Source organism: Salvelinus alpinus, chromosome 37 (assembly GCF_045679555.1).
Source record: "Salvelinus alpinus chromosome 37, SLU_Salpinus.1, whole genome shotgun sequence".
Taxonomy (NCBI): domain Eukaryota; kingdom Metazoa; phylum Chordata; class Actinopteri; order Salmoniformes; family Salmonidae; genus Salvelinus; species Salvelinus alpinus.
This window is the reverse complement of record NC_092122.1, coordinates 7,558,456-7,702,634: the sequence shown is the minus strand read 5'-3', so window position 1 is coordinate 7,702,634 and position 144,179 is coordinate 7,558,456. Positions and strand designations below refer to the sequence as shown.

At 44.2% G+C, this 144,179-nt stretch overlaps 1 protein-coding gene across 2 annotated transcripts; it reads left to right on the top strand.

The window, feature by feature from the left end:
* Positions 1-35,926: 35,926 nt before the first annotated feature.
* Positions 35,927-120,380, top strand: LOC139565831 (cGMP-inhibited 3',5'-cyclic phosphodiesterase 3A-like). 2 transcript variants are annotated; one of them, XM_071386436.1, is made up of 16 exons: positions 35,927-37,461; positions 79,424-79,474; positions 93,900-94,157; positions 98,025-98,182; positions 99,898-100,025; positions 100,347-100,581; positions 106,172-106,245; positions 106,381-106,565; positions 106,795-106,935; positions 109,393-109,504; positions 109,794-109,901; positions 112,259-112,470; positions 112,716-112,919; positions 113,209-113,370; positions 118,981-119,257; positions 119,810-120,380. In XM_071386436.1, the coding sequence occupies exons 1-16, from the start codon at positions 36,541-36,543 to the stop codon at positions 120,124-120,126; spliced, it is 3,543 nt and encodes a 1,180-aa protein (XP_071242537.1). In that variant the 5' UTR covers positions 35,927-36,540; the 3' UTR covers positions 120,127-120,380. The 2 variants fall into 2 exon arrangements, with proteins under 2 accessions (XP_071242537.1, XP_071242538.1); XM_071386437.1 differs by lacking the exon at positions 79,424-79,474.
* The last annotated feature ends 23,799 nt before the right edge of the window (positions 120,381-144,179 follow it).

Below are 144,179 nucleotides of genomic sequence, written 5' to 3'. Positions count from 1 at the left end.
AAAGGGAACCTGAGTGAACAAATAGCACAACAATGACATACTTATTTAATTTATTTCAGAAACAGTTATGCAAAACACCCAATGCCCCTGTGTAAAAAAGTAATTGCCCTTTTACATTCAATAACTGGTTGTACCACCTTTAGCTGCAATGACTGCACACAAATGCTTCCTGTGGTTGTTGATCAGTCTCTCACGTCTCTGTGGAGAAATTTTGTCCCACTCTTCCATGCAGAACAGCTTTAACTCAGCGACATTTGTGGGTTTTCAAGCATGAACTGCTCGTTTAAAGACCTGCCACACCATCTCTATTGGGATTAGGTCTGGACTTTGACTAGGCCATTCCAAAACTTCAAATTTGTTGCTTTTTAGACATTTTCATGTAGCCTTGACAGTGTGTTTTGTATCATTGTCTTGTTGCATGACCCAGCTGTGCTTCAGGTTCAGCTCACAGACGGATGGCCTGACATTCTCCTGTAGAATTCTCTGATACAGAGCAGAATACATGGTTCCTTCTATTAAGGCAAGTGGTCCAGGTCCTGAGGCAGTAAAACATTCCCAAACCATCACACTACCACCACCATGCTTGACCGTTGGTATGAGCTTCTTACTAACAATATTAGCAGGCTAGTTAATGGTTTCGTAACAACATGGCCTGCTATCCTGGTTTTCCACACAGTTTGACCCTTTCAGTGTAGGTCAATGGGATTGGGAGATACCAGGGCCTGTGGTCTGTGACTTCTTCTCTCAGCCCCCCCCCCCCCCCCCCCCATCTCTCTCTTCTTCCTCTCTCACATTCTGTCTTCCCCTCTCTAACTCTTTCTTCCCCTCCCTCTCTCTTTTCTTCCTCTCTCTCTCCACTTCCTGTCGGACTCTGTAAGGTCACTGTAAGCCCCCAGCCCCCATGGGGAGGTGTTGGGTCGATATGAAGCAGGCGAGCAAGGGAGGAAAGAAGTAGGGATGGAGAGGAGAAAGGAGAGCGAGGGAGGAAGAGAGAGAGAGAGGAACATGGTGAAACAGCTGAGTCCAGTGTTCTACTCTCTTTATTCCTGATGACTCCCAGATGTTTCATAAAACTCCACTGACACTCTCTTGCTCCCTGGCCCTGGATAGGCTTGCAGTACCATTCTCAGGACATGTCCTCTTATTTCATCAGATATTCCCTATCCATCCCTCTTTCCCCTGCCTTTCTTTCCCTCTTTCATCCTCTCGATAATATATCCCTTGGATGACAGGCATGCTTTTGTATTTTGAAATTCGTGTGGACTTTTATACATTCTGAAAGCAGTTTTAGCTTGAACAGAAGAGATGGATGCCATGGACAGTGTGTTATTTATTTTCTCACAGTGTTGAGGCTGACACCAGTACCGGATCATGCTCTATTGGGAGTGTGTAGTGACTAGGCTGTGATGAGTCTGCGTTGTGTGTCATACAGTTCTCTACTCTGTGTGTATGATGGGGTTTAGTTAAGCATACTGTATTTTTCCCCTGGAGGAATAACAGGAGGAGAAGAGGAGATTATGGAACTTATTTTGACCCCGTCACAGCTCTCTTCAGGGACCGATTCCATGTAAATGAAATCAACTTGTCTGCAGACTCCCGGGGTTTGAGTACAATTACCAAAATGTGCGTACCCACACAGACACACACACACACACACAGACACACACAAAGACTTCACATTCTGAGGTAGCTTGTTAATATTGAAGAACACAGTAAAAGTGCTCTGGCTTTGTTTTTTGTCAACCACCTTAAAAAAACATTTTTTAAAAGAATTCTCTCCACTATTTCTAGTTGTAGTTGTTTTTTGGGAGCCGTATCACTAGGTACCGCCTGGTTAACATTTTCTCATAAACCCGCTCTGGTGAGGAATGTTTATTGCTCTGTTTCCACTGTATTGTCCAGGAGCCATTTCACAGAGCAGAAAGAGTGTTTGTCAGTACTGAGGGAGGGAGTGGGACTATAATTGTTTTCATTTTGGTAGAGGTACGGATCTAATACTTCAGACAGTAAAAAGCTCTTCTTTCCTCTCTTTTTAACAGTGGCTGCAGTTTCTGGCTCACAGCAAAATCACAAATCTGCTTTTATGAGCCTGGGGGCCTCCCGGTTTCACAGCCCTGCTCTGGAAAGCAGAGTGCACTGCCAAATGATGTTGGAGTGATTGAGATGTTGGAGGGATCGAGGTGGTGTGTGTATGCATGTGCGTGTGTGTTCCTTAACCGGCCTCATTATTCAAACCCCATGATGAGACCTTAAGTGGATACATAAAACCAGTCAATGTGGGTCAGAACTCATCTGCTGCTCTTTTCAATTAGACAGTTAAGTATACTGTCAGAGCCAGTTGGCCCAGACCTGAGGTCATTGTCTGAATGCTGTGTGTTTCTTTACGTTCCCCACAGTCAGTAATATGCTCTGTCCCCTCATGTTACTGTTGTTGTTCTTCTGCACCATAACATGGCACTAATAGGGGGAAACAAGATGGCGGCTACCATCCCACATGAAAATACTACAGTTTACTATATAATACTACAGTACTTACTATAGAATTCTATAGTAAACTGTAGTATACTTTAGAATGCTATGCTACACACGGTAGTATCCCTCGATCATGTATAGTACTTTCTATAGAATGGAATGTTGTAGTATACTATAAAATACTATAGTAAGTACTACAGTATTATTCATAAGACAAAAACACTGTAGTAAGTACTACAGTAAAGTCCACAAAACCAAACACTTTAACTTTAGGAAATACTACAGCATTTCATTAGCATATACCCTTCCCATTCCCCTCCCCCATATCGTAATTTGTGCCACCAATAAGTGAGAAACCAATTATAGACCTTATATTGTGTTCCCTACAGATTATAGAAAAGAGCAAGTCCCGAGATATCCATTCTGACCTCAGTCATACCTACCTACAGGTTATGGGAAATGTGCTCTTTTATAATTTTATAAGGAGAAAGCCTCCACTTCTATGGCAAAGATAATAAAACAGAAACACTACAGTAATGTCTGCAAAAATACTACAGTAAATTCTACAGTAAAGTCTGCAAAAACACTACAGTAAAGTCTGCAAAAACACTACAGTAAATACTACAGTAATGTCTGCAAAATACTACAGTAAAGTATACAAAAACACTACAGTAATGTCTGCTAAATACTACAGTAAATACTACAGTAAAGTCTGCAAAAACACTACAGTAAATACTACAGTAATGTCTGCAAAAATACTACAGTAAATACTACAGCAATGTCTGCAAAAATACTACAGTAATGTATGCAAAAACACTACAGTAATATCTGCAAAAATACTACAGTAAATACTACAGTAAAGTCTGCAAAACACTACAGTAATGTCTGCAAAAATACTACAGTAAATACTACAGTAAAGTCTGCAAAAACACTACATTGACTACTATAGGTTTATACTATAGTTTAATATAATGTTTTTTCATGTGGGAGGCAGCTGCACTCATCAACCAAAAGACACACACTGACCATGTTTGACTAAGTGACTGACTGATTGACTTACTGACTGACTTACGGTCTGTTTGACTGACTGACTGATTGTCAATACGCTCCAATCCTATCTCAATGTCCCATCACATAATGCAACTCTGGCGTAACATAACATACAAAAACAACCTACTCAACATCCATCAGGATTATATTAGAAGCTCAATGATAACCCTATTACCCATGGATAGAGCTACTTACGGCCTCACATTTGGATATTCTCAATATAGTGCTCTGGCGCTACCCTGTATGAATCCTGTCCACACACCCTTTCCCATTAGATGAGCTCTTACAGATCCAGAATAATCCCTATAACTCCTGGGGACTTAGTTCGGTGAAAAGCCCCAAGGCTTTTATCCAGGACATGGTGATCACTGCTGGGTCCATCCCATTACGAATCAAGGCAATTTGATCTGTTCCACCTGGTTCTGGCAGGGTCTGTGCCCCCAATGACACCCTATTCCCCACGTACTGCACTACTTTTGACCAGAGCCCTATGAGCCCTGGTCAGAATATGTGTGCTATATAGGTAATGGAGTGCCATTTTGGTGGCATCCAGAGACAGTGTTCTGGGTGGAGTGTGGCAGTAATGGCTGTGCCACAGATTAGCTCGATAAGGATGATGAGTAAATGGACCAGGCTTTCCTGTCCTCCTGCCCGCTGTGCCGCGTGTGTGTGTGCGAGTGTGTGTTTGTGCGTCAGAGTGGGGTGGTATTTTGGGACTGTGTATGGTGTCTCTCTTCCAGCTGTGTCCTTGTAGTATTTATCGTACTCCAAAGCGACCTCATCCACCTCCCCCTCGATTCCCATCTCCTTCTCTCCTTCACCCTCCCTGACTTCTCCTCTTCCTCCTTTTCTCCATCACACCTGCACCTCTCCATAGCCGCGGGTAGTAGGGGGGATGAGGGTGCACCCCCTAAAAAAATGTGTGTATGCAATGTGTATATACAGTGGGGAGAACAAGTATTTGATACACTGCCGATTTTGCAGGTTTTCCTACTTACAAAGCATGTAGAGGTCTGTAATTTTTATCATAGGTACACTTCAACTGTGAGAGACGGAATCTAAAACAAAAATCCAGAAAATCACATTGTATGATTTTTAAGTAATTAATTTGCATTTTATTGCATGACATAAGTATTTGATCACCTACCAACCAGTAAGAATTCCGGCTCTCCCAGACCTGTTAGTTTTTCTTTAAGAAGCCCTCCTGTTCTCCACTCATTACCTGTATTAACTGCACCTGTTTGAACTCGTTACCTGTATAAAAGACACCTGTCCACACACTCAATCAAACAGACTCCAACCTCTCCATAATGGCCAAGACCAGAGAGCTGTGTAAGGACATCAGGGTTAAATTGTAGACCTGCACAAGGCTGGGATGGGCTACAGGACAATAGGCAAGCAGCTTGGTGAGAAGGCAACAACTGTTGGCGCAATTATTAGAAAATGGAAGAAGTTCAAGATGACGGTCAATCACCCTCGGTCTGGGTCTCCATGCAAGATCTCACCTCGTGGGGCATCAATGATCATGAGGAAGGTGAGGGATCAGCCCAGAACTACACGGCAGGACCTGGTCAATGACCTGAAGAGAGCTGGGACCACAGTCTCAAAGAAGTAACACACTACGCCGTCATGGATTAAAATCCTGCAGCGCACGCAAGGTCCCCCTGCTCAAGCCAGCACATCCAGGCCCGTCTGAAGTTTGCCAATGACCATCTGGATGATCCAGAGGAGGAATGGGAGAAGGTCATGTGGTCTGATGAGACAAAAATAGAGCTTTTTGGTCTAAACTCCACTCGCCGTGTTTAGAGGAAGAAGAAGGATGAGTACAACCCCAAGAACACCATCCCAACAGTGAAGCATGGAGGTGGAAACATCATTCTTTGGGGATGCTTTTCTGCAAAGGGGACAGGACGACTGCACCGTATTGAGGGGAGGATGGATGGGGCCATGTATCGCGAGATCTTGGCCAACAACCTCCTTCCCTCAGTAAGATCATTGAAGATGGGTCGTGGCTGGGTCTTACAGCATGACAACGACCCCAAACACACAGCCAGGGCAACTAAGGAGTGGCTCCGTAAGAAGCATCTCAAGGTCCTGGAGTGGCCTAGCCAGTCTCCAGACCTGAACCCAATAGAAAATCTTTGGAGGGAGCTGAATGTCCGTATTGCCCAGCGACAGCCCCGGAACCTGAAGGATCTGGAGAAGGTCTGTATGGAGGAGTGGGCCAAAATCACTGCTGCAGTGTGTGCAAACCTGGTCAAGAACTACAGGAAACGTATGATCTCTGTAATTGCAAACAAAGGTTTCTGTACCAAATATTAAGTTCTGCTTTTCTAATGTATCAAATACTTATGTCATGCAATAAAATGCAAATTAATTACTTAAAAATCATACAATGTGATTTTCTGGATTTTTGTTTTAGATTCCGTCTCTCACAATTGTAGTGTACCTATGATAAAAATTACAGACCTCTACATGCTTTGTAAGTAGGAAAACCTGCAAAATCGGCAGTGTATCAAATACTTGTTCTCCCCACTGTATATATATATATATATATATATATATATATATATATATATACAGTACCAGTCAAAGGTTTGAGGGTTTCTCTTTATTTTTACTATTTTCTACATTGTAGAATAATAGTGAAAACATCAAAACTATGAAATAACACATATGGAATCATATAGTAACCAAAAAAGTGTTAAACAAATCAAAATATATTTTATATTTGAGATTCTTCAAAGTAGCCACCCTATGCCTTGTTGACAGCTTTGCACACTCTTGGTATTCTCCCAACTTGCTTCATGAGGCAGTCACCTGGAATGCAGGATTTTTTTGCAAATGAATTAAAAATAAATAACAGAAATACCTTATTCACATAAGTATTCAGATACTGTGAGACCTGAAATTGAGCTCAGGCGCATCCTGTTTCCATTGATAATCATTGAGATATTTTTACAACTTGATTGGAGTCCACCTGTTGTAGATTCAATTGACTGGACATGATTTTGAAAGGCACGCACCTCTCTATATAAGGTCCCGCAGTTGACCAAAAACCAAGCCATGAGGTCGAATGAATTGTCCGTAGAGCTCTGAGACAGGATTGTGTCGAAGCACAGATCTGGGAAAGGGTACCAAAGAATGCAGCACTGAAGCTCCCCAAGAACACAGTGGCCTACATCATTCTTAAATGGAAGAAGATTGGAACCACCAAGACTCATCGTAGAACTGGCTGTCCGGTCAAACGGAGCAATCGGGGGAGAAGGGCTTTGTTCAGGGAGGTGACCAAGAACCCGATGGTCACTCTGACAGAGCTCCAGAGTTCCTCTGTGGAGATGAGAGAACCTTCCAGAAGGACAAGCATCTCTGCAGCACTCAACCAATCAGGCCTTTATGGTAGAGTGGCCAGACGGACGCCACTCCTCAGTAAAAGGCACATGACAGCCCACTTGGAGTTTGCCAAAAGGCACCTAAACTCTCTCAGACCATGAGAAACAAGATTCTCTGGTCTGATGAAACTAAGATTGAACTCTTTGGCCTGAATGCCAAGCGTCATGTCTGGAGGAAATCTGGCACCATCCCTACGGTGAAGCATGGTGGTGGCAGCATCATTCTGTGGGGATGTTTTTCAGTGGCAGGGACTGGGAGACTAGTCAGGATCGAGGGAAAGATGAACAGAGCAAAGTACAGAGAGATCCTTGATGAAAATCTGCTCCAGAGCGCTCAGGACCTCAGACTTGGGCGAAGGTTCACCTTCCAACAGAACAGCGACCCTGAGCACACAGCCAAAACAACGCAGGAGTGGCTTCGGGACAAGTCTCTGAATGTCCTTGAGTGGCCCAGCCAGAGCCTGGACTTCAACCCGATCGAACCCGATCTCTGGAGAGATCTGAAAATAGCTGTGCAGCAATGCTTCCTATCCAACCTGACAGAGTTTGAGAGGATCTGCAGAGAAGAATGGAAGAAACTCCCCAAATACTGGTGTGCCAAGCTTGTAGTGTCAAACCCAGGAAGACTCGATGCTATAATCGCTGCCAAAGCTGCTTCCAAAGGTGTGTAGGTTGATGAGGGAAAAACGATTTAATCAATTTTAGAATAAGGCCGTAATGAAATGTGGAAAAAGTCAAGGGGTCTGAATACTTTCCGAAAGCACTAGATTTTTATAAATAAGAAAACTTTACTTGTCCTGTGTAAGCAGACCGATAAGCCATCTGTAGCGCGGGCAGCAACAAAATAATTATGCCCCCCCCCCTCTACCCACAGCGAACAAATCGCAGCCCCTCCCTCTCCAGACCTCCTAATATTTTTCCTTCCTCCACCACTTCCTCTTCCTCCTTCTCTTCATCTTCGTCCTCCTTCGCTCTCATGAGTTAGATAAATGCTGCAGGTCCTCCGTCAACCATTTCTCTCTGGATTTCAGAGTGTGGAGGGCTCTGCTCATGAGATGGGTGTTGAAATTGTTTACTTGTGGGACTGTGATCCCTCCGGTGAGAACGATTTCTGTTGACAGAGGAGAAGAGAGGCAGTCACACGCAAGCAGTGCTGCATTACAATGCAGTAGTCTAATTCTCATGCGACCGGTGTGCACGTGACACAGAGACCGTATAGTTATATTTAGAAGACATTATGAATAATATACAGATAGACATTTAACCCTAGGATGCATAGTACACATGGCGCCCAGAGAATGCATATGCTGGGTCAAAATGACCCAATAATGTAATATCTGTGTTTTATTTATATGGGTCTAAAATATTATCCATTTTGTGGAATATCATTATTTTGAGTGATGATTTGGATAATTATTTTATTGTTTGAAATGTTTTTAGTTGCTCCTCAACAGTTTGATACACATTTCAACATATTATGGAAATTCATAATGGCTATTGAAAATATTAGCATATTCTTCTTACAATCAATCTTACAATCAAAGTTTCACATTCAACCTTTTAGTGTGAAGAACAAAATAAAACCACCTTAAGCATGTTTTATAATATTTCAAAACATTTATTTGAAAATCACCCAGAACAGATTTAGCCCAGAGAGCCCACATCAAAGACAGAGCACAACTAAGGACCCTTACAGCAGTGTATAGGACTCTGTATGCTGTGGGACCTACTGATAGGGTTCTCCCTCCTGTGCTGAATGCTTTCAAAGAAGGCACCCAGGGAAATAGGAGAAGGGTGGAGGGGTGGAGGGAAGGGAAGGAGGGTCTTTATCTTGGCCAGGTCACAGTTGTAAATGAGAACTTGTTCTCAACTGGCCTACCTGGTTAAATAAAGGTGAAATACTTTTTTTTGTATAAAATAAAAAGGGAGAGAAGTGTGTGGACCAGAGGAGGCTGGTTTGAGGAGCTATTGGAGGATGGGCTCATTGTAATGGCTGGAATGGAATAAATGGAACAGTATCCAAAAACATCAAACATATTGAAACCACATGTCTGACTCCGTTCCATTTACTCCATTCCAGTCATTACAATGAGCCCATCCTCCTATAGCTCCTTCCACCAACACAAGATGCGTGGCACAGTGCGGCTGTGTGTACGCGTGTGTGTGTCCGTGCCCGTGTGTGTGTCCATGCATGCATTAGTGTGTTTGTGTCTGCGTGCCTTTGTATGTATAAGGCTGGGTAAGGTCAGTCAGGGACAGGAGGAGAGAGGGGAGGTGAGAGAGCAGCTCTGTCAGCAGAGCTGTGATGTCTGGGGAACATGCTCCCTTTCAATAATGATGAGTGTCAAAGACAGCCGTTTACTGTCCTCTGCTCTGCTGGCCTCTCTTCGCCTCTCTTCCCATCCACATACGGGAGCTACTGCCTGGGGGCTACACTGACCTAATAACAAGAGCCAGAAGGAATTTGCATTCCTTTTTTTGTGTGCGCGTGCGCATGTGTGTATGTGTTGTGTTGTGATGTGATGCATGCTCTCTGTGTGTTCTACAAATGCAAGAACAATCTTGTTTTAAACATGAATGGTGAATCGCAGTCAACTAATAGATTTAATCAAATCAAAATAACATTTTATTTGTCACATACGCCAAATACAACAGGTGTAGCCCTTACAAGCCCTAAACTTACTTACAAGCCCTTAACCAACAATGCAGTTTTAAGAAAAAAATACCTAAAAAATTAATAAAAATAACAGGTAGTTAAAGAGCAGCAGTAAAATAACAGTACATAGGATACATACAGGGGGTACTGGTACAGAGTCAATGTGCAGGGGCACCGGTTAGTCGAGGTAATTGAGGTAATATGTACATGTAGGTAGAGTTATTAAAGGGACTATGCATAGATAATAAACAGAGAGTAGCAGCAGCGTAAAAAGGGGAGGAGGGAAATGCAAATAGTCTGGGTAGCCATTTGACTAGATGTTCAGGAGTATTATGGCTTGGGGGTAGAAGCTGGCGCTCTGGTACCGCTTGCCGTGCGGTAGCAGGGAGAACAGTCTATGACTAGGGTGGCAGGATTCTTAGACAATGTTTAGGACCTTCCTCTGACACCACCTGGTATAGAGGTCCTGGATGGCAGGAAGCTTGGCCCCAGTGATGTACTGGGCCGTACGCACTACCCTATGTAGTGCCTTGCGGTCGGAGACCGAGCAGTTGCTATACCAGGCAGTGATGCAACCAGTCAGGATGCTCTCGATGGTGCAGCTGTAGAACCTTTTGAGGGTCTGAGGACCCATGACAAATATTTTCAGTCTCCAGAGGGGGAATAGGTTTTGTCATGCCCCCTTCACGACTGTCTTAGTGTGCTTGGACCATGTTAGTTTGTTGGTGATGTGGACACCAAGGAACTTGAAGCTCTCAACCTGCTCCACTGCAGCCCCGTCGATGAGAATGGGGTCGTGCTCCGTCCTCCTTTTCCTGTAGTCCACGATCATCTCCTTTGTCTTAAATCACGTTGAAGGAGAGGTTGTTGTCCTGGCACAACACAGCCAGGTCTCTGACCTCCTCCCTATAGGTTGTCTCGTCGTTGTCGGTGATCAGGCCTACCACTGTTGTGTCATCGGCAAACTTAATGATGGTGTTGGAGTCGTGCCTGGCCATGCAGTCATGGGTAAATAGAGAGTACAGGAGGGGGCTGAGCACGCACCCCTGAGGGGCCCCTGTGTTGAGGATCAGCGTGGTGGATGTGTTGTTACCTACCCTTACCACCTGGGGGCAGCCCGTCAGGAAGTCCAGGATCCAGTTGCAGAGGGAGGTGTTTAGTCCCAGGGTCCTTAGCTTAGTGATGAGCTTTGAGGGCACTATGGTGTTGAACGCTGAGCTGTAGTCAATGAATAGCGTTCTCACATAGGTGTTCCTTTTGTCCATTTGGGAAAGGGCAGTGTGGAGTGCAATAGAGATTGACTCAGCTGTGGATCTGTTGGGCGGTATGCAAATGTGGGTGGGTCTAGGGTTTCTGGGATAATGGTGTTGATGTGAGCCATGACCAGCCTTTCAAAGTGCTTCATGGCTACAGATGTGAGTGCTACGGGTCGGTAGTCATTTAGGCAGGTTACATAGTGTTCTTGGGCACAGGGAGTATGGTGGTCTGTTTGAAACAGACAGCTTGTCATGAGATTACCTCAGGCGAGCAAAACCTAGAGACTTCCTTAGATTTCGTGCACCAGCTGTTTACAAATATACATAGACCGTAAGGACTTGTCTTACCAGAGGCCGCTGTTCTATCCTGCCGAAAAAGCTTAAAACTCGCCAGCTGTATGTTATTCATGTCGTCGTTCAGCCACGACTCGGTGAAACAGAATTTATTACAGCTTTGACTGTCCCGTTGGTAGGATATACATGATTGTAGTTTGTCTTTTTTATTATAGATTGATTGTACGTTTGCTAATAGGACCAATGGTAATGGTAGATTACCCTCTCGGTGACGTATCCTCACAAGACACCCAGATCTTCGTCCACGATACCTCCGTCTCTTTCTCCTGCGAGTTACGGGGATGAGGGCCTTGTCGGGCTTCTGAAGTTAATCCTTCCGTCCTACTCGTTGAAGATATCAATCAGTTGTTTAGCCATTTATCATAATTGGAACATACTGAGTGAATTACAGGGTTTAAACTAAGTCCAAATCTATAGCAAATGAATTAACTTGTAATATTGTTGCTCACTCTCCCTGTGTCACTGTTTGGCCCAAAGCTTTCCGATTCTACTCTAGTGAAGCTGGGAGTACCTGTGCTGGATGACTTTGTGTCGTTAGCAGCTTTGATTAGTGCCATGGTTCATTGGCCTGTAGTGTTTTATATGGTTCTCAGAGTGATCACTGTGCACAGAGAGGTGATAGATGGCAGGTGCAGAGAGAGAGGTCCTCTGTGGGAACCAAATTAACACTGTTTTGAGACTGAGAGCTTTATGACTGTGTTGCTGTATGACTGGCGGTGATGAGCTGGGTTTGATGTTTATCAAGCCTGGCACAGTTATATTGACTCGTTTGATTTTTCTCACTCTCGCTCTCTCACTCTCTATCTCTTGCTCTCTCTCTCGCCCACTCTCTTCCTCACTCTCTCTTGTTGTCTCCCTCTTTCTCTCTTCCTCGCTCTCGCGCTCGCTCTCGCGCACGCTCTCTCTCTCGCTCGCTCTCTCTCGCTCTCTCTCTCTCGCTCTCTCTCTTGCTTTTTCTCTCTCTCTCTCTCTTTCTCTCTCATTCTTTTGTTGTCTCCCTCTTTCTCTATCTCTCACCCCCCTCTCTCTCTCTCTCTCTCTCTCTCTCCTTCTCTTGTCTCTCTCTCTCCCTCTAGTCTCTTATCTCTCTCCCTCTCGCTCGCTCTCTCGCTCGCTCTCTCGCGCTCTCTCTCGCGCTCTCTCTCGCGCTCTCTCTCGCGCTCTCTCTCGCGCTCTCTCTCGCGCTCTCTCTCGCGCTCTCTCTCGCTCGCTCTCTCTCGCTCACTTTCTCTCTCTCTCTCTCGCTCACTCTCTCGCTCATACTCTTCCTCACTCTCTCTTGTTGTCTCCCTCTTTCTTCCTCTCTCTCTTTCTCCTTTTGTCTCTTTCTTGTCTCCCTCTCCCCCTCTCTCTCACGCTCACTCTCTGCTCAGTAAAGGTGTTGTATAGGCCTCCAGGTACAGTCCCTTCCTGCAGGTACAAACTCCTCTCTGAGCTGATTCATACAAGGACTCTGAGTTTTGCCAGTTCATTAACCTAATCAAACTCTTTGCTTCAGAGCCAATCCCAGCCCTGTAGAGTGTTGTGTATGTCTAGAGGTTAATGAGTACCCTGGGTGGACAGGCTGTCTGCTAGGTATGAAGTCTTTACGGCTTCATAAGAGCCTGTAAATGTCCTGGGGGCTGTTATAAACTTTATCAACTCATTACTACTGCTATCCAGACCAGAGACTTTCTCACAGTGCTGGACTATACAGTGCATTACTTTTGGCCAGAGTAGGAGTTTCAACCCCTACAAACTTGTACATTTAATTATAATTAATCATATCCAAATAATAATTCACATTTCTTTTTGCTGCAGGACTATTTTCCTGCTTTAGAAAACTGTCTCAAATTAAGATCTTACATCTGTAGGTTATAGGATGCCATTTCAAACACCCCATTTGAAGATCTCTAGGTAGTAAATGAGGCTATTGCTTTTGGGAAATGCAGGTAAAAATTGTGATTTAGAGTGTGTTGTATATGTGTCACAAAACAGCCTGGTTTCATATACTTGCCATAACATAGTAAACGTCAATCTGGAACACTAACGAATATGATACATTGCGTTTGGTAGGGTTGCATAAGGCAGATGGTTACTTAAGGCAAAACAAAAGTGTGTAGTTGGTCAGGGTGGATGGGTGTGTGCATAATGGGAATGTCTAGCAACCCAAAGGTTGTGAGTTCTAATCTCATCATGGACATCTATAGCATTTTTGTTAATTAGCAACTTTTCAACTACTTACTACTTTTTGTCTACTTTACAACTAGTTAGCTAACCATTCCCCTAACCCTAACATGAACCCTTTTAGTTAACCCTTCCCCTAATCTTAACATTTTAACCTAACTCCAAAATGTCACCTTAACCCCTAGCCTAGCTAACGTTAGCCAGTTAGCTAACATTAGCCACCTAGCTAGAATTCTTAACATATCATATGTTTTGCAAATCGTGAAATATACTACATTTAGCAAATTCGAAACATAATACGGATTGTAGTTCGTAACATATCATACGAAATGGGTCATGGACATCCACAAATGAATACATACCATAACATATCATACTAAGGGCATCTTGGATTTACGTACAGAATAATTTGAAATGCTGTGAGACCAGGTTGCACCATAAAAAAATCAAGTGCTAAGGAACACAATAGTTCACCGGTATTCAAAAAGTATCTCAGAGTAAATTTGCTGATCTAGGATCAGATCACCCGGGTCCAAATCATCTTACTAATTACGATTTAAAATGAAAAAAACATCCTAAATCAGCACTCCTAAATATGGGCCCTGTTTTTGAGTAGTTTTCACTCTAGTCACATCGACATGAAATAGCTGTTTAAATTGGCCAGCTCTAGGGTCAGCCAATCACAACTGTGATCACTTCTCATTAGCTCAAACATTGATTAATGAGGACATAACCTAATTAATTGGTGATCTGCCAGCTCCATGGGAAACTGAATCTGCCTAAAATTGTGAAATATAGAGTATATCCACACCCCAGAAATCAAACTGCCAATAAGTACTGCCAATTATAGGATGTGTGAGGTGTCCATGTTTGGTTATTGTCATGAGAACCCATTGAGATGCTTGGTCAAAACATTGCATGACAAATGTCCCTCCAGACCCTTATCAAATCAAATTCAAATCAAATTTATTTATATAGCCTTTCCTACATTAGCTGATATCTCAAAGTGCTGTACAGAAACCCAGCCTAAAACCACAAACAGCAAGCAATGCAGGTGTAGAAGCACGGTGGCTAGGAAAAACTCCCTAGAAAGGCCAAAACCTAGGAAGAAACCTAGAGAGGAACCAGGCTATGAGGGGTGGCCAGTCCTCTTCTGGCTGTGCCGGGTGGAGATTATAACAGAACATGGCCAAGATGTTCAAATGTTCATAAATGACCAGCATGGTCAAATAATAATAATCACAGTAGTTGTTGAGGGTGCAACAAGTCAGCACCTCAGGAGTAAATGTCAGTTGGCTTTTCATAGCCGATCATTAAGAGTATCTCTACCGCTCCTGCTGTCTCTAGAGAGTTGAAAACAGCAGGTCTGGGACAGGTAGCACGTCCGGTAAACAGGTCAGGGTTCCACAGCCGCAGGCAGAACAGTTGAAACTGGAGCAGCAGCACGGCCAGGTGGACTGGGGACAGCAAGCAGTCATCATGCCAGGTAGTCCTGAGGCATGGTCCTAGGGCTCAGGTCCTCCGAGAGAAAGAAAGAAAGAAAGAGAGAAAGAGAGAATTAGAGAGAGCATACTTAAATTCACACAGGACACCGGATAAGACAGGAGAAGTACTCCAGATATAACAGACTGACCCTAGCCCCCCGACACAAACTACTGCAGCATAAATACTGGAGGCTGAGACAGGAGGGGTCAGGAGACACTGTGGCCCCATCCGATGATACCCCTGACCAGGGCCAAACAGGCAGGATAAAACCCCACCCACTTTGCCAAAGCACAGCCCCCACACCACTAGAGGGATATCTTCAACCACCAACTTACCATCCTGAGACAAGGCCGAGTATAGCCCACAAAGATCTCCGCCACGGCACAACCCAAGGGGGGGGGGCACCAACCCAGACAGGAAGATCATGTCAGTGACTCAACCCACTCAAGTGACGCACCCCTCCTAGGGACGGCATGGAAGAGCACCTTATGGTATGTGTCCACAAGTGGCACCTCAGCTGAGATGATATGGGATGTTTTTGACTTCATAGAATGTCTGTCTGTTTAGGCTCAGGGACATGTTGAAATTCCAATTCAATAAATGGAATTTAACACTCTTTAGTTATTGAATTTTCAATGAATTTCCTGAATTGACAATAGAACTCCACTTGAATGGTTTTACACTTTAGTCATTTAGCAGACACACTTATCCAGAGCAACTTACAGTAGTCCGTGCCTACATTTTCGTACTGATCCCCCATGGGAATCAAACCCACAATCCTGGCATTGCAAGCACCATGCTCTACCAACTAAGCCACAATGTAAAGTGAGTGTGTTTGTCTGTTTGTATCAAGACCGTTAGCAGCCAGATCTGTGTCTGCAGCTGAAATATCTGTCCCAGTCCCAGACGTCTCCCTGTGGACTAGACCATTAACGGCCTGAGGGAATGTCTGTAGTGTTCTATCTGTCCCAGTCCCATTCCCAGACGTCTCCCTGTGGACTAGACCATTAACGGCCTGAGGGAATGTCTGTAGTATTTCTATCTGTCCCAGTCCCATTCCCAGACATCTCCCTGTGGACTAGACCATTAACGGCCTGAGGGAATGTCTGTAGTGTTTCTATCTGTCCCAGTCCCATTCCCAGACGTCTCCCTGTGGACTAGACCATTAACGGCCTGAGGGAATGTCTGTAGTGTTTCTATCTGTCCCAAACCGTCAATCTTCATGTCAACTGATAATGACATCACCAGAGCTAGACAACGCTGACATTTCTGGACCTTCTCTTACTGATCCTGGCTGGGGCTGGGACTGACTGTGGAAAAAAACACCCTGGCTGGCTGTTGATGGGAAAGGAACGGAAACGTTGAACATGTCCTCTGTTCAGCGGAAATGGGACCAGATCAAAGTTTTCTTCCAAACTTTCTCAAGACACATTGAGACAATCGTCCTGGACTGAAGCTCCTTTATAACTACAATTTGCTACTTATTTATACAACATACAGCACATCTATCTTGGCTGTTTGCTGTGATTCCCACACCAGGACGTTATGATTGCTCAGGTATTCACTCTTATATTCACAAAGTAAAAAACAACACAAGTTTATACTTTCCTAAAGGATGAAACTGTCACGCCAGCTCCCGCTCTTCCCCCCTGGCACTCGAGGGTGTCAGGCTCCCCAGCATTACACACTCCTGCCACCATCATTACGCACACCTGCCTTCCCCACATCACGTGCATCAGCGATTATTGGACTCACCTGGACTCGATCACCTATGTCATTACCTCCCCTATATCTGTCTGTTCCCCCGCTCTGTTCCCCGCTTCAGCATTGATTGTTATTGTTATATGTCCTTGTATGCCCGTGTGCTGACGCTGTTCTTATTTCATGTCTGTTCCTGATTAAATGTTTGACTCCCCGTACCTGCTTCTCTACTCCAGCGTCGATCCTTACAGAAATGGCATACTGAGCATTGAAACGACAATCTCTTCTTCATTCAATCAAATATTGTTATTCCTTATCATATTCTATTTGATATTGCATGGATGAAAGTCCCATATATCTGATGTCAGGATATTTTGCTGTGTTGCCTTTTTGTCATATGCTGTTTTGTTATGTAACTTGGATCTGAACTTGATGTAATCCCTCCACAGAAGTGCTAACTTCAAGAGCAATACAAATCTATCTTGTGCCCTCTGAACTCATGATGTTGATAGTCTAAACCTAAACTGCCATTAGAGAGAGCGATAATCTCCATAAATCCTCTTAGCTAAAGATCAAGAACATAACAATAGATACATATCCTTACATGTCCTTTTGACCTCTGCTTTCTCTGTCCCAAAGTATTCTGGGATAAGGTTTTCAAACACAACAAATCCAACAGCCGACATTCCATCTCATTCTGTGTCAGTAAGCTTAGCATTTAGCCTTTTGGGCATAAAACAGATGTTTATATATATATATATATATATATAACTCCAAGAGTATGTTCCTGTGATTGCTACATCCTATTCTATAATGTAAGTCTCTAGAATGCTTTTTGATAAGAACGTGGAAACAATGTTGATTACATCAGTGCGTGCCCAGTGGGAAATGTCTAAGAAGAAGAATATAGGTGAATACATTTAGTAAATCTATTGAATAAAAGTGCAGGCCACATCTTTTCTTTGTGGCAAGGTAAGAGGGTTTAGCAAAACAATGGTTCTCCTGACTGTAGAGCATGTCATCTAGTCTTGCTGTTGTGGGATAAACAACAAATAATCCTGAATATCAATCAGGTATTTCAATTAGCATAATGTTCAAAGCAACCAGAGAGTTGAATGCTGCTGCGGCTCTATGGCAGGATGACTATAAGGGCTCTTAGTCAAACACACAATGCTGATGAGTCTTGATATCACCCTCCCCCTTCTCAAGTACAGTCTGGTTTAGTGTGTGTGTGTGTGTGCACATGAGCATATACTGTATGTGTAAATGCTGATCAGTCTTTAAGCCGGGCTCTACCCTCATTTCCTACTACCTCCCCTATCTCCTAATCCACAACAATAATACTACCAGTTGGCCCCAATCTAACCATGTTCAAGGGTTTTTGTTTTGACCAGTTATGCAAATGTATTGATTTACATATAGACGTAAGGCATGGATGGATATTGAGGTCGTTTGTGCGTGTGCATGAGTGTGTTATGTATGTGCACGTATGTGTGTGTGTTTTATTCATCAGTCGGCATGCTTGCTGCATGGATTGCTACTGCCCTTATTAGGGACTTTATTTCATGGGTTGATGGGAAAACTGATTGGGTCGTCACTCCCTTGGCAATGGCCTCTGGCTGGAAACACAGAGTGATGAAAATCAGATCATTTGGGGTTATGAACACACACCGGCGATTTGAATAGACCGTTTTCTAGCTCAGGTTTCTAATGTTTAGTTTTAATAGCAAGTTTGTTCTATCCAGATCTGAAATGTTCCAGTTCATCATATGAAATAATTGAAAACATGCAGTTGACTCTCAGTTTCAGGTTGACTCAGTGCAGACTCACTCACAGGTGTCCACCCTCCATCCCATGTGCAACTTCTGACATTATTGTCCAATGTCCACCATAATAAAAATCAGACGTCTTGGCTTGTGCATAGTTATCTCTTCCACTGACAATATGTCTTGGGTCATGGCGCCGACAGAGATAGTCGCCTCGCTTCGCGTTCTTGGGAAACTATGCAGTATTTTGTTTTTTTATGCATTATTTATTACACTGTTATCCCAGGAAATCTTAAGTCTTATTACATAGAAGGAAGAACTATTGGATATAAGAGCAACGTCAACTTAACCTCTCTAGGGTATGTGGGACGGTAGCGTCCCACCTCGTCAACAGCCAGTGAAACTGCAGGGCGCCAAATTCAAAACAACAGAAATCCCATAATTTAAATTCCTCAAACATACAAGTATTTTACACCATTTTAAAGCTACACTTGTTGTAAATCCAGCCAAAGTGTCCGATTTCAAAAATGTTTTACGACGAAAGCACACCAAACAATTATGTTAGGTATGAGCCAAGTCACAGAAAAAGACAGCCATTTTTCCAGCTAAAGAGAGCAGTATCAAAAAGCAGAAATAGAGATAAAATGAATCACTAACCTTTGATAAACTTCATCAGATGACACTCATAGGACTTCATATTACACAATACATGTATTTTTGTTCGGTAAAGTTCATATTTATATCCAAAAATCTGAGTTTAGGCAAGACGCTACTGTATCACTTGGCAAAAAGCCTGAGAAAATGCAGAGCGCCAAATTAAAATGAATTACTATGAATATTACTATAAAATCAAACTTTCATTAAATCACACATGAAAGATACCAAATTAAAGCTACACTGGTTGTGAATCCAGCCAACATGTCAGAATTCAAACAGGATTTTCAGCGAAAGCATACGATGCTATTATCTGAGCATAGCACCATAGTAAACAAAAGAGAGAAAACATTTCAACCCTGCAGGCGCGACACAAAACGCAGAAATAAAAATATAATTCATGCCTTACCTTTGACGAGCTTCTGTTGTTGGCACTCCAATATGTCCCATAAACATAACAAATGGTCCTTTTGTTCGATTAATTCCGTCGATATATATCCAAAATGTCCATTTATTTGGCGCGTTTGATCCAGAAAAACACCGGTTCCAACTTGCTCAAACGTGACGACAAAATATCTCAAAGGTTACCTGTAAACTTTGCCAAAAAATTTCAAACTACTTTTGTAATACAACTTTAGGTATTTTTTTAACGTTAATAATCAATAAAATTGAAGACGGGATGATATGTGTTCAATACAGGATTAAAACGAAATGTAGCATGCCTTCTGTTTGATTGAAGCGCATGTCCAGGACACCTGGAGTGACTCGACTTCAAGATGGCCGTATTTCTTCATTACACAAAGGAATAACCTCAACCTATTTCTCAGGACTGTTGACATCTAGTGGAAGCCGTAGGAACTGCAAGCAATTCGCTTAGAAATCTGGTTTCCCAATGAAAATTAATTGAAAAGACAGTGACCTAAAAAAAAAAAGAAATCTGAATGGTGTTTCCTGCTACATAAGTTCTGTTATACTCACAGACATGATTCAAACAGTTTTAGAAACTTCAGAGTGTTTTCTATCCAAATATACTAATAATATGCATATCTTATCTCCTGGGGATGAGTAACTGGCAGTTGAATTTGGGTATGCTTCTCATCCAAATGTGAAAATGCTGCTCCCTACCCTAGAGAAGTTAACAACATTACGACCAGGAATACGACTTTCCCGAAGCGGATCCTCTGTTTGGACCACCACCCAGGACAATGGATCGGATCCCAGTAGGCGACCCAAAACAACGGCGCTGCAGGAGGGGCAGACGGAGCGGTCTTCTGGTCAGGCTCCATAGACAGGCACATCACTCACCGCTGCCGAGTATACTACTCCCCAATGTCAGTCTCTTGACAACAAGGTAGATAAAATTCGAGCAAGGGTTGCCTTCCAGAGAGACATCAGAGATTGTAACATTCTCTGTTTCAGTACAGAGTCAGTACAGCCACCCAGTTTCTTCACGCATCGCGCCGACAGAAACAAACATCTCTCTGGTAAGAAGAAGGGCGGGAGTGTATGCCTTATGATTAACGAGTCGTGGTGTGATCATAACAACATACAGGAAGTCAAGTCCTTTTGTTCACCTGACCTAGAATTCCTTACAATAAAATGCCGACCGCATTATCTACCAAGATAATTTTCTTTGATTATAATCACAGCCGTGTATATCCTCCCCCCCCCCAAGCAGACACCTCGACGGTCCTGAAAGAACTTCATTGGACTCTATGTAAACTGGAAACCACATATCCTGAGGCTGCATTTATTGTAGCTGGGGATTTTAACAAAGCTAATCTGAAAACAAGGCTCCCTACATTTTATCAGCATATAGAATGCGCGACCCAGGCTGGCAGTATTCTGGATCATTGCTAACTTCCGCGACACATACAATGCCCTCCGTCGTCCTCCTTTTGGGCAAATCTGACCACGACTCCACTTTGTTGCTCCCAGCCTATAGACAGAAACTAAAACAGGAAACGCCCGTGCTCAGGTCTGTTCAACGCTGGTCCAACCAATGATGCCACGCTTCAAGATTGCTTCGATCATGTGGACTGGGATATTATCCGGATAGCCTCAGACAACAACATTGACGTATACGCTGATTAGGTGAGTGAGTTTATTAGCAAGTGCATCGGTGATGTTGTACCCACGGTGACTATTAAAACCTTCCCCAACCAGAAACCGTGGATTGATGGCAGCATTCACCCAAAACTGAAAGCGCGAATCACTGCTTTTAATCATGGCAAGGCGACCGGAAACATCACTGAAAAGTGTAGCTATTCCCTCCGCAAGGCAATCAAACAAGCTAAGCGTCAGTATAGAGACAAAGTGGAGTCGCAATTTAACGGCTCAGACACGAGAAGTATGTGGCAGGGTCTACAGTCAATCACAGATTACAAAAAGAAAACCAGCCCCGTCGCGAACACCGACGTCTTGCTCCCAGACAAACTAAACAACTTCTTTGCTCGCTTTGAGGACAATACAGTGCCACTGACACGGCCCGATACCAAAACCTGCGGGCTCTCCTTCACCGCAGCCAACATGAGTAAAACATTTAAACGTGTTAACCCTCGCAAGGCTGCTGGCCCAGACGGCATCCCTAGCCTCATCCTCAGAGCATGCGCAGACCAGCTGGCTGGTGTCCTTACGGACATATTCAATTAATCCCTATCCCAGTCTGCTGTTCCCACATGCTTCAAGAGGGCCGCCATTGTTCCTGTTCCCAAGAAAGCTTAGGTAACTGAACTAAATGACTATCACCCCGTAGCACTCCGTCATCATGAAGTGCTTTGAGAGACTAGTCAAGGATCATATCACCTCCACCCTACCTGACACCCTAGAGCCACTCCAATTTGCTTACCGCCCCAATAGGTCCACAGACGACGCAATCACACAGCACACTGCCCTAATCCATCTGGACAAGAGGAATACCTATGTAAGAATGCTGTTCATCGATTACAGCTCAGCATTTAAAACCATAGTACCCTCCAAACTCGTCATTAAGCTTGAGACCCTGGGTCTCAACCCCGCCCTGTGCAACTGGGTCCTGGACATTCTGACGGGCTGCCCCCAGGTGGTGAGGGTAGGAAACAACATCTCCACCCCGCTGATCCTCAACACTGGGGCCCTACAAGGCTGTGTTCTCAGACCGAGAGACTGAAAAACAGCTTCTATCTCAAGGCCGTCAGACTGTTAAACAGCCACCACTAACATTGAGTGGATGCTGCCAACATGCTGACTATAATCTCTAGCCACTTTAATAATAAAAAATTGGATGTAAAAAAATGTATCACTAGTCACTTAATACAATGCCACTTTATATAATGTTTACTTACCCTACATTACTCATGTCATATGTATATACTGTATTCTATACCATCTATTGTATCTTGCCTTTGCCTCTCGTTCATTGTTCATCCATAAATGTATATGTACATATTCTTATTCCATCCCTTTACTTAGATTTGTATGTATTAGGTAGTTGTTGTGGAATTGTTAGATATTACTGCAATGTCGGAACTAGAAGCACAAGCATTTCACTACACTCGCATTAACATCCGCTAACAGTGTGTATGTGACCCATCAAATTTTATTTTATTGTGCAGCAATACGCCATCCCATCTGGTTTGCACTTAGTGGGACTATAATGTTGTTTTTCAACAGGACAATGACCCAAAACACACATCCAGACTGTGTAAGGGCTATTTGACCAAGAAGGAGAGTGATGGAGTGCTGCATCAGATGACCTGGCCTCCACAATCACCCAACCTCAACCCAATTGAGATGGTTTGGGATGAGTTGGACCACAGAGTAAAGGACAAGCAGCCAGCAAGTGCTCAGTATATGTGGGAACTCCTTCAATATAGTTGGAAAAGCATTCCTCATGAAGCTGGTTGAGAGAATGCCAAGAGTGTGCAAAGCTGTCATTAAGGCAAAGGGTGGCTACTTTGAAGAATCTCAATATAAAATCTATTTTGATTTGTTTAACACTTTTTTTGGTTACTATGTGATTCCGTACGTGTTATTTCATAGTTTTGATGTCTTCACTATTATTATACAATGAAGAAAATAGTAAAAATAAAGAAAAACCCTGGAATGAGTAGGTGTGTTCAAACTTTTGACTGGTACTGTATATATATACTGGTACTGACTGGTACTGTACATATAACTAGGAATAAAGTGACAGATAGTAAACAGTAGCAGCAGCGTATGTGATGAGTCAAAAAAGTTAGTGCAAAAAGGGTCAATGCAGATAGTCCGGGTAGCCATTTGATTAGCTATTTAGCAGTCTTGTGGCTTGGGGGTAGAAGCTGTTCAGGGCCCTGTTGGTTCCAGACTTGGTGCACTGGTACCGCTTGCTGTGCGGTAGCAGAGAGAACAGTCTATGACTTGGGTGGCTGGAGTCTTTGAACAATTTTAGGGTCTTATTCTGACACCGCCTGGTATAGAGATCCTGGATGGCATTCTGCTTCTTTCCTCTGCGTGTTTGCAGGCGGTAGGAACACCTCAATGGCTATTTCAATGATCCCTATAGTCGTGATGAAGGTCAGGTGAAAATCTGCTCTATAAAGAGAGTGACCAGAAAATTGATGTGGAGGAGATATTGGATGGGGTGCACTAGGATCCAACTTGTTCTCACTTTCTATCACTTCTCTGAGGAGTTAATGTGTGTGTGTCACAAAGAAACATGGACAGGGATGTTTGTATGTGTCTGCAAACATATAGACACACACACACACCGTCACGTTCCCAGACTCCAGACTCTCTCTCACCTGACCTGTACGTAGTGGTCTCTGAGCAGGGACACAGACAGGGAGGGAGGGTGGGGCGAGCAGGCCCAATCAGCTGCTGATAACCAGCCTTTTATCCCTGGATTCCTAAATGGTTAGCAGCCCTGGCTTATCTCCTGTTGACGCAAGAGAGGTCCACACCGCAACGCTGCCTGGAGGAAATGCAGTTTTTTTTTCTATTTAGACCAGCTAGTGAGAATAAAAGGTTTTCCTTGGGTTCCCTGCAGCTGTGCAGATTAGATCACAGAGGGATTGAAATGTCTGGGCTGAGAGAGGAGATGGACGTCACTGACTGAGTGGGTTGGAAGTCTCCTATCTCACTTTCGGTAGTCGGGGTTGCTCATATATATACACAGATCTAGGATCAGATTGGCTTACCCAATAGGGGAGGGGCTACTAAACTGACCTAAAATCAGTGTCTAGGGACTAGGGAGTTTGGACAACTTAATCCATCTCACTAAGGAAAGGAGCAGAAGTCTAGAATGCAACTAAGCCAGCACATAGAGGACGTGGGGCAGGAAATGACCTGTTACCAGCTGTAACACTTTAGAGGTCAGAGGTCAACATCATTATGAGCATGGGTAATGTCTCAATAGTCTAAAGTAGTCTAAAATAACTCCATTCCCTTTCTAACAAGCCCCTAGTGCGCACACAGAGATATACATCACGGATCAAGAGATACAGGTATTTCAGCAATCCATGGAGGACAGTCTTGCACATTACGATGTTAACCATACTGTTGGTGTGAACAGGCCTGTCTGTGTAATTTACACTGCAGTACAGGAGAGAAAACAGGAAATTGAGAATTTTCTGCTCCACCAATGCATAAACAAGCCCTCTATCGTAAGGAAACGATTAGCAGAGGAGAAGAGCAGAGCAGTAAGGAAGATAATAAAAGACAAATCCAGTTTGAATGTAAATCTCTACTCTCTCCTGGGGAAAAGAGTAAGCCTTGAAGCAGGAATTACTGGTGGTAATCTTTAAAGTGTATAGATTTAAAATCTATAGCAATTTTGAAATTGCTCTGTGCTAGGTTTACATCATTTTTAGTGACTAGTTTGTTGTTCTTATTTTTGGGATTTGATGGATTGAAGCACAAGACAAAGCTGTCAGGGGCATAACTATACTGAACAAAAAATATCAACGCAACATGCAACAATTTCAATGATTTTACTGTGTTACAGTTCATAGAAGGAAATCAGTCAGTTGAAAACAATTCATTAGACTCCAATCAATGGATTTCACATGACTGGGCAGGGGCTCAGGCATGGGTGGGCCTGGGAGGGCATAGGCCCACCCACTTGGGAGCCAGGCCCACCCACTGGGGAGCTGGCGCAGCCAATAAGAATGAACTTTCCCCGACAAAAGGGCTATATTTATATATACGTACAGAAATACTCTTCAGTTTCATCAGCTGTCCGGGTCGCTGGTCTCAGACAATACCACAGGTGAAGCCGGATGTGGAGGTCCTGGGCTGGCGTGGTTACACGTCGTCTGTGGTTGTGAGGCCAGTTGGACGCTGTGCCAATTTCTGCAAAACGATGTTGGAGGCAGCTTATGGTAGAGAAATTAACATTCAATTATCTGGCAACAGCTCTGGTGGACAATCCTGCAGTCAGCATGCCAATTGCACGATCCCTCAAAACTTGAGATATCTGTGGCATTGTGTTGTGTGACAAAACTGCACATTTTAAAGTGCCCTTTTATTGTCTCTAGCACAAGGTGCAGCTGTGTAATGATCATGCTGTTTAATCAGCTTCTTGATATGTCAGGTTCTTGATACCTGTCAGGTGTATTGATTATCTTGGCAAAGGAGAAATGTTCACTAACAGAGAGGGAAACAAATATGTGCGCAACATTTGAGAGAAATACTCTTGTTGTGCGTATGGAAGATTTCTGGGATCTTTTATTTCAGCTCATAAAACATGGGACCAACACTTTACATGTTGTGTTCATATTTTTGTTCAGTATAGATATGAGGACACCGGTAATTTATTTGAATTAAACAAATACATTTAGAGAGAGATTTCTGGAACTCAGTTAGGGTCTCGACTTAATGTTGAGTTAGAATAGTAAAATACACAAGGTGCAATCTCTAAACGTGGTTGTGCATCAGCAGTTTGCTCTTGTTATACAGTATGCCACTCATTCACCATCACTCAGTTAGCCCATGTCAGTTAAACATTTTTAGATTGGTAAATTAGTCTAGCTAGCTATCTAAACTTGTACTAATCACAGCCAAATGACCAACCGGGCACGCAGGGCATGTGCCCAGCTGCCCTGACTTCCTGGGGGCCCCCATTTATTTTTGTCACTCTAACTCAGATATCATATTAACAAGGCATAAGACACAAGTCATTGCCAAATGTGTGGAAATAGGGGAAGTTAGCTGTAAAACTGCAACATCAAAAAAATTATGCAAAGCAAAGTTATTTGTTTAACTTTTGTTAACAAAATACTTTTTCTGCTAACAGATCCCTTTGTACGTATTAAATTATAGTTTTTAATCCCGGTTTTCCAGAAATCCTGGTTGGAAGTTTTAGGATTTTCTGATTATTCCCTCCTGATTCTGGGAATCCGGGGAATTTGGGGAAAGTTAACATATTTTTTAAACCCTAAACAGGAGTATGAGAAGTGAATTGCAGAGGTTATTTTCTTGGAATGCAATTTCTAAACCGTTGTAAAAATATGCACCACAAATCATGTTACCAAAATTGTCTCTCTGAAAAAAAGTGAAAAAGCGTCTTAAACGCTTTGATATTAAAATCAGTACCCTCCATTCGTCTTCAGGCTGAGGAACCAAGGACTCTTAGTAGAGGTTTAATAGTCTCTGCCTGTCAGCAAAGTGATGAAAAATGCATAAGTATATAAAAAATACGAAATCATAATGTAGGGAAAGACAGACATCCTAGATCTATGGTTAGGAGCAACTTCCTCTAGCAGTAAAAACACTGAATTCTTAGCAACTCGAAAACAAACAGAGAGGGTCCACTTCCTCCAGAAGTTTGAGTGGCCTATATGCAAATGCACTGTCGTGTCATCTATCCACAGACCTAGGCTGGATAGACAGTGCCTTGTGACAGGTATAGTTTTCTAGGGATATGTTTGCATGTGTGATAAAACCACAAGCGGTCAAGCGAAAGGTTGGTGGTATGTAAATGGTCAAGCATTTGTTGAAGCCCTCTGTTACAGTATTGGTCAGCTAAAGATGTTGAGGCTAAACACACACGCACGCACGCACGCACGCACGCACGCACGCACGCACGCACACACACACACACACACACACACTCACACACACACACACACACACACACACACACACACACACACACACACACTTACACTTACACTTACACTTACACTTACACTATGTTTGTGAATTAAAGCAGATGAGCCTCCAGCTGGTATGGTGCCCTCTATAATTGCTGTGTCCATTAGTATGAGTCATTGATTACAGTAATATAATAACCATGCTGTAACCATGCTGTAACTGGATCATGTTCTCCTAAACAGACTGCAGCATGTGAAACCCTCAGATGGAATCTGTTATCACCCGCTATCGTCATAACCCCTATCATCATAACCCATTCATGTTTATCTTCTCCATTTATAACAATACTTCAGGGATAATTGTAGGGATACTGTAGCATAAAGGTACAGTTGAAGTCGGAAGTTTACATACACTTAGGTTGGAGTCATTAAAACTAGTTTTTCAACCACTCCACAAATTTCTTGTTAACAAACTATAGTTTTGGCAAGTTGTTTAGGAATTTACTTTGTGCATGACACATGTAATTGTTCCAACAATTGTTTACAGACAGATTATTTCACTTATAATGGGGAAACAAATGGAAATCAATATATACACACACATTTCCTAGACATGCAAAATGCTTCTTTTTTATTTGAGTCAGCGACATTTAGGATTTTACTGTGTAATTCACAACACATCGACTTAATTTTCTCCTCGTATTGAAAAAATATGAAGACTAGCTTGTATCACAATTCCAGTGGGTCAGAAGTTTACATATAGTAAATTGGCTGTGCCTTTAAACAGCTTGGAAAATTGCAGAAAATTATGTCATGGCTTTAGAAGCTTCTGATAGGCTAATTGAGATCATTTGAGTCAATTGGAGGTGTACCTGTGGATGTATTTCAAGGGCTATCTTCAAACTCAGTGCCTCTTTGCTTGACATTATGGGAAAATCAAAAGAAATCAGCAAAGACCTCAGAAAAAAATGGTAGACCTCCACAAGTCTGGTTCATCCTTGGGAGCAATTTCCAAACGCCTGAAGGTACCACGTTCATCTGTACAAACAATAGTACGCAAGTATAAACACCATGGGACCACACAGCCGTCATACTGCTCAGGAAGGAGACGCGTTCTGTCTCCTAGAGATGAACGTACTTTGGTGCGAAAAGTGCAAATCAATCCCAGAACAACAGCAAAGGACCTTGTGAAGATGCTGGAGGAAACAGGTACAAAAGTATCTATATCCACAATAAAACAAGTCCTATATCGACATAACCTGAAAGGCCGCTCAGCAAGGAAGAAGCCACTGCTCCAAAACTGACATAAAAAAGCCAGACTACGGTTTGCAACTGCACATGGGGACAAAGATCGTATTTTTTGGATAAATGTTCTCTGGTCTGATGAAACAAAAATAGAATTGTTTGGCCATAATGACTGTCGTTATGTTTGGAGGAAAAAGGGGGAGGCTTGCAAGCCGAAGAACATCATCCCAACCGTGAACCACGGGGGTGGCAGCATCATGTTGTGGGGGTGCTTTGCTGCAGGAGGGACTGGTGCACTTCACAAAATAGATGGCATCATGAGGACGGAAATTATATGGATATATTGAAGCAACAACTCAAGACATCAGTCAGGAAGTTAAAGCTTGGTCGCAAATGGGTCTTCCAAATGGACAATGACCCCATGCATACTTCCAAAGTTGTGGCAAAATGGCTTAAGGACAACAAAGTCAAGGTACTGGAGTAGCCATCACAAAGCCCTGACCTCAATCCTATAGAAAATTTGTGTGCAGAACTGAAAAAGCATGTGCGAGCAAGGAGGCCTACAAACCTGACTCAGTTACACCAGCTCTGTCAGGATGAATTGGCCAAAATTCACCCAACTTATTGTGGGAAGCTTGTGGAAGGCTACCTGAAACGTTTGACCCAAGTTAAACAATTTGAAGGCAATGCTACCAAATACTAATTAAGTGTATGTAAACGTCTGACCCACTGGGAATGTGATGAAAGAAATAAAAGCTGAAATAAATCATTCTCTCTACTATTATTCTGACATTTCACATTCTTAAAACAAAGTGGTGATCCTAACTGACCTAAGACAAGGATTTTTTACTCGGATTAAATGTCAGGAATTGTGAAAAACTGAGTTGAAATGTATTTGTCTAAGGTGTATGTAAACTTCTGACTTCAACTGTAGATCACGATATAAGTACTCCATACATACTCATAATAATGAATGCTCAAGAACAATCTCCCCATCCACCTTAGTAATAGGAGTAACCCTACTGAAAATGTCACAAAATAAACATGTTCCATTTACCAGGCTAACGTTTAACACAACAAAATGCAGCAACATCGCTCAAAACTGCTGATTTGTGGAAATCAGGTTGAAAAATCTACAGTCTAGAATCGGTTTGGAACATCTACATTACAGAACTGTACACAGAGGCTGTTTGCCGGTGACGTGGCTCAGAGAGTAAAGCAGTGAAACAGGAGGTTTCCTAAAGTTGCTCTTGGAGGTTTCTGAAGCACCTTTAAGTGTGACCCCCTGGACCACTGAGTGAGAGCATCAGAGCAGCACCTTCTAACGACATTCCTCAAGTTCAGGAAACATCTAATCGCCCCCGGCAGGAACAGAGCTGAGAGTGAAGTCATCTCTTTCTGGGCCACTGGAGGCCCCTCACACACACACACACACACACACACACACACACACACACACACACACACACACACACACACACACACACACACACACACACACACACACACACACACACACACACACACACACACACACACACACACACACACACACACACACACACACACACACACACACACACACACACACACACACACACACACACACACACACACACACACACACACACACACACACACACACACACACACACACACACACACACACACACACACACACACACACACACACACACACACACACACACACACACACACACACACACACACACACACACACACACACACACACACACACACACACACACACACACACACACACACACACACACACACACACACACACACACACACACACACACACACACACACACACACACACACACACACACACACACACACACACACACACACACACACACACACACACACACACACACACACACACACACACACACACACACACACACACACACACACACACACACACACACACACACACACACACACACACACACACACACACACACACACACACACACACACACACACACACACACACACACACACACACACACACACACACACACACACACACACACACACACACACACACACACACACACACACACACACACACACACACACACACACACACACACACACACACACACACACACACAGTGTGGTGTGCCCTCTCTCCTACAGAGGAGGGGGATGCTGGCTGTTTTTCCTGGCAGCCATTGAGCAAACACCCGTCCTATGACGTCGCACTGACCAGAGAGTCAGAACATGACAAATAGTTTTATGTGGTATTATTATTCAAAAGGTTATGGCAATAGCAGTGCATTCTGAATTGACCTGAGGAGCAGAAGTATTCCATGTACATACGGTGAAAGTGTAAATCTTGTTATAGAATAAGTGACTTGTGACCGCGAAGCAAACAGGCGGCCCTCCACTACAGCTGACTAGCTCCTCCCAGTCATTCTGGTGGGTTTAGCCTGAAACAAAAACAAATCTACATTTGTCCACTAAAAATGTATAGATCACTAGAAATATGTAACAGCATGTTAATACAATGTTTTTGCTGGTGTAATTACAATGTTTCTACACAGATATAAATGGAATTAATTTTGAGTAAGTGTAACCAAAATATTATTGTTGATATTAAAATCTTTTAATGTTAATTACGACAGTTTCTTAGGAATTGACACAGCTGTGTTGATTCATCGGGGGTATGGAGATTCAAAATGTCCTCTCCTTTCTTTGCGGTAGCAAGCGCAGTGTCTCAGTTCTGTAGACACACAGGGGCTGCTGCTGCTCATTCAGCAAGCTTACAACACAAGTAACTCTGGAGCAGGCTGTGTGTGTGTGTGTGTGTGTGTGTGTGTGTGTGTGTGTGTGTGTGTGTGTGTGTGTGTGTGTGTGTGTGTGTGTGTGTGTGTGTGTGTGTGTGTGTGTGTGTGTGTGTGTGTGTGTGTGTGTGTGTGTGTGTGTGAGAACGTGTGTGTGAGAATGTGTGTGTGTGAGAATGTGTGAACGTGTATGTGTCAACTGTAATGAGGAGAGGAGGAGGAGAGGGAAGAGGAGAGGAGACCCATGGACATCAAAGGGACCCTGGTCATGTATACCTGGGAATCATCCACCTGGATATCTGCCATCAACATAATGATCTGCCCATGGGGTTGATTGAGTGCTGAAGTCCATTGTGAAACATTAGTGCTTTCTGAAAGTGGATCTTTTGTCTGGTTGATAAGTCATCAGTTAGGCCTATTGATCAAGGGGAGCCTGTTTGCCTGTTTAAAATGTTCACATTCATAGACCGTAGGCTACACAGAGCGAGGGTTGACTGGAGCCAGAGTAACCAGGCCTTCCTCGTCTCATAATGTGTTAAATGACCCCGTGTGACCTTCAGTGCAACGAGCCACTCTCTACACAACTAGCCTGGTTTCCTGAATGCCTTTCTGCTTAAACCAACAATGACTAAAGCCAACACGTGGATAAAGAAGTGGCATCCAGGCTACTAACTACACAACATAGACCACACAGGAGATATAGGTACGTAGCCTCAGGCCTCCCAGAGTCCAACTGTCACGCCCTGACCGTAGATTGCTTTGTATGTTTCTATTTTTTGTTTGGTCAGGGTGTGATGTGGGTGGGCATTCTATGTTTGTATGTCTAGGTTTTGTATTTCTATGTTTTGGCCGGGTATGATTCTTAATCAGGGACAGCTGTCTTTCGTTGTCTCTGATTGAGAACCATACTTAGGTAGCCTGTTTTCCAACTGTTAGTTGTGGGTGGTTATTTTCTGTTTAGTGTTGGTTGCACCTTGCAGAACTGTTTCGGCTATTCTTTTTGTTATTTTGTATTCAGTGTTCAGTCAGTTAAGCGAATAAAGATGAACACGTACCCCGCTGCATTTTGGTCTGACGATTCCTCTTCTTCTTCCGATGAATGCCGTGACAGCAATTTTTATTTTTTATTTAACCTTTATTTAACTAAGCACGTCCGTTAAGAACAAATTCTTATTTACAAACACAGGTCAACCTCGTTTTCAGGAACCACGGTTTAACTCAACCGTGATATGAACTCATTATTGACCCTTAATTAAACCCTGTTATGGTTACGAATCCCTGTCGTTTGGGAAGGCTAAAAATTCACCGGCTATGTTTGGAAAAATACGGGATGTTTTTAGTAGCTTTTTGCTGCATGGATGGAGGAATCTGTATCCCCTCCAAATGCTACACTGTTCCCAGAAATGGGATGTTTGATTTGTTGATCCAGTTGGGCTGGTCGGAGAGGAGTTTGAACTTTGAGCTCTGGCTGATTAGTAGGGGATAATTAGGTTCAAAAGTGGGCTACTATGTGCATCATAACACATGGCACATACGGTTTATCAGTAGAGTTGTACAGTCCCTCCTCTACTCTCTTGTCCTCTTCTGTCCTCTAATATATCCTCCCCTGACTTTTCCTTTTCGTTGCTCTCCTCCACTCTCTTCTAATTTCTTCTTCTCTTCTCCTTTCTTTTCTCTTGCTCTCTTCCCCTCTGATCGTCTCCTCTCTCCACTCCTTTGTTTTCCTGACACAGCTCCATCAATGCCCCCTCCATCCTCCTCTCCTCTCCCAGTAGTCTTCAGGGTGAGCCAGCTCCTCAGATTCCTTGATTCCCATTTGACCACAGGAGTGTGTCTAGAGAGGACAACACGAAGGATCGGGACTAAAGGTTAAGGATTGTTATTATCCCAGCCTCTCCGCTGCCAAGACAGGATTCATGTCAGTACCACTGATGTGCCAGCAGTCAGAATTTAACCCTGTACCAGGTTGGATTCTCCCTGTGCTCAGCCGCTGTATGTCCCACCTGTAATGGGTTTCAGAGTCACGGATTTGGCTCTGGGATACAGTCACAGAAAGGGCAGGATTATTTTTCAAAGCCCCAGTGGATAGCAGGGCATTGGCGGGAGTATCTTGTCTGAATGTTAAACACTCTGTCGCTGTATCTAGGCTTTTTACAGAGGAGTAGCCACCCTTTGCCTTGATGACAGCTTTGCACACTCGTGACAGTCTTGTCCCATCGCTGCGACTCCCGTACGGACTCGGGAGAGGCGAAGGTCGAGAGCCATGCGTCCTCCGAGACACGACCCCGCCAAGCCGCGCTGCTTTTTGACACACTGCTCGCTTAACCCGGAAGCTAGCCGCAATAATGTGTTGGAGGAAACACCGTACAGCTGATGACCAAAGTCAGCGTGCATGCTCTTGTGATTCCACAAGGAGTCACTAGAGCGCAATGGGACAAGGACATCCCAGCCGGCCAAACCTTCCCCTAACCCGGACGACACAGGACCAATTGTATGCCGCCTCATGGGTCTCTCGGTTGCGGCGATACAGCCCGGGATCGATCCCGGATCTGTAGTGGCGCCTCTAGCACTGTGATGCAGTTTCTTAGACTGCTGTGCCACTCGGGAGGCCCTGGAGAAAGGTTACATGGTCCAACAGAGGCAGATAGCGCCGTCCTGCCAAGGTTACAGAGACTGGTCCTACTTTGCAATACATTGACCTTATATAGTAATAACATTGTAATAATGTTATTCGGTATTACCATCTAGGCAACTCTTTGGGTTGGTTTGAAATGGATTTGTCCTACTGCGAAATGGATTTGTCCTACTGCGAAATGGATTTGTCCTACTGCGAAATGGATTTGTCCTACTGCGAAATGGATTTGTCCTACTGCGAAATGGATTTGGTCCTAATTGTGTTGAATGCTAACTATTGTGTCTCATTAACAGGAATGCTGCACCCTTTAAAAAGGGGTCTGCCCTCACCACCACTGAGCAAAGCATGGCAAGACAGAGAGGAGAGGTGCTGCACTCCAACCAGCCAGCTTTACAATAACATTGTAATACCTATGTACGGACAGTGTGTTTCAAGACTGTCTATGAACCATAAACAGATGATTTCAGCCTTCGTGGTAGGGCTCCGGTGTAACACTCATAAAACTAGGCGACCAAAACACTCAGGATAATCACAAAATGTACAGAGGTCTGTCTGTGTGTGCACACCTCCTTGTATGTTCTGATCTGGAGTCAGTCACGTGTTTATTTTAGCTTGGGTACATTAGCGGTGGTCTCTGTTTGACACATCACACTCTCTTCATCTTGGACTGCTCAGAGCTGTTTGCTTTGAGAAAGGGTCCTTGCCATGTGAGATCCATCAGCCTAGGCCTATTCCGTTCTTTTGTCCAATAAACATGTTAAGGTTAAGTTGGAGAGCAGGGCTTTGCCGTTCATTGTTAAACGTCTTTTAGTGTTTTTTGAATAACACCTGAGTGCCAATGTACAATGTTGCCTTTAAAACTAAGCAGGGTTGGTCCTGGTCGGTCCCTGGATGGGAGACCAGATGCTGCTGGAAGTGGTGTTGGCGGACCAGTAGGAGGCACTCTTTCCTCTGGTCTAGAAAAATATCCCAATGCCCCAGGGCAGGGATTGGGGACATTGCCCTGTGTAGGGTGCCGTCTTTTGGATGGGACGTTAAACTGTTGACCTGACTCTCGTGGTCACTAAAGATTCCATGGCACTTATGATTAGAGTAGGGGTGTTAACCCTGGTGCCCTGGTTAAATTCCCATTTTGGCCCTCATACTGTATCATCATAGCCACCTAATCATCCCCAGCTTCCAGTTGGTTCATTCATCTCCCTTCATCTCCCCTGTAACTATTCCCCAGGTTGTTGCTGTAAATGAGAATGTATTCTCAGTCAAATTACCTGTTAAAATAAGGGTTCAATCAATAAATAAAAAGTGCATGTAAGGTCATGCATTAACAAGGTACAATGTGACAACACAGAGCTGGTAGGAAGGGAGGTTGGATGTGTGACCTCTACCTGTGGCATACTGTAAACACAATCTCAAACACCTTTCCTCTCTGAATACACTGCTCCCAAAAGTTGTTCTATTCTACCAAAATATGTGAGGAATTTATATTCCAAATCTAACTTGGGTCCCAAATGGCACTCATTCCCTATATAAAGCACTACTTTTTACTAAATAGGGTGCCATGTATGCCACTTCACAAACCTCAGATCCAGTCTTACATCAATCACATTTATTTATAAAGCCCTTTTTACATCAGCCGATGTCACAGAGTGCTGTACAGAACCCCAGCCTAAAACCCCAAACAGCAAGCAATGCAGATGTAGAAGCATCATGTGAATTGCCCTTCAGTTGCACCTGCCTGGTCTCCTCTTTACTGACAATCGATTTGGCTTACCGTAAAATAATGTGATAAGTTGATAAGAGTGAAAGATAGCCTAATGGTTACCCTTTGAAGTTCATTCCTTTCATGAAATACGGTATGAGAGAAGAGGTGTAAATTGAGCTCATCTTTTTAGGATATGGATTGGATGACGTAGCCCAGCAAGTGAGTTTAATATGCATTATTCAAGGTACACCTTCCATAGAAAAAACGTGGGATCTTCTGCCAGCGGTTTCCAACTGCACTGGGAATCTCACGAGCCATGTTCTACTACCATGACATGGTATTTATTTCCAGCAGAGCCTACAGAAAATGTTATAATTGATGTTCGTGGAAATGGGCCAAATTATTGCAATCATTATCATAATTATAATCAATACCATCACGATCATTATTGCTTTGTTTTGTGACGCCTTTCGAGCCACCGGACCAAGCCGGGGCTCTATTTCATCTCCGTAAAAAAAAAAAAAATACACCAGGAAATCTCTATGTTAACATGATTTACGTCCGCGCAGCAGTGTGCCACGCTTCGGCAAACTCGGCTGCTGTTCCTTCAATAGGAGAGTAGTAGCCTAGCCTATGAAGAGCAGAAGAAACGTGAGGGAGACATAACACCGAGAGAGAAACAGACGGAGCGGCACAAAGGAGAGAGGAGAGTGTTGTGCGGGAGGGCGATATAGAGGGAGATGAGAGGAGATGCAGGCAGTGGCCTAGATGTGCGAATCGCCAAGAGTTGCTCTTTCTGGTTCACTGGATGGAGGCTGCTCCCGCGCAGAGAGGACTAGAGAAAATATGGGGATGTTTTACGCGGTTTGTTGAAGTCTACACAGTGAACCGTTACTTTTTTTCAGTACGTTTGTTAGTTCAATCAATAGTGTTCTGTATTTTTACGTAGTCTACATTGTGTGTGTTTTGGGGAGAAATGGGTCAATAATTTGGAAGCCCCATGCAGTAGCGCACAGTCCCACACACTGCCGCGCGTTATGGCTCTCTCTATCAAACATGGTATGAAAATGCACTGAGCCGTTTACATTTACACACTGCAAATATATAGTTCACGCCGCTTCCTTCGCTCCCCCTATGTGATGGCGATGGAAGTGGAAGCTGACAGTGGCAGAGGTATATCAAGGAGGGCTCATGAGAAATGCCCGCGGGCGGTGGAGCGCAACGGCTATGTGAAAACATGTGTCACTCCTCTGTATCAGGACGCAGGCTGCCAGTCGTGGCTGAGACTCGCAGAAATATGGAGTTCCCGGAGACTGTCCTCCGCAGTGTGTGTGGGCTCTGTCTCGGTTATTCTCGCTTTGCTGGTCAGATTGGTTGACTGGGACGTGGAGCAGCAGAGTTGCGGCAGTAACAGAGAGAATAACGGCGAGTCTGGATCTCTAGTTCATTTCGTGGCGAGCTGTGTGGTGGAACTGTTGTTGAACGTATGGTACCTGGTGTCCCCTGTCTTCACTCTCGTATGTGCCTTCTTTTGGGTTGGCTTGTACCTGATCCGCTGCGGGGTTCTGATCCGGACCGCGGTGTTTCTGTTGGCAGTGTGTCACTTGGGCGAAGCCGCGGCGCAGTCTCTCCTGCACGGTGCGGAGGACCAGTTGCTGTCGTTTACCGCCACCGTGGTGGTTCTGTCCTGTCTAGCCGGCGGGGCGCTGATGGTGGTCAGGCTCGGACAGGGGGTTTCCGTCATCGTCTTCATCAGCATCATCAGGACTGTGTCTCTCGTCTCCCTCAACAAGGTCCGGGCCAGCTGGAGACCCTACCTGGCGTACCTGGTAGGAGTGCTGGGGGTCCTGCTAGCGAGGTATGCTGACCGGCTCCTGACGGGCTCAGGGCCACTCGGGGCGGGTTGTAGCTACGTGACAGCGGGGAAGGAAGATAATATCATTCCCGTGTTTAAAAGACGACGGAGGTCCAGTTCGGTGGTCTCTTCAGACATGGCGCACAGTCACAGCAACAGCAAGTCCCACCGAAGGACCTCGCTCCCATGCATTCCACGGGAACAGGTAAAAGCTTAGCTATAATTTGAATGTTTGGCTTTTTTTTTAGGGCAAGGGAATGGCACAAAAATGTGCCCACAATTAACACATTGTGCCCGAATGTATTATTATTATTATGATTATGATTATTGTTATTATTATTAGGCCTATTATTATTACATTAGACGGGTCCTTTGAATTACTTTGCGGGATGCCTCAAAGCTCAGCTTCTTCTCCGACACATATTCCTATAGGCTACTCTGAATATAGAACACGTGTGTTAACTTGTGCCGATTCTATCATGGGCACTTTATCTACGCTATTAAAGGGAAATACTCTCTGCATGCACGTTCCAACCCCTTTTCCCTTTCCCGTTCTATTTTAAAGTAGGCCACTGTTCAAATGGCAACTATGTGTTTGTGCTTTTGATAAACAACTGTATACCACTGTCCAGTGGTCAGTATAGTGTATATACTGTGTGTCCAGTCCCTCCATCTAGTGAAGGATTGCTTTGCCCTTCAGGTAGTAAGTCATACCAGGGTGGGGCACCTGAGACAGAGTCAGGGCTGATAACCAGCCCTCAAACCCGGCCTTTTGTTTGACCTGGCCGGGTGGCTGTGGGTCGGAGGAAAGGCTTTCACGTCAGCTCACACCAATTTGAAAAGGTTATCAGTAGTTGGAGACTGATATCAAACACATTTCCCCATGGTTTACAGTAATTCATGTGTTTTTTATACGGTGGTTACCGGGAATTGCATTCTACAGACCGGCTTGAATGTGGCTTAAATGGATAAGAAATTAATCTTAAATGTGAAGGTACACATTCTAGAGTAGCTTTTTATTGTATTCAAGTGCATTTACTGACCTTGCCTATTGTTTTATTCGGCCTCGTGCTTGGTTTATTTTATGTCTAAGGACACTGTGTATCCTGAGAAGGGTTTCCTGTCTTTAAGGACAGATTTTGTGCAATGTTGGACTTTCTTTTGTATCTCCTGATGTCTTTTCTCATCATTGAATTGCAATCCAAAGTTAGTACAGCTGCTACATTTTAGGTGCAGATGTACAAGTGTTATGCATGGGGCTCCCCAAGTATACAGCCTTTATAAGCTGTACAACAGAGAAGACATGCTGTACTGCTGGCAACGTTTTTTATCCTCCTCAGCATGTATGAGGTGAATGAACACATCCATATGAAGCTGAGGTACTCTAGTATGTCAACCAGACCTGTGGGTAGTGTTCATAATGCATCATCTCAACGGTGATTTCTTCAACAAAGTGAATCAACAACGACTGATCTCTGTCATGCAACACCCTTCACTCGTAAACGTTAGATTTGTTGTCCCTGATCCTCAAGGGTAAACTTTCACAACAGCTCTACCTCCTCCATACCTTCTCAGTAGTTACTACTGTGTTGCCTCCCATGGAAGTTACGCCCTCTAGTGATAGATTAGAATAAAACAAAAATAAAAAGGTATCCAAGTTGAGATAATATCCAAGCAGACGTTTTGTGTTGGCAGAAGGCATGTCACACTATTAAAGATGGGATACTGGACTCTCCAAAAGGTTTCAACTTTATTTGTCCCAGAGGGCAATTGGTTTTGCAGCAAAGGAGCATAAAAAACAACATTGAACATATAAAATCCACATGGATATCCACAAGGATAGTGCACATTGTACTCTGGACTAGCACGCTGTCTAAACTCTTGAATATAATGACTTATTTTTAAATAAGAGGCCCTAGCTGGCCCATAGCTTCATACAGATGTTTAATGCAACTTGTTTAGGCCATGTGTTTTGGTGTTGACTGTTGAGTGACTTTGGGCACATCCCTTTTGAACTGTACATTGTGTTAGTGCTGGGTCATCTGATCAAATCGTGTTCAATGATGCTGACCAACCTCACTAACAACACACAACGACACGAGGTCTGACAAATTGTCCCCCCTCTCTCAGAGTACTTGGTTACGGGAGCTTTGATACTCAAGAGGCCTTGCGATTGGTCAGGGTGAGTGCTGTGCGGAGCGGCAGGCCAGGCAGCATGTCCTGTCCTCCACAGGCGTTTCCTTGAAGGGAGTTGCATAAGCCTCTTGAGAGAGAAGGCTAGCTACACCAGGAGAGGCTCGCTGGCTGAATCAAAACAAGTCTGTCTGTAAAACAGGGCCTGATCGCCGGTCAGCAGAGTATGTGCTGTACAGTATGGGAAATTATCAAATGTCACCTATGATGGTAGGACATTATTCTGTATTCTCCATAGTGAATGGCTTTTTAGTGCAATACAAATAGAATAGGGTATAATTTTAGAAGCAGCCTTTCGTTTTTCCTAAGGATAAAAAAATAACTAATCTCGTTTTGTGTGTGCGTGCATGCGTGCTTGTGTGCGTGTGTGCTTGCGTGTGTGTGTGTGTTTGTGTCTAGCTCTCCTCTGGGTGCAGTTCTCGCTCAACTCAGAGAAGCATAGATTTTCATAAACCTGCCCTCCTGCAGTATTTATGAGCCAGCCTCTGCTGACTGCCTGCCAGAATGTGTTCTTGCTTTACATTGCAGCATCAAACAGCCCCAAGAAGTCCTCCACTGCTACTTCAAACTTTCCTGTCGCCATTGTTTTGCTCTCTGTAGCCATAATGTCACGTTTACAATGTGTTTATAAATGTGTAAGGTATGCTTTATGAACATTCAGTTCTTAGTAAATCATTACCATCTGTATAATATAGCATGTATAGTTTGAGGAAGATATTGTAATGTCAGATGAAACCGTTTCAGATAGATTACTGGTTCATAAATAGCTTTTTAATGAATTTCTGGGGGATTTCTTAGAACGTTAGAGCACTTCCAATAACATATCATGATATACATTTCTTTTTAGACAGTATGAGTAGCTCTGCGGTAGCGCTGCAGTGGACTAGCTAGCTGCAAAAACTGTTTGTATTTCAGCAGAGGCTTCTAGAGGGATATGATTCGAGGAAATAGCCTTTTCTAGTGAGTTTGGGGCTGATTCAATCCAAACTTTGGCTCAGGAATAGAGAAGTTGTAAATTGGACATTTAAAAAAGCAATTTCATATGAGATTAGTTTATGCCTTGGTTCTCCTTCTCATTTTCCCTATCCACACACACAAGAGGACTGTATATTATACAATGCCATACATTATAACAATGCTTCTGCTAAAATAGTTGAATGCTTGAAAAAGAGTTGGGGAATGGGTCTCCAATAGTCCAAACAGTTCTGAATTTTGTTCAATTTTCGAACTGTATATTACCTAATTATCAAACGTCTTAATATTTCTATGCCACAGCGAGAGAGAGAGAGGGAATGACAGAGAGAGAGAGAATGACAGATAGAGAGAGAAAGGAAAGAGAGAGAGGGTGTGATTTAGTTAAATTTGAAGGAGAAAAGGGTGCAGCAAGAATCTATTTGAGGGAAACCCTATTCTCTCAATGACGCACATTCATTCCCACAGAGACCCGCCACATTATGCTCTGTGCCATAGATTCCTGAATTTCTGTGCCACTGATACAAGGTTAGTAGGCTGGACTATTCTATCTGCCCTCATAGGTTTAGACTATTGTTCCCAAAAGGGCCTGGATCATGTACAGATGTAGGATCTTAATTTAATCACCCTGTTGCAGGAGAACTGCAATGTAAAGCTTGTAGTGTATTTGAGGTTTTAAAAGGCTTCTGAAGTTTGTAATTCCCACTTTGAAATTTCAGACTTGATTTTCCCTTAAGAAAAATGTATCAACCCCTACAAAAATGTAGATGAATTATAATCCACATAATAATTCACATTTCCTGTTGATGCAGGATTATTTTCATGCTGTTGCAAGCTGGCTCAAATTAAGATCCTACATCTGTACAAAAACAGATTAACTTGGAACCGGTTTGTACTTAACATAGTGGCTTGTTGTGTGTGTGTCGCAGCTAGGCCCCTCACTCACAACCAAAATGAGGTTGGCCGTGCCGAGCTTGTGTGTGTGCTTGTGTGTGTGTTGAGCATATTCCTCTACATGTTGTCATAGTGTATATTCACCTGTTTTCATCTTGTCGGAAGCAGAGAGGGTGTCATTTCCACCTGACGACGAGACAAGCCGAATGTTGACTTTATTAGTCTGCCTAGCCCTCTCTGTTTAATTGAGCTTGTCTGTGTGTGAATGGACAGAGGGATCTTTTACGCACACTCACTCACTCACACGCACTCACAAGCTCAGCACGGCCAACCTTATTTTGGTTGTGAGTGAGAGGGGCCTAGCTGAGACTGTGAGAGGGTGTCCGAGGAATGTGTAGCTTCAGCTGGATGATGGGGCCGCTGGCTGCCAAACCTCATTCATTTAAAAAACCCAGCGCTGCACAGCGACCCGAGTCTCAGAGAACAGCATCACCAGAACATGGTCCTGAAGAGGAAGAATCATCACCAGAACATGGTCCTGAAGAGGAAGAGAGACGGAGAGGCTGAGGTAGGGAGGTAGAGAGAGATGCAGGGGAAGAAGGGAGTGGGAGGGAGAAGCAAAGAGAGAGAGAGGGGGAGATGCAGAGAGGGAGAAAAGAGGGAGCAACAGAGGAAGATGTAGATTGATAGATAGAGAGGCAGGGGTAAAGGGTAGGAGAGGTAGAGAAAGAAAGACGGAGAGCAAGCGAAGAGAGCCGTGCCCCTATGTCACCAGGTGTGCAGCTGTAGCTCTTATGAAGAAAAAATAATGAATGGACTGCCTCATTCTGACCAGAGGTAGGTGGAGAAGGAGGGAGGGAGGAATGGAGGGCAGAGAGCAAGTGAGGAAGAGAAGGATGGGGATGGAGAGTGGTGAAAGACATAAGAGAGATGGAGAGAAATGAAGGAGGGAGAACAGTTTCCTGCCAAGTCTACCAAATATGTCAGTCGTAACAGGACAACAGCCTAGCTGGCCTGTGAAACCTCACCACTGTTCTTATAAACACACCACAGCACCGCTCTGCTCACTAAAACACTAACAGACACATCGTTCAAATACTAACACACACTCACTCCAAACACTAAAACATTTCTACAGTTTCTGCCGCGGCTGCCAAGACAGTGTCTCCTATATAGACAATGGTTCTTTTCCATGTACTTGTTTTTTTCTATCCAGTACCTGAAGGTACATTAGGATTTAAGTTGTTTTCTCTTTCCATTCACTAGTGAAACATAGCAGATGCCTGTATAGTCTCACAGTAGCCTATGAAAAGCCAGTACTGTGTCTGGAGTTAGAGACCAGAGTCATCCCAAAGAGAAATTCTGCCTCCGGTTGTCAAAGTCTGACTTATCCTCCTCATTAGGAGTTCATTATCAGACTCACGTCAACATCACTCACATGTGAAACAGGAGGGATGGGATGTGTCTGTATGCTTGCCTGGGCAGCCAAGCATATGTATGTATTCATGCATGATTGTGAAGGCACGTTTGTGTGTGTGTCCACATATGTGTGCGTCAGTACCATACTGGTTTGTCCACATACCGGTATGTGTGTGCCTATGCAAGGTGTGCCCGCATGTGGATGTGTTTGTGTGTGTGTTTGTGCATCTGTGTGCGTTTCTGAGAATTTGTGTGTGTACGTGTGTACCAGCGAGAGAGAGAGAGAGAAAGCTTGAGCCCCAACTCTAGCTGACTAGCTGTAGCTGTAGGGCTGCTAAGCCCACTGCTGAGAGGCAGCTTGTTATTTTAACCTGGACTGGCCGCTGCCCAGCTCCCTTCTCCCCCGCTCCCTGCTCCCTGCCCTCCTCCTCTCTCCCCTGCAACTCACTCCCTGCTCCCAACTTCCTACTCCCCTCACCCTGCTCCCGGCTAGCCTCTCCTCTCTCCTCTCTCCCCTCAACGCGCTCTCCTCTCCCCTCTCCCCATATACAGAGTGGCTACCCTGCTGGCCAGCCATATGAGCCCCTGGCCCCAGACAAGGAGCGTACTGTTACCCACTCAATGGTGTGTTTTAGTTTGAAAATATGCCCAGGCAGATGGGGAGGGGGGGGGGAAGAAAGCCAGCCTTTAACAGAAACCAGGTCTGTACATCTGTCTGTTTGTCCGTCTGAAAACGAGTGAGCGCCAGGGAGAGCGAGGGAGAGGCTAGAGAGAAAAAGGTTGAAGGATTTTGGTGCAGGGTTTGTTTTCCCTGAGTCTATTTTAATTAGAGAGAGAAGTGGGCTAAATGCCGTGCAACACAGCACAGCACAATGCCATGTTCAGGAGGAGAGGCGTGGAGGAGTCTCAGTCAGCATACAAGGAGGTGTACTGCTGCATGGTCAGATATTTTGTTTTTTGAAAGAAGGGAAGTTTATTAAAATAATTATGTAAAGGGTGTTTTTATCAGTTCATTGGAGAGAACAGCCAGCCAGCCAATGTGATCAATTGTGTGAATTCGATTAATCATAAGTGTAATGAGAAAATATGCTACATTTCTCAAAATGTCTACAATAGCGTCCTGTTATAAGAAATGGATGGCTCAAGCCCCTGTAGCAGCAGCATTGGAGAACTGTCCTTGAGGAGCCTTCCAGATGACCACAGTCCTCATAAACCATGTATGAGTCCTCATAAACCACGGAGGAGTCCTCATAAACCATAGCTCCTGTCCACAGGTCACGTCACTGTGGTTGATTACCATGGCCTAGTTGAGCATGCAGCGTTACTGTGTTCGGTGTGTGTGTGTTTGAGAGATGAGTGTTTATAAATGTTCATACTGTTTAACCAGGTCCTTGTTGTAGAATGTAATTATTTCTCAATGGCTTACCTGTCCATATAAAGGTATGAAAAATTAACATTACAGATTGCTGTTGCTTCGGAATAGAATCTCATACAATTGAGCTTTCTGTGGACCAAGAGGGTTCCAGGCTAGCCCTCTGAGTCGCCCAATGCTTCTGCGCTGTCATCAGTCTGCTGGGCTGCAGTGTCCTCCCTGCCCCCTGCCTCCCTCCCTGCCTCCTCTAAGGCTCCACAGTGCCTGGTGCTGTGGTTGTCTATCAGATAATTGCCAGCGTAATTGCATCACATGCAGCTGGTAGTGTTTTTCACTTCTATTACTCTCCTTGCTTGTGTAATGCTGCTTTTACGCACAACACAATGGAGACGTGCGCAATGCAGTGAATTGCACGAAGCCGTCTGTTCCTGGAGCCAAAGAGAGCCTGCTGCTGGATCACACTAGGTTGGATCAGATCTTTATCCTGAGAAATGGGTCTGGGATTGGATAGGGACAGTAGGCTACTTGCCTGTTTCTGCTTAAGCCAAGAAGTTGTTGTCTTGTTTTGGCAAGGCAACAATGTACTAGTATTGGATGCAGATGTCTTGGAACTATTAATGAGTCATAAGTTAGCTCAGCTTAGCTCAGCTTGTATGGATGAAGGGATATTGCTCAGATGCATCATGTTAAAAACATTCAATAGTATATAGGTCAACTTTGTGATGGAACGGAAGCTGTTTTGGACCTGGATATCTTTAAGGTCATGGGTTCTAACTATTTATGTAGAAGCAAAATGGTATACAGTGCACTCCAAAAATATTCAGACCCCCTTGACTTTTTCCGCATTTTGCTACATTACAGCCTTATTCTAAAATGTATGAGTTCTTTTCCCTCATCAATCTATACACAATAGCCCATAATGACAAAGCAAAAACAGGTTTGAAGAAATTGCTGCTAATTTATAAAAAAACAAGAAGTTGAAATATCACATTTACATAAGCGTTCAGACCCTTTACTCAGAACTTTGTTGAAGCACCTTTGGCAGCGATTACAGCCTCGAGTCTTCTTGGGTATGACGCTACAAGCTTGATACACCTTTTTTGGGGGAGTTTGTCCCATTCTTCTCTGCAGATCCTCTCAAGCTTTGAAAGATTGGATGGGGAGTGTCACTGCACAGCTATTTTCAGGTCTCTCCAGAGATGTTAAATCGGGTTCGAGTCTGGGCTCTGGCTGGGGCACTAAAGGACATTCAGAGACTTGTCCCAAAGCCACTCCTGCGTTGTCTCGGCTGTGTGCTTATGTTCGTTGTTCTGTTGGAAGGTGAACCTTCATCCAAGTCTGAGGTCCTGCTCTGCTCTGGAGCAGGTTTTCATCAAGGTTCTCTCTATACTTTGCTCCGTTCATCTTTCCCTCAACCCTGACTAGTCTCCCAGTTGCTGGCACTGAAAAACATCCCCAAAGCGTGATGTGGCCACCACCATGCTTCACCGTAGGGATGGTGCCAGATTTCCTCCAGATGTGACGCTTGGCATTCAGGCCAAAGAGTTCAATCTTGGTTTCATCAGACCAGAGAATCTTGTTTCGCATGTCTGAGAGTCTTTAGGGGCCTTTTAGCAAACTCCAAGTGGGCTGTCATGTGCCTTTTACTGAGGAGTGGCTTCTGTCTGGCCACTCTACCATAAAGGCCTGATTGGTGGAGTACTGCAGAGATGGTTGTCCTTCTGGAAGATTCTCTTATCTCCACAGAGGGACTCTGGAGCTCTGTCAGAGTGACCATCGGGTTCTTGGTCACCTCCCTGACCAAGGCCCTTCTCCCCTGATTGCTTAGTTTGGCCAGGCGGCCAGCTCTAGGAAGAGTCTTGGTGGTTCCAAACTTCTTCCAATTAAGAATGATGGAGGCCACTGTGTTCTTGGGGACCTTCAATGCTGCAGAACGTTTTTGGTACCCTTCCCCAGATCTGTGCCTAGACACAATCCTGTCTCTGAGCTAAACGGACATTTCTTTCGACCTTATGGCTTGGTTTTTGCTCTGACATGCTCTGTCAACTGTGGAACCTTATATAAACAGGTGTGTGCCTTTCCAAATCATGTCCAATCAATAGAATTTTCCACAGGTAGACTCCAATGAAGATGTAGAAACATCTCAAGGATGATCATTAAATATATATTTTCATAAAAATCGGTAATCGGCATTTTTGGACGCCGATTATGGCCGATTACATTGCAATCCACGAGGAGACTGCGTGGCAGGCTGACCACCTGTTACGCGAGTGCAGCAAGGAGCCAAGGTAAGTTGCTAGCTAGCATTAAACTTATCTTATAAAAAACAATCAATCTTCACATAATCACTAGTTAACTACACATGGTTGATGAAATTACTAGTATAACTAGCTTGTCCTACGTTGCATATAATCAATGCGGTGCCTGTTAATTTATCATCGAATCACAGCCTTCTTCGCCAAACGGGTGATGATTTTATGAAAGCACATTCGTGAAAAAAGCACTATTGTCACACCAATGTACCTAACCATAAACATCAATGCCTTTCTTAAAATCAATACACAAGTATATTTTTTTAAACCTGCATTTTTAGCTAAAAGAATTTCATGTTAGCAGGCAATATTAAGTAGGGAAATTGTGTCACTTCTCTTGCGTTCACTGCAAGCAGAGTCAGGGTATATGCAGCAGTTTGGGCCGTCTGGCTCGTTGCGAACTGTGTGAAGAAAATTTCTTCCTATTGAAGACCGTAATTAATTTGCCAGAATTTTACATAATTATGACATAACATTGAAGGTTGTGCAATGTAACAGCAATATTTAGACTTCGGTTCCATATTTCACTGAAAGAATAAACATTTTGTTTTCGAAATGATAGTTTCCAGATTTGACCATATTAATGACCTAATGCTCGTATTTCTGTGTGTTTATTATATTATAATTAAGTCTATGATTTGATATTTGATAGAGCAGTCTGACTGAGCGGTGGTAGGCAGCAGCAGGCTCATAAGCATTCATTCAAACAGCACTTTCCTGCGTTTGCCAGCAGCTCTTTGCAATGCTTGAAGCACAGCGCTGTTTATGTCTTCAACCCTATCAACTCCCGAGATTAGGCTGGCAATACTATAGCGCCCATAAGAACATCCAATAGTCAAAGGTATATGAAATACAAATGGTGTAGAGAGAAATAGTCCTATAATTCCTATAATAACTACAACCTAAAACTTCTTATCTGGGAATATTGAAGACTTGTGTTAAAAGGAACCACCAGCTTTCATATGTTCTCATATTCTGAGCAAGGAACTTAAATGTTAGCTTTTTTACATGGCACATATTGCACTTTTACTTTCTTCTCCAACACTGTGTTTTTGCATTATTTAAACCAAATTGAACATGTTTCATTATTTATTTGAGACTAAATTGATTCAGTATTGTTGTAATTGTCATTATTATATATAAAATATAGGGTTCTATATAAATATATAAATAAAAATCGGACGATTAATTGGTATCGGCTTTTTTTGGTCTTCCAATAATCGGTATCTGTATCGGCGTTGAAAAATCACAACCGTTCGACCTCTACTTCAGAAAGTATTCATACCCCTTGACTTATTCTTGTATTGAAAATTAAATACAGAAATATTGAATTAGATCACTTTTGGCAGTGATTACAGCTGTGAGTCTTTCTGGGTAAGTCTCTAAGAGCTTTGCACACCTGGATTGTACAATATTTGCACATTATTCTATTAAACGCTCTGTCAAGTTGGTTGTTGATCATTGCTCGACAGCCATTTTCAAGTCTTGCCATAGATTTTCAAGCCAATTTAAGTCAAAACTGTAACTAGGCCACTCAGGAACATTCAATGTCATCTTGGTAAGCGACTCGAGTGTATATTTAGCCTTGTGTTTTAGGTTATTGTCCTGCTAAAAGGGGAATTCATCTCCCAGTGTCTGGTGGAAAGCAGACTGAACCAGGTTTTCCTCTAGGATTTTGCTTCTGCTTAGCTCTATTCCGCTTCTTTTTATCCAAAAAACTCCCTAGTCTTTTCCAATGACAAATATACCCATAACAAGATGCAGCCACCACCATGCTTGAAAATATGAAGAGTGGTACTCAGTGATGTGTTGTGTTGGATTTGCCCCAAACATAACGCTCTGTGTTCAGGACATAAAGTTAATTTCTTTGCCACATTCTTTGCAGTTTTACTTGAGTGCCTTATTGCAAACAGGATGCATGTTTTGGAATATTTTTAATCTATACAGGCTTCTTTCTTTTCACTCTGTCATTTAGGTTAGTATTGTGGAGTAACTGCAATGTTGTTGATCCATCCTCCTATCACAGCCATTCAATTCTGTAACTGTTTTAGTGGTGAAATCCCTGAGCGGATTCCTTCCTCTCCGGCAACTGAGTTAGGAAGGACGCCTGTATTCATGTAGTGACTGGGTGTATTGATACACCATCCAAAGTGTAATTAATAACTTCACCATACTCAAAGGGATATTCAATGTCTGCTTTTATTATTTTAACCCATCTACCAATAGGTGCCCTTCTTTGTGAGGCATTGGAAAACATTCCTGGTCTTTGTAGTTGAATCTGTGTTTGAAATTCACTGCTCGACTGAGGGTCCTTACAGATAATTGTATGTGTGGGGTACAGAGATGAGGTAGTCATGGTCATATTATTGCACACAGAGTGAGTCCATGCGTCTTGTTAAGCACACGTTTACTCCTGAACTTATTTAGGCTTGCCATAACAAATGGGTTGAGTACTTATTGACTCAAAACATTTCAGTTTTACATTTTTTATACATTTTATTAATTTATGAAAATGTCTAAAAGCATACTGTAATTCCATTTTGACATTTTGGGGTAAGTCAGTGACACAAAATCTCAATTTAATAAATTTTAAATGCAGGCTTTTCCACAACAAAATGTGGGTTAAAAGTTAAGGGTGTGAATACTTTCTGAAGGCATTATATGTTTTGTATGCAAGGCCTGAAATGCACAGAGTGAAGTAGAGAAAGCACTAAGACAGTGGGTGTTCTCTCTGCCCTATCCCTCGGCCAGCCTGCCAAACCTGCTCTGTTCTATGTGTTGTTGGAGAAGTAGTTATTCCCTTGTCTTTGAGTGGTAATTTTGTGTACACAAGGCAAGGCATTCTGAGCACAGACGTATGCAGGGACTGAATATAGTGACTGAAGGCGCTTGAAGATGACATCATCATGCTGGTGAACATTCAGCCTTTTTTATTTGTTTGTTTTTCTTTGCCGACACACTGCTTTTTCTCAGATTTTTCATGTGCTGGATACGTTTTATGAGGCCATGGGGATAAACAGGAAAAAAAATATATAATGTTTTGGTCAGGTTCACAACCAGAGTAGTTTTCTTGTCGGTTGTTTTGTGGTGGAGGACGGAGGTTGTATCCTCAGGTGTGTCCCAGCTGCCACACACACACACACCTCCACCCCCCTTGAATTACAACCAGAAGGCCTAATGGGTTCCAGAGCAGGGAGAGTCCCTTGAAAACCCAGGCCAGATGAATGCTCTGTAATAACAATTGTGTGTGTGTGTGTGTGTGTGTGTGTGTGTGTGTGTGTGTGTGTGTGTGTGTGTGTGTGCGTGTGTGTGCGTGTGCGTGTGCGTGTGCGAGAGAGATGGTTGACTGGTGGCTTGTTACCTCTCACAGCTGCTTGGCTGATGACGCTGTGCAGAATTTGCTTATAAATGCAAAATTACACAAACTTGGGACAACACAGCATGTGTATTTGTGTATATCACAGAAAGCGTGTGTGTGTGTAGTGAACAGTAAACACTTTACAGGTGTGTTACATGTGACAGAGGGAGCTTGCGAGTTCGGCTAGGGGTGTGAAAAGGGAAGTGGGAATGTGACATTTTGTGAAGGGAGGTGTCGCTGTTCCAAGTGCCTGAGCTGGAGAGATCCCCAGAACCCCATCCTACTCGTCTTTCTCCTCCTCCTTTCTCTAAGGTGCCGATGACACTTCCATGACACTAAGGTACATTACTTGTTGTCTGAGCAGCCAGCGGTCTCTGGCAGTGACGCATTATGACATAGGGTAACGTGTTAACTGTAGTGGCACAGGGAGATGGGGACTGATATGAAATGAAGCGCAAACATCTCTCCCCCTTGCCTTCATCCAGAGTAGGAAAGGCCCTGTACCAACCCACACAAACTGCACTGGTCATTACATAAGACCCAATGTCCACTGTCCTGTCCCTCTACATCTCACTCTGCATGCTTAGATGTAAATGTGTGTGTGTGTGTCTCTCTCTCTCTCAATTCAAAGTGTTGTCACGACGCCAGGTCAGCGGAGTCAATCACCACCTTCCGGAGACACCTGAAACCCCACCTCTTTAAGGAATACCTAGGATAGGATAAAGTAATCCTTCTAACCCCAATTTGTAAGTCGCTCTGGATAAGAGCGTCTGCTAAATGACTTAAATGTAATGTAAATGTTGTTGGGGAAGTAGTTATTCCCTGGTACTTGGGTGGTAATCTCTCTCTCTCTAACTCATACCATCTTAGTCTCCCTCGCCCTCCAGTCTCTTTCCTCTTCTCCCTCTTTCTCTGTACTTTATCTCTCTCTCAGTCCATCTTTCAGAGGACAGATGCCAGCGGCGGCATGGCGTCCTCAGCTGCCATCACACACTGTTATGTAAGGCAGATCTCCGTGTGTGCGTGCGTGTGTGTGTGTGTGTGTGTGTGTGGTGTGTGTGCGTGTGTGTGCGTGCATGTGTGTGTGTGTGTGTGTGCGTGCACGCGCATTCATGTTGGCCTGATTTGCCCAATGTGTCTCTGATGGAACGGGCCATCATGTGGGGCTGGAGTGGACCATCATGTAGAGCTGTGGTGGAGGATGGTAACTGAAAGATGGTTGGTTGTGTTTACATATACACTATTTATACTCATGCTTCTCAAAGTACTGAAAGCCCGTGTCCTAGGCCCGTAACTTTGTTCACGGTCCCTCCCTGCCACCCCCACAGGAGACCCACATAGTTGGCAGATCCATCCACCTGACCTGTGCTCCATGCTACGTGCTTTAGCTACCTTCTTCATCTGTGCTTTAGCTGTGTGCAAAAGCATTTATCCATGCTTTATGCATAAATCCTATCTCCAAGGTTTATCCTGTAGTCTATTTTATTACCACTACTGCTCTGATCTTATCAGAAAGGATGATCTGATGATGCAAATATATACTGTCAATAAATCTAGTTAGTCAGAACATTGGGCTAATCCAATCAGTCAGCAGGTCCCCGGGCCTGGGAGGGCTCATCGTAGGGCATGTACTGGAGAGTTGGCTTTGATCCCATCGTCCCATCTGCAGGGAGGATGTTCAGCCACAACATTCAATGCCTCTCAAATTGGTTTGGATGAAATCGTTTTCTAAAACTTATTGTGTCTGTCTGATTTAAGCTTTGTCCGTTAGATGAGGAAGTTCACTGGTCGGGTCTGCTGTTAGACTTCATTGCTCAGTAAAAACTGTGTTACCAAACTCTCTAAATAATGAAGGGGCCATAAAGAGCATCGTTCTCTGAAAAACAAAGAGCAAGCTCTTTTCATCCTTTGAACATTTGTGACAAGTAAAAGGGGGGACATTTGCTCTTTGCAGCTGTTGGTTTATGTTTCATGTCCAGCTCCGAGGCAGAACACACACACACACCCCTCTCGTCCCTCCCCTCGTTTTCTGCCCATCTGACATTTCAAACAGACGTGCAGAAGAGCGTACAAGGCAGGCGGAGGGGGGGGGCGACGGGAGGGCTGGCCTGGTCAAATAAACACAGGAGCAGTGATGCTAGTAATCCCTACCAGACCTGCAAAACACACCCTGTGTGTGTGTGTGTGTGTGTGTGTGTGTGTGTGTGTGTGTGTGTGTGTGTGTGTGTGTGTGTGTGTGTGTGTGTGTGTGTGTGTGTGTGTGTGTGTGTGTGTGTGTGTGTGTGTGTGTGTGTGTGTGTGTGTACACGTGTGTGTGTGTGTGTGTGTGTGTGTGTGTGTGTGTGTGTGTGTGTGTGTGTGTGTGTGTGTGTGTGTGTGTGTGTGTGTGTGTGTGTGTGTGTGTGTGTGTGAGACCCCTGCAGGGTTGGCTCTAATGGCACTAATGGAGGTTCTGTGTTGTGGTGCTGAGACCATAGACGCTGACGTGTGCACAGATGTTTGAGAATATTTAGGTGATCACTTGGGCCCACAGGGTTTGCGTTCCACTGTGGTTGACTCGTGGTTGTTATGGTTGTCTGTGTGGTTGGAGTTTACGTTCTGCTAATGTTGAACACTGAACACTGACAAGCGTCAAACCATCACCCAATCCAACAAGCAACACATGTCGCACTTTCATACCCTTAAAAGGAGACACCTCTTACACGTTCTATATCCTTAGTTACCTCTCTCTGAACTCCTCTCTCTTCTCTCCATCTCACCATCTCTCCGTCTCTCTCTCCGTCTTTGTCTTCTCGTTTGTCTCTCCATCTCCTCTTCTCTTTTTTTGCGCTGCTGTTTTTGTGGCTGTGGGAAGACATTGTGAGAGGCAAGGAGCGTCATCGTTAGTGCTCATCTGTGGAACAGACCAGGGGACAGACCACGGCTCTGACGTCTGTACGGGCCATTAGGAGGGGAACACACACAGAACACACACACCATGCGCTTACCTCACACACACACACAGAACACACAAACACACACACACACACATAAACACACACACACACACACTCGTCAGGATCATGTGGTTAGCTGTGCTGTTTGGCACCGTGGGGCCTGTTACTGTCTGTGTTTATGTCAGTGTGGTCCTCCAGGCATGATGTCTCTCCCGTCCATTCACCGTCCATTCACTCTTCCCTGCAGCCATCCATTCCCTCCCAATTCCTCTCTTTCTCTCCCCCTCTCTCTCTTCCTCTCTATTTCTCCCTTCTCTCTCATTCTCTCTCTCCCTCGATCCCACTCTCTTTGTCTATCCACCCCTCTCTCTGCCCCCCCCCCCCCCCCTCCCTCTCTCCAGTCTCATTCAGGGCAGAAGCCCTTCTTATATTGGATTATGTTGTTGTGGTGTGATGGGCGTTGGGGCGTCTGGTGGGGGTATTACTCGGAAGCAAAGGATTAGGGGAGTTCAGTTTTCTTAGAAAAGCTGTTTTTATCAGGGGTTGGAACCGGTTCAGAGAACAGAACTTAAAACCTGAAAAGAAGGTCGTTTTTCAAGGAACAGAATCAGAACCGGAAAAGTGATCTACAGTGCATTTGGAAAGTATTCAGACTACTTGACTTTTTCCACATTTTGTTGCATTACAGCCTTATTCTAAAATGTATGAAATTGTTTTTTTCCCCTCATCAATTGACACATAATACCCCATAATGACAAAGCGAAAAAAGGTTTTTCGAATGTTTTGCTAATTTATTAAACCGAAATAACTTATTTACATAAGTATTCAGACCCTTTGCTATGAGACTCGAAATTGAGCTCAGGTGCATCCTGTTTCCATTGATCATCCTTGAGATGTTTCTACAACTTGATTGGAGTCCACCTGTGGTAAATTCAATTGATTGGACATGATTTGGAAAGGTACACACCTGTCTATATGAGGTCCCACAGTTGACAGTGCATGAAGCATGGTGGAGGCAGCATCATGCATTACGGATGTTTTTCAGCTGCAGGGACTTGAAGACTACTCAAATCAAAATAACATTTTATTTGTCACATGCGCCGAATACAACAGGTGTATACCTTACAGTGAAATGCTTACTTACAAGCCCTTAACCAACAATGCAGTTTTAAGAAAAAACAAGTGTTAAATTAAAAATAAATTAAAAATTATAATAATTAAACAGCAGCAGTAAAGTAACAGTAGCGAGGCTATATACAGGGGGTACCGGTACAGAGTCAATGTGCGGGGGCATAGGTTAGTCGAGGTAATTGAGGTAATATGTACATGTAGGTAGAGTTAAAGTGACTATGCATAGATAATAAACAGAGAGTAGCAGCAGTGTAAAAGAGGGGGCGGGACAATGCAAATAGTCTGGGTAGCCATTTGATTAGCTGTTCAGGAGTCTTATGGCTTGGGGTTAGAAGCTGTTAAGAAGCCTCTTGGACCTAGACTTGGCACTCCGGTACCGCTTGCTGTGCGGTAGCAGAGAGAACAGTCTATGACTAGGGTGGCTGGAGTCTTAGACAATTTTTAGGGCCTTCCTCTGACACCGCCTGGGATAGAGGTCCTGGCTGGCAGGAACCTTGGCCCCAGTGATGTACTGGGCCATACGCACTACCCTCTGTAGTGCCTTGCAGTCGGAGGCTGAGCAGTTGCCATACCAGGCAGTGATGCAACCAGTCAGGATGCTCTCGATGGTGCAGCTGTATAACTTTTTGAGGATCTGAGGACCCATGCCCCATCTTTTCCTGAGGGGTTAATAGGCTTTGTCGTGCCCTCTTTCCAACTTTATTGGTGTGTTTGGACCATGATAGGTTATTGGTGATGGGGATACCAAGGACATTGAAGCTCTCAACCAGCTCCACTACAGCCCCTTCGATGAGAATGTGGGTGTGCTCGGTTCTCCTTTTCATCTAGTCCACAATCATCTCCTTTGCCTTGATCACTTTGAGGTAGAGGTTGTTATCCTGGCACAACACGGCCAGGTCTCTGGCTTCCTCCCTATAGGCTGTCTCATTGTTGTCGGTGATCAGGCCTACCACTGTTGTGTCATCTGCAAACTTAATGATGGTGTTGGAGTCGTGCCTCGCCATACATTCATAGGTAAACAGAGAGTACAGGAGGGGACTGAGCACGCACCCCTGAGGGGCCCCCATGTTGAGGATCAGTGTGGCAGATGGGTTGGCACCTACCCTTATCACCTGGGGGCAGCCCGTCAGGAAGTCCGGGATCCAGTTGCAGAGGCAGGTGTTCAGTTCCAGGGTCCATAGCTTAGTGATGAGTTTTGAGGGCACTATGATGTTGAACTCTGAGCTGTAGTCAATAAATAGCATTATCACATAGGTGTTCCTTTTGTCCAGGTGGTAAAGGGCAGTGTGGAGTGCAATAGAGATTGCATCATCTGTGGATCTGTTTGGGCGGTATGCAAATTGGAGTGAGTCTAGGGTCGATGTGAGCCATGACCAGCCTTTCAAAGCCTCTTTTTGGCTACGGACATGAGTTCTATGGGTCGATAATCATTTAGGCAGGTTACCTTAGTGTTCTTGGGCATAGGGACTATGGTGGTCTGCTTGAAACATGCTGCTATTACAGACTCAGTCAGGGACATGTTGAAAATGTCAGTAAAGACACTTCCTAGTTGGTCAGCGCATGTTCGGAGTGCATGTCCTGGTAATCCGTCTGGCCCAGTGGCCTTGTGAATATTAACCTGTTTAAAGGTGTTATTCACATCAGCTACAGAGAGCGTGATCCCACTGTCATCCTGAACAGGTAATGCTCTAATGCATGCTCCAGTGTTGCTTGCCTCAAAAAGAGCATAGAAGTAATTTATTTTGTCTGGTAAGCTCGTGTCACTGGGTAGTTCGCGGCTGTTCTTCCCTTTGTAGGCCCTGCCATATCCGACGAGCGTCGGAGCCAGTGTAGTACGATTCTACCTTAGTCCTGTAATGACGCTTTGCCTGTTTGATAGTTAATCAGAGGGCATAGTGGGATTTCTTTTAAGCTTTTGGGTTAGAGTCTCGCTCCTTCAAAGCGGCAGCTCTACCCTTTAGCTCAGTGCAGATGTTGCCTGTAATCCATGGCTTCTGGTTGGGGTATGTACGTACAGTCACTGTGGGGACGACGTCATCGATGCACTTTTTGATGAAGCCAGTGACTTATGTGGTGTACTCCTCAATGCCATCGGAGGTATCCCAGAACATATTCCAGTCTGTGCTAGCGAAAGAGACCTGTAGCTTAGCATCTTTGTCATCTGACAACTTCTTTATTGACCGAGTCACTGGTCCTTCCTGCTTTAATTTTTGCTTGTAAGCAGGAATCAGGAGGGTAGAATTATGGTCAGATTTTCAAAATGGAGTGTGAGGGAGAGCTTTGTATGCATCTCTCTGTGTGTGGAGTAAAGGTGGTCTAGAGTTTTTTTCCTCTGGTTGTATATTTAACATGCTGGCCGAAATGAGGTAAAACGGATTTAAGTTTCCCTGCATTAAAGTCCCCGGCCACTAGGAGCGCCGCCTCTGGATGAGCGTTTTCCTGTTTGCTTATGGCCGTATACAGATCATTGAGTGCGGTTTTAGTGCCAATATCGGTTTGTGGTGGTAAATAGACAGCTACGAAGAATATAGATGAAAACTCTCTTGGTAAATAGTGTGGTCTACAGCTTATCATGAGATACTCTACTTCAGGCGAGACTTACTATCAGATTTTGTGCACCAGCTGTTGTTTACAAATATACACAGACCACCACCCCTTGTTTTACCGGATGTGGCTGTTCTATCTTGCCGATGCAGCATAAACCCCTCCAGCTGTATGTTATTCATGTCGTCGTTCAACCACGACTCTGTGAAACATAAGATATAACCGTTTTTTATGTCCCGTTGGTAGGATATTTGTGATCGTAGTTCGTCTATTTTGTTATCCAATGATTGTACGTTGGCTAATAGGACTGATGGTAGAGGCAGATTACCCACTCGCCGTCGGATCCTTACAAGGCACCCCAACCTATATCCCCGATATCGTCGTCTCTTTCTCATGCGAATCACAGGGATTTGGGCCTTGTCGGGTGTCTGAAGTAAATCCTTTGCGCATTATTAATGAAAAAATCTTTGTCCAGTACGAGGTGAGTAATTGGTGTCCGGATATCTAGAAACATTATGTACAAAATAAGTTACAAATAACCCGAAAAAACACACACAATAGCACAATTGGTTAGGAGACCTTAAAATGGCAGCCATCTCCTCCGGTGCCATGGTCAGGATTGAGGGAAAGATGAACGGAGCAAAGTACAGAAAGATCCTTGATGAAAACCTGCTCCAGAGCTCTCAGTAGCTCAGAATGGGTCGAAGGTTCACCCTTCCAACAGGACAACAACCCTAAAAACACAGCCAAGACAACGCAGGAGTGTCTTCGGGACAAGTCTCAAAATGTCCTTGAGTGGCCCAGCCAGAGCCCGGACTTGAACCCGATTGAACATCTCTGTGCAGCGACGCTCCCCATCCAACCTGACAGAGCTTAAGAGGATCTGCAGAGAATAATAGGATAAACTCCCCAAATACATTTGTGCCAAGCTTGTAGTGGCATACCCAAAAAGACTTGAGGCTGTAATCATTGCCAATACTTTTTATTTGTGATACATTTGCTACATATTCTAAAAACCTTATTTTGTAGTATGGTTCAGTTTAGGTTCTCAGAATAATCCTATTTCAAGCTTCAGATTGTCATATAATATTTTTGTTGAGTTTACTAGATATGACTTGTCTTTTTGTGAACCATCATTTGAATGAAAACAATAGACAACTGGATGGTCATTCATTACTGTACTGTATGTAAAACATACAGGAAAAATAATCTTCTTCCCCACTTGAGCTCATGATGTGGATTACACTTTTACCCAGTTGTGTGTGTACTCTATATACAGGTCTGCTCAAATCTTTTCACCAACATGTCGCTTGTGGTTGTGCTGTTCTTGTGCCCCCTGAGGACAACACTCTGACTCTGAAGTCGAAGCTCTGAGTTGTAACACTCAACAAACAGGCCCCTGGAGGACAAAGACAGGCAGCGTCTATGGTCTAAGCACCACAACACAGAACCTCCATTAGTGCCATTAGAGCCAACCCTGCAGGGGTCTCACACACACACACACACACACACACACACACACACACACACACACACACACACACACACACACACACACACACACACACACACACACACACACACACACACACACACACACACACACACACACATGGAGAGAGATAAGTACGGTGTGTTTTGTCCAGTAGAGTGATGGTGATGATGGAGTTTCCTGCTGTGTTGACATGTGGAGAAAGTCTCCTTGGGTTGGCTGAACACTGGTTGATCCGTGGTCACAGCAGGGAGAGAGAGCAGGGGTAGACCCGTAATGGCATCTAGAGAGAGAGAAAGTACTATTATATGGAGAGGTCCAGGAGAGCCGTTAATGGTGGTCAGGGAAGTCAGTGTACACCTGAACCAGATTACCCGGGTCCCGACCGGGCCGTGTCCGAAATTCTGTTGTTGACCCTCGGTGCCGGGTCGGATCTGATTTATTTGTCATGGGTCTGATTTGCTGGTAAGGACCCATAAAGACCTGAACGTGACTCATGCTGCTGCTCAAGCTTTTCACGAGAGTACTGCGTGTAGCTTGTTGTTGTCGGACAATCACGAGTCATCAAAGCGCCAATCTCCTCTGGCTCTGTGTGTGTCGTGGCAAGCAAGTTAGATCAATGGAAGATGGAATTAAAATGAGGGAATTAAAAGTTAAATGAGAAGGATGTTTCAACCACCAAGAGCCAACAAGTAGGCTAATAATTCTCTATGGAGTTGTTGTAATTGTGTTGGACGGGGGATAGTGAAGCATATGTAGCCTCAATTAGCCAACCCAGCTACAGTAACTTAACTAGCTTCTCTTTTCAGTTTGTTACAGGCAAGTCAAGTAAGAAATAATCTTATTTACAATGACAGCCTACCGGGAACAGTAGGTTAACTGCCTTGTTCAGGGGCAGAACAACAGATTTTTACCTTGTCAGTTCGGGGATTCAAAACAGCAACCTTTTAGTTACTTGCCCAACGCTCTAACCACTAGGCTACCTGACGCCTCTATTGGTACTATGTTATCAGATTGGATGATAAATAACCTAGCAGGAGGTCAGGAGATGCCATCAAAACCAGCCACTAGGGGCAACAGTGAGCACTATTACCATCAAGCAGGCTTGAGCTTTGCTAAGGTGTTGTGGACGGGAATGGTGCATGTGAGCTGTGAGCTCCGATGGTTCCATGTTCAATTCCAGTGCTAGGCACTCATTTTATATATATATGTTTTAACCCTATCCCAAACTTTAACCCTTAACTTGACCATTCAGAATTCGTGCCTAAATTTAACCTTGGAAATGTGACTTTTATGCATAAGGGTTTGGACGTCTGATTCTGCGGTGAGACTGTGAAAGCTTGTTGCTCTCCCTCCTCCCCAATGCCTGCATCTTGCGCCACTCACACACACCACACGGCCCCTCCCCTGCATTCTGCTAGAGCTCCTGTTTCCCTCTCCTTCTGCTTTTGCATTAACAGCTTCAGTTAATAAGGTAGTTCAAAAAAAACTTTTCTGCTGCTTCCCTCACTTGGATAGGACCCGACCCGGTCTTTACAGGGCCGGGTCTGGTTGTCCTCTGGTTCGTTCGGATCGGGTTTCTATATATTTTTTAAAGTATTTATTCAGGTAGGGTCTGGAGAGGAAAGTGCTGGGTTCATTTCGTAATGGGTCCAACTTTTTGGATCTGAGAAGATCTCTAATGTACACACAGTTTCTAGGAAGCCTGAACACTTTCCATGAATGGCTTGGGCTGCGTGACCTGGATGCTCACCCATTGTCTGAGTGAAAGCATATTAGCAGAGACTATTATATGCCTGTTGGTTCATCCATGTAACAATGATCTAATCATTTAATCTAGTGTATCATTCTATTCTCCATCTCTCAGACCAGTATGCTGCTATAGTAAGAATCATTTTGGTGGGTGATTATATTTGTCCTGTTTCACGTGGGAATTGGAAATGTGTTGTTTTCATACTCTCCCTGAGACACCCTTGGAGAGCGGGGTCATGGCCAGGGTCAGCCATTAACAACAGCGACGCTGGAGCAATTAGGGTAAAGTGCCTTGCTCAAGGGCACATAGACAGATTATTCACCTTGTCAGCTCGGGGATTCAAACTAGCGACCTTTCGGTTATTGGCCCAACACTCTAACCACAAGGTTATAGACACGGATTGATTGTGTGCACATATGAAACATGGATTGGTCATTGTCTTATGAATACAGTTTTCCAATGCAGCCATAGCATGAGATGTGTGTACAGTACGATTTAGATACGACCATGAACACTGCACAGTGATTGTGCAGAAATTCTGTTTTGATTAGTTGTGTGTGTGTGTCTGTGTAGCTTCCAGCTGTGTTTTATTAAGCTTCTCTCAGTACTGTTAGAAAGCTGAATGAGTTCACTCAGGGTTGGGTGAATTATCTCTCTTTCTCTCCATCTCCCTACTCCTCTCTCTCCCTCTCTCTCTACCTCTTGCACTCTCTCCCCCAGCTCTCTTCCTCTCCCTCTCCCCCTCTCTCTCTTTTCCCTCTCTCTCTAGCTCCCTCTCTCTCTCTCTCTCTCTCTCTCTCTCTCTCTCTCTCTCTCTCTCTCTCTCTCTCTCTCTCTCTCTCTCTCTCTCTCTCTCTCTCTCTCTCAATCCCCCTTCTGTTTCTCCCTCCCTCCATCCCTCTCTCCCTCTCCTCCAGCGATCTAAGAAAACAGAGGCAGAGTGTTTGTATAATGCCTGGCTAAACTCTGGCTTGTTCCACCGAGACCCACACGCCCCCAGTTAAAATGTTGACACTTCCAATCCTGCACAAATTGTCCAAGAGCTATTCTTCCTCTGAACACAGGGTGTTCTGTGTTTATTTAGATAATCAAGAATATTTCTTCCCCTCCACGTCGGCAAAAACAGATGTCAGACTTCACTGGTGCTGTGTTCTTTATAAAACACGAGCACACAGCAAAAAGTACAGTCAGAATCACCCGTACAACCCTTATGGGTGCTTCTACTGTTATCATTTCAATAGTAAGTATGCTGGATGATATTGGACTATGGAGTTTGGAGATATTTTATTCATCTACTGATGAATATTATGATTTTGATAATTCATAGTATTATATGATTCTATAATATTTTGCAGCAAAGGGAAATAGGGTCTACATTATGGAATAGATTTTCATCCAGTCTTCTCAGAGATGGAAGCATGCACCACATAGGCCTAGAGTCGGGATATTAAAGTAAATGGAGTTCCTGTGTCTCGATCTTCACTTCACATGAGAAGTTAATGACTCAACTAACGTTCACGCCACACACCACATCAATCATCGGGCGGTGAAAGGGGATCGAACGTCACGGAGGATGCCGCTTCCGCGAGCCGTGACGCACGTGATGTGATGCTCTCTGACAGTAATGGCAGTAAAGAGGTACATGACGCCAGTCACCTAAAACTGGCTTGCCATTAGCACGGGAAACGCTCCACTTAGAGGGAACCAGTGGAAGGAACGGTGTGTGTGTGTGCATGAAGCCATTGGATGCATGAAGCCATTGGATTGCCTCTTAATGCGGCTTGGCAAATGAAGTGAAGGGGTGCACGTTGCGGAAACCATGATTCTATCATCTCCAGTCTGGCGTTTTCTATGAAAATAACCCTGATTCAGGGCCAATGTATATCAGACCTTGAATTTCTCTTAGATGGAAGAACAGGGTGTTATTTCATAGTTTTTATGTCTTCACTATTATTCTACAATGTAGAAAATAGTAAAAACAAAGAAAAACTCTTGAATGAGTAGGTGTTCTAAAATGTTTAACCGGTAGTTATTGTGGAATCCATTGCTCCCCCTTCCTCTCCCCTTAGATTACGTTTAGACTGATGTATCCGTGTTTTTCATTTGGTCTGTGTAAAGATGTCTTAACAGTGATTCAGACTGTTCTGTGACAAGTGAGAAATTATCCACTGACGTATTTATGTGGCGCACCGCAGCAGATTGGGCCGACTACGCAGTCCAACCTCATTCTTTGCGTTTCTGAGGTCAGGAGGGTAATTATTTGTATCTGATGCACAGTGGGACTGGTGTTGATGACGCAGGCAGCTAGGGAGAGTGCGGAACCATGGGATATGTAGTTGATTTATATAGGACCAGAGGGAGTATGTCTACTTTAGGTGTTTTTCAGCATTGAAATAAATCCAAATCAAATCTGATGAAAACAGAAACCCCTTTTTGAACCAGAGGGCAGAAAGTCTATTTTAGGACTAAGTTTAGACTGATGTATCCGTATCTGGAGCTGAGATAATGACTGTTTGTCAGTGTGTTCGTCCCTGTAGACCACTGATGGAAGTGATTTAGGACACCAGACACGTCCCTATTACCGCTCCCAATGTAATCAGTGGTGTGTCCAGGCAAGGGGTGAGATGGTTAATGTAGCTCCTCAATAGCCGGACCATTAGACCTCCTCTAACCCAATCACAGTCATCCAGAGCCTCTCTCTGCCCCTCTCAGTAGCCCTGCCACAGGGACTGTACCTGCCCCAGGGGACTGGACAGGGACAGAGGGCTTCCAGACACACACACACACTGACACACACACACACACACACAAGACTGATGTCACTCACACTCACTCACAGGACGCAACAACATGAGTCATGGTCTAGAGGGGGATAGAGAGTCAGGTCAGTGTCAGAGAGTGATACACCTGCAGTGTATTTCCATCAACATTTGTCATACTATCTCATCTTCTGTTGGCTCACCCAGCTTTCATACTTTAACATGTCCGTTTTAGTGTGCACTATACTTCAAATGTTCCTGTGTGTCTTGTCTAGACGAGTGTACCTTGCTTAAAAGGGGTTTGTCCTATTCTCTGTGTAGTACTTTGTTTTCTGTCTGTAGTGTCAATCCAGGCCTTTTTCTTACACGGTAGCTACAATTCAGACGTCCATGGGAGTAGTGCCAAACAGCAGACTTTTAACCTGCCTATGTGTCTGTCCGTCTGTCCGTCTGTGTGCATTGATCTGACCTCTGTCTGTGGTTCATCGCGGTTCTCACGGAGCGCTAAGAGCCAGTGATTTGTCTGGTTCTGTTAAATTAATCTGTGGAGTAATAAGCTCTGTCATAAAACCATTTCCAGATGGAAAAAGGTGCCCGCTTGCCCAAATATGCCTGGTTCAGGGTGGCCTCCGACTTTACAACGTTAATGTGGGCACGAGCCCATATTTCACATTTTGAAGGTATTGTAATGGTTTATTTTATTTTATGGTGTGTTTTTCCTGGATATGTTTTGAAACTAATGTAGATTTTCTTTCCCTTATTTTACCAGGTAAGTTGACTGAGAACACATTCACATTTACAGCAACGACCTGGGGAATAGTTACAGAGGAGAGGAGGGGGGATGAATGAGCCAATTGGAAGCTGCCCTCTAATTTCTGCCTACTACGTACTTCGCAGTTCACTACCTCAGAGAAAATGTAACAAAGAAATGACATACACTCGTATTGGTAATTTTAACTGGCGGGCAAGGTCAGGAAAATCACACCAGATGCACTTTGCACGCAAACGTCTCGTTTAATTCTGTAGTGTAAATTAGATTGATACTGTAGTAAAATAGCATGTCAATGTTCCACCTATAGCAGCCTGTTGTACGGTATTGACTCTATACTAATTCAGAGCATTGATTGAGAATCATTCAAGTTTAATGGGCCTGTAGGTTGGTAAGTTTTCAAACTGTAAATACCCCAGACAGATGATTACGATCTGATGTTCAGGCTCTGAGTTGAATCTCTCTTCTGACCCAACAGATGCTTTACCTAGATCCACATGCTCCTAACATGTGGTCTACCCACTCCGCCCTCCCACAGCCTCTCCTCCTCCTTCTCCCTCCGTCATACCAACCTCTCCCTATACCTCACCCTTCACATCCCCTTTCCCTCTCCCTGACCTCACCCCTTCTTCCTCTCACACCTTTCCCCACTCTTTCGTCTCCTCTCCGCCTTCCCTAGTCACCGTCACACTCACCTCTCCCCTCCTTCCCCCAGTACACAGCAGGTCTGTGAGGTACTGAGTGACGCAGGAAGATAATGTGATCAATAAGCAATCCCAGAACAGGCTCCGTACTGATCGACAGGACCGACAGACAGAGGGACAGACGGCCAGACACAATTAGCATCAGTAAGCACAGCTGATGGCCCATGGTGACGTAGATGAGTGGTCTCTCTCCGTGAGTCATCAGCCCGTCCCAAGGGTCCCTTCAACAAAACCCACCAGCATGACTGCCACTGTGAGTGAGAGAGTGATGGTGAGAAGGAGTAGACGCAGAGTGAGGGAGGAGGAGAGAGAGAGAGGGACATACATGATGTGAGATTGAGGTAGGGGTGTACAGATGGAGTGAGAGTGTGAGGGACAGGGGGAGTACGAGAGGAAGCGAAGATGAGAGGAGGAATATTGATGAGAGAGTGAGGGAGGAGAGGAGTTGTGATGTAGTGAGTATGTGTTCCAGCATGACTGAACCCAGATCAGATGGGCAGAATCAGGTATTTCCTCCAGGGAGAAGAATGCTGTATAATCCCACCGGGGACACCGAGTGCTGTCTCTCTGCAGACTCTCTCTCTCCCTTCTTCTCTCTCCCCCCTCTCCCTCTTTTCCCCTGTGGACTCTCACCCTCTCTGGTGGCTGAGATATAAGCTGCAATCTTCAGACGAAGAGGTCAATGGCGATGCCAGCTTCAAGGAAGGAAGCTCCCAGTGGCACATGTTTTCTTGGGACCCCTCCGTCTCTGTCAAGCAAAATCTTGGCCCTGAAACTTAACCAACGGACACACACACATGATTAGATAAGAACGCACTGCACTGAAGAATGGAGCAGGGAGACAGAGGAGGATGGAGGAGCCCTAGACAGTAAATAAAGGAGGAGGCCTGTGGCGTATAATGTTCTTATGGTACAGAGTCAACGTAGCAGTGAATCAAAGTTTTAGATTTATTCGGGTTTAGATTTATTAGGATCCCCATTAGCCTACATCAGTGGCGAAAGCTAGTCTTACTGGGTGCCGACAAATAACGAAAAAGACATTACAGACAAAAGTTAATTTGAAGTTGAGCCAAATAGTTTGAGACCTTAACTGGTTAATAACTGCACTCGTGAGATGTAGCTAGCTGTCTTATGTACATGGTATGTAAATGTTCCCTGGCCCCGTGTCTGTTGTTTACAGCTGAGGCCCCTCGTAGCAGCTGCTGGCCAGCCGGCTTTGTCTCACCTCGTTATGCAGATGAGCCCTGGGCCCTCTTCAGGCCTAGAGTGGTCCAGTCGTGACGCGCAGGGAGGGCAGAGGGGAGGGAGTCTGTCTGTCACTCAGCCAAGGGCTCTGTCTGTCTGTCTCTCTCTCCCGCTTTCTCTGTCGCTCGCTCGCTCACTCCCTCTCTCACAAACACACTCTCTCTCTATCTCTCTCTCTCTCTCCGTCCGTAGTGGTGTAGTCGTGACGTGCGGGTGCGTTGTGACGCAGGCCTGTCCGTCATGTCATTCAGCCAGGGGTCCTTTCAGAACAGTCTAAAGACACTCATACAGGGGCAGGCCATTCATAACATATACCCTTTATTCCTTACAAGGACTTGTTTATTTGGGTGACACACACACCTGTTCCCTTGTTTAGTCCCATCCCCTATACACCAGCCCTATGTCCAGTCACATATACCCCAGTTTATTTCAGCTTCAGCCCCAGTCCCGACTCTGGGTTTCTAGCAACCAGGTTCTTATAGATGTGTCCACGGTCCGAGTACTGTCGTCCATCCATTCTCTATAGTCGTCTGTGGGTTTCCCTGTCCAGTGGCTGGGGGTGGCAGGAAGCCTAGTGGTTAGAGCGTTGGGCCAAAAGGTTGCTGGATCGAACCCCAAGCTGACAAGGTAAAAATCTGTCATTCTGCACCTGAAAAAGGCAGTTAACCCACTGTTCCCCAGTAGGCCGTCATTATAAATAAGAATGTGTTCTTAACTGACTTGCCTAGTTAAATAAACAATAATAAAATAACAGAGGCAGGGTTGTGCTGTTGCAGCATGTATGTCTCTTAGTGTTTTACAGCCCTGTCAGTGTATGTGGTCCCTCTTCCCTCAGGATTTCCATTACTCACACATCGCTCCAACATGTAATCATATGGTGTGTGAATGCTGCTGTGGTGCCACTGATTTTGTTGAATGGTAAAATTGAGAAAAACACATGGAGTCCTTTTCAGAGTTGCGTTTCATTGGGTGTTTTTGCATGGGCATTTTACTGTACGGAACCACTGGTTGGTTTTAAAGGTCTTGGCCGATACAGGATATACTAGCAGTCAGTCAGACCTGCTGGCGCTGGTAAAGATTTACACTGGGAATGTAACACACAGGCCTGCTGTGTGTGTGTGTGTGTGTGTGTGTGTGTGTGTGTGTGTGTGTGTGTGTGTGTGTGTGTGTGTGTGTGTGTGTGTGTGTGTGTGTGTGTGTGTGTGTGTGTGTGTGTGTGTGTGTGTGTGTGTGTGTGTGTGTGTGTGTGTGTGTGTGTGTGTGTGCGCATGGAAGCAGACTAGTAAACACAGTGGAATGTGTCAATATTCATAACGTGTATGAGAGCTGCTAAAAAATCCATGGCAGAAAAATTGGGATCAATTTCACGTGTCATTTATGAGACATTTACCAGACTGTTTTATTCAAAAAGACTCGTATTAACTTCACATATTCAGTACGTGTGACCCCTGCAGGAATTGAACCCACAACTTTCTCATCTTCACCAGTTGAACGTGTTGTGTTTTCACACAGGGAAGTGTTGGACTAGGCAGACGTGTGAACCACAGAAACACCAACCCCATAGTTGAAATTACCCTCACTCTAAGCAGTTTCTATGGGCAGCATGAATGTTCCATTATTTCTTAATGGGCTTGGAAGGCCTTGAAACCCTCAGGAGGGTAACTAGCAAGGCATCTAGATGCTGTTTAGTAGCCAACACTGTAACCACCCCCAGATCCAGTGTGTGTGTGTTTCTGTGTGTTTGTGCGCGTGCCCATGCAAACGCAGGTGCACCTGTGTGTGTGTGTGTGTGTGTGTGTGTGTGTGTGTGTGTGTGTGTGTGTGTGTGTGTGTGTGTGTGTGTGTGTGTGTGTGTGTGTGTGTGTGTGTGTGTGTGTGTGTGTGTGTGTGTGTGTGTGTGTGTGTGTGCACATATCCGTGTGTGTCTGCATGTGAGTCAGATCATATAGCATCCAAAAGTGTTAAAAGCAAACCTCCAGCAGCCCTGCCTTTCCTCTCCTGGCTGTCTGGTCCCTAACCCCCCCACCTGACCAGAGTTAATGAATCTATGCCAGGAGTCTAGCAGCAGCAACCCCCTCTCTCTTCCTCCCTCCTATAAAGTGTCAGGGTTTCAGGCTTCAGGCCAAATTCTCACTGGAGCAAGGAGGCCTGATGAGGGTCCAGGGGATTGGCTGGCAGCGTCTGTCGTCCAATCCCACGTCCAGTTGGAAGGCGTCTGTGAGCTCTGTGCTGCGTTTCATTCCAAAAATGTTTTGTTAGCGTTTGCCTTCGTTCACTTCCCTTTGTAACTATCTGGAATGAAATGTGGCCCAAGACTCAGGTACATGACTGGTCTTTTCCAGAGTCCAGAGAGAGAGAGAGAGAGAGGAGAGGAGGGATGGACTATCTGGGGTAGAGTTGAGATGAAATACAGGGGTAGTTTACAGTGTCTATCGCCCTGAGAATGAGTCTGGAAAGAGGCTCCACCTGCAGGTGTAAAGCAGCACCCCACATTGTTAGCAATCTCCCCTGACGAGGAGAAACTAGTCAAGTAGATAGAGAGAAAGTCATCCCAAGTCCTGTAATGTAACTGATTGAAAACCAGAGCTTATATTACCAGAGAGGAGAGAGACAACAGAGGGAGAGAGAAGGGAAAGTTATCCCTGCTGGCACTAGGTTGGAAGTGAACATTTTATGCGCCATGCGTTTGGACAGCCAAGGAGCTTAAATTGATATGAAGCTATCGTTAGAGCATGATATTACCGTGGCCCCGGGCATCATAAAACAAGTATTATGCTGGTTATGAATGAATCATAGAGCTGTGAATGGTAATCTGGCACAACACTGCATTAGGCCCCAGTGGTTTCCTACCCTCCCATAGTCTTTACATTGTTACAAGTGCATTAGAGCCGAAATGAAGGCCATCTGAGAGAGCAGTAGGGCTGAGTGGAGGCCCACATACAGGTTTGACCAGGTGGAGGTGTGTGTGTGTGTGTTAGTGATGCGTGGGTCAGGTGTTTGTTCACCCATCCGCAAACGGCCAAATATATGTGATCAAGTGAAAATCTGAGGCCCCGGCCCTAACCCGCTAATATAGAAAATACGCTGTACAGTCAGAGATGACAGAACAATGTTTTGACGTACCTTTTCAGATAGTCCTATGTTTGTACTTGTAATTTCTGACATTTTGGTAGGCTATTTGTTAGTCAACTATACTTAGTTACATGCAGCTTCTCTTCTGTCATTGCTTGTTGCCCTAGAATACAAAATAAGTCCTTGCTCACCAGAATATAAATCGATAGAATGAATGATTCAATCTAGTTGACATTGGTAAAGTTTTCCCTTTCTTCTCAGCTTCTCTCGCGCTGCAAAGACGTTTAAGGGACCGGGGATAAAATGCAATAACCCCCAAAAAACGAACAATTTCCAAATGACATCAATTTGACCCGTTTTAGAGAAATTAAAAGCTGTGAAAACTACCCAACATGTTTCTGATATGATTTCGGCTTGTATGCATATTTTAGGTATTTGATAGTACTATCAGCTTTTATGATGCTGATAAAGAGAGCACCTTCATAGACCTTTATTCACTCAAGATGCTGAAATAAGTCAATCATATTTCTCCACCACTGTTCCCAAGTCAAAATGTACATTTTGTGCATAATGTTACTGCAAGAAATGCTTAATTCTGCAGGAGTTAATATTATATTAGGTTGTGTGAGAGGTTATAGACCTACAGTCAGTGTCCTGGTGTCAGGCTACTATTCCATTTAACACATCTGAACAGCAGCCTACAGTTCCCTTGACATGTCATAGCACCTCATAATCATGACACATAACACAGCCAGCACTGCTACCATCCTCTTTTACTACTTCATTAAATCTTTCCCAAACATTAGGCTACTGTTCTGGCCTTCTATTTCTTTTCAACTCTGCATTTCACAGCTTTTCTCTTATTGAATTCAACCCCAACATTTGTCCTTTTTATCTCAGTGGATCGACGTACATTTTTTCTGCCCAAGTTCCCAAAAGCATTTGTCAATTAGCGTGTATTTGTTGAGCGCACAGTTAGGCCCTAAAATCTAGGCTTAGGCTACACATTAACACCAGATAAAAATAATGAACGAAAACCCTAAATGCCTATAGATCTGAATTGCGCAATAATTATACATTTATGGATTTTTTATTATTTTTCTTCTCTTTATTCAACCCGATTCATCCACCCACCCTTCATCCACACAATATTTAATGACCCTAAATCCGCCCGCCCCGCGGATATAACCACGGGGATTGCAGGTTCTGAGTCTAACCACCATCACTATTGTATGTGACTACAATGAGCAGGGCAAAGAGACAGAGGGAGAGATAAGGAAGAGAGCAAGATGAGAGAGATGGAGATAGAGGCTGAAGAGAGAAAGCAAGTGAGATACTGAATTGAGAGAGAGAGAGCGTGCGAGACACTGAGGAGAAAGAGCGTGCGAGATACTGAAGAGAGAGTGAGCGAGATACTGAAGAGAGAGCGAGTGAGATACTGAAGAGAGAGACCCAGCGAGATACTGAAGAGAGAGAGAGAGCGAGATACTGAAGAGAGAGAGCATGCGAGATGCTGAAGAGAGAGCAAGTGAGATACTGAAGAGAGAGCAAGTGAGATACTGAAGAGAGAGCAAGTGAGATACTGAAGAGAGAGACCCAGCGAGATGCTGAAGAGAGAGAGAGAGCGAGATGCTGAAGAGAGAGAGAGAGAGTGAGATACTGAAGAGAGAGAGAGAGCGAGATGCTGAAGAGAGAGAGAGAGAGAGTGAGATACTGAAGAGAGAGAGAGAGCGAGATGCTGAAGAGAGAGAGAGAGTGAGATACTGAAGAGAGAGAGAGAGCGAGATGCTGAAGAGAGAGAGAGAGCGAGATGCTGAAGAGAGAGAGAGAGAGTGAGATACTGAAGAGAGAGAGAGAGCGAGATGCTGAAGAGAGAGAGAGAGCGAGATGCTGAAGAGAGAGAGAGCGATACGAGAGATTGAGAGCGATATGAGAGAGCGATATGAGAGAGAGAGAGAGAGAGCTATACGAGAGAGCGATACGAGAGAGAGAGCGATATTAGAAAGAGAGAGAGAGAGATATGAGAAAGAGAGAGAGAGAGCGATATGAGAGAGAGAGAGAGCGATACGAGAGAGAGGGAGCGATACGAGAGAGAGAGAGAGTGATACGCGAGAGAGCGATATTAGAGAGAGAGTGATACGAGAGAGACTGACTGACTGACTGACTGACTGACGAGAGAGAACTACAGGACAAAATATACTGATACTGAAGAACAGTAGCCAGAACAGTAGCCTAATGTTTGGGAAAGATTTCATGAAGTAGTAAAAGAGGATGGTAGCAGTGCTGGCTATGTTATGTGTGATGATTATGAGGTGCTATACAAACTCAACAGTCACAAGACGGGGAGAGAGAGAGTGATACGAGAGAGAGACTGACTGACTGACTGACTGACGAGAGAGATGACTACAGGACAAAATATACTGATACTGAAGAGAGAGAGTGAGATACTGAAGAGAGCGTGAGATACTGAAGAGAGATTGAGTGATATACTGAAGAGAGAGAGAGTGATACGAGAGAGATTGATACAAGAGAGAGAGACGAGAGAGACAGAGAGAGAGAGTGATACGAGAGAGAGAGTTATACGAGAGAGAGACCGAAGAGAGAGACTGACTGATGAGAGAGAACTGCAGGACAAAATAAAAACCCTCCAACCCAAAAAGGCCTGTGGTGTTGATGGTATCCTCAATGAAATTATAAAATATACAGACAACAAATTCCAATTGGCTATACTAAAACACTTTAACATCATCCTTAGCTCTGGCATCTGATCAACCCAATCCACAAAAGTGGATACAAATTTGACCCCAATAACTACCATGGGATATGCGTCAACAGCAACCTTGGGAAAATCCTCTGCATTATCATTAACAGCAGACTCGTACATTTCCTCTGTGAAAACAATGTACTGAGCAAATGTCAAAATAGCTTTTTACAAAAGTATCGTACGACAGACCACGTATTCACCCTGCACACCCTAATTGACAAACAAACAAACCAAAACAAATGCAAAGTCTTCTCATGCTTTGTTGATTTCAAAAAAGCCTTCGACTCAATTTGGCATAAGGGTCTACTATACAAATTGATGGAAAGTGGTGTTGGGGGAAAAACATACCACATAATAAAATCCATGTACACAAACAACAAATGCGTGGTTAAAATAGGCAAAAACACACACATTTCTTCCCACAGGGCCATGGGGTGAGACAGGGATGCAACTTAAGCCCCACCCTCTTCAACATATATATCAACGAATTGGGGAGGGCACTAGAACAGTCTGCAGTATCCGGCCTCACCCTACTAGAATCTGAAGTCAAATGTCTACTGTTTGCTGATGATCTGGTGCTTCTGTCACCAATCAAGGAGGGCCTACGGCAGCACCTAGATCTTCTGCACAGATTCTGCCAGACCTGGGCACTGACAGTAACCAAAATAATGGTGTTCCAAAAAAGGTCCAGTCGCCAGGACCACAAATACAAATTCCATCTAGACACCGTTGCCCTAGAGCACACAAAAAAACTATACATACATTGGCCTAAACATCAGCGCCACAGGTAACTTCCACAAAGCTGTGAACGATCTGACAGACAAGGCAAGAAGGGCCTTCTATGCCATCAAAAGGAACATAAAATTTGACATATACGAATTAGGATCTGGATAAAAATACTTGAATCAGTCAAAGAAACTATTGCCCTTTATGGTTGTGAGGTCTGGGGTCTGCTCACCAACAAAGAATTCACAAAATGGGACAAACACCAAATTGAGACTCTGCATGCAGAATTCTGCAAAAATATCCTCTGTGTACAACGTAAAACACCAAATAATGCATGCAGAGTAGAATTAGGCCGATACCCGCTAATGATCAAAATCCAGAAAAGAGACGTTAAATTCAACAACCACCTAAAAGGAAGCGATTCCCAAACCTTCCATAACAAAGCCATCACCTACAATGAGATTAACCTGGATAGGAGTCCCCTAAGCAAGCTGGTCCTGGGGCTCTGTTCACAAACAGATCCCACAGAGCCCCAGGACAGCAACACAATTAGACCCAACCAAATCATGAGAAAACAAAAAGATAATTACTTGACACATTGGAAAGACTTAACAAAAAAACAGAGCAAGCTATAATGCTATTTGGCCCTAAACAGAGAGTACACTTACCACTGTGACTGACCCAAACTTAAGGAAAGATTTGACTATGTACAGACTCAGTGAGCATAGCCTTGCTATTGAGAAAGGCCGCCATAGGCAGACCTGGCTCTCAAGAGAAGACAGGCTATATGCACACTGCACACCAAATGAGGTGGAAACTGAGCTGCACTTCCTAACCTCCTGCCAAACGTATGACCTAATTAGAGAATCATATTTCCCTCAGATTACACAGATCCACAAAGTAAAACAAGCCCGATTTTGATAAACTCCCATATCTACTGGGGGAAATACAGTGACTTGCGAAAGTATTCACCTCCCTTGGCATTTTTCCTATTTTGTTGCCTTACAACCTGGAATTAAAATAGATTTTTGGGGGGTTTGTATCATTTGATTTACACAACATGCCTACCACTTTGAAGAAGCAAAATAGGACAAAAAAACAGAACTTGAGCATGCATAACTATTCACCCACCCAAAGTCAATACTTTGTAGAGCCACCTTTTGCAGCAATTAGACCTGCAAGTATCTTGGGGTATGTCCCTTTAAAAGCTTGGTACATTTAGCCACTGGGATTTTTACCCACAGATTCTCAATTGGAAAGAGGTCTGGGCTTTGACTAGGCCATTCCAATACATTTAAAAGTTTCCCCTTAAACCGATCGAGTGTTGCCTTAGTAGTATGCTAGGGTCATTGTCCTGCTGGATGGTGAACCTCCGTCCCAGTCTCAAATCTCTGGAAGACTGAAACAGGTTTCCCTCAAAAATTTCCCTGTAGTTAGCGCCATCCATCATTCCTTCAATTCTGACCAGTTTCCCAGTCCCCGATGATGAAAAACATCCCCACAGCATGATGCTGCCACCACCAAGCTTCACTGTGGGGATGGTGTTCTCGGGGTGATGAGAGGTGTTGGGTTTGTGCCAGACATAGCGTTTTCCTTGATAGCCAAAAAGCTCAATTTTAGTCTCATCTGACCAGAGTACCTTCTTCCATATGTTTGGGGAGTTTCCCACGTGCCTTTTGGCGAACACCAAACGTGTTTGCTTATTAATTTTATTTATTTTTTATTTATGGACACTCTTCCGTGAAGCCCAGCTCTGTGGAGTGTACGGCTTAAAGTGGTCCTATGGACAGATACACCGTGAGTTTTGTTCGGCGGCCTTGTCTTGGTAGGCTTGTTGTGGTGCCATATTCTTTCTATGTTTTAATAATGGATTTAATGGTGCTCCGTAGGATGTTCAAAGTCCCCGTCCGCGACGGGGCTGGTTTTCTTTTTGTAATCTGCGATTGACTGTAGACCCTGCCACATAAAGTTGAAGTCGGAAGTTTACATACACTTAGGTTGGAGTCATTAAAACTCCACAAATGTCTTGTTAACAAACTATAGTTTTGGCAAGTCGGTTAGGACATCTACTTTGTGCATGACACAAGTCATTTTTCCAACATTTGATTACAGACAGATTATTTCACTTATAATTCACTGTATCACAATTTCAGTGGGTCAGAAGTTTACATACACTAAGTTGACTGTGCCTTTAAACAGCTTGGAAAATTCCAGAAAATGATGCCATAGCTTTAGAAGCTTCTGGTAGGCTATTTGATATCATTTGAGTCAATTGGGGGTGTACCTGTGGATGTATTTCAAGGCCTACCTTCAAACTCAGTGCCTCTTTGCTTGACATCATGGGAAAATCAAAAGAAATCACCCAGGACCTCAGAATAATAATTGTAGACCTCCACAAGTCTGGTTCATCCTTGGGAGCAATTTCCAAACGCCTGAAGCTCCCACGTTCTAATCTACAAACAATAGTGCGCAAGTATAAACACCATGGGACAATGCAGCCATCATACCACTCAGGAAGGAGACGCGTTCTGTCTCCTAGAGATGAACGTACTTTGGTGCGAAAAGTGAAAATCAATCCCAGAACAACAGCAAAGGACCTTGTGAAGATGCTGGAGGAAACGGGTACAAAAGTATCTATATCCACAGTAAAACGAGTCTTATATCGACATAACCTGAAAGACCACTCAGCAAGGAAGAAGCCACTGCTCTAAAACCGCCATAAAAAAAGCCAGACTACGGTTTGCAACTGCACATGGGGACAAAGATTGTACTTTTTGGAGAAATGTCCTCTGGTCTGATGTAACAAAAAATAGAATTGTTTGGCCATAATGAGCATCGTTATGTTTGGAGGAAAAGGGGGAGACTTACAAGCCGAAGAACACCATCCCAACCGTGAAGCACAAGGGTGGCAGCATCATGTTGTGGGGGTGCTTTGCTGCAGGAGGGACTGGTGCACTTCACAAAATAGATGGCATCTGAGGGAGGAAAATTATATGGATATATTGAAGCAACATCTCAAGACATCAGTCAGGAAGTTAAAGCTTGGTCGCAAAAGGGTCTTCCAAATGGACAATAACCCCAAGCATTCTTCCAAAGTTGTGGCAAAATGGCTTAAGGACAACAAAGTCAAGGTATTAGAGAGGCCATCACAAAGCCCTGACCTCAATCGTATAGAATATTTGTGTGCAGAACTGAAAAAGTGTGTGCGAGCAAGGAGGCCTACAAACCTGACTCAGTTACACCAGCTCTGTCAGGAGGAACTGGCCAGAATTCACCCAACTTATTGTGGGAAGCTTGTGGAAGGCTAACTTGTGGAAGTTAAACAATTTAAAGGCAATGCTACCAAATACTAATTGAGTGTATGTAAACTTCTGACCCACTGGGAATGTGATGAAAGAAATAAAAGCTGAAATAAATCATTCTCTCTGCTATTATTCTGACATTTCACATTCTTCAAATAAAGTGGTGATCCTAACTGACCTAAGACAGGGAATTTCTGCTAGGATTAAATGTCAGGAATTGTGAAAAACTGAGTTTAAATGTAGTTGGCTAAGGTCTATGTAATCTTCCGACTTCAACTGTATATACTGTATAATCAATATACTGTATATTAGTGTATTATTTGCCACATATGTCTCGTGCCTGAGCCGTTGAATTGCGACTCTACTTTGTCTCTATACTGACACTTAGCTTGTTTGATTGCCTTGCGGAGAGAATAGCTACACTGTTTGTATTCGGTGATGTTTTCATGTTTTTTAGTACACAGCGTTGTACGAGATCTTCAGTTTCTTGGCAATTTCTCGCATGGAATAGCCTTCATTTCTCAGAACAAGAATAGACTGACGAGTTTCAGAAGAAAGTTCTTTGTTTCCTGCCATTTTGAGCCTGTAATCGATCATTCAAATGCTGATGCTACAGATACTCAACTAGTCTAAAGAAGGCCAGTTTTATTGCTTCTTTTATCAGAACAACAGTCTTCAGCTGTACTAACATAATTGCAAAAGGGTTTTCTAATGATCAATTAGTCTTTTAAAATGATAAACTTGGATTAGCTAACACAACGTGCCATTGGAACACAGGAGTGATGGTTGCTGATAATGGGCCTCTGTACGCCAATGTAGATATTCCATTAAAAATCAGGTGTTTCCAGCTACAATAGTCATTTACAACATTAGAAATGTCTACACTGTATTTCTGATCAATTTTATTTTATTTCAATGGGCAGAAAATGTGCTTTTCTTTCGAAAAACAAGGGCATTTCTAAGTGTCCCCAAACTTTTGAACGGTAGTGTACATAATATGACATTTGTAATGTCTTTATTCTTTTGGAACTTCCGTGAGTGTAATGTTTGCTGTTCATTTTTATTGCTTTTTTCACTTTTGTATATTATCTACTTCACTTGCTTTGGAAATGTTAACATATGTTTCCCATGCCAATAAAGCCCCTTGAATTGAACTGATTTGAGAGAGATATATACTGAAGAGAGAGAGAGAGAGATACTGAAGAGAAGGTTAGAGAGAGAGAGAGAGAGAGAGAGAGAGAGAGAGAGAGAGAGAGAGAGAGAGAGAGAGAGAGAGAGAGAGAGAGAGAGAGAGAGAGAGAGAGAGAGAGAGAGAGAGAGAGAGAGAGAGAGAGAGAGAGAGAGAGAGAGAGAGAGAGAGAGAGAGAGAGAGAGAGAGAGAGAGAGAGAGAGAGAGAGAGAGAGATACTGGAGAGAGAGAGATACTGAAGAGAGGGAGAGAGAGACACTGAAGAGAGAGAGAGAGACACCAAAGAGAGAGAGATACTGAAGAGAGAGAGAACGAGAGAGATAGTGAAGAGAGAGAGCGAGATAGTGAAGACAGAGATATTGAAGAGAGAAAGATACTGAAGAGAGTGAGATACTGAAGAAAGAAAGATACTGAAGTGAGAGAGATGGAGATCGAGGCTGTAGAGAGAGAAAAAGAGACTGGAGAGAGAGACTGGAGAGAAGAGAGAGTCATTACCAGTGGTGGTGTTTCGTTCATGGTCAATTAAACACACTGCATTATCATCCTCTTGTTAGGTAGATTGCCTCATCTGTCATTTAATAACACACAGACAAACAGAGTTCTGGTTTGCACCTCTGCCTCCCCATCCTCTGTCACCCTATCCTCATTCTCTATCATGCTCCCTTCATCCTTTGTCATCCTCCCTGAGAGTTCTTTAATGTTCTATTTTTCTCTTTCTGTCTAAATGAACAAAACACTTAGAGAGTTAGTAGGAGGACATATCAGGCTCTCTGTTTGCTTATTAGATTTTCATGAGCTGTACACTCACTGCTTACTCACTCCTCTCTGGTTCAGTGGTGGTCCAATGTCCCCTGTTCTTCTGCCCAGGGACTTATTTTTACAGTTGAGTCATTTAGCAGTCATTTATCCAGAGTGACTTACAGTAGTCAGTGCATGCATTTTCATACTGGTCCGCCGTGGGAATTGAATCCACAACCCTGGCTTTGCAAGCACCCATGCTCTACCATTACTGGACTCAGACTGAGCCACACGGGACCCAGTTACTCTGTTACTGGTAACTTGTTTAGAACTGGATGGTTCTGATGGCTCAGTTGATTAGAGTGTAGTGACTAGTACACAGTCTCTATCACTGGAGTAGAGTGGGTTTGATTCCTTAGTGGGCTACTGTATCATGTGTCAACTGTAAGTCACTTTGGATAAAAGTGTCTCCTAAATGACTCTATTATTTATATGATACATTAAAGCTGTCCCTGGATAAAACTGGAAACAGTTTAAAATCCTGAACCATGGAAAGGAACACTGGTCCGTTTCAAATGCGACTTCTCTAATGATTTTACCAGAGAACTCAATAAAATGAAAGGTACAGCCCCGGGCCTCTATTTTTACTTAAAGTTGCTCTGCTGCACTTTTAGGAAAACAGCCCAGCCAGACCATAATATAACATATAGACCTGCAGGTTTTTATTGGAAGTCTAGGAAAACAGTCATAAACAATGTTGACGTTTGAGAGAAGTCTTTGACAGATGAGAGAAGCTCAAAGCTGCCGGACATATAGCCTACCTTGTAGACTTGGTTAACTTAATGGATATTTGGCTGAGACTCACCATCCAACGATGGAGAAGATCAGGAGGGTCTTTCTCTGATCATTAGCCTCTCTATATGTTTCCTGGTATTAAAACCTATGTGTATATATATTGCAACGACATACGCAGCTAACTACAGTGTGGTCAGAGGGAGAGAACACATATGTGGACTAGAATAGAATAGAAGCAGAATAAAAAAAAATTCACAGCTGTATTGAGTAGACACAACACCTGTCTAGTTAACCAGGATGTTGAGTGGTGGTAGGGGGCTTGACTGGCGTTGAGTTGTCATTAGTAGGGGTTAGGGTAAGGGGACTCAGGATAAAGACTGGGGTCAGTGTTACTGAGGGAGGGAGACTACAGTACCATCCTCTCCTCTACGCTAAAGGACGTGAGAGTGGAAGAGGGAAAAAAACACCCCGAGAAAAAGTATCGGAATTATCCTTTTATAGATAAATGTTGTTTCCCCTGACTCTCTCTCTCTCTCTTTTTGAAAAGGTTGTGTTAAGATAACCGTGGTTGAGTTTGTGGCTCAATGGAAATCTGGGTGAGGACCCCACCAATAACAAATGTTACGTAATGTTACTGTATGTAACGTACAGCCAGCCGTCCACAGACACAGTCAGCTAGTCAATGCAGGACTCATTCTCAACAGCTGAGTTAAGTCGCCCCATCAGACTGCAAAACACTGGACACTTATAATACGAGGACACCTCTTTTTTTGCTCCCTGCAAGCAGATACTCAAATCAGAGACATTGTAACTGATTTTAGAGGGACTCGTTCACCTTGTTGTACATCGGTTCAAACAGTGAGAATATTCAAGCTACTGTATGTTTCAGTCAGTTTATGGATTCCCTCTTCGCGGCAGGTAGCCTAGTGGTTAGAGCATTGCGCCAATAACCGTAATGGTTGCTGGATCGAATCCCCGAGCTGACAAGGTAAAAATCTGTCGTTCTGCCCCTGAACAAGGCAGTTTACCCACTGTTCCCTGGTAGGCCATCATTGTAAGTAAGAATTTGTTCTTAATTAATTGACTTGCCTAGTTAAATAAAGGTTACATTTAAAAAAATATATAATAATTCTCCTGCCCCTGCCTTACCATGAAGATTATGCCAGGGTAAACTAGTCTCTGTATGTGTCTCCAAAATGGCAATGATCCTGTAATGCTGTGATGTTGATCCTGCGATGCTTCCTGTCTGGCGATGCGAGTGTAAACGAGCCTGCACTTAGCATGGCGTGCCTTCAGGAGGGAGGTTAGGGTGTGCGTATGTTAGTACTGTGTGTTGTCTATTTGCTAATTAGAGTGATTAAAGTTTTAGCCTGGCAGAGGCCATTATGCTGTGCTGAAATGCTCGGTACGCCCCAGCCTCACTGTGAAATGGCATTACAGCCTTGTTGAACAAAATAGAAAGTGTGGAATAGAGGAATAGAAGGGAGGAATGAGAGGGGGACGCAGATGAAGATGAAGCCTGCAAGCGTAGGTAATGCGCTCTTTTCTTCATCAGCAGCGCCTCGCATTTATTTTTAGCCCTCAGCGGAGGGGGTGGGGGGGGGGAGATAGTGGAGGATGATAGAGAAGAAAGCTCAAAGATACTGTAATACAGTAAGTAGTAGACTGGAGTAGACTGGAGGTGAATGATGAATGCCCTCTAAACTGGTGTCTCCCTCTCGTCTCCAGATGATCTCACAGACTGAATGGGACCACAAGAGGGGTGCCCGGGGATCCCAGGTAGGACAGAGAAGGGGAGAAAGGGGGAACATGCTTCTTTTTCTAACCCTTTATTGAATGAACACTTCAGGTCAGTCCAGGGAGGGAGGAGGGGGAGAAAGGATGGGGAATACTTCTTTCTCTAACCGTATTGAATGAACTGACGGAGCGAGAAATCGATAACGCTACTTCTCACTTCTCCACCTGACTGACCAGTGCTTGCGTGCATATCCCCCCCTCTCCTCCTTTCCCCCTCTTCCCCTCTCTCCCTCCCCCTCTCCCCTGGTCAGATGGGGCAACTGCTGTCTCAGTCTGATCAGGAAATGCTTAAATACTTTCCTTTAGGTGGCTGGCTTTGTTTTAAGACCCAGGCAATTACGGAGCAATATAAATTTGCTTGCCTAGACAATGATCAAAAGTCAGTTTGTGGTTTTCTCCCCTAGTGGTTAAGGTTAGGATTAGGGGAGGATAAACTAATCCTAGATCTGTGTCAATCTCAGTAACTGAAAAGTCAATAGTTAAAATCCCGAGCTGGCCAATTGGAAAAATCTGCCATTCTGCCCTTGAACAAGGCAGTTAACCCCCAACAACAACTGCTCCCCGGGCACCGATGATGTCGATTAAAGGCAGGCTCCTACACCTCTCTGATTCAGAGGGGTTGGGTTAAATGTGGAAGACACATTTCGGTTGAATGCATTCAGTTGTGCAACTGACTAGGTATCCCCTTTCCCTAGTTATTATTAGAGATGATGGTGATGCTATAGGCATACAGTAGGATATTATGCAACTCTGTAGACTGCAGTAAATGGGGAATCACTGGAGATTATTGTAGAGTGATTTTGATTATTGGCTTAGAGGTTGTGAAAAGGACATATAAGAATTGTGGGTAAGATACTGTAGATCAAGTATCTTATTTCTGGAAAGATCTCTATGACAGTGGCTTACACACTCAGTCACGTACACACACGCACACGCACACACACGGACGGACAGACAGACACGCACACACTGATCGACCAGTCAATCACAACCTTGTGTCGTGTGAGAGATTGGGTTGGCAGGAGGAGAATGTATTGAGCCCTTGTAGAATCTGGAGGCTTGGTACTGATAGCAGGAACAATGACACAAGAACTAGCTGAACAATGTGTCTGAGTGTGCATAAGCATGTGCATGAATCATCTTGGTTCTGTGACTCTCATGGATTTTATAGGGATACACAAAAAAAAAATCAAATAATGGAAACATGTGTAGAGAAATAAATATTGGGATATTGACATTATTCCAGTCTTGTCCCATCTGGGAATGGGAGTGTCTATATGTGTGTATTTTAGTTCAGAAAGAGCATGTCTCAGGGGAAGAAGAGACTGTATCACTCATCCCACCGTGTCTCTTCAGTCCCTGATATGAATGCTCGGCTATGAAAAGCCAACTGACATTTACTCCTGAGGTGTTGAACTGTTGACCCTGCTGGTCATCTATGAACATTTGAACGTCTTAAGCAACGATCTTGCCTAAATGACCATGTACTCTTATAATCCCCACCCGGCACAGCCAGAAGAGGACTGGCCACCCCTCGGAGCCCGGTTCCTCATAGGTTCCTGCCTTTCCAGGGATTTGTTCTTAGCCGATGTGTTTCTACATCTGCATTGCTTGCTTTTTGGTGTTTTAGGTTGGGTGTCCAGCCAGGTCACTCGAGATCCAAGGCGATATTTGACATTCGTCCAGGTACTCAGGGCGTCGGAAGATGCCTTTAAAACTGGCCACTAGGGGCAACAGTAAGGACTATTACTATTAAGTAGGCTTGCGGCTTCCTGGGGCATTGCGGATGGGGATAGTGGATAGGCGTAACCAGTGAGCTCCGGCTCTGAGGGTCGCGTGCTCAGTCCCGGCACTAGGCACTCTTTTTTTATAAACATTTTTGAACCCTATCCCAAACCTTAACCCTTACCGTACCCATTCGGAATGAATTCCTAAACCTGGAAAACACTTGAATACCTGTCACGTTTACTCCCACTCCCCCTCTCCGGCGCTCGTTGTCGCCAGTGTGGTGATTAATGCACACACCTGTCACCGTCGTTACGCGCACCTGCCCCTCATGAGACTCACCTGGACTGCATCACTTCTATGATGTCCATCGCTCTACCTGTCTCTCCCTCAGGTTCATTCCCCAGTCAGCCTTGTTGTTATCTTCCTGTTCTTATGTCCAGATGCTGTTCGTTGTTTAGTTTCATGTTTATTTATTATTAAATCCACACCCGAGCTTGCTTCTCGTCTCCCAGCGTCTGTGTTACAATACCGAAGTCAAACCGTGTCAAACCGTGAGATCTTGTTATCTGTATAGCCCTTTGTGACAGCCGCTGCTCTATAAAGGGCTTGATAAAATACATTTGATTGATGAATGCACTGCCCTGCTCTCAATAGTCTAACGTGGCTTCCTCTCCTCATCTCTTCTGCTCATATCCTCTCCTTCATCACTCCTTATTCATTGTTTACTCATGAGAAAGCGTTGTACTAGTGAAAGCAAATACCTGGTAAAAGCCTCATCCTATTGCCCTCAGCTGTGTCTTCAGTGTCACAGAAGATGAAAGAGAGAGGACACGAGGAGAGGATGCAGCCACTTTAGACTACTGAGACTACTGTGATGTGTGGGTAGCACTGTACTAATGCAAATAACCCACTTGTATTATTTCCCGTCTTTTCACACTATTAATAATAAAAGGGAAACTCGTAGGACGGGATGACGCGTTGTTGCGTCCAATTTAACCCAAAGAACTATTTTTATTGTGTAGGACTCACTTTGCTCTTTGCCCCAGCGTCTCCTAGCAACAGGCTATTTTCTAGATAAATGCTTCCTGTCTGTCTGCCCACCTCGGCGGAGCGACGAGTGGAGGAGCACCTAGGAGCATTCTCTCACAGGATTGGTTGATGCAGGAGCAGGCGAGGGCCAGAGGGTTGTTGGGACTGACTGCATATGTGGTACAGTGGGGCAGAGGAGAGAAGGGTGTGAGAGAGGAAGGAAAAGAGAGAGGGAGAGAAGAGAAGAGGAGTGACGGATTACTTTCTGAGGAGAGACGCCACAAGAAGACAGCTACTGCGGCTGAGAGGAAGAGATAGGAGTCAGGCATCGGGTGTTTAGTGTTAGGCAGTGGTTGCTGGTTGTGTGCATTGTGGCTATGATGAACAAGGCGCACACATCGGGTACCATGAGACGCTATCGGGAGACCACCCATCCTCCCAAACAGGTGGGCTCTTTACCAGTCTGTACGTTGTAAGGCAGCATGTATGTTTTCATCTGTGTACACTGTACTTTTTGTTGTTGTTGATTCAACTAATTATTATTTAGTAACTGGTTCCACAGACTTTTATAGTTTACTAAACTTTTCAGTCAAAGTGTTACCTGAACGAAACACTTTTGGTTAGCCCAAACATAGCTTTAACGTGACTTAAGTTAGGGACGCCCACGCATTAAAATGGTGCTTTTAACACAGAATGTTTTCAACATAGTTGATTACATCGTGCATTTATATGGAAATTATTATTCAAGAGCCCCAAATGACCTCACTTATAATTCACTGTATCACAATTCCAGTGGGTCAGAAGTTTACATACACTAAGTTGACTGTGCCTTTAAACAGCTTGGAAAATTCCAGAAAAGGATGTCATGGCTTTAGAAGCTTCTGATAGGCTAATTGACATAATTTGAGTGGATGTGGATGTATTTCAAGGCCTACCTTCAAACTCACTGCCTCTTTGCTTGACATCATGGGAAAATCAAAAGAAATCTGCCAAGACCTGGTTCATCCTTGGGAGCAATTTCCAAAAACCTGAAGGTACCACGTTCATCTGTACAAACAATAGTACGCAAGTATAAACACCATGGGACAACGCAGCCGTCATACCGCTCAGGAAGGAGATGCATTCTGTCTCCTAGAGATGAACGTACTTTGGTGCGAAAAGTGCAATCAATCAGCAGCAAAGGACCTTGTGAAGATGCTGGGGGAAACAGGTACAAAAGTTACTATATCCACAGTAAAACGAGTCCTATATCGACATAACCTGAAAGGCTGCTCAGCAAGGAAGAAGCCACTGCTCCAAAACCGCCATAAAAAAGCCAGACTACGGTTTGCAACTGCACATGGGGACAAAGATCGTACTTTTTGGAGAAATGTCCTCTGGTCTGATGTAACAAAAATAGAACTGTTTAGCAATAATGAGCATCGTTATGTTCGGAGGAAAAAAGGGGGAGGCTTGCAAGCCGAAGAACACCATCCCAACCGTGAAGCACGGGGGTGGCAGCATCACGTTGTGGGGGTGCTTTGCTGCAGGAGGGACGGGTGCACTTCACAAATGAGGAAATGAGGAAGGAAAATGATGTGGATATATTGAAGCAACAACTTGGTCGCAAATGGACAATGACCCCACTTCCAAAGTTGTGGCAAATGGCTTAAGGACAACAAAGTCAAGGTATTAGAGTGGCCATCACAAAGCCCTGACCTCAATCCTATAGAATATTTGTGGGCAGAACTGAAAAAGCGTGTGCTAGCAAGGAGACCTACAAACCTGACTCAGTTATACCAGCTCTGTCAGGAGGAATGGGCCAAAATTCACCCAATTTATTGTGGGAAGCTTGTGGAAGGCTACCAGACACATTTGACCCAAGTTAAACAATTTAAAGGCAATGCTACCAAATACTAATTGAGTGTATGTAAACTTCTGACCCACTGGGAATGTGATGAAAGAAATGAAAGCTAAAATAAATAATTCTCTCTACTATTATTCTGACATGTCACATTCTTCAAATAAAGTGGTGATCCTAACTGACCTAAAACAGGGAATTTTTACTTGGATTAAATGTCCGGAATTGTGAAAAACTGAGTTTAAACATCTTTGGCTAAAGTGTATGTAGTCTTCCGACTTCAACTGTAGGTGTTCCTTTTGTCCAGGTTGGAAAGGGCAGTGTTGGGTGTGATTGAGATTGCGTCATCTGTGGATCTGTTGGGGCGGTATATGAATTGGAGTGGGTCTAGAGTTTCCAGGGGAATGTTGTTGATGTGAGCCATGACCAGCTTTTCAAAGCACTTCATGGCTACCGACGTGAGTGCTATGGGGCGTTAATCATTTAGGCAGGTTACCTTTGCTTTCTTGGGCACAGGGACTATGGTGGTCTGCTTGAAACATGTATGTATTACAGACTCAGTCAGGGAGAAGTTGAAAATGTCAGTGAAGACACTTGCCAGTTGGTCCGCGCATGCTCTGAGTACACGTCCTGGTAATCCGTCTGACCCCGCGGCCTTGTGAATGTTGACCTGTTTAAAGGTCTTGCTCTCATCGGCTATGGTGAGCGTAATCACACAGTCGCCCGGAACAGCTGGTGCACTCATGCATGCTTCAGTATTGCTTGCCTCGAAGAGAACATAAAAGGCATTTAGCCCATCTGGTAGGCTCACGTCACTGGGCAGTTTGTGGCTGGGTATCCCTTTGTAGTCCGTAATAGTTTACAAGCCTTGTCACATCCGACGAGCGTCAGAGCCAATGTAGCAGGTTTCAATCTTAGTCCTGTTTTGAAGCTTTGTCTGTTTGATGGTTCGTCAGAGGGCATAGCAGGATTTCTTTGAAGCGTCCAGATGAATGAATGCGGCAGCTCTAGCCTTTAGCTCGGTGCAGATGTTGCCTGTAATCCATTGCTTCTGTTTGGAATATGTACGCACGTCACTGAGGGGACGACGTCGCCGATGCACTTATTGATGAAGCCGGTGACTTTACTGTAGTTATAGTGTAGACTAGAGTACTGTAGTAATACTGTATTGGAGTGTTGTCGATTGTGGTAATAGTGTAGAGTACCAGGGTAATACCGTATTAGAGTATTGGTGACTGCAGTAATAGTGTAGAGTACTGTAGTAATACCGTATTAGAGTATTGTTGATTGTAGTAATAGTGTGGAGAACTGTAGTAATACCGTATTCGAGTATTGTTGATTGTATTAATAGTGTAGAGTACGGGGGTAATACCGTATTAGAGTATTGTTGACTGTAGCAATAGTGTAGAGTACTGTAGTAATATCATATTAGAGTATTGTTGACTGTAGTAATAGTGTGGAATACTGCAGCAATACCGTATTAGAGTATTGTTGATTGTAGTAATAGTGTGGAGTACCGGGGTAATACCGTATTAGAGTATTGTTGATTGTAGTAATAGTGTAGAGTACTGTAGTAATACCGAATTAGAGTATTGTTGACTGTAGTAATAGTGTGGAATACTGCAGCAATACCGTATTAGAGTATTGTTGATTGTAGTAATAGTGTAGAGTACTGTAGTAATACCGAATTAGAGTATTGTTGATTGTAGTAATAGTGTAGAGTACCGGGGCAATACCGTATTAGAGTATTGCTGGTTGTAGTAACATTGTAGAGTACTGTAGTAATACCCTATTAGAGTATTGTTGACTGTAGTAATATTGTGGAGTACTGTAGTAATACCGTATCCGAGTAATGTTGATTGTAGTAATAGTGTGGAGTACTGTAGTAATACCGTATTCGAGTATTGTTGACTGTAGTAATAGGGTGGAGTACTGTAGTAATACCGTATTCGAGTATTGTTGACTGTGGTAATAGGGTGGAGTACTGTAGTAGTACCGTATCCGAGTATTGTTGGCTGTAGTAATAGGGTGGAGTACTGTAGTAGTACCGTATCCGAGTATTGTTGGCCGTAGTAATAGTGTGGAGTACTGTAGTAATACCGTATTCGAGTATTGTTGACTGTAGTAATAGTGGAGTGCTGCAGTGAGGATGTCAGGCAGTCTGTAACTGTCGGGCTGTTCATTTTCCACCTGGCTAACTCAGTTCTGCCTGTGGACCCAGCTCACCATCTGTACACACACACATACAGGCACGCACACGTGCACATAGACACATACATGTACACACACACACACACAACCACTCACACATTACACACATCCGTGCTTACGCCTGAACTGGTCTCATGTGCCTTTCAGTGTCTCTGAGGAGGAGAAATAATGAGAAAAAAAGAAAGAGAGGAAGAGAACACGTCCCATTCCGATGGAAAGAACAAACGCTGCTCTCTAGTGTACTGGATAATGGATTCCTCTAGTTTGCATAGCTTTCTTCCTCTATATGCAGTTTTAAAGCTGCATGCAGAATCACATAGGTAATGTAGTTACTGTGAAATAAGGCCTGGGTTTACAGTACATGCTTCTTGTACAACCCTACAGCTGTCCAATCAATGACAGATATTGACAAGCTGTTCCATGGGGTCTCTCTTGTGTCTGTGTCTGTGTGTGTGTGTGTGTGTGTGTGTGTGTGTGTGTGTGTGTGTGTGTGTGTGTGTGTGTGTGTGTGTGTGTGTGTGTGTGTGTGTGTGTGTGTGTGTGTGTGCGTGTGCGTGTGTGTGTGTGTGTGTACTCAGTGACTCCTCTCTGTGTTCTTGGTCTGTATGTGACCTGTGTTTAAACCCATCAAGATCAATACTTCTCTAATCCCTGACCTCTGTCGCCGCTATAACTGCTCCCACTATTACTTGATTGGCCTAAATACACACACACTCACGTAAAGGCGATACACACAAGCACACACTCTCTATCTTGTTATCAACAGCATTGTTCCCTCCCTCCCTCCCTCCCTCCCTCCCTCCCTCCCTCCCTCCCTCCCTCCCTCCCTCCCTCCCTCCCTCCCTCCCTCCCTCCCTCCCTCCAGGGACTTGAGCCAGCCACACAGAGTCCATTACTGCCAGGTAATGGTTGAATGTCACAACCACAGGATGTCGTTAAAGACCTGAGTGAAGAGACCTCTAATGGGTTTTGTTCAGGTTGAGCTGATTTCACACAGCAATAGAGATAGGACACGTCTCAAATGGTACCCTATTCCCTATGTAGTGCACTACTTTTGACCAGGGCCCATAGCTAGGGTATCACAAAATCAGGCCACTTTGAGGAATCTATTAGCTCTCTCGTTCCGCATTGCTGTTCGATCTGTTTGGTGAGTCAGTCATCAGGGTTACAGTGTTTGAGGAGTTAATACGAGGTGTTTAAGTAAGCAAGATGATCAGGATGAATCATTTGTACTGCTTATATAAGAGTTTCTGTACAGGAGTGGGACACTGGTGTCTATCCCGGTTTCAACTCTCTGTAACTGCTATAAAAAATCTCCGAAGTGCTGTTTTTGAATCTGTGTTTGTGTGTGAGAGGGAGAGAGATTTATTTATCTGGTATCTCATCTGATCACACAGCCGTTTGACCTGAGAATGTGGGAAATGTCCGTCCTGTGCTCTGCTGCGGTCGGTTGTTTACGATGCTGCTCTGTTTACCGAACACTGAGAGGGAGTATTATTGGAGGCCGACAGAGACATGAGAGATAGAGAGAGGGGAGAGAGATGGAATATGCGGAAGCCTCCCACACAAAGGAGTTGCAAGGTCTCCCGTCCACTTACCCTCTCTCCTCTCGCTCACGCTCAAAATAAATCACTCAATATAGAGTTACTGTGCGCTCTCTTCCTTTTTGCCACATCTAACCCTGAAGCTTGTGATGAAACACACAGACACACATCGACAAAGTCATAGAACTAACTAGTGCTGTGTCTCAATAGTATATAGTGGCTTCCTCTCCTTGTCTCCTCTCCTTCATTTGCTCTGACCTAAATGCACAGAATGGGTTAGAGGGATGCAGTTTGACGTTTATTGTCAGAGGTCTTGTCCTGGAGGCAGAACTGTTGAGATAGGCCAGCTGCAAAGTCAAAATTGGCTAGATTGTAAAAATGTATTAAAACTAAAATGTGCTCTTTGGTCTTAATTTCGAAAATCAGATTTTATGACTTTGTGGCTATGCCAGCTAGTGACCACTCTGCAGAGCTGCCTCCAGAGCAAGATTAATGACGGAAAGAAACTAACCTGCCAGAGAGATATGGTGGATATCTACTAGGTTCACAAATCCAGTACTTTCACATCAGTGCATATAAGATGTAGGATCTTAATTTGATCACACTTTTGTTGCTCAGAATTTTCCTGCCCCGCAGGAAATGTATACACACTTTGTGATTTACGTCAATTCTATGAAAACCCACACTAAGACACGGTTATATTAACAGTACTGCAGTTTTCATGTAGCATACTTTTGGCATAGCCTATCTACCAATCAAGCAACATTATGGACTACACTGTTGCTGCAGGATTTATTTTGCTGTGACAATATAGGTCAACTTAAAATCCAACATCTGTAGGAAGGAAAGTAGATATGGGAAGGATACCACTTTAGACAATTGAGATTCACCCTATGAAGCACAGTTTATAGTGGCTATTTGCTTTCACAGATTCCCTGGTTGAAATGGCTCCACTATGAAATATGAATGGTAAAAAACTTCTCCTCTCAGTTGCAAAGGTGTGAAAAAAAGTTCCAGAGGAAAAAATGGTCAGAAAGAAACCCTACAGTTTATGTTTTTGCAGTAATTCAGGACAGGAAATACCAGATTGAATGTTGTGATGCTTTCCCTGAGCACTGTGTAATTGGCCATGGCTGCTAGGGGAGTGTGTTAGGGGAGTGTGTGTGTGTGTCTGTTATTTCCCAGGGCTGTGGAGAGTGATTCTTGGCGCTTGGATCTGATTCTAATGATGTTGCTTACAGTAAATCCAGCTATGCTCTGTACCGTAAAGAAAAGGGTAATGGGGATACCTAGTCAGTTGTACAACTGAATGCATTCAACTGAAATGTGTCTTGCACATTTAACTCTCTCTGAATCAGAGAGTTGTGGGGGGTTTAATCGACATCCAAGAGCTCAGCCTACTGCTGTGGACGTGCCTTTTACTAAACAAACCCTTTTTTGTCTGCTGAACTGGTACAGACCGGAAACAGAGAGTAGAGAGGAGAGAAACGGAAAGGAAAGAGAAGTGAAAGGAAAGGAGCTGTAGGAGGCCAAGAAGATTGGAGAGCAGCCTGATCACTAGGAATTAACTTACATTTCGGACGTTTGAAAAGGTCCTGAGAACGTCGATATATGCCTTCCTCCACACTCACAAAAAAAAATGGCAAGCGATTGCCCAGAACTCACGATGCTCGGAGCCGGAGCTTGCTGCTTAGACCACTGCACCACCGCAGTTCACAATGCTCCAGCAAGCCGTGAGAATAATTGATGCTAATATCGCGTTGTTTTTAATTATTTTGTTTTAAGCCTTTCCCAAACCATAGCCCTAACCTCAACCAATCAGAATGAATGCCGAAACCCCTCAAATTAATTGTTTTCATTATTCCCCCCTAATCAGGGACTGATTTTGACCTGGGACACCAGGTGGGTGCAATTCATTATCACGTAGAACAGAAAACCAGCAGGCTCCGGACCTCGTAGGGTAAGAGTTGAACACCCCCGGCCTAAACTGTTACCATTTGAGTTGTTTCTGTTTTAACCCTATAACCACGCGGAATTAATGCTTGAAAAATAGACGTTCATCCGTAATATGTTGAATTTCGAAGGGAAACGATGAGATCTTGTTGCAGCGAGAGCGGCATGTTGACATTGACAGGCAACTGGCGTCCAGGTGTCCATTATGGCTCAACTCTGCTATGACAGGAGGTGCCCATTATGGGTCTACTCTGACACGGCATGGATGACCTTTTGACATGAAGCATGTGCTGTATTGGTGAACGGGTCAGTACACTGATGCGCCCTGGCGACTGCTGTTGGGTGGTCTCAGGAAACTCAACATGGATTTATTGTGAAGTTTTGTCTAACGTCTGGACTTCCAGGAATAAGGTCCATCTCCACCTCCAAAAACAAGATAAAACACCATCTGTCCCTCTTGTCTCATTTATGGTAAATAGAACAGGGTTTCACAACACTCGGTCCTAGCAGGGGATGTTGCTGCCTGGTCCCTCAGATTTCACAAGTGACAAATACAGGAGGTTTTGACATAAGACAGCAGCTCTTCCACTCTCCCACTGAACACTCACCAGACATAGCCAGGTAGCTGTGGAGTTGTCATGTTGTGTTATTGTGACTCCCTCTATTGTCCCTGTGTGATTGAGATGGTCACTGCTATCCAGGCTGCTCTCATCCTCTCCCATCACTCCCTAGGTTATTTATACAATTATCACGTCTGTAGGAGTAGAGCAGTCACACACGCGTAAACGGACACGCACACACAGCAACAGAGACATGGTCACAAAGCCGGAGATGTTCCAGCCAGCAATGATCCGTACTCTAACAGTGTACTATTATGATGCGTTAGATTAGTTTAGTCTAGTCTCCATTGACTCCTGGGGATGGCAGTTAGTGGTCCTGTACGTGGCTCAGTTCATAAGAGCATGGCACTAGCAACACCAGAGTTGTCGGTTCAATTCCCACTGGGGTCACATACCAAAATGTGTGGACTGTTGCCACTTTGGGTCAAACTGTCAGCTATGTAAATGGCATATATTACAGTACTGTATTGGCCAATTTTATTCAAGCATACTAGACTTTGGATACATGTTTACTGTGTAGGTGATACATTTGTTTTTTCTTGTTTTTGGACTTTCTGGATTATTTGCTTATTGGTATTGTGTTGATATTGTATTACTGCACTGTAGGTGTTAGAAACACAAGCATTTTGCTGCACCTACTGTATTCTGCTAATCGGTGTATGTGACCAATAAACTGTGATTTGATATATACAGCACATCTCTGATCTTGTCTCTCAGATTTAAAAAAAATTAAAACTTGCTGTGAAGTAAAATCCTAGTAGTCACCATCATAGTAGTACATTCAAGTATACATCATACTTGTTTCTACTTTACATACTGATAGATTTGGATTGATGAACTTTACATCTTTATATCTTTTTTTTAATCATTAGTTGTAATAGAGAAATGCAATAGCCGAGGGTCTACACCAGAGGTTAATGGTTATCTGTAGGAGGAAGGTATATGGTGGGGGCAATTAAGCTTGGAATGTTCTGAGTGCAGGGAAAGCGATCACATGTGGCAGGCATTGATAAGGGGAGAGAGTCATGGATTAGTCATGAAGGAGGTCAAGGTCAGGTCAGGTCACGTTAAGGGAGAAGGAAACGTTTATGGCCCGTATTACTTAGTTTCCTGCGTAAGCAATAAAGATACAATGTTTGTTCAGATGTGTCGAAGGAGACTCAGCATAGAGAAAGGGTTAAATAGCAGTGCTTATGTGAACAATGTTTTTGTCTAATGCAGCTGTATTGATCCTCTGGGAAGAATCAACTTGGTTAATCTTTCATAGTGTCCATGGAGTTTTTTTACTCTGAGAATTAGAACCTAACACTACATTTTCACTATGTAGGTCTCAAAATATGTAGTGAACAAACCAGTTGACATGTAAAATTCTATACATTTACCAAATGTTGAAGTGATCATCAATTAAGAGCAGTCGGATTAAGGGCGTTTCACTCATCGTTTCGAGGTATAGTTCGAATCAGAGTCTGACTATTTATTACATTGTATTTTTGTCATTTGATCCGGGTTGGTTTCACATTGCCGAAATTCCTAAACAACCACTTGTCTATGCACGTCATTTGTTTATTGGACAGAAATGCTCGAGCTAAATCCATTTATCATAAAGCATCACTCGTGCGTCCCAATCGTCATATTACTTTCGCTTTGGTCTTCCAACAACATGACTTAGAGGAAACAGCGCACACCACTCTAACTGCGACATGAATAGTCTATATTCAGTAGCCTATTTCCCCGGTGTAGACCCGGTCTCCCCTAATCTGCATCGGATGCGCTCATAAATGCCCTGATATTAACAGAATGTTTCAGAATTCTCAAGTTATGATCATGTGTGTATTTCATGCTCGCAGTCAAACAACCAATGATAATGAGCAACTTGTGTTATTTTCCTGTCTTTGGTCCAGACTGCATTCTCACCTGCAGCGAACCGCACCACCTTAGGAATTGAATTGGACCGAGACCACCCTTTCGGAGCGAACCACAGAGCGTTTATGCGCTCCCGAGTGTGAATAGTGTTCACACCAGTCCAAACGAAATAAAAATTAAAAAAAGTTAGGAAAAAACAATTTGGTGTGAAAGCCTCTTAAGTAATAGTAAAATGTATTTTAACAAAAGAGAATAGAATCATAAAAGTAATTGTATGAACATGTATTGCAATGTGAAACGTGTATTTCTAGATGAAGCACTAAGTTTTGTGAAAAGTTGACTGTATGATTTGTTGTGTTGTACTTTTAGAAAAAAATGCCTTTTTGATGATCTGTTTCGAGTTTTGTACGAAGAGTTGTACAAATGTACCACAGACTTGCACCAAAGCAATTTAAAAAACGATGTGTGTTTGCTTGCGTGTGTGTGTGCCCGTGTGTATGTGACCATCGAGCGGAAGCTTAACCTTTATTGCCTCAGTACACACAGCTGTGTGGATTCGTATGGAGTTAGGAGTTGTCTTGGATAAGATTAGTTGCTTCCATGCTTAGAGAGTAAACAATGTCAGCTGCTCTTCCATCATCTTAATAAGAGATCTATCGTATCTAAATATTATTTTGACTAGTGCTAGCAGTAGTGTGGTAGCCTGGCGTTTGGTCTGAACGTTTTATGCATTTTCTTTATATGTGTCTCTGTGTGTTGAGCAAGTTTTGTCTTGAGCCATAGCTGTCTTTGTTAGTTCCAGCTTTACACTGGCAAGAGCCCACCTCAATGAGCTCCAAAATGGATAACATGTGTTGCAGATGCAAAGACATCCCATTGAAGAGCAGTGTCCTGCTGTGAAACTGTCTCCCCGACATGGCTTCCTGTCTGCTTTAATGTCAGATTTCAGAGTGCATGCATCTGGCTGCCAAAACATAGAGACCCCTGTCACAAACAGCGTGTTTAGTATGTGTGTGTGACCCACAGAAGATAGTCTGTTGCCACAGCAACCACTGGTCTGTCTATTCTATCAAGGCCTTGCCAATACACAGTTGTTAATGGGCGCTGGAGTGACACAGAAGCGCACACACACACTGTCCTGGGATATGTATGGGATGAATGTAGATTCCAAGGAATGTCCGGATGAAATGCTGAGATTCAGACTCATCCTTCCTTCTTACTCTCTGGTTGTGTTTTCTCTGACACTCTTACAGATATGAAATTAGTTAAAGGAGGATATAATGTATCCTTCTTCCCCCATTACTCCCTTTAATATCTCTCACCCCTCTCTCTTAACCTCATTGTTGGCGCTCTTTGTCTCTCCTCCTCTGCAACCCCCCCCCCCCCCCACACACACACACACACAGGTACGTATCAGGGCAGAGGCAGAGACAGAATGGTGTGCGTCACCTTTGCACCGCGTCAGCTTTCCTGAACAGGAGATGCGCTAACTGACCGTCTTTCTCTCCCCTACACTCCCTTGCTTATTGTCCCTTCTCCTTCCCTTCCCTCTTTCTCTCTCTCTCCCTCCCTCTTTCTTTCTCTCCACCCCCTCTCTCCCTCCTTCTCTTTTCCTTAAGTCGTCGGGCACCAGTGTGTTGGTGGACATAGCGGTGATGGGGGAAGCCCATGGATTGATCTCAGACCTGCTGGCGGACCCCTCTCTGCCCCCCAACACCTGCAGTACCCTGCGGGCTGTCAGTAACCTGCTCAGTACCCAGATCAGTTTGCAGCCGCTGCACAGGCCTCGGATCAGCCCTCTGCAGTCACTCAGCGACTCACACACCTGCTCCGACTCCGAGGACTGGCCAGAGAGAGAGAAACTCGCCATCCCAAAGGTAAAAGCTACTGTACTTTTATAGACACATGTAAGTATGTATAGTATGTACGCATAAACACACACATACACCCACACAGGTTTTGAGCGCGCATGAAAAATCTGACATGTTTTATTCTGCCGATTTAATGAACTAACTTTTCAATGAGCTTTGAACGTTCATTTTTTCTGTTAGTTAGCACTCCTCTCACACACACACACACACACACACACACACACACACACACACACACACACACACACACACACACACACACACACACACACACACACACACACACACACACACACACACACACACACACACACACACACCATGCCTCCTCTCAACCTCATCCACACATACATCCCCATTTCACCTCCCCATGCTGGAAAGACTCTATAATGTAATGAGCAGTGACGCACATTCCCACAGAAGGCTTTTAATGTTTTACAAGGCCAGCACTTCAAAATGCATGCAGGCACTTAGTGCGGAGGTGAGACTAAATAAAGCGTGTGTGATGCTATGCAGGATACCCAGAGAAGCTTAAGCAGCATCATTGAACTCTTTATTGATTCTACTGATGTAGTTACTGTAGGGTTATGTAGGCTGTAACTAGGGCCCAGTTTTTCCTTGTCAGGTGACTTTTTCAAGTCAGGGAAAAACGTTGGGTTCGTGGTATGGCTCATAGACACCAAAGCATTGCTCTAGTCATTGTGGCTAGTCAACTATGAACATAGCCATAATGCCGAGTGTATGCTGTGTATTCGGTCAAATGCTATATATTTTTTTACTTGAATTGAATTACATATCTGGGGTTATTATATCATAACAGCCAGTTCTTTACAGACATATAGCTCCTGTATCGGTCCTCAAACCCTACTCCCTATAACTACTATGCACACATGTGCTTAGCTTTACATCAGCAGTCTAGACCCCACTACCAATCTGTCTCTTCCTCTGCTATCTCACCATCTACTGTATCTGATACTGTAGCGCTCTACTGTTGACCACATGTCTGGTCTCCACTCACTCCAGACTCTCAGCCTGTGAATTAAAGGTGGTATTCTGTCTGTTTCTGAGTGCAGACCAACATCACTGAGAGTCTCTGGTTCCTGAGCTGCTGCTGTTTTATCTGGGGTTCTCCACACCTGTGTCAACACAGAGTCTATCTGAATAAAACAGTGTCCGTCCAACATAAGGAACGAAAGTTCCCCCCCCCCCTTACTCTCTCTGATGGTTTAAAGTAATCAAAACACAATATAGAGAAGGTCGTAGTGAGGAGGTGAGGCCCTTACATCTGCTACCCAGTCCTCACTGCCCCTTTACTTCCTTCTTCCTTCCCTCGGATCAGAATAATGGTTTGTTTAAGGGGATGTCTGGTTGTGCAGTTCTGTCTCTGTTTCTTGTATAAGAGCCGTTTCAACATCGTGAAGCTCGGTCTGCTAGACAAAACACTTTCTGAAATTTCAGAGAAAGAGATGTGCTACTCCGGAATATTGGAGTTTTCTTTTTGGGGATTTCCCTCCTGAAAGGGAGTGTGTGTGTGTTGTGTGTGTGTGTGTGTGTGTGTGTGTGTCGGTGGTAACTCAGTCTGAGGGCCTAAGGGCCTAGGACAGAGAGAGACTAGCTAAATGCAGTCCAGAGGAAAAGCTGTTTTGCTTGCACTGTGTACCTCTGACGATAATGGGTTTAGATTAGAGAAGTTATTTATTGCTTTTTCTTTGGACAAATGCAGCCAAACCAATGTTTTGTATTAGACTGTGGTGAAAAACAAACAAATAGTCGCTTCAAGTTCAGCATCCCAGGCGTATGTAACAATTGTATAGTCATGGAAAATGTAGCTTATTCTTAAACCAAGGCACTCTCACCAGAATTATTATTATTATTATATTAATTGTATTAAATATACTGAACAAAAATATAAACGCAACATGTAAAGTGTTGGTCCCATGTTTCATGAGTTAAAATAAAAGATCCCCAAAATGTTCCATACGCACAAAAAGCTTATTTCTCTCAAATTTAGTGCACAAGTGTGTTTACATCCATGTTAGTGAGCATTTCTCCTTTGCCAAGATAATCCATCCACCTGACAGGTGTGGCATATCAAGAAGCTGATTAAACAGCATGGTCATTACACAGGTGCACCTTGTGCTGGGGACAATAAAAGCTGCAGTTTTGTCACACCACACACCGCCACAGATGTCTCAAATTTTGAGGAAGCGTGCAATTGGCATGCTGACTGCAGGAATGCCCACCAGAGCTGCTGCCAGAGAATGTAATGTTAATTTCTCTACCATAAGCCACCTCCAACGTAATTTTAGAGAACCTGGCAGTACGTCTAACCGGCCTCACAACCGCAGACCACGTGTAACCATGCCAGCCCAGGCCCTCCACATCCAGATTCACCTGCGGGATCTTCTGTGACCAGCCACCCGGACAGCTGATGAAACTCAGGAGTAGTTCTGTCTGTAACAATGCTCTTTTTTGTGGGGAAAAAGTAATTGTGATTGGCTGGGCCTGGCTCCCTAGTGGGTGGGCCTGGCTCCCAAGTGGGTGGGCCTATGCCCTCCCAGGCCCAGCCATGGCTGCGCCCCTGCTCAGTCATGTGACATCCATAGATTATCGCCTAAAGAATTGATTTCATTTGACTGATTTCCTTCTAAGAACTGTAACTCAGTAAAATCGTTAACTGTTGCGTTTCGCTGATATATTTTTGTTCAATATAGTTTTATTCACTAGTACTTTATGCATCGCAAAGTAGTATTGACGTGCTATTAGACCCAGAAAGATTTCAGAATAGATTCAATGAGGTAATGTTTAGAGCCCACTAGACACAAACCAGGGGTGATATGAGGAAGTTGACCCCTCCCCCTTGGCCGTGACACAGACTGTCTTTGTGAGTAACTGAAAGAGACGTGGCTCACCTCGATAGCATCAGACATCTGGACCTCTGTAACCCTTTAAATCCTGTTCTGAGCCTCTGAGTCTGTGAGCCAATCACCCTGTGTCTATCTCACCATCAGGTCATAGGAATGTCATAAGGACGGCAATGACTGTACTCATATCATAACCAATGGACATACTAACCCATGGTCCTGAGAGAGAGGCTTTAGAAAGAGTAGGGTGACAAGACTGTCCCGGTATGCACAGGGTGTGTGTGTTTCAGATGGATTAATATGCCAGGAAGCACACACACACACACGCATACACACACACCCACACGCACACACGCACATATGCATACACACATACAAGCCCAGGAAAGAGTGAAATATTAATGTTCCTGTCAGCAAGGCTTTTCTCTGGTTCTGTTCTCTCTCTCTTTAGTCAATGAACAATGGTGCTTTTAAGCTCTACTTTAATACATATCTATCCAAATCATAGATAAAATGAGTTTCATTAAGATGAAGTTAGTACTAGACTATACAGTATGCTTTGTATCATCACAACCTTTTTTTCATTCAAACTAATCTCTCAAGCATGTGTTATGTTATTTGAACGGATAGTAATGAATCATGCAGTCATTGGAAGATTTGACCTGGCACAGATTTATTTTTGTCACATTTTTTTGCCACATGATTCTGGGGACATTCCTCCAGGTCTGCCATCTGTCACGTTCCCTTATCAACCGGAAAACCATCATCTGCCCACCTCAAATGTTCTTCTCCTTTCATAATGTTTGTCTGTAGAGGTGGACCTCTGGTCTTCCGTCCAGGTTGTTGTTGGTGCACAGTAGAGGATCAAATGTTTCCAAGGAGATGCATTTTGCTACACCCACAGTAACATCTGCGAAATATGTGTATGTGACAAATAACATTTGATTTGATTGGATTGGCTGTTCAGGGAGCTGGACCTGACCCACAACTTTATATGTCTGTGTTGTAGCGTCTGAGACGGAGCCTGCCTCCAGGCCTGCTGAGAAGGATCTCCTCTACATGGACCACCACCACCTCAGCTACAGGTCTTCCCACCATAGAACCAGGACCCGTACGCAGAGACCGCTCTGCCAGCATCAAACCCCTCCACGACAGTCCACCATGCAGGTAGCCTACACTATCCCCTACTACCCTTTTCTCTCCATCTCTCTCTCACACATTCCCCTCTTCTTTCCCTCTCTCCTCTTTCTCTCTCGCCCCTCTCTCTCTCTCTCTTTCCGTCTTTTTCTCCTTCTCACTCTCTCACTCCTTTCCCTCTCTCTGTCTTTACATCCAGACGTCAGACTTGCTTCCTGCTGCTCGAGTAGCTTCTCGTAGGGGTCATCCTGAGGCCAGCGGTCCTCATAAGGCCCTCCCCAGCTGCAAACCCTCCTCCTTTATGGCCCGTCACAAGAGTGAAATATTAGACCTATAATGCATGTGCAACACTGGTATATTTTCTTCGCGGTGAATGACGGATGGGTCATGTGGGAGTTTGAACTGGAGAACGTAGGATGTTATATGTGTATGTCTGTCTTTGAAGGAGACTGGTCTGTTTGTGGCTCCAGAGTGTTCCTCCAAGGCAGCTGGCCTACATCTGTACAGAGCCTGTGTTTTAGCATCCAGCAGTCTGTTGCCCAATCCTAAACGGACCCTAGTCTTCTACCTCCTACCCTATACTCTCTAACCCCTACCTCCTTCCACTTTGTAGATCCTAAAGATTTGGTGTATGTGTAAGAATATGTGTAACAAATACGCAGAATAAACCACCTAACCTGAGATGATGACATTGTTTGAGACATACAGATGATAATGCACACCACTTTTGGGATTCATTCCATTTCCACTCTGTGTCAGACTCAGAACTGGCTGTACTCTCCGGGGCCCAATCTGTGTTGTTCTGGCCAAAACAGCATGCCTTTTGGTGCTATTATTTATAATCTAAATTGTTCCTCTGTTTGAGATATTGGTTGAAGGTCAGAGTTGAACAATTAATCCTGAAGTCAGATGGGTATCTGCAGACTTCAGTCTGGCTCTTTGGCGGCTTCCTGGAGACTAAACGTTCGAGAATAAATGCCCCAGAGAGATTTATATCCTGTGTGTCAGAGCAGGCTTAAAATACTGCTGGGGTCACCACCCAGTACACTCATAGAAAAAAAGGTTATTCGGCTGTCCCCTTAGGAGAACCCTTTTTGGTTCCAGGTAGAACCCTTTTTGGTTCCAGATTGGACCCTTTCAATGTAGAACCCTCTGTGGAAATGGTTCTACATGGAACCCAAAAGGGTTATTCAAAGGGTTCTCCTATGGGGACAGCGGAAGAACCCTTTTAGGTTCTAGATAGGGTTCATGTTGGGGGGGGGGGGGGGGGTCCAATAACCATCTGCTAACCATGTGAATGTGACCAATAACATCTGCTAACCATGTGTATGTGACCAATAACATCTGCTAACCATGTGCATGTGACCAATAACCATCTGCTAACCATGTGAATGTGACCAATAACATCTGCTAACCATGTGTATGTGACCAATAACATCTGCTAACCATGTGCATGTGACCAATAACATCTGCTAACCATGTGAATGTGACCAATAACATCTGGGGGGTCATGGGGGGGTCATGTTGTAGAGGTGATGGTATTATGGTGGTGTCTGATCTGCTACTCTTCAGGAACAATGGAAGTGGAATAGATGCTCTGTTTAATTGTGAAAAGCAACACAGTTCACCATAACAGCATTCAACAGACTGTTTCCCTTTACAGTGCAGACAGTCTGTGGTTGTGATATCCTGTGTGTTAGAGTATTGTGACTTACTGAGGTTTTGATTTCCTGTGTGTTTTCCAGCATGGTGAACAGTGAGTCGTGGAACAGCTCTGTAATGCTCACCATCTCGAAGAGTCGCTCCATGTCTGCCTCCTACTCTGCTTCAGCCACCTCCAACCACCTCTACAACAGACGAATGACCAGACCAGGTGTGTGTTCGTGTGAGTGTGTGTGTAGACACTTTGAGTGACAAACAGAGAGTGACATTTGTGTCCCATCAGAACAGAACAGGTCATTTAGAATGATTCAAATGTTATGGTGCCATGTAGGAGATGCAAGAGACGGGTTAACCCATTCTCTGTCCATTCAGTGTGTGTGTGTGTGTGTGTGTGTCGGTGCATATGTGCATATGTGCACTTGTGTGTGGGCAGTATGTGCAATTGCTATTTTGTCTTTGTTTAAGTTGTGATCTGATTTGTTACATTTCATTGAACCAGTCTTCCCTCCTAATAACCCTGTTTTCTCTTCAGGTTACCCCTCTTCCAACATATCACCTCTGGCCTCTCCCTGCCACTCCCCTTCAGTCCAGGGGACCCCTGTCTCCAGCCCCACCACCAAGTCCTGCTCTGTGGACCTACCAGACCCTGTGGACAGCCAGGGAGAGAGGCCTGTGGGCCCCCAGACCCCACACAGAGCCTTAACACACAGCATCAGTGCCCCTAGCTCCACCACACCGCACTGGGGGCCACCATCTCTCTGCAGCAGGTAACAAACACAGACTTACAGATATACACAAAACAGATACTGTCCTTGTTGCTGTCACAAAGAGGTACCACAAACAGAGCATACACACAGAAAAAAGCTTGATCGTCGCATTCTTGCCCATTACTTCACTGATAATTGGCAGCGTTGTCTAGAAGACACTGAAGCAGAGACTGAGGAAGTCGTGCATGTAGCTATAAGCTCAGCCTCGTTGAATCGGAGACGTTGTTTAACGGCATCATGCGGCTTCACTGTCCTGTTTGTGTTTCTGTTCTGTGTGCATGTGTCTTACAAAGGGCGAGAGATGAGTAACCAGTCACGTCACGAGCCTGTACAGAGAGACAGAGAGAAAGACAACGAGAGAGCGAGAGAGACAAAGAGAGAGAGAGAGAGAGAGAGACGAAGAGACTTCCTCTGAGGCACATGGACTCACGCCAGAGCGAGAGAGAGAGCAGTGAGATAGTCAAAGAGAGAGAAAGAAATAGATAGAGACTTCCTCTGAGGCATATGGACTCACGCCAGAGAGTCACAGAAAAGGTTGAGCTGCAATGTTCTAAGACAAGAGGACATGGATAAGGAGTACAGGTTGTCTTTATAGCGGCGACAAGATGTTCAGTTATTAAGATGAGTGATCTAAGGAAGAAAAGTCCACCACAGAAGAAATACATAAAGACAATAATGAAGGGCTGGATGTGGGAGGGTTATGAGTGTTGAGATGGTAGACATAAATGAAACTATAAAGTAAGTGATGGAGGCCAGGGTTGTGTTGTTGACATGGGAAGGGAGTACTGGGGTGTATTCACTAGGAACCAAACGGAAACAAACGGGGAGAGACATACTGTACCTGAACTTGTCCAATAGAAACTCTCGTTTCCATTGTGAAACGTTTTGTTACGGTTTGCACTAGTGGATATGATTGTCTGAGAGAACTTGATGACCTCAGTGCAGCTTTTGATGTTATCGATGTCTAACAGAACACAGAGGGGGTTCTTTAATGAAAGCCTCTCCAACATAATCCAGGTAGAATCAGGAATTCCCCAGGGCAGCTGTGGCCCCTTACTTTTTCAATCTTTACTAATGTCTTGCCACTGGCTTTGAGTAAAATCTATATATGCAGATGACTTAACACTATACACGTCAGCTACCACAAGGAGTGAAATTACTGCAACACTTAACAAAGAGCTGCAGTCAGTTTCAGAATGGGTGGCAATAAATAAATTAGTCTTAAATATTTCAATAACTAAAAGCCTTGTGTTTGGGTTAAATCATTCACTAAACCCTAAACTTCAACTAAATCTTGTAATGAAGAATTTGAAAATTGAGCATATTGAGGTGACTAAACTGCTTGGAATAACCCTGGATTGTAAACTGAAATGGTCAAAACATGTTGATGTAACAGTAGCTAAGATGGGGAGAAGTCTGTCCATAATGAAGCGCTGCTCTGCCTTCTTTTTTTTTTGTCTTTTTTTTTTTCAATAAATTTTATCCCCTTTTCTCCCCAATTTTCGTGGTATCCAATCGCTAGTAATTACTATCTTGTCTCATCGCTACAACTCCCGTACGGGCTCGGGAGAGACGAAGGTCGAAAGCCATGCGTCCTCCGAAGCACAACCCAACCAAGCCGCACTGCTTCTTAACACAGCGCGCCTCCAACCCGGAAGCCAGCCGCACCAATGTGTCGGAGGAAACACCGTGCACCTGGCCCCCTCGGTTAGCGCGCACTGCGCCCGGCCCGCCACAGGAGTCGCTGGAGCGCGATGAGACAAGGATATCCCTACCGGCCAAACCCTCCCTAACCCGGACGACGCTATGCCAATTGTGCGTCGCCCCACGGACCTCCCGGTCACGGCCGGCTGCGACAGAGCCTGGGCGCGAACCCAGAGACTCTGGTGGCGCAGCTAGCACTGCGATGCAGTGCCCTAGACCACTGCGCCACCCGGGAGGCTGCTCTGCCTTCTTAACACACTATCAACCAGGCAAGTCCTACAGGCCCTAGTTTTGTCACACCTGGACTACTGCCCAGTCGTGTGGTCAGGTGCCACAAAGAAGGACTCCAGTCCCTAGTTAACAAAGTCGCCGAAATCAGGGCAAGAGTTGCTTTCCAAAGAGATATCCGGGATTGTAACATACTCTGTTTCACGGAGACATGGCTAGCTGGGGACATGCGGTTGGAGTCCGTACAGCCAACAGGATTTTCAGTGCATCATGCCGACAGGAATACATATCTCTCCGGTAAGGTAGGGTGGGGGTGTATGTTTCATGATTAACGACTCATGGTGTAATTGTAACAACAGACAAGAGCTCAAGTCCTTTTGTTCACCTGACCTAGAATTCCTCACAATCAAATGCCAACCGTATTATCTCCCAAGAGAACTCTCCTCGGTTTTCGTCACAGCTGTGTATATCTACCCGTAAGCGAATACCAAGACAGCCATCAAGGAACTTCACTGGACTTCATGCAAACTGGAAACCATATATCCTGAGGCTGCATTTATTGTAGCGGAGTATTTTAACAAAGATAATTTGAGAACAAGGCTACCTAAATTCTATCAGCATATCGATTGCAGTCCATGAGCTAGTAACACGCTCGACCATTGCTACTCTAACTTCCGCGATGCATACAAGGCCCTTCCCCACCCTTCTTTTAGCAAATCCGACCATGACTACATCTTGTTGCTCCCCTCCTATAGGCAGACACTAAAACAGGAAGCGCCCATACTTAGGTCTATCCAACGCTGGTCTGACCAATTCCACGCTTCAAGATTGCTTCGATCACGTGGACTGGGATATGTTCTGGGTAGCCTCAGGCAATAACATTGACGTATACGCTGACTCGGTGAGCGAGTTTATAAGGAAGTGTATAGGAGATGTTGTACCCACTGTGACTATTAAAACCTTTCCTAACCAGAAAGCTGGTGTGTTTACGGACATATTCAATCAATCCCTATCCCAGTCTGCTGTCTCCACATGCTTCAAGATGGCCACCATTGTTCCTGTTCCCAAGAAAGCTAAGGTAACTTAACTAAATGACTATCGCTCCGTTGCACTCACTTCTGTCACCATGAAGTGCTTTGAGAGACTAGTAAAGGAGCTTATCACCTCCACCCTACCTGTCACACTAGACCCACTCCAATTTGCTTACCGCCCCAATAGGTCCACAGACGATACAATCGCCATCCCACTGCACACTTTCCTATCCCATCTGGACAAGAGGAATACCTATGTAAGAATACTGTTCATTGACTACAGCTCAGCATTCAACACCATAATACCCTCTAAACTCTTCATGAAGCTTGAGACCCTGGGTCTTGACCCCGCCCTGTGCAACTGGGTCCTGGACTTCCTGTCGGGCCGCCCCCAGGTGGTGAAGGTCGGAAACGACATCTCCACTCCACTGACCCTCAATACTGGGGCCCCACAAGGCGGCATTCTTAGCCCCCTCCTGTACTCCCTGTTCACCCACGACTGCACGCCTCCAAATCAATCATCAAGTTTGCAGACGACACTACAGTGGTAGTGGTTACCAACAACAACGAGGCAGCCTACAGGGAGGAGGTGAGGGCCCTCGGAGTGTGGTGTCAGGAAAATAACCTCTTACTCAATGTCAGCAAAACAAAAGAGATGATCGTGGACTTCAGGAAACAGCAGAGGGCACCTCTTCAACAGCACCTCTTCAACCTCAGGAGGCAGAAACAATGTGGCTTGTCACCGAAAACCCTCACTGACTTTAACAGGTGCACAATTGAGAGGATCCTGTCGGGCTGTATCACTGCCTGGTACGGCAACTGCACCACCCAGAACAGCAGGCCTCTCCAGAGGCTGGTGCGGTCTGCACAACGCATCACTGGGGGCAAACTACCTTCCCTCCAGGACACCTACAACACCCGATGTCACAGGAAGGCAAAAAAGATCATCAAGGACAATAACCACCAGAGACACTACCTGTTCACCCCGCTTCCATCCAGAAGGGGAGGTCAGTACAGATGTATCAAAGCTGGGACAGAGAGACTGAAAAACAGTTTCTATCTCAAGGCCATCAGATTGTTAAACAGCCACCACTAGCACAGAGAAGTGGCTGCCTACCTACAGACTTGATATCATTGGCCACTTTAATAAATGGAACACTAGTCACTTTAATAATGTCACTTTAAGAATGTTTACATATTTCGCATTACTCATCTCATATGTACTATAAACTGTATACTGTATCCTTCACTATCTATTCTTTACTATCTGTTGCATCTTAGCCTCTCTGTCACTGCTCCTCCATATATTTTATACTTATATATTCTTATCTCATTCCTTAACTAGATTGTGTGTATTAGGTTTTGTTGTCGAAATTCTTAGATATTAGATTTTGTAGTGGAATTGTTCGATGTTACCTGTTAGATACTGCTGCACTGTCGGATCTAGAAGCATAAGTATGTCGCCACACTCACAATAACATCTGCTAACCATGTGTATGTGACCAATAACATCTGCTAACCATGTGTATGTGAACAATAACATCTGCTAACCATGTGCATGTGACCAATAACCATCTGCTAACCATGTGAATGTGACCAATAACATCTGCTAACCATGTGTATGTGACCAATAACATCTGCTAACCATGTGCATGTGACCAATAACCATCTGCTAACCATGTGAATGTGACCAATAACATCTGCTAACCATGTGTATGTGACCAATAACATCTGCTAACCATGTGCATGTGACCAATAACATCTGCTAACCATGTGAATGTGACCAATAACATCTGCTAACCATGTGTATGTGACCAATAACATCTGCTAACCATGTGTATGTGACCAATAAAATGTGATTTGATTTGAATAATATTCATGTCAATCTCTCAGGGCACAGAGTAGAGGAGATGTTGACTTCATCACTACTTGTTTTTGTAAGAAGTATTGACATGTTGAATGTACCGAAACTACTAGCACACAGCTCAGACACCTATGCATACCCCACAAGACATGACTCCAGAGGTCTCTCTTCACAATCCCCAAGTCCAGAACAGACTATGGGAGGCGCACAGTACTACATAGAGCCATGACTACATGGAACTCTATTCCACATCAGGTAACTGATGCAAGCAGTAGAATTAGATTTAAAAAACAGATAAAAAATACACCTTATGGAACAGTGGGGACTGTGGAGAGACACAAACACAGGCACAGACACACGCATACAGATACACGTGATAAAAAACGCACTCTACACACACCTACACATGGATGTTGTATTGTAGATATGTGGTTGTAGAGTAGTGGCCTGAGGGCACACACTTAATATGTTGTGAAAAGTCTTATGAAATGTAATGTCATGTAACATTTGTTTTGGTATATAACTGCCTTTATGTTGCTGGACCCCAGGAAGTAATGGGGATCTGTAATAAATACAAATACAAAATATCCACCCCTGGATCTGGCTGTGGTGAGAGGAATAATGTCGTTGATCCTGGTTCAGCTAGAACAGCTGACCTTGGTTCCTCTCACGCTACTGACGCAGTTAACTCTTCACTTATCCACTTGTTCACTTTTCTCCTCTCCCATGAGATATACATGTCTGTCCTCTGCCCCTCTCTCAGCTGTGGTAGACCGTACAGCAGGCTGAGCCATGGGGAGGGGTCTATGGACAAAGGGGACATAATACCCCACCCTGGTAAGCAGTAAAAGGACACTTCTCTACTTCTCCATATATGTCTTCTTTCTTAGTGTTAGATTTATATCTGCCACGTTGTGAGCGTGTCAACCACCTGATTTAACCCCTGAACCCTGATCTGTCCTGTCCTATAAGATGACCCGGCAGTGGCATCGTCAGACTATGAGAGCACCTACGAGACCAACCACAGTGACAGCAGTGACTTTGCACAGAACGAGGACGACGGGGAGGGGGCCAAGAAGCCCTCAGACACCCAGGACGGGTGTAGGTCGTACCAGCCTGAGGGCATCGCCCTGCACCCCCTACTGCCACCTCCAGAGGTAGGTTCCACTATAGAAATGCATTGAGTGGAATGAAAATGGGTCTACAAATATGCTAAACATTTCATGGCTGCAATATCAATCTATTCACACATTATAAAATTATGCATTTGATTCGAAGAGCAAATACCAAATAACATCCTATTTCCCTATACAGTGCACTACCTTGTAACATACTATTACCCATAGCCACTTGAAATTACCCTTGATCCTGACCCCTGACCTCTAGGACACACAGCCCATCCTGGCCCCAGAGCCTCTGGTAATGCCAGAGCTGGATCCTCTGATGACTCAACTCAACAACTGGAACTTCCCCATCTTCAACCTGGTGGAGAAAACACACGGCCGATCAGGATGCATCCTCAGCCAGGTGAGAACAGGCCTCAGCCAGGTGAGAACAGGCCTCAGCCAGGTGAGAACAGGCCTCAGCCAGGTGAGAACAGGCCTCAGCCAGGTGAGAACAGGTCTCAGCCAGGTGAGAACAGGTCTCAGCCAGGTGAGAACAGGCCTCAGCCAGGTGAGAACAGGCCTCAGTCAGGTGAGAACAGGCCTCAGTCAGGTGAGAACAGGCCTCAGCCAGGTGAGAACAGGCCTCAGTCAGGTGAGAACAGGCCTCAGCCAGGTGAGAACAGGCCTCAGTCAGGTGAGAACAGGTCTCAGCCAGGTGAGAACAGGCCTCAGCCAGGTGAGAACAGGCCTCAGTCAGGTGAGAACAGGCCTCAGTCAGGTGAGAACAGGCCTCAGCCAAGTGAGAACAGGCCTCAGCCAGGTGAGAACAGGCCTCAGCCAGGTGAGAACAGGCCTCAGCCAGGTGAGAACAGGCCTCAGCCAGGTGAGAACAGGCCTCAGCCAGGTGAGAACAGGCCTCAGCCAGGTGAGAACAGGCCTCAGTCAGGTGAGAACAGGCCTCAGCCAGGTGAGAACAGGCCTCAGTCAGGTGAGAACAGGCCTCAGCCAGGTGAGAACAGGCCTCAGCCAGGTGAGAACAGGCCTTAGCCAGGTGAGAACAGGCCTCAGTCAGGTGAGAACAGGCCTCAGTCAGGTGAGAACAGGCCTCAGTCAGGTGAGAACAGGCCTCAGCCAGGTGAGAACAGGCCTCAGCCAGGTGAGAACAGGCCTTAGCTAGGTAAGAACCAGTGAGTACAGGTGAGAACAGCACATCTTCAACCTGGCAGAGAAGACACACTGACAGTCTGGCTGCATCCTCAGCCAGGTAAGGATAGATACAGCCTTAGTCCGGTGAGAACAGGTGAGACTTAGCTAGGTGAGGATAGTCTTCGACCGGAGAAGACCCACGGTCAATTAGGTTGCATCCTCAGCCAGGTAACGTTAGCTACTGTAGAGCCAAGTGAGAAAATTCCAGACCTATTCAGGTAAGGGGATAGGTATACAGGTAAGAATACTGCGGTGAAAACAGTCCATTGTGAACCAAGTGCGAATGGATCAGACTTCAAATCAAACTTAATTTAAAATGCATTTTAAATCGCAACACAATTAAGAAAATACATTACGACAATGCTATGAAAAATAGTTAAAGCAAACAGGAAGCAGTAAAAAGTATGAATAAAACGAATATAAAACAAAGATGATGTTAAAACAGTGACTGGTTAAAGGCCAAGCTAGAAAGGTGGGGTTTTAAACGTGATGTAAAAGCCTCAATGGTGTCTGTCCCTCTTACCTGACAGGAACAGCTATTCCATAACTGAGGGGCTTTGATAGATAGAGAAATCTGCTCCTCCGATGTGTGCATCGAGTGATGCTTGTAATAAAGCACTGTGCGATATGGATGGGATTACACTGCCATCTACTGGTTGAAACAGGAGTTACAAGTTAATGGGATTGCGGTGTACTGTAAACCAAGACAGCAGTAGGGCCTTGGTTTACACAGTTTTCTACCACAAAACACCAGAAAATGACCAGAAAGAGTAGAACCAGCTCACCTGCTTTTACACTATGATTTGATTATTATATGTTACATTTGTCTTTTGAAACAAATATTTAAAAGGAATAGTTTCACCATATTAAAACGAGAATTCAATTCAAGTAACAGGGCTGACCTTAAAATGAGGGACAGGTTTTTTTTTCTTAAAATGAATCACTAATCACATGAAATAAATAAGAAGCTTTAGAAATTACTTTATCAAAGCATCAAAATAACTACGGCTTTACGATGATACTGAACATTTTGGGATTAAATTAATTAAAATCTTGCTAGAAGTCACATATGGTGCACAGAGGCATAGCCGCATGAATTAGGGGTGCTGGGGGTGTGCACTGGACCTTTACTAGTCCTGTATTAGTTGACCTATATAGCCATCTGTAGCGTGGGAAAAATAACTTTCTCCACCCACCCTTTCCTTGTCGACCCAAAATTATCACGCGGCTATACACAGAGGGACATTTCAAAGTGCTGAATTTTGCAGAAAATCTTTAATCATATAAAACAATCAGATTTATTGAATTTCCCATTTGGTCTATATTAAAGTGCACCTGGTTTAATATAACAGGCATTTAATTCAATATTGGTGCACAGTTTCTACTTAAAATGGCTCCTGAGTGGCACAGCGGTCTAAGGCACTGCATCTCAGTGCAAGAGGCATCACTGCAGTCCCTGGTTTGAATCCAGGCTGCATCACATCTGGCTGTGATTGCCGGTAGGCCGTCATTGTAAATAAGAAGTTGTTCTTAACTGACTTCCATAGTTAAATAAAGGTAAAATATCAACGGGACTCATTTTGTGGAAAGACCCACGTAGCAGCATCACAGCTTTAGGTGTGAAGAGAATAACTTGGTGGATGGGATAACAGTTGTTCTATGTGTGTTCCAGGTTTCCTACCGCCTGTTTGAGGACACGGGACTGTTTGAGACGTTCAAGATTCCTGTCAGGGAGTTCGTGAACTATTTCCATGCTCTGGAGAACGGATACAGGGACATCCCATGTGAGCAAACGTTACAATCAATCCTCTTTGTGAATATGCTTTGTAATACACACAGTTCCATCAAGTACTCGAGAATATCAAAAACATTTGAACGAAACTCTGTGCAGCGGTGGTGGTAGCACTGCCTAATCTATCCACAAGAGGGAGGTATTGGCTTTCTCAATGCAATCACAGCACTAGTTCTGTTCCCTCTACCGCCACCTGTCTCTGTATGGTTTGTGAGGTCTCATTATCATCCAGTGAACTAAGTTAGTATTACAGATGGCATCTGCTCTCCCTCCCCATGCAGACCACAACAGGATCCATGCCACTGACGTGCTCCATGCCGTGTGGTACCTCACCACCCAGGCCGTGCCAGGCCTGCCCAACCTCCTCACAGACCACAGCTCAGACTCTGGTGAGGACACACACACGCATGTGCAAATACAAGCATACACACATGCACTGACACACACAACCACACACACACGCGTGCGCGCGCTTCCTCCACTCTCCATTCCTTTGTGTTCTGACTGAGGCTAATATCCACAGACGACGCAATCGCAACCACACTGCACACTGCCCTAACCCATCTGGACAAGAGGAATACCTATGTGAGAATGCTGTTCATCGACTACAGCTCAGCATTTAACACCATAGTACCCTCCAAACTCGTCATCAAGCTCGAGACCCTGGGTCTCGACCCCGCCCTGTGCAACGGGGTCCTGGACTTCCTGACGGGCCGCCCCCAGGTGGTGAGGGTAGGTAACAACATCTCCACCCCGCTGATCCTCAACACCGGGGCCCCACAAGGGTGCGTTCTGAGCCCTCTCCTGTACTCCCTGTTCACCCACGACTGCGTGGCCATGCACGCCTCCAACTCAATCATCAAGTTTGCGGACGACACTACAGTGGTAGGCTTGATTACCAACAACGACGAGACAGCCTACAGGGAGGAGGTGAGGGCCCTCGGAGTGTGGTGTCAGGAAAATAACCTCACACTCAACGTCAACAAAACAAAGGAGATGATTGTGGACTTCAGGAAACAGCAGAGGGAGCACCCCCCTATCCACATCGATGGGACAATAGTGGAGAAGGTGGAAAGTTTTAAGTTCCTCGGTGTACACATCACGGACAAACTGAATTGGTCCACCCACACAGACAGCGTTGTGAAGAAGGCGCAGCAGCGCCTCTTCAACCTCAGGAGGCTGAAGAAATTCGGCTTGTCACCAAAAGCACTCACAAACTTCTACAGATGCACAATCGAGAGCATCCTGTCGGGCTGTATCACCGCCTGGTACGGCAACTGCTCCGCCCACAACCGTAAGGCTCTCCAGAGGGTAGTAAGGTCTGCACAACGCACCACCGGGGACAAACTACCTGCCCTCCAGGACACCTACACCACCCGATGTCACAGGAAGGCCATAAAGATCATCAAGGACAACAACCACCCAAGCCACTGCCTGTTCACCCCGCTATCATCCAGAAGGCGAGGTCAGTACAGGTGCATCAAAGCAGGGACCGAGAGACTGAAAAACAGCTTCTATCTCAAGGCCATCAGACTGTTAAACAGCCACCACTAACATTTAGTGGCCGCTGCCAACATACTGACTCAACTCCAGCCACTTTAATAATGGGAATTGATGGAAATTATGTAAAAATGTACCACTAGCCACTTTAAACAATGCCACTTAATATAATGTTTACATACCCTACATTACTCATCTCATTTGTATATGTATATACTGTACTCTATATCATCTACTGCATCTTGCCATCTTTATGTAATACATGTATCACTAGCCACTTTAAACTATGCCACTTTATGTTTATATACCCTACATTACTCATCTCATGTGTATAGACTGTACACTATACCATCTACTGCATCTTGCCTATGCCGTTCTGTACCATCACTCATTCATATATCTTTATGTACATATTCTTTATCCCTTTACACTTGTGTGTATAAGGTAGTAGTTGTGGAATTGTTAGGTTAGATTACTTGTTGGTTATTACTGCATTGTCAGAACTAGAAGCACAAGCATTTTGCTACACTCGCATTAACATCTGCTAACCATGTGTATGTGACAAATAAAATTTGATTTGATTTGATTTGTGTCTATAAGCCTACTGTTGTAAGCCTGTTGCTGATGGTAGCCAGGCAAACCTAGTCCTTCTGAGGCTCATTTAGCTACTGTATATTCATTCATACACACCAACCACATCAGTAGCTTATGTCAAATGGCATAATATTGTCTAACATCAGCCGTACAGTTTGCAGACTGGAGGCTGTGGAAGTTCCCAGAACAGTGTTTCCAGTGAGATTGGATAACCGTTAGTTCATGGTCACCGGCAGTTATTTTACCTCTCGTTCTCTAAGTGGAGCTGTTCCATAGAAGCCTATCTCCTCCAGTCAGAGGAACAGACACCAATGTCAACACGCTGATCGTGACCTGTTTGTTCTTTACACAACCTGTCTGACTGGGCTGGCAGATGGCCTACTCTGATGCCTGGGGTCTGATGTCTGTCTAGGGCAGGGTGGCTGGCTGTCTGTCAGTCATGTTGTTTTCTGAAGCTCATGTCATCCCATACACACAATTGCCCGCACATTAGCACACAGACACACACGCACGCACATACAGATTACACCCGTTGACCCAAGTGTTTTGTACTAAAGTTTCCGATTTGTTACGACAATGCCCAGCACCCCTCACCTCATTTACCTGTGTATCTATCTCTCTGACCCTTCTATCCCTGTGTGTGTGTCCCCAGACTCTGACAGTGGGCTCCTCAACCCCAGCCATATAGGCCATACAGGGTTCCTGGTTTCTAAGATGTCTGCGGTGATGGAGGAGGGTTATGGATGTCTGTCTGGCCTCATCCCATCCCTGGAGCTCATGGCTCTGTATGTGGCTGCAGCCATGCACGACTACGACCACCCTGGACGGACCAACGCCTTCCTCGTGGCAACTAGCGCTCCTCAGGTATGAAGGGATAGAGGGAAGGAGGGAGGAAGAAGAGGGAGAGGATGGATGGATTGATGGATGGTTGGATGAATGAATCTAACGAAAGGAACTGGAAAGGTGAAAGCAAAGTCCACCACTAATACTTTCATATCTTGTGTTCTTCTCAGATCACTGAAGAGATAAATGGAGGAAGACAAAGGGTCCACTGAGATGCACCAATGATAACTAATGAGTGACACGTTGCTCTCTGTCTCCCCCTGTAGGCCGTGCTATATAACGACCGCTCTGTGTTAGAGAACCACCACGCTGCGTCGGCCTGGAACCTGTTCATGTCCCAGCCAGAGTACAACTTCCTGGGCAACCTGGAGCATGTGGAGTTCAAACGCTTCCGCTTCCTGGTCATCGAGGCCATCCTCGCCACCGACCTGAAGAAACACTTTGACTTCCTGGCAGAGTTCAACGCCAAGGTAAACAGAACCGACGGTCATGAGCTTCTAATAAATACATTTCTCTTTGATGTACAGCGTATCTACAGCTGAATGGACTGAAGCGCTCTGTCATTTTCTCTGATGGTTGACAAACTTACAGTATGTCAGGAACAAGCCTGTAGGAGAAGATCTGAGGTTCTTTTACTCAGAACTTTTCCTCTTATGCTCTCCTCGCTTCTCTCTGATAGGTTGAAAGGAGGTAGGGGTAGAGGATGTGAGGACGCGAGGAAAGACATTTGAGATTCATTTAACCCTTGCTTCTCTCTAGGTGGGTGATGATGGCTGCTCGGGCATTGACTGGTCCAATGAGAACGACCGGTTGCTGGTGTGTCAGATGTGCATCAAACTGGCGGACATCAACGGCCCACTGAAACACAAGGACCTGCATCTACAGTGGACCGAGGGCATCGTCAATGAGTTCTATGAACAAGTGAGATCCAAATCGATCACTAGCCCCTACACCCTAGCCCTTACACCCTAGCCACTGATTTAGATTTGAAACACAAGGACCTGCATCTACAGTGGACCGAGGGCATCATCAAAAAGGTCTACAAACAGGTACATCTATTAGGTGTAGGTTTGCCAGAAGATACTGACCCTACTGTTACGCTTGTTTACACAGCTACACTGGGGTCAGAGTGCAATCATTACATTAAGACATGAGATATCCGTCAGAAAACATACCTCAATGCAGGAATAGAATATGCCACTGTTCTCCAAATTTGACCTTTATCCACACTGCTCCATCGAGAAGACTGAAATACTGCTAGTTTTCCCAGAAAACCGCCCTTTTCGTCCTCATGCTAGCCAGCAGTAGCCACCGCTAGGGTGACCTGAATTGAATTAAATAAACGTCATTGATCCTTAGTGAGGAAATTAGGTGAATGATGCATCTTGCCATGGAGATCCGACATTTACAAAATTACAATGATAGGTCCGAGGGGGGCGCTGCATCATTTGTGGGGGACGACATGTATGCAGTTGCCTTGTTGTTGTTGTCTCGTGCACTCCCCCCCCCCCCCCACTCTCCAGTAACAGTGCTGCTCATTGGTCAGAGACGGACGGGTGCCTATCAACCACACCGCTGATCAGGAAGAGAGACTCTAAGTGGTCAGAGAACGATCAGCGTGTAGGCAGATATATTACAGAAAGGAGGTGATAGGAATCCCGCTGGGCAATGAATGGAGGAACGTAATAATGCCCCACCCAGCAGACTGTCGACCAATCTCGTTCATGTTGTCATGCTGTGTCACGTGGTTGCTAAGCTAATCGTCATGCAATCCCTTCTAAATGTCAGCGTATGAGTCGAGAAACCTGCCTATTTTTATCAAAAGTATGTAATGTCACGATTCCAAAGCTGTACGATATTGCAGAGACAAAGTTAATTATCTCACATCTCGGAAAGATTTGTAATGTTGTACTTATTGTTCACGTAATTCATGCTTATGTTTGGCTTTTGAACTAGCGCCCAATTGACTCCCATTCACCCCTTGAAGGAGTGCTCTTCTTGTCCCAGAATCGACCAGAATGAACCGTAAACAATGGCCGTTAATACGATTCCCATCATCAGAATAGGTAGAACCAATGCGTACTCCCATTCAAATCAAAGTTCTCTGATGTGAAGTGTGGAATCGTGGCCGTACTGGGTCTACCACTTCTAGAATATTCTATGCCAGTGTTTCCCAAATCTATCCTCAGGTACCCCAAGTCAGTCCATGTATTTGATGTATTTCAGAACTGACACGTTGAACTAATGAGGCGCTTGATGATTAGTTGACCATATAATATGTGGATTGGTTGGGGGGGGAACTCAATGAGAGGTTTGAGAAACAGCATTCTATTCATTGACCATTGATAGACTGTGAGAAATAATATGAAATGTAGAAGTACTTTTGTTCCTCTGTTTCTTTGTCAGTAATGTCGATGTGACACCCATCAACACACATTCATTGAAGAAGCCATCCTTGTATGCAGGCAATGTACTGCATAATGTACCATCTATTCAAAATGGGGACCTGGCATTGATGGAGAGACGATTAGATTGTCACTTGGAATGGAGAGTGCTGATGTATTGACACAATGTGTCACTCTACAGTGGCAGGAGCACCAAGAGTGTAGGTTATAGTCGGTGCCACTCTGATTGACAGCGCAGTCATCTTGTTTTTGTCTGTCTGTCTCTTCAAAGCCTGATCTCACTCAATGGTGAAACCCAAACCGTCGTTCAAATGTCAAATCTGCTTGCGTCCTTGGAGGGAGAGGGAGGAAGAGAGAGAGAGAGAGAGAGAGATAAAGGGGAGGGAGGGAGAGATAGAAAGACAGGGAAGTAAAAGAGGGAGTGGGAAAGACAGGGAGGAGAGAGAGAGAGAGAGACAGGGAGGAGAAAGAGAGGGAAATAGAGGGAGGAGAGAGAGAGAGAGAGGAAAATAGAGGGAGGAGAGAGAGAGGGATGTGAGAGAGAGAGAGGGAAATAGAGGGAGGAGAAAGAGAGGGATGTGAGAGAGAGAGAGAGAGAGAGAGAGGGAAATAGAGGGAGGAGAGAGAGAGGGATGTGAGAGAGAGAGAGAGGGAAATAGAGGGAGGAGAAAGAGAGGGAGGAGAGAGAGAGAGAGGAAAATAGAGGGATGAGAGAGAGAGGGATGTGAGAGAGAGAGAGAGGGAAATAGAGGGAGGAGAGAGAGAGGGAGGAGAGAGAGAGAGAGAGAGGAGGAGAGGGAGGAGAGAGAGAGAGAGAGAGAGAGAGAGAGAGAGAGAGATGTGAGAGAGAGAGAGAGAGGGAAATAGAGGGAGGAGAAAGAGAGGGAGGAGAGAGAGAGAGAGAGGAAAATAGAGGGAGGAGAGAGAGAGGGATGTGAGAGAGAGAGAGAGAGAGGAAAATAGAGGGAGGAGAGAGAGAGGGAGAGAGAGAGAGAGAGAGAGAGAGGAAAATAGAGGGAGGAGAGAGAGAGGGATGTGAGAGAGAGAGAGAGGGAAATAGAGGGAGGAGAGAGAGAGGGATGTGAGAGAGAGAGAGAGGGAAATAGAGGGAGGAGAGAGAGAGAGAGAGAGGAAAATAGAGGGAGGAGAGAGAGAGGGATGTGAGAGAGAGAGAGAGGAAAATAGAGGGAGGAGAGAGAGAGAGAGGAAAATAGAGGGAGGAGAGAGAGAGGGAGGAGAGAGAGAGGGATGTGAGAGAGAGAGAGAGAGAGAGAGAGAGAGAGAGAGAGAGAGAGAGAGAGAGAGAGGAAAATAGAGGGAGGAGAAAGAGAGAGAGGAAGTGTTATTGTACTGCAGTTTAGCTGATGTACTTGTGTCATTAGTGACAGTCGTCATTCACACAGACAGAGATACAGCAGCAACACATCAGATCACAGTGAACTATGCCTCAAGACATGCACACGAAGAACAAACACACCAGGGTCAGTAATAGTATACCCAAAATCCTAACGCTGACCATTAACGCAGTAAAAACATCTTAAAGATCTGACCCTGTATCAGTGGTTAAGTTGTAACTTTACCATCTCCTTGACACCTGTCTTTAGAAGACGTTTTGATGGTTCAATACGCCCCTCTACTCTAGAGTAGCACCTCTCTTTCTCTTTTTCCCCTCTTTCTCTCCCTCTTCACTTCAGACACTAATTTCAGTCCACTGCACTGACTGGCAAAAGCTCTGCTGGTTACTATGGCAACATGAGACCTTGCCTGCTGCGGTCCACTTCGAGTGTATAAGCCCCTGACGTCAACAGACACATATATATGTATCCTGCTATAAATCACTTTACTATACATGCATATACATGATCTTGTCAGTCAGCCAATACTGGACCTATAGATTAACTTGTAGGCTTCCTCTAGCTAGATAGACGTGTGCCTTTTGCTGTTTACGTTCTTGACCCAGTTTGAAGCTTTGATTATTCAGTAGTTAATCCCACAGGCTCTGAGTGCTGGTGGTTGCTGTTGGTTTACCACTTAGAGACTGAGACTGGCTGGTGAACAAAATGAGAGAGTTACAAATGTTGATATGTTTTGGAATGCAGTTGAATGTGGTTTTACATCATTTCTGACGGTCATTTTTCTCTCTGTGTATTAGTACCTCAGCTGTGACTCCCTCGGTGCATTTGATTCCAATTTCCCTCATATCATTGGCTGGTTGATTGATTGACTGACTTTCCTCAGATAGTGTCAAATGGTAATTCATATTATATTTGCATTAGTCATTCAGCAGAAGTGCTTACCCAAAGCGACTTAGTTAGTGCACTGCATTTATTTTAAGATAGCTAGGTGAGACAACCATACAGTTGAAGTTGGAAATGTACATACACCTTAGCCAAATACATTTAATATCAGTTTTTCACAATTCCTGACATTTCATCCTAGTAAAAATCCCCTGTCTTAGGTCAGTTAGGATCACCACTTTCATTTGGTAGCATTGTCTTTAAATTGTTTAACTTGGGTCAAACGTTTCAGGTAGCATTCCACAACCTTCCCACAATAAGTTGAGTCAATTTTGGCCCATTCCTTCTGACAGTGCTGGTGTAACTGAGTCAGGTTTGTAGGCCTCCTAGCTCGCACACGCTTTTTCAGTTCGGCCGACAAATGTTCTACAGGATTGAAGTCAGGGCTTTGTGATGGCCACTCCAATACCTTAACTTTGTTGTACTTAAGCCATTTGCCACAACTTTGGAAGTATGCTTGGGGTCATTGTCCATTTGGAAGACCCATTTGCGACCAAGGTTTAACTTCCGGACTGATGTCTTGAGATGTTGCTTCAATATATCCATATAATTTTCCTGCCTCATGATGCCATCTATTTTGTGAAGTGCACCAGTCCCTCCTGCAAAAAAGCACCCCCACAACATGATGCTGCCACCCCCGTGCTTCACGGTTGGGATGGTGTTCTTCGGCTTGCAAGCCTCCCCCTTTTTCCTCCAAACATAACGATGGTAATTATTGCCAAACAGTTCTATTTGTGTTTCATCAGACCAGAGGACATTTCTCCAAAAAGTACGATCTTTGTCCCCATGTGCAGTTGCAAACCGTAGTCTGGCTTTTTTATGGCGGTTTTGGAGCAGTGGCTTCTTCCTTGCTGAGCAGCCTTTCAGGTTATGTTGATATAAGACTCGTTTTACTGTGGATATAGATACCTTTGTACCCGTTTCCTCCAGCATCTTCACAAGGTCCTTTGCTGTTGTTCTGGGATTGATTTGCACTTTTCGCACCAAAGTACATTCATCTCTAGGAGACAGAACCAGTCTCCTTCCTGAACGGTATGACGGCTGCGTTGTCCCATGGTGTTTATACTTGCGTACTATTGTTTGTACTGATGAATGTGGTACATTCAGGCATTTGGAAATTGCTCCCAAGGATGAACCAGACTTGTGGAGGTCTCCAATTGTTTTTCTGAGCTCTTGGCTGATTTCTTTTCATTTTCCCATGATGTCAAGCAAAGAGGCACTGAGTTTGAAGGTAGGCCTTGAAATACATCCACAGGTACACCTCCAATTGACTCAAATGATGTCAATTAGCCTATCAGAAGCTTCTAAAACCATGACATAATTTTCTGGAATTTTCCAAGCTGTTTAAAGTCACAGTCAACTTAGTGTATGTAAACGTCTGACCCACTGGAATTGTGATACAGTGAAATAATCTGTCTGTAAACAATTGTTGGAAAAATGACTTGTGTCATGCACAAAGTAGATGTCCTAACCGACTTGCCAAAACTATAGTTTGTTAACAAGAAATTTGTGGAGTGGTTGAAAAACAAGTTTTAATGACTCCAACCTAAGTGTATGTAAACTTCCGACTTCAACTGGTCACAGTCATTGTGAGTACATTTCTTCTCAGTAAAGTAGCTATCAGCAAAGTCAGTAGTAGTATGAAAAGACAAGCACATGTGTTTAATAAAGGCAAGTTTTTCTGGGGTTTCTGGGGGGGGGGGGGGGGGGGGGTGGTGTGTGAGAGGGAGGTGCTGTGGGATTAATAAAATTACTTTGTGAAGAGGTGGGTTTTCAGACACTTATATCTAACATTCTGCCATGTTTACCCATACTGCACCACTCCTCAGGGCGATGAGGAGTCGAGTCTGGGCCTTCCCATCAGCCCCTTCATGGACCGCTCTGCGCCACAGCTCGCCAAGCTCCAGGAGTCCTTCATCACGCACATCGTGGGTCCGCTCTGTTCCTCCTACGACTCCGCCGCCCTCATGCCGGGGAACTGGGTCGACCCCGCCGACGCACGGAGGAAGGAGGGAGAGGAGGAAGAGGAGGTGGGGGAACGAGAGACAGAGGAGGAAGAGGAGGATACAACAGAGGAGGATGTGTCGACGAGCTCTGAGAGTTCCCGTAAGAGCATGTTGACGTTCATGTTGAACTTCTTTGAGTTGAAAGAAGTCAGTTAACAGGAACCTGTTGAAATCAAAGCTCAGCTTGAAATGGCCCAGGTATTGAGTTGTTGACATAGTGCCGATTGATAATACATGTAGTGGATTTAAGCAATAAGGCCCAAGGTGGTGTGGTATATTGGCATGATGCAAAGCGGATTGCCTGGATACAGCCCTTAGCCATGGTATATTGGCAATATATCACAAACACCTGTGGTGCCTTAATGCTATTATACACTGCTCACCAACATTAATAGAACAGTAAACAAGTAAACCAAGTCATCCAATAAGCATCCAGGACCCAAACTACCCGGTTTATAATTAGTAGTAGATACAGAAGCCTCATATACACGAGGCTACTTGGTCTGCCTTAAGGGTATTTGGTCTGCCCAGGTTATCAGACCCTGCTTTGTAACCCCTGTCCAGAGGTTGTATGATAAGGGTTTGCATGTACAGTATAAGGGGACAGATATGTCGTAGGTTTTGTTCTGAGGAATTGTTTTCTTCCCTATAGAGAAGCACGTGGTGAAGCTTAAGGAGAGCAGGAGGAGAGTGTTCTGTCCCATCACTCAGCACCTTCTGGACAACCACGAAATGTGGAAGAGAGTCATCGCCTCGGAAACCCAGGACACGCCGGACAGAGAGGCGCCTAACTGCCTCAGCAACCCCGCAGAGCCAATCACAGCCATCCACGAGGAGGAGGAGCCAGCCAGCAAGGAGGAGCCAATAGATGGCCAGGGAGAGGAGACGGAAGGGGAAGAGACGGGGCTTGCAGAGGAAGTGGCCGAGCAATCAGAGACTGCGGAGAAAAGGGAGGAGGAGCTGGAGTGAGAGGATTATCTTTGACCCTTGAAGATCAGGAAACGGAACATTTATCCAAACTCATACCCTCTCCCAACTAGACTTTCTGTCTCATGTCAGAAATTATACCCTATTCCCCATGTAGTGCAGTAGCTGGCCAAAAATAGTGCACTATACAGGGATTGGGGTGTTGTTTGAGACGCAGCCCCTGATATTTGGTTGCCAGCAAATCACTTAGACACAACACTGTAGAAGTTTGGAGTAACATGTGCCTAAAGAAAACAGGGTGGAGGGAGGGAGGGAGGGAGGGCAAGCTGAGGATGAGGGAGGGGTGAGATTTGTTTTACACACGTATTATATTGGATCAGGTTTCCACACCGCAATACGGACCCACAGAACACTGACCCCACTGCCAGCCTCAAGACACAGCCGGCCATACTAGTGGTCTGCACCCACAGAACCAAGGTGTACAAAGTGGACGGTACTGAATAGACAATACAAACACTAGCTCCTGAGGACAATGAGATGAAAGTGCGGGAAAAAGCTGTGTCCGCTCTGTGTTGGTTCTCAGGGAGCGAGGATGAGGACTGGGGACTGAGGACTGAGGACTGGGGAGAGGAGGGTCAGTGTTGATACAGAGTGTGCTCACACACACACGCATGGAGGCAAACACACACTCACACACACACAAACCCATCAGAAGATTTGCTAGTTACCCCAGGAAGAGGGAATGGGAAGTCTAACATAGAACCCTGTAGCTCTGAAAAAAGCTTTATACTCAGTCATGGGAAAAATCCACAGCAGTGTTTCTTCACATTCTTCATCTCTCTAATTGTTCCAAATATACCATGTTTTCTCTCTTTCTTTCTTTCACTCACTCCACTTTTGTGTCGGTCATTCAGGCTCTTTTTTTCCTCTCACTCCTACGCAGTTCCACAGGACTCAGGAACACTGACACACCCCACTGGGCACAGACTGGTTGAATCAATGTTGTTTCCACGTCGTTTCAATGAAATTACGTTGAGCCACAGTGAAATGGGCATCGAATTGACATCTGCCCAATGGGACCCAACGCAGACCCCTCATCACAGTGTCCTTTGTCATTGTTACTTCAACCAACACAAGTGATTGTTCTTTTCTTTGTGTTATTGATTTGTGGTTATACTTTCTTATTTTTTTCAGCTGTAAGATTTTCTCCCTCAGTGGCGTTTGTGTTTGGTAACTATGGTGTGGGCCTTTCTTATTTTACGTACCCTGTATCTTGATTATCTGCACACTACAAAGGGAATCACTTTGAATCTGAATCACACGGTTTCTTATAGAGTTAGACCTTTCTTTTATTCAGAAGCCTAGTTAACTATCCCAATGTAAGATGCATTTATAAGTGAAGAATTTCTCTCTTCATAGCCTTTTGACCCAGTAGATGAGTACGTGTACCACCTCGCTAGGGAAGAAGCATTCATATTCGGATTCATCTGTGGATGTCAATCTGACCATAACACTGAAAAAGAGATTCACCTTTTTGAAAGGTTCTCTACGGCCATCTTCATTGATGAACTCTTTCATAGAACTCTCCCGTAGAACTCTTTTGACGGTACACTGACCTCTAGCCTGTATTTCAGTCCTCTCTCACAATGGGATCTACCACCCAATACCCTGACAGGAAGTTCAGCCAAGAGAGCCATTGTCAAAAGTACACAGATTCTCTTTCAGTCTCTTGAGCGAGCATCATTCCCCATAGAGTGAGCTGCCTCACTCAGTTCCTTCAAAGAACCAAGGTTACAGTTGTAACCAGGCATTTTCTATTTAACTCTGGGAAATCATCTATTTCTCCAACAGGCTGAAATGATAACAGATAACAGACCTTGGGCTCCAATAGTTTTCAGCAAGTCAAGTGATCAAATAAAGTTGCTGAGTGAGCCTTGGAAAGCCTTGAAGGAGATGTGGAGGAGCCCAGAGGTTCAACCAAGAGAACACGGTTACAGATATACTCCACATACCCTCAGAGAGACTGCTCTATAGAACATGGTGAATCACGCATGGGGCTGAATACAAAACAAAAGTTTAAGAAAGATAATGCGGTAAAAATATCCATGCCAAGAAAGAGATATGTCTTCTTAGTGTGTGTTTGCTGACTCCCTCAAAGAAGTGATGTATTTATTAACTTTCTGATAGTTTCAACATTTCAACCATAGGTCTAACTGGTTCAACCAGGAACCTGTCGTAGAAGGCCAATATGGTTGAACTGTAGCTACCCCATTGTAGCTATCACATGATACATCTACCTGCAGCTATCCCATCTCTCCCTATCCATCCAGCTCCTAGCCCAGGGCAGCTCCCATGACATGACCAGGCAGATCAGGCCTAAGCATGTGTACGTCCCAAATGGCACCCTATTCCCTACATAGTGCACCACAGTAGACCATTGCCCTATGGACCCTGGTCAAAAGTAGTGCAGTAAATAGGGGGAAAAGGGTGCTATTTGGGAGCCTGAGCCAGGCAGCATGCAGCAGTCAACAAATGGACCAGTGCTGAGCTCCTCGTGGCTGTCCATAGCTCCATAGCTCCATTTGATGTCCAGAGAGAGAGACGAATTGGTGGTGACAGAAGGATGAGAGGGAAAGGGAGAGGATAGAGGGAAGAGGATATGAGAGAGAGAAGCGGATAAGAGAGAATGGTATAGGAGAAGGAAGGGGGTGAGAGAGGAAGGGCGATGAAGACGGGAGGAAGAGAAGAAGACGGGAGGAAGAGAAGCGTTTGGGGGTTTTCTGAGGTTGGTCAGTCTCTTTTTTGTTCACTGATGGTCTCTGTGAAAACGTCACTTTGAATGAGGAGCCAATTAAAATGCCTGTCTGTCCGTCCATCTGCCTGTCTGGTTCTCCTTGAAGATTTTACCCTTGACAGCTTGTTGTGAAACGTTAACATTATCAGGAAAAAGTATTTGTAGGATGACAATGTTTAAAGCAATACTGACACTTATTCTGTATCTGGCGCGTTTGAGTTGCACTTCGTGACCTGCAAAGTCAAGGGAAACCTTGTCTTATGTAACATTGCAACTTGAGTTTATGTACCGAAGTACCAAATTCTTGAATTTTATCCAAATCATGTGCCTCTCTCTCTCTCTCTGCACTAACTGACCCTCTTTCACTCCCTTGCCTCTCTCTCTCTCTCTCTCCCGTTGTGTGATCTGTTATGGGTCATTATCTAACAGTGGCATTTAGTGTTGTAGCTGACATAACATCTTGTGATGGGCTAGGGGCCAGGTGGTTGCGTGAATCGTTATAATAGTTATTGGCCCATATTAAACGATACAGAGAAGAGGAATCAGACATTGCTAGTCAACCCCTGACCCATACATCTGCTGAGTCACTGCCTCATCTGAATAAGGCCTTTCACAATTTCAGTGTGTGGCCTGGGGGGAACTGAACAGTAACAGACCCAATGGAGTGAATGCAAAAGCAATATTCACAGCCTATGATGACCTGTGTGCATGCGTGGTTGCGTACGTGTTCTACGGTAGCATTTGTTCAAGGGGTATTGTGAATGTGATTTGGTGGCCAACATTAATAAGCTACTATGGTAGGACAGCACTATATTGCTCTTCCTAATATGTATGAGTAGCCCATCTCGAATTCCTCGATGTGACCACACTTCCCAGTGTATCTGTTCAAGTCTGACAACACCTAAACCAATGAGTTCCGTCACCTACAGGGATTTCAGATAGCTTTCGGAGTGGTATATTTCAATGTGGATTTCTAGAAAAATCAGTTTCTCCACTGCTTGGTTTCCATGCAGACTACCACAGGTGGAGGTGGATGGGAGATGGAGAGAGACAAGAGTCCGGAATTGTACGCTATTCCTTAATTGAGCTGTGGACAAAAGGCGTGCACATGGTGGGAAATATGGTGAGGGCCTTTCAGATGCTGGGTCTTGGAACAATGATTCAGTCTTTACACTTTGTCCTCTACCTCTCTCCTTCTCGTCTACTGTTGCAAATCAAATCAAATTCTATTTGTCACATGCGCCGAATACCACAGGTGTGACCTTACAGAGAAATGCTTACCTACAAGCCCTTCACCAACAATGCAGTTTTGAGAAAATACCCCCCAAAAAGTAAGAGATAACAAAAACAAATAATTAAAGAGCAGCAGTAAATAACAATAGTGGGGCTATATACAGGGGGTACTGGTACAGAGTCAATGTGCGGGGGCACCGGTGTCGAGGAAATTGAGATAATATGTACATGTAGGTAGAGTTATTAACGTGGCTATGCATAGATAATAACAGAGAGTAGCAGCAGCGTAGAATGGGGGGGCAATGCAAATAGTCTGGGTAGCCATTTGATTAGTTGTTCAGAAGTCTTATGGCTTGGGGGTAAAAGCCTCTTGAACCTAGACTTGGCGCTCCGGTACCGCTTGCCGTGCGGTAGCAGAGAGAACAGTCTATGACTACGGTGGCTGGAGTCTTTGACAATTTTCAGGGCCTTTCTCTGACACATCCTGGTATAGAGGTCCTGGATGGCAGGAAGCTTGGCCCCGGTGATGTACTGGGCCGTACGTACTACACTCTGTAGTGCCTTGCGGTTGGAGGCCGAGCAGTTGCCGTACCAGGCAGTGATTCAACCCGTCTGGATGCTCTAGATGGTGCAGCTGTAAAACCATTCTCATCGACAGCCCTGTCGATGAGAATGAGGGCGTGCTCGATCCTCCTTTTCCTGTAGTCCACAATCATCTCCTTTGTCTTTATCAGGTTCAGGGAGAGGTTGTTGTCCTTGTACCACACGGTCAGGTCTCTGACCTCCTCCCTATAGGCTGTCTCATCGTTGTCGGTGATCAGGCCTACCACTGTTGTGTCGTCAGCAAACTTATTGATGGTGTTGGAGTCGTGCCTGGCCGTGCAGTCATGAGTGAACAGGGAGTACAGGAGGGGACTGAGCACACACCCCTGAGGGGCCCCTGTGTTGAGGATCAGCATGGCGGATGTGTTGTTACCTACCCTTACCTACACCTGAGGGCGGCCCGTCAGGAAGTCCAGGATCTAGTTGCAGAGGGAGGTGTTTAGTCCCAGGGTCCTTAGCTTAGTGATGAGCTTTGGGGGCACTATGGTGTTGAACGCTGAGCTGTAGTCAATGAATAGCATTCTCACATAGGTGTTCCAATGCTAGCTTCTCTCTGCATGCTAGCTTCTCTCTGTATCGGTAAACACAGGATTGATATGACCCTTGGCAACAGCACTGTGCGTCCCTGACACATGGATACAGTGCAGTGAGGCAGCGGGAGAGGGGAGGGAGGGACAGCAGCAGAAGAAAGAGGGATGAGAGAGGGATGTTGTGTGTCATACCGGATAATTGGTTTGTCTTTAAGTGACACTCGCTGTGTCTCTAATGGCACCCTGTGTGTGTGCGTGTGTGTGTGTGTCAGCATGGTCTGACAGTCCTCTGAGCGCCTAAAGAGAAAAACCCTCCAAATGTTTGTCCTCCAGAACATTTCTTCCTTCTTCATCTCTTTTTTTCATCCCTCTATTTCTACATGCATCTTGTTCAAAACACACCCAGGATTTATATTTTAAACTTATGTTTCCATTGAGTTGTTCTGATCACATTTCACATTTCCGTAAAGGTTAGTTGTGGTGATTTTTGTTTTGTGGTGTAATCGAAAGGCTGTGTTTTTTATAGGTCAGCTATGTAACTGGTATGTGAGGGAGATTATACAGTATGTGTCACGGTTATATGCATGTGAGAAGACAGTTATTCATGTGACTACCAATCAGATGAGAGGTTAGCTCTGTTTGCTCCTATTCCATCTGTCTGTGCTGGGGGAAGCTCACACGCGCATACACTCATACACACACACCAACTGTAGACTGCCTCGTGCAATTACAAAGTCATGTGCAATTGTCTAGGGGAGCTCACTTGCACGCAATTCCAAAGTGTGTCATAATACATCCTATTCAGAACAGAACCTTAGATTAAGAATAACATCTTGGCATTTGACAAGGACGTGATAGTGGTCACATGCTCTTGTTGACACATTTCTTTCAGAGTACTACTATTGCCATAATTCCACCCAATCAGTGGGCAGCAGCAACTCTACAATAGGAACCAGACATGGACAATAGGGCATTGAAAGCATTGTGCTCCTGTGGTTTAAACAACAACAGGCACAGTTTGAAGCTCAACATCCTTCCTCAGACTTTGCTTCATGTTTTAACTCTGTCCTGTGTGATATTTTTTTAGGCTATTGCCAGGTCTGTGCCATTCATTCTGTCTGCATCCTAAATGACTCCCTATTGACCAGGTCCCATATGGCTCTGGTCAAAGGTAATGCACTATACAGTATAGCGAATTGGGTGCCATTGGGAACGAACAATATGTCTCTCTCTTTGTGGGAATATGTTTGATCACGTTAGCCACAACGAGAACCAAACAAGCTTTACATCTTCTTAAACGAGACACGAGACTTGTTTTATATATTTATCTATAGCCGGCACTTCACAAACTGAATAATTATTACTGTTTCTTCTCTCTTGTATCTTGCACTTAACACATGTAGCAATACCTATAGGATGGGGAAAACAGACGTGTGATACACCAGTATTTGTGAAGTATTTCATTTTATTACTGGTTTATTGTTCCATTTTGTACAAAATATATGCTGTACAGATATAACAAATTAAAACGACAACAAAAGTCTTTTAGATAAACTTTATTTATTTTTACTGTTTTTGTAATTTAGACACTATACTGTAGCTTCTTTTTGGCCAGAATTACTGAAAGTGCCTCTTGGTATAATGTATTACAAAGTAAATATACAGTATATTGAGATTATTAGAAATTGTTACTAGCTGAACAATGTGGATGTTGTAATGTGAATACTGAATAACATGAGTTAAATGCTGTGGTAATCGTATGTTTGTTCTTTTTGCCTCGACTTGCATTTACTTTCTTCATCCTCATTTTCTATTTCATATGGGGAAAACATATAACTATGTCAACATGTATGCAAATGCAAATGCATTTCAACTTCTCAGGTACGTCCTCAAGGTTGCTGATACATTCCGTATTTGATTTGATGTATGCCTACCCGATAAGCCAACAGTCATAGTTGACTAGGTAACATCATAGCGTACTAAAAAGATCCCACTCTTTTCCAACCCTGTTATAAGATGTTACTGAGATGTTAACAGTAGTGACGTGTCAGTATGGAGGGATTAAAAGAGAGAAAAAAAGATTGCTATGTTACGAGATTATAACTCATTAGTTGAGGATTTGTCTTAAAGTGTAGCTTTATACTCTGACAGCCGGGGTTTAACACTGTTTCTATACCAGATTAGCCACCGTCCACCAGACCTACCTGGGTTCCAACAGTATTGGTTTTCTGTCAAGTACTTTTTTGAGTGTTAGATTGAGTGTGCCTGGAGTGCGAGATGCCACATGGGTGGGTTTGCACTTTTGAGACTATTTCATTGGCTCCATTGCATCACGAAAGCTCAATCAAACTCAGCTAATGTATTTGAAAGAGAACAGACATCATTTGAACCCAGATCTGCCGAACACACTGGTCTCTGTCTTTTGGTCCTGAGACCTGAGCTACGTGGAGGTGCAGGTAATTAACATCTACGTCTCACGTCCACCATAGAGATCAGCCAGCCATGGGTTGAACCCTGACCTGTAACCCCTTCACTTCCTCATTCACTCATTTAAAATAATGGTGATGTGGCAGTTCCTAAGGCTGTTGTGTTGTTTCGATTCAAAGACAAAGGGATCGAGGCAGCACTTAACACCAAGTTACCCTCATATGTACAGTACCAGTCAAGATTTTGGACACACCTACTCATTCCAGGGTTTTTCTTTATTTTTACTATTTTCTACATTGTAGAATAATAGTGAAGACATCAAAACTATGAAATAACACATATGGAATCATGTAGTAACCAAAAAAGTGTTAAACAAATCAAAATATATTTGAGATGTTTCAAAGTAGCCACCCTTTGCCTTGATGACAGCTTTGCACACTCTTGGCATTCTCTCAACCAGCTTCACCTGGAATGCTTTTCCAACAGTCTTGAAGGAGTTCCCACATATGTTGAGGACTTGTTGGCAGCTTTTACTTCACTCTGCGGTCAAACTCATCCCAAACCATCTCAATTGGGTTGAGGTCGGGTGATTGTAGAGGCCAGATCATCTGATGCAGCACTCCATCACTCTCCTGCTTGGTCAAATAGCCCTTACACAGCCTGGAGATGTGTTGGGTCATTGTCCTGTTGAAAAACGAATGATAGTCCCACTAAGCGCAAACCAGATGGGATGGTATATCGCTGCAGAATGCTCTGGTAGCCATGCTGGTTAAGTATGCCTTGAATTCTAAATAAATCACTGACAGTGTCACCAGAAAGCACCATCACACTTCCTCTTCCATGCTTCACGGTGGGAACCACACATGGGGAGATCATCTGTTCACCCCCTCTGCGTCTCACAAAGACACAACTGTTGGAACCAAAAATCTCAAATTTGGACTCATCAGACCAAAGGACAGTCTAATGTCCATTGCTCGTGTTTCTTGGCCCAAGCAAGTCTTCTTCATTTATTTGTCCTTTAGTAGTGGTTTCTTTGCAGCAATTCGACCATGAAGGCCTGATTCACGCAGTCTCCTCTAAACAGCTGATGTTGAGATGTGTCTGTTACTTGAACTCTGTTAACTTTTACTTGGTACCCATCCCGGATCCGGGAGCACCGCCCACAGTAAAAAAGCTGACTAGCATAGCCTAGCATAGCGTCACAAGTAAATACAAGCATCTAAATATCATTAAATCACAAGTCCAAGACACCAGATGAAAGATACAGATCTTGTGAATCCAGCCATCATTTCTGATTTTTAAAATGTTTTACAGGGAAGACACAATATGTAAATCTATTAGCTAACCACGTTAGCAAAAGACAACACTTTTTTTACTCCACCATTTTTTTCCTGCATCAGTAGCTATCACTAATTCGACTAAATAAAGATATATATAGCCACTAACCAAGAAACAACTTCATAAGATGACAGTCTGATAACATATTTATGGTATAGGATATGTTTTTTTAGAAAAATGTGCATTTTTCAGGTATAAATCACAGTTATACATTGCAGCTGCAATCTGAAATAGCGTTGGAAGCAGCCGGAATAATTACAGAGACCGACGTCAATTACCAAAATACTCATCCTAAAATATTTCTGAAAAATACACAGCATACAGCAATCGAAAGACACAGATCTTGTGAATCCAGACAATATTTCAGATTTTCTAAGTGTTTTACAGGGAAGACACAATATGTAAATCTATTAGCTAACCACGATAGCAAAAGACACAACTTTTTTTCTCCACCATTTTTTTCCTGCATCAGTAGCTATCACTAATTCGACTAAATAAAGATATATATAGCCACTAACCAAGAAACAACTTCATAAGATGACAGTCTGATAACATATTTATGGTATAGGATATGTTTTTTTAGAAAAATGTGAATTTTTCAGGTATAAATCACAGTTGTACATTGCAGCTGCAATCTGAAATAGCGTTGGAAGCAGCCGGAATAATTACAGAGACCGACGTCAATTACCAAAATACTCATCCTAAAACATTTCTGAAAAATACACAGCCTACAGCAATCGAAAGACACAGATCTTGTGAATCCAGACAATATTTCAGATTTTCTAAGTGTTTTACAGCAAAAACACAATATATCGTTATATTAGCATACCACATGAGCTAACATCACCCCCGCATTGAATCAAGGCAAAGGGGGCGATAACGTTATCGCCACCAAAATATATTAATTTTTTCACTAACCTTCTCAGAATTCTTCAGATGACAGTCCTGTAACATCATATTACACAATGCATATAGAGTTTGTTCGAAAATGTGCATATTTAGCATCACAAATCTTGGTTATGCAATGTAATCTGTCAAAACATGGCATGCATTCGGGCCGGCGCCATCTTGGAAAGGCACCTATGATTACGATTATTTATCGATTAGATTGACTAAAAAAATACAGGTTGGACAGCTAATGAAAGATGCATTGGTTATTAATGCAACCGCTGATTTAGATTTTTAAAATTTACGTTACTAGACATACATTGTGAGTTACAGCCAGACTAGTGCCGCAAAAAATGGCTGACAACTGCGTTTACATTTTTCCACATAAATACGGAATAAAATCATAAATAACTCTTACTTTAACTCTTACTTCCATCAGTATCTTGGGCAATGTGTCCTTTGTCCAAAAGTATCGTTGCTTTGTTGTAAAACGACCTCCTCAACTTCAGAACTAGCAGCTAACGATAGCTACACGGCACACACATGCCCAAATCGCCAAACGCAATACTAAGGAAATTCAGAAAAATAGCAATATACTCGCATAAACTGATATAAATCGGTTTCAAATAACTTCGTTATGATGTTTCTAACACCTATATCGAATTAAATCACAGACGGATAGATCTTTGATCAATAACGAGAGCTTTTGAGCATGCGATTCTGATGTCCTCCCTTGCGTCCTGGCGAGCGTCAAAAAGATGGGTCATCTCACTCCATTCCCTTTTATAAACTCTGAGAACCACCTAGAGACACCATTCCACTTCTCATTGGTTACTGACATCCAGGGGAAGGCGGGTGCAGTTCATTTCGATCCATAGGGCATACACAGAGCTTAAAACTGATCCGAGATCAGAGACTATTTTTCAGAGCTTCGCATGTCCTGTCATGAGTTTCGCTGTAGAAAGAGTTCTGGTTCACCCACAGACATAATTCAAACGGTTTTAGAAACTAGAGATTGTTTTCTATCCAATAGTAATAATAATATGCATATTGTACGAGCAGGAATTGAGTATGAGGCAGTTTAATTTGGAGACGATATTTTCCAAAGTGGAAACAGCACCCCCTGTATTGAGAAAGGGCATTTATTTGGGCTGCAATTTCTGAGGCTAGTAACTCTGGGTCTTCCTTTCCTGTGGCGGTCCTCATGAGAGCCAGTTTCATCATAGTGCTTGATGATTTTTGCGACTGCACTTGAAGAAACTTTTAAAGTTCTTGACATGTTCCGGATTGACTGACCTTCATGTCTTAAAGTAATGATGGACTGTCGTTTCTCTTCGCTTTTTTGAGCTATCCTTGCCATAATATGGACTTGGTCTTTTACCAAACAGGGCTATCTTCTGTGTATCAATCCTACCTTGTCACAACACAACTGATTGGCTCAAACGCATTAAGAAGGAAAGAAATTCCACAAATTAACTTTTAACAAGGCACACCTGTTAATTAGAATGCATTCAAGGTGACTACCTCATGAAGCTGGTTGAGAGAATGCCATGAGTGTGCAAAGCTCTCATCAAGACAAAGGGTGGCTACTTATATATTTTGATTTGTTTAACACTTTTTTTGTTACTACATGATTCCAAATGTGTTATTTCATAGTTTGATGTCTTCACTATTATTCTACAATGTAGAAAATAGTAAACAATAAAGAAAAACCCTGGAATGAGTAGGTGTGTCCAAACTTTTGACTTGTACTGTAATTGCTCTGTAATGACTTTGGTAACTAAAAGGTACCAAAAGTTACCTAGACATGTTACTGGCTTTGCTGCTCTTCCTGACACTCACTGGAGGACTTCTCTGAGGATAGTTAAAGCACTTTGGCAGCTGGCACAGATCTAGGATCTGTTTACAATCCCCAAATCCTAACCCTAACCATTAGGGGGGTGGCAAAACTGGCAAAACTGACCTAAGATTAGCTTCTAGGGTTAATTTAATTATTCTTGAAGAACGAGGAATAATGAAAGCTGTGTCTGACAATCAAATTTAGTCTGCAGTGAGACATCATATGACTCTCTGTCTACCACTCTCGCTCTACCTCTCTTCTCTCTCTCTCTCTGGTCTACTATCCCTGCCCTCTCGTATTCTCTCTGTCTTTCTCACCCTCCCTCCCCCCTTTCCCTCTCACTCTCAAGCCCTCTGCTCTCATTCCCTTTATCTCTTCCCCCACTCTCACAAGCTCTCAGATAACTTGTGTTCCTCCCTTCATCCTCTGCTCTAATCTGTTCCCCACTTGAGATCTAACAGAAATACTGTTAATGACCATGGGAATGGGCCTGGAGACGGCGAGAGATGTAGAGAGACCGAGAGAGGGGAGCATCAGTCACAAGATCACATACAGTCTTAACCAGTTCCCCTGGACCTCTGGAATTAAAACAGACCCAAACATCACTGACCCACCACCATATTTCACAGTGGGTATGAGGTGCCTCTCCTTGTATGCATCGCTGTTTCGATGCAAAACATGTCGATGCTGTACCTGACCAAAACTTTCAATTTTGGTATCTGCTGACCAGAGCACTTTCTTCCAGAAGAAATGGCTTTCTTCTGGCAACCCTTCCAAAGAGCCTGTGGTTGTGGGATCTGATGGAGCTTTTTGAAACCTGGTGACCCCAAGACGCCACCAAGGCCTGCAATTCTTTCACAGTGATTCTTGGGGATTTTGTTGCTTCTCTCACCATCCTCCTCCCTATCCTGGGGGGCAAAATGCATTTGCGTCCTCTATCCGTGAGGTTTTCATCTGTTCCATATCATTTGATTTAAAAAAAAATTGTCCTGACAGTGCTCAGTCGTTCAATCGTTTGTGGATCTTCTTGAAGCCATTACCAGATTTATGAAAGTCTACGACCATCTGTCTCTTTTGAACTGCCAGTTCTTTTCTTTTCTTCATGGTGTTGGATGATAAAGGGATATTGCATGCATGTTACCTCACTTCTACACCCTAGTGAAACAGGAAGTGATGTAATGGCTCAATATAGTTCCTTAGATAAACTTAAATAAGTAGAATTTAATTCCTAGTTTAATGTTGGTAGATGTTATTTACAATAATATTTAAGGGTGCCACTAATTGTGAAACCTTGATTTGGAGGCAATTGATTTTTAAATAAATTATTTTGGTGGGTTCCATTGAAACATTAATAAAGTACAGTATTTCTCACAAGTTGGTATTTTGAGTTTCTCTCTATAATTATATTGTTTATATTTTTTTAAGTATTGTTTGTGCATTGCCAGTCAGGGGTGCCAGTCATTTTGGAGCCCACTGTATGCCTGGTATTAACAAGGCCGAGACTTGAAATTGAGCTCAGGTGCGTCCTGTTTCCATTGATCATCCCTGAAATGTTTCCACAACTTCATTGGAGTCCACCTGTGGTAAATTCAATTGATTGGACATGATTTGGAAAGGCACACACCTGTCTTTATAAGGTCCCACAGTTGACAGTGCATGTCAGAACAAAAACCAAGCCATGAGGTCGAAGGAATTGTCCGTAGAGCTCCGAGACAGGATTGTGTCGATGCACAGATCTGGGGAAGGGTACCAAACATTTCTGCAGCATTGAAGGTCCCCAAGAACACAGTGGCCTCCATCATTCTTAAATGGAAGAAGTTTGGAACCACCAATACTCTTCCTAGAGCTGGCCGCCCAGCCAAACTGAGCAATCAGGGGAGAAGGACCTTGGTCAGGGCGGTGACCAAGAACCCGATGATCACTCTGACAGAGCTCTAGAGTTCCTCTGTGGAGAAACTTCCAGAAGGACAACCATCTCTGCAGCACTCCACCAATCAGGCCTTTATGGTAGAGTGGCCAGAAAGAATCCTCAGTAAAAGGCACACTCCTCAGTAAAAGGCACATGACAACCCATTTGGAGTTTCCCAAAAGGCACCTTAAGACTCTCAGACCATGAGAAACATGATTCTCTGGTCTGATGAAACCATGATTGAACTCTTTGGCCTGAATGCCAAGCGTCACGTCTGGAGGAAACCAGGCAACATCCCTACGGTAAAGCATGGTGGTGGCAGCATCATGTTGTGGGGATATTTTTCAGCGGCAGGGACTGGGAGACTAGTCAGGATTGAGACAACGATGAACGGAGCAATGTAAAGAGATATCCTTGATGAAACCCTGCTCCAGAGCGCTCATGACCTTGGACTGGGGCGAAGGTTCACCTTCCAACAGGACAACGACCTTAAGCACACAGCCAAGACAATGCAGGAGTGGCTTTGTGACAAGTCTCTGATTGTCCTTGAGTGGCCCAGCCAGAGCCCGGATTTGAACCCGATCGAACATCTCTGGAGAGATCTGAAAATAGGTGTGCAGCAACGCTCCCCATCCAACTTGACAGAGCTTGAGAGGATCTGCAGAGAAGAATGGGAGAAACTCCCCAAATACAGGTGTGCCAAGCTTGTAGCGTCATACTCAAGAAGACTCGGTGCTGTAATTGCTGCTAAAGGAGCTTCAACAAAGTACTGATTAAAGTGGCTAAATACTTATGTAAATGTGATATTTCCATTTTTTTATTTGTAAAAAATTTGCAACAGTGTACAAAAACCTGTTTTTGATTTGTCATTATGCAGTATTGTGTGTAGATTGTGGATTTTTTTTTGTTAATCAATTAAAGAATGAGGCTGTAACTTATTAACAAAAAGTAAAGTTGTCTGAATACTTTCCGAACGCACTGTGCACACACACTCATGTACGGAGGAAAGCGCATATGATGATGTACAGTGAGGGAAAAAAGTATTTGATCCCCTGCTGATTTTGTACGTTTGCCCACTGACAAAGAAATTATCAGTCTGTAATTTTAATGGTAGGTTTATTTGAACAGTGAGAGACAGAATATCAACAAAAAAATCCAGAAAAACGCATGTCAAAAATTTTATAAATTGATTTGCATTTTAATGAGGGAAATAAGTATTTGACCCCTCTGCAAAACATGACTTAGTACTTGGTGGCAAAACCCTTGTTGGCAATCACAGAGGTCAGATGTTTCTTGTAGTTGGCCACCAGGTTTGCACACATCTCAGGAGAGATTTTGTCCCACTCCTCTTTGCAGATCTTCTTCAAGTCATTAAGGTTTCGAGACTGACGTTTGGCAACTCGAACCTTCAGCTCCCTCCACAGATTTTCTATGGGATTAAGGTCTGGAGACTGGCTAGGCCACTCCAGGACCTTAATGTGCTTTTTCTTGAGCCACTCCTTTGTTGCCTTGGCCGTGTGTTTTGGGTCATTGTCATGCTGGAATACCCATCCACGACCCATTTTCAATACCCTGGCTGAGGGAAGGAGTTTTTCACCCAAGATTTGACGGTACATGGCCCCGTTCATCGTCCCTTTGATGCGGTGAAGTTGTCCTGTCCCCTTAGCAGAAAAACACCCCCAAAGCATAATGTTTCCACCGCCATGTTTGACGGTGGGGATGGTTTCTTGGGGTCATAGGCAGCATTCCTCCTCCTCCAAACACGGCAAGTTGAGTTGATGCCAAAGAACTCCATTTTGGTCTCATCTGACCACAACACGTTCACCCAGTTGTCCTCTGAGTCATTCAGATGTTCATTGGCAAACTTCAGACGGGCATGTATATGTGCTTTCTTGAGCAGGGGGACCTTGCGGGCGCTGCAGGATTTCAGTCCTTCACGGCGTAGTGTGTTACCAATTGTTTTCTTGGTGACTATGGTCCCAGCTGCCTTGAGATCATTGACAAGATCCTCCTGTGTAGTTCTGGGCTGATTCCTCACCATTCTCATGATCATTGCAACTCCACGAGGTGAGATCTTGCATGGAGCCCTAGGCCAAGGGAGTTTGACAGTTCTTTTGTGTTTCTTCCATTTGCGAATAATCGCACCAACTGTTGTCACCTTCTCACCAAGCTGCTTGGCAATGGTCTTGTAGCCCATTCCAGCCTTGTGTAGATCTACAATCTTGTCCCTGACATCCTTGGAGAGCTCTTTGGTCTTGGCCATGGTGGAGAGTTTGGAATCTGATTGATTGATTGCTTCTGTGGACAGGTGTCTTTTATACAGGTAAGAAACTGAGATTAGGAGCACTCCCTTTAAGAGTGTGCTCCTAATCTCAGCTTGTTACCTGTATGAAAGACACCTGGGAGCCAGAAATCTTTCTGATTGAGAGGGGGTCAAATACTTATTTCCCTCATTAAAATGCAAATCAATTTATAACGTTTTTGACATGCGTTTTTCTGGATTTTTTTGTTGTTATTCTGTCTCTCACTGTTCAAATAAACCTACCATTAAAATTATAGACTGATCATTTCTTTGTCAGTGGGCAAACGTACAAAATCAGCAGGGGATCAAATACTTTTTTCCCTCACTGTACATGTATGACCACATACACACTTGCAAACAAAATTCTGTTTCGCTGCAGAATTAAACGTTCATCCAGGTTCTCCAACCGTAAAATTCTAAGTTGCTCCTAACGTCACATTTCTACGTGTTTTGTTCCTCCTGCTGCGCTGTACTGTTCCATTTCTCCAAACATCTAATATTTAGGCACTCATTCCAAATGGTTAAGGTTAAAATAAAAATCCAGTGTCCTCAACTGGGATCAAACACAATCTTCTGATCAAGACTTATGAGATTATGCCCATCAACCATGCCTGTCCACAATGCCCAAGCAAAACCCAAGCCTACTTGATGGTAAGAGCACTCACTGTTGCGCCTAGTTGGGTGGTTTTGAAGGAATTTCCCAACGTCAGGACATGGATAGCCGTTCAATTTCAACGTCAATCTTGAACGATCTCCCTGAGCATGCAAGCACAAGCATGCACGCACACACATACCGACCTAAAACCATTTAACCAATTACTCCACACCTGTAATCCATAAAACTCACTGCTCCTGCTCATCACTCTCATAATTTGGGCTCCCGAGTGGTGCCACATCTGTAGTCCTCATGCCTCCTTGCAGCATGCCTAAGGCACATTCACGCAGATGAGCAAGGACCCTGGGCATCTTTCTTTTGGGGTTTTTCAGAGTCAGTAGAAAGGCCTCTTTAGTGTCCTAAGTATTCATAACTGTGACCTTAATTGCCTATCGTCTGTAAGCTGTTAGTGTCTTAATGACCGTTCCACAGGTGCATGTTCATTAACTGTTTATGGTTCATTGAACAAGTATAGGAAACAGTGTTTAAACCCTTTATAATAAAGATCTGTGAAGTTATTTGGATTTTTACGAATTATCTATGAAAGACAGGGTTCTGAAAAAGGGACGTTTATTTTTTTGCTGAGTTTATGTCATAGATACATTGGACATGTAAAAAGGCTGGGCATGTACATGCTCTTCAGGTTGTACTGCCTCTCTGTCTGTCAGGGATAAAAATGATGTTCAGTGGACTTGTGTGGTCATGCAGGACTGTCTGGAAGGCACCTCAAGTATTTGATACATGTTTGACCCAGGTCTGTTCCGCAACCGCAAACCACCCGAAGCTTAATTGCATGAAAAGGTCAGACTGAAATTAGCCAATTAGGCCCAATTGTTCTCACTGATTGTCAGGTTTTGGCCAGGACTGTTCAGGTTTTGGTCACTAGATGTCCCCATTGCACCTTTTTTGTACCTTTTGTTTTTTCCTTGCTCTATTATTGTTTGCACCTGTGTGTCGTTCCCTTGTTAGTATTTAAACCCTGTGTGTTCCTCAGTTCTTTGCTCAGTGTTTGTAAGTTAGCACCCAGCCCCAGCCATGCTGTTAAACTTTTTCTCTTGTTGGATTTTCCAGAGGTTCGCTGGTTTTGTTCTTGTTTATTTTGGATTAGTCTTTTGAGGTTTGTTTTTTCCCTTGCTGTTCTTACCACTTTGTGGATTTTCTTTGTATTTTGGAAGATATCTATTTTTGTCTCTTGGCTTTTCTTTGGACGTTGTGGATTTATATTTTTGCCGGAAGATCTTTTCTTGGATTAAACCACCGTCTCTTGTACTGCTGTGTCTGCCTCATCTTCTGGGTTCTGCCGATTTATTTAGTGACTGTTTCTCACACCGGGTCCTGACACTGATCTTCTGTAAATCACCACTCTGACAGTGACAATGACATCACTCAGAAGCTGTAATCCTAATTTGACTGATTTACCCCTGTGCTGTGATGTGGGTTTTATAGGGTGTGTATTCTCTTTTCTCTCCACTGGCTATCTGGTAAACAGGCTACACTCTAGGCCAGGGGTGTCAAAGTCAAATGGACGGAGGGCCAAATAAAAAATTTAGCTACAAGCCGAGGGCCGGACTGTTCGAATGTTCATTGAAAATTTTTTAAATGACGCATATAGTCTAGTGAACCTAATTGAACCTACTGAAAACCTAACAAATATATTCCAATATGATCAGATAAATAAAGCAATATTTTCTTATGGCTCTGTCAGTAATCTTTAATTTTCAACAGACACAAAAGACAAATTTCCTTTATATAAAAATCCCCATAACATGAACATTAAATGAAAGAAACCGGTATTCAAGGCACCATCAGTAGCCTATATTTTCTATTTTAGCAAAAGTGGGCTAAATTTACTTCAAAGAAAAAAACAATAATAGCAATTTTCTATCATCCACTCAACTGAAATATTTTTAAAATATAATTGGATTGAAATACAATAAAATAAAGTGCAAAAATCTATTAATCAAAAACAACACTTTGTTTAAGGAGAAGTAACATGCAGTGAAAACAAATATTAAACTTTAACTTTTAAACTTGAACTGAGTAAAAACTCTAAATATGTGATTGCACAGTAATGTTCACTTGTTTGAGGTTGAGGGTGATACTTGGTGGTGTCCCATCTTTTCCACAAGTTCATCAATGTTCGGGGTAAGGCTCTGAGCTGAGGAAATCCTCAGAATTGAGTGGAGGTGTTCAGCAGTAAGTCGACTTCTGTGTGATGTTTTGTTCAGGTTCATCAAAGAAAACAGTTGTTCACACAGGTATGTGCTGCCAAACATAGACAACGTTTGAGCAGCCTGGATGCGCAGCTGGGGCATTGTGTCGGGGAGGAAACGGGCGAACTCCGCAGCACCCACTGCCGCATATTTTGCCCTCAGTGCATCATTGCATTGGAGTTCAATCAACTCCATTTGGAGGTTTGGTGGTGAGCTTTCCACGTCAACAGCAAATGGGTTACCGAGCAGTTCCAACCTGCTTTTTTGTGCTTCAAAGTCAGCAAATCGGCGTCGAAAGTCAGCGGCAAGCATACCTATTTTATCAGCCAACTGTGCGCTCGGGAACGCACTGGTAGAGAGCTTCTCTTTCATGGTCTGGCAGCTGGGAAAGTGGCTCAAATTTTCTTTCCGCATCTGCGTCTCCCACAGAGTCAGTTTTGTCCATATTCTTGTTTTTGTCCGCGTGTTTCGTTTCATAATGTCGTCTCAGATTATACTCTTTCAGTACCGCCACACTTTCTCCACACAGAAGACACACAGGTTTTCCAGCTACCTCCGTGAACATATACTCCGACTCCCACCTTGTTTGAAACCCCCGGTTCTCAGTGTCCACCTTCCGTTTTGCCATTTTTGATGGGTATCTGAAAGTTAATTTTACTGTGATGCTGACGACTGCTGTGCCAATAAATATTGAAATGAAGCAGCCTACTGCTCGGTGCGTCACCGTTGCATTGTGGGAAATGTAGTATTGGTGCGTGTAAAAGATCTGCGGGCTGCCGGCTTGCTGCGGTCTGCGGGCCGGTTCTAATAATAAATCAAGATCATCCCAGGGGCCGTAAAAAACCTTCTCGCGGGCCGGATGTGGCCCGCGGGCCTTGACTCTGACATATGTGCTCTAGGCAGTCTCTTCTGCTGATGTGTGTGGGTCTGGCAATGGCACTCTCTATTCTACTCTTTTCCTTTCGGCTTGGTTAATACCTGCCTGGCGCCCAAACAAAATCTTTATCTTTACCCCTCTCTAATAAATACCGCTACACTGTACTGTAAGTGTTGGCTAACCCAGATACAGAGCAGACCTGGGTCAAATAGGTCTTGCCTTAGGACCTAAGACCTAAGGCAAGAAGGTAGAGACAACAATACAACTAATGTTCAATCGCTGGAAAATAAATGGGACGAACTGAAAGCAAGAATATCCTACCAACGGGACATTAAAAACTGTAATATCTTATGTTTCACTGAGTTGTGGCTGAACGACGATATTAAGAACATACAGCGAGTTATACACTCTATCGGCAAGCAGAACAGCAGCCTCCGGTAAAACACGGGGCGGGGCCTATGCATTTATGTAAACAACAGCTGATGCACGAAATCTAAGGAAGTCTCAAAGTTTTGCTTGCCTGAGGTAGAGTATCTCATGATAAGCTGTAGACCACACTATCTACAGTACCTAGAGAGTTTTTATCTGTATTTTTCGTAGCTGTCTACATACCCCTGCAGAGTGAGGTTGGCACTAAAACCACACTCAATGAGCTGTATTCCGCCATAAGCAAACAGAAAAACGCTCATCCAGAGGTGCCACTCCTAGTGGCCGGTGACATTAATGCAGGGAAACTTAAATCAGTTTTACCAAATTTCTATCAGCATGTAAAATGTGCTACCAGAGGGGAAAAAATTCTAGATCACCTTTACTCCACACACAGAGACTCATACAAAGCTCTCCCTCGCCCTCCATTTGGCAAATCTGACCATAACTATATCCTGATTTGTGCTTACAAGCAAACATTAAAGCAGGAAGCACCAGTGACTTGGTCTATAAAAAAAGTGGTCAGATGAAGCAGATGCTAAACTACACGACTGTTTTGCTAACACAGACTGGAATATGTTCCAGGATTCTTCGGATGGCATTGAGGAGTACACCACATCAGTCACTGGGTTTATCAATAAGAGCATCAAGGACATCGTCCTCACAGTGATTGTACGTCCATACACCAACCAAAAGCCATGGATTACAGGCAACATTTGCACTGAGCTAAAGGGTAGAGCTGCCACTATCGAGGAGCGGGACTCTAACCCGGAATTTTAAAAGAAATCCTGCTATGCCCACCAACGAACCATCAAACAGGCAACGCGTCAATATAGAACTAAGATCGAATCGTACTACACCAGCTCTGATGGTCGTCGGATGTGGCAGGGCTTACAAACTATTACAGACTACAAAGAGAAGCACAGCCAAGAGCTGCCCAGTGACACGAGCCTACCAGACGAGCTAAATAACTTCTATGCTCGCTTCGAGGCACGTAACACTGAAACATGCATAAGAGCATCAGCTGTTCCGGATGACTGTGTGATCACACTCTCCGCAGCCGATGTGAGTAAGACCTTTAAACTGGTCAACATTTACAAGGCCGCTGGGCCAGACGGATTACCAGGACGTGTACTCCGAGCATGCGCTGACCAACTGGCAAGTGTCTTCACTGACATTTTCAACCTCACCCTGTCTGAGTGTGTAATACCAACATGTTTCAAGCAGACCACCATAGTACCTGTGTCCAAGAACACTAAGGTAACCTGCCTAAATGACTACAGACCCGTAGCACTCACGTCTGTAGCCATGAAATGCTTTGAAAGGCTCACATGGCTCACATCAACACCATTATCCCAGAAACCCTAGACCCACTCCAATTTTTTAATACCACACCAATAGATCCACAGATGATGCAATCCCTATTGCACTCCACACTGCCCTTTCCCACCTGGACAAAAGGAACACCTATGTGAGAATGCTATTCATTGACTAGAGCTCAGCGTTCAACACCATAGTGCCCTCAAAGCTCAAAACTAAGTAAGGACACTGGGACTAAACACTTCCTGCAACTGGATCCTAAACTTCCTGACGGGCCACCACCAGGTGGTAAGGGTAGGTTACAACACATACGCTATGCTGATCCTCAACACGGGGGCCCCTCAGGGGTGCGTGCTCAGTCCCTTCCTGTTCACTCATGACTACATGGCCAGGCACAACTCCGACAATGATGAGACAACCTATAGGGAGGAGGTCAGAGACCTGACCGTGTGGTGAAAGGACAACAACCTCTCCCTCATCCTGATCAAGACAAAGGAGATGATTGTGGACTACAGGAAAAGGAGCACTGAGCACGCCCCCATTCTCATCGACAGGGCTGTAGTGGAGCAGTCAAGTTACTTGGCGTCCATATCACCAAAAAACTAACATGGTCCAAGCACACCAAGACAGTCGTGAAGAGGGCACGACAAAACCTATTCCCCCTCAGGAGACTGAAATGATTTGGCATGGGTCCTCAGATCCTCAAAAGGTTTTACAGCTGCACCATCGAGAGCATCCTGATGGGTTGCATCACTGCCTGGTATGGCAACTGCGCTGCCTCCGACCGCAAGGTACCGCAGAGGGTAGTGCATACGGCCAAGTACAAAACCGGACCAAGCTTCCTGCCATCCAGGACCTCTATACTAGGGGGTGTCAGGGGAAGGCCCTAAAAAATGTCAAAGACTCCAGCCACCCTAGTCATAGACTGTTTTCTCTGCTACCGCACGGCAAGCGGTACCGGAGCGCCAAGTCTAGGTTCTAAAGGCTTCTAAACAGCTTCTACCCCCAAGCCATAAGACTCCTGAACAGCTAATCAAATGGCTACCCAGACTATTTGCACCCCCCCTACGCTGCTGCTACTCTCTGTTATCATCTATGCATAGCCACTTTAATAACCCTTTAATAACCCTACCTGTAGGGCATGTAAATAATTACCTCAACTACCTCGACACAGGTGCCCCCGCACATTGACTCTGTACCAGTACCCCCTGTATATAGCCCCGCTATTGTTATTTACTGCTGCTCTTTAATTATTTATTTTTCTTATCTCTTACTTTTTTTGGTGGTATTTTCTTAAACTGTATTGTTGGTTAGGGGCTTGTAAGTAAGCATTTCACTGTAAGGTCTACACCTGTGGTATTCGGCGCATGTGACAAATAGCATTTGATTTGAACGGGTCTTTGAATGAAGAGATTGTGATAAAACTGTCCAGTTTGAGTGTTTGTTGCAGCTCGTTCCAGTCGCTAGCTGCAGCAAACTGAAAAGACGAGCAACCCAGGGATGTGTATGCTTTGGGGACCTTTAGCAGAATGTGATTGGCAGAACGGGGTGTTGTATGTGGAGGATGAGGGCTGCAGTAGATATCTCAGATAGGGGGAAGTGAGGCCTAAGAGTGTTTTATGAATAAGCATCAACCAGTGGGTCTTGTATATGAATAATAGAACTTGGTCAAATACAATTCATTTCAAATACTTGAGGTGCACTTGATTTATCTATTGGACCCAAGTCTGGTGAATGGGGAGTATTTGGCCACAAAATGACAATGTGCAGCTTGATCGGGGTGGTTCACATAACATAGAGTTTGTATTCAGTCAGTATGTGCTGAAACCTGTACCTGTCTAATAATTTGGTTTTGTCTGCAAGGTATGAAGAATAAGCTATATCTCTAGGAGACAAAATACACTACAGAATAAATAAAAAATCCCTGTTGGATTTCAGCAATCAGTTAAATACCCCACAACTAGTAGTGTTGTCAATAGAAGACAATGACTTACTGTACATCCTTGTCAGAATTCAAGGTTGAGTGAAAGCAGAGTGGAGCAGAGGAGGGTGGGGAATTAGCTTTCTTCTGTATGGCTGCTGGCTGAGAGAAGGTCATTCCGCCAGTGTATTGTAGAAGAAAGAGGCCTGGCTGGTTTTATCTCTGCTCAAATCCCTCTCTAGGGATGCCTACTTAATGCACAGCAGGGCACTTTGATAACCACACTATAACCACACTATAACTATAGCCACCCCAATGCACGCCCCGAATACTGTTCTGCATATCATGCTTTACCCCTCTGAATCTGGCATCGTAAAGATAGGCCAACATGTAGAAAAGTCAGGGAATACTTTAAGGGTGATGATCATGGCTGGGCAGAAACAGAAATGCATCCTATGGAATCAGACTGACCCACTTATTCCAACCCACCAAATTCTCACTCATTACTTACTACAGATACATATTGTCGCCATGGCAACAGAGAAACACAGGACCGAATTTCAACTCCACAGACCGTTGGGGACAGAAGGATGCTGGGTTGGCGCACATTCAACAAATCTGATCTAACAAAGAATATTTGTAAAATCTGTCATGATTGATGTATTGTAACAGGCCCAATGTGGTTACTAAAGTCCCATTTTGGATATATTTGGCTGTTTTCGATGCATTACATTTAGAAGTAGTCATGTTTAGAAGAAGTGACTCCTAAATGCTAACTCCCATTCGATTAAGTTGGTGGCTTAGCTAGCTTAGAGAAAT

Bases quoted from the DNA above. Each gene is read 5' to 3' on its own strand.
- LOC139565831 (XM_071386436.1), top strand. From the start codon at position 36,541: ATGGCGATGGAAGTGGAAGCTGACAGTGGCAGAGGTATATCAAGGAGG. The intron at 94,158-98,024 runs GTAAAAGCTACT...TCTGTGTTGTAG, and splicing joins AGAAACTCGCCATCCCAAAG to CGTCTGAGACGGAGCCTGCC. The intron at 112,471-112,715 runs GTATGAAGGGAT...CTCCCCCTGTAG, and splicing joins TGGCAACTAGCGCTCCTCAG to GCCGTGCTATATAACGACCG.